The 144,179-nt window shown below is 43.6% G+C and overlaps 1 protein-coding gene across 2 annotated transcripts; it reads right to left on the bottom strand.

Moving 5' to 3' along the window:
- Positions 1–46,027: 46,027 nt before the first annotated feature.
- CHST15 (carbohydrate sulfotransferase 15) lies at positions 46,028–128,544 on the bottom strand. 2 transcript variants are annotated; one of them, XM_090058065.1, is made up of 8 exons: positions 128,164–128,544; positions 79,578–80,643; positions 77,874–78,213; positions 72,336–72,482; positions 68,354–68,510; positions 58,228–58,384; positions 49,597–49,744; positions 46,028–47,498 (listed from the first exon to the last, which is right to left on the bottom strand). In XM_090058065.1, exons 2-8 carry the CDS (start codon positions 80,163–80,165, stop codon positions 47,308–47,310), a joined length of 1,728 nt encoding a protein of 575 aa, XP_089914191.1. In that variant the 5' UTR covers positions 80,166–80,643; positions 128,164–128,544; the 3' UTR covers positions 46,028–47,307. The 2 variants fall into 2 exon arrangements, with proteins under 2 accessions (XP_089914191.1, XP_089914192.1); XM_090058066.1 differs by lacking the exon at positions 128,164–128,544 and adding an exon at positions 126,787–127,024.
- Between the last annotated feature and the right edge of the window lie 15,635 nt (positions 128,545–144,179).

Below are 144,179 nucleotides of genomic sequence, written 5' to 3'. Positions count from 1 at the left end.
AATCTACCAGGCCCTGCCACTGTGATTCAAATTTACGGTTGGAGCTGGGTAGCATTACCAGCACTTTCTGACCTGGTCGCAGCTCTCGTTCCTTCGCTCCCTTGTCGTATCAACCCTTCTGCTGTCGCTGAGCTTCTTCCAGGTTATCTTGAGCCATTTCTTGAGTGAGGCGCAGGTGTTCCATAGGCTCTGCACATGTTCGGTCGCCTTCTGTCCTATGCTGCCACCGTCCTCCCAAACTTCCCGCACGATGTCTAATAGGCTCCGAGGGCGGTGCCCAAAGACCAGTTCAAACGGGGAGTACCCCATGGATGCAGTGTGGGGAGGCAGTCAAGAAGGCCAACAGTACCCTGTCATGCATCCACAGATGCATCTCGAGCAGGTCCAGGGAGGTGATCCTCCCCCTCTACGCGGCACTGGTCAGGCCGCAGCTGGAGTACTGCGTCCAGTTCTGGGCGCCACACTTCAAGAGGGATGTGGACGATATGGAAAGAGTCCAGAGGAGGGCTACTCATATGATCGGGGTCAGCAGGGCAGGCCTTATGAGGAGAGGCTACGGGACCTGAACCTGTTTAGCCTCCACAAGAGAAGGTTAAGGGGGGACCTTGTGGCCTGCTACAAACTGGTCGGGGGGATCAGCAGGTATTGGGGGAGTCCCTGTTCCCCCGTGTGCTGCCAGGAGTGACCAGGAATAATGGTCACAAGCTGGCGGAGGGTAGGTTTAGATTAGATATTAGGAGGCGCTACTTCACAGTCAGGGCGGCTAGGGCCTGGAACCGGCTTCCAGGGGAAGTGGTGCAGGCTCCTAGCCTGGGGATTTTTAAAAGGAAGTTAGATGAGCACCTTGCCGGGGTCATCTGACCCCGGTGCTCTTTCCTGCCAAGGCAGGGGGTCGGACTAGATGATCTACCTAGGTCCCTTCCGACTCTAGCTACTATGAAACTATGAAACTATGCTTGCGGGGCGTCTCAGACCGCAAACAGTAGTGGTGGCACCAACAAGTCCCATCTCTGAGGGTTAGCCTGCATACAGCGCTGCAGCATTCCCTTTAGGGTGGCGTTAAAACGCTTAACTAACCCATTGGCTTGTGGGTGATACACGGTCGTTTTGAGATGGTGTATCTGTAGAACTTTACAAAGAGCCACTACTACCAGCGACATAAAGTTTGACCCTTGGTCTGTCATTATTTCTTTGGGGATCCCAAATGTGGTGACCCACTTCATGAGTTCTTTGGCCAGCCATGCCCCCATGATCGTCCGCAAGGGTACAGCCTCCGGGAAATGGGTGGCATAATCAATGAGGACAAGGATAAACTGGTGTCTGGCCATGCTTCGAGGCAATGGACCCATCACGTCTAAGGCTATCTGTGTGAAGGGGTCTCGTACCACTGGTACGGGTTGCAGGGGCACCCGGGGGGGTTTGTTAGAGCTCACCCTTTGGCACCACTCACACGATTTGCAAAATTTCTCTACATCCTTGTACAGATGCAGCCAAAAACACCACCGTGTCAACCGGGCTTCGGTCTTGTGCTTCCCCAGGTGCCCTCCCAGGGGGTTCCCATGCGCTAGCCGCAATAAGGGTTCTCTATAGGAGAGGGGTATTAACAGCTGCGCCACCTCCTCTCCCACATGCCAACTCCACTTAATGCGATATAACAAGCCCCGTCTGACTTCCACTCAGGGCCCTCCAACTGGATCAGCATTGGGGCTTACCTGCTGCTTGCGTCGTGTGGCCACCTCTTCCCTGAAGGGCCGGAGCTCTCCGTCTGTCTCTCGCGAGTTCTTCTAGTTCTGCATCCTCCGCCACTCCCAGTTCCTCTCCTACTAGTCCTCCCCGAGCCGTGTCTGAGGGCTGAAGCCCCACAAGGACCTCAAAGATCTCCAGCCAATCTCTTCCCAGTATCATCAGGTACAGTATGTCCTCCTTTAGCCCTACCAGCATTCGTCAGCCAGTCCCTTGCACCCATACTTCCAGTAACCTTCTTTCGAAGTAGGAGCTCTGCTTGTACAGGTAGACAAGGTATATCCCTGCTCACTGGGGGGCTTGCCTCCACTCAACTGCTGAAGGCCTGACCAGGGTCTGTGCGCACCCGGTGTCCACCACCGCCATCAAGGGGCTCCCCCCCACCCAAGCTCGTACTTCAGGTAATAGCTGCGGGGAGGGAACTACCCCTGTGCATACCCCACACTACATGGGTTCGCCTTCCGCGGGGCCTCTGTCCCTCAAGGGTCCCTCAGGGTATTGTCCCCTCCTCGTGGCCTGGCCGCCGGTGTTCAACAGGCAAACCCGGGTTATATGGCCTCTCTGGCCACAGAGGAAACAGAGGATGCCCTTCCTAACTGGCCGCTTTTTGCCCCTGCCCTCCTTCTCACTCTTGGGAGGGGCTTCCCTTCCCTGCATACCTTGATCTGGGCATCGCTCCCCTTGCGCTGCCTCAAATTGTTCCGCTAGATGGAGGGCCTGGCGTGACATCGTGGGTCCAAGACACCTGACCCACCATCGTGTATCCTCTCCCAGATCCGTGAGGAACTGCTCCAGTAATACCTGGTCACAGATCTCTTCCTTGGTTGCCACTGCTGGCCTCAACCATTTGATCATTTCATCTGAGAGGACCTGCCATAAGGCCTTAGGGTCCTTCTCTGTTCTGGTTTTCCTTCCTCGGAAGGCCTGTCAATGCCTCTCAGGCATAACGTCTAACCTTTGCAGGATCTCGGCCTTTACCCAGTCGTAATCCAATGCGTCACTCCGGGATAAAGCCTGGTAGGCCGCTTGCGCTGGGTCCACCAACAGGACCCCCACACAGCCGGCCCATCTCGCCTTGTCTACCCCAGCGGCTAGGGCCGTTCACTCGAAGGCCTCTAAAAAGGCCTCCACATCGTCCTTCTTAGTCATCTTTGGTACGCTGAACTCCCATGGGCTCTGCCCTGCACGGGACTGTTGCTGCAGCCAATGTTCCTGCATGCTCATCTGCCTCAGGGATGCTTGTTGGTGTTGCTGCAGTAATTGGGCCATCAGGTTCAGGGTCTGCTGCCCGGTGTCCATGCCCGTCATCCCAGCCGGGAGCTCCATTTGGGTTGTACTACTGGGTCGGGACGCCCTTCAAGGGTGGCGCTTCCCGGCCAATGCACCAGTTGTGAGGGAGTTGTTTGCCCCAGCTCCGTCCGTTGCTGGTCAACTTCCTCTCGGGGGACCCCTAGTAGGGAGATACACGTAGAGACTCACCGGCCTCAACAAACCCACGCGCCGTCCTCGCCTGCCACGACTTTGATGATATGTTATTGGGTTCAGATGTTATGGCGCGTGCAGTCTGAAAAATGAGACTCTCGTCCTCCACTGGATCCTGGGGTCCTGAGGGCTCCTCCACCCCTACGCCCTTGCCTGATCCACCGGGAAGATCGTTCTATTGGAGCAGTCCTCAGCGCAACGCGCTCTGGTCTGCGCACACCAATATAAACACAGTCAACCAAACGCCCGTTACAGATGAGGGACCTACGGACTCAGCCCACCCTCAAGGTGCACCCAGGCTCCTCGTTGGTCGGGGAGTGGGGTGCTCCTTCCCATCCCCTCCTTCTAGTCCTAAGCTTACTGACGGGGCTGCTATGCCCTCGTCGTCCGGTAAGTAACAAAAAATCGGAGTACCGGCAGCTCCTGCATTCCCGGTGCTCCTCCCGGCCGGCTTCTGCCGCCTCCCTCCGTTAACTACCTTGTCCAGGGCTCTGCCAGCCCCAAAAGGTCCATCCTCTCCTCCACACTGCCTGGATCCTCCGCAGCCTGCTTCCGCCGCCATCTCTAGATCCACCGCTGCCTCTGGAACCGCCGCCACCTCTGGACCCGCCACCCCTCTGCATGCCACCGGCGCTCCTTTTAAGCCGACCCAGGTTGCTCCCACACCAGCTGCTTCCAGGTTCCTGTAAGGGGGAAGTTTCCAGCCCTTGCCCTCTGCCACAACCCGAAAGTCGGGCCGGGTCCGGCCACCGCCGGGATCGCCCAGGCTTGGCACCCTCTTTGCTCCCTTACAGTCATGCACACAGCCACTTAACGTGCCTCTCTGGCAGTGGGGAGTGAAGGGTGAGCTGCTGGCAGGTGGAGCAGTGTCTGAGCTGTGGGGGTCAGGGGGCTGGTGTTTCCCTCTGCGGCAGCAGTGGTCCTCCCTCCTCCCCCAAGGTGAGTGACCCGCCCACAGGCACCGAGCTTGGGCAGTCCCAGGGGGCACTGCAGCCACAGAGGGAAGCACTGATCCCTCATACAGCTCAGGCATTTCCTTGGGTGGAGCCTGCCTTCATAGGCTGCTGCCAGGCTGCCTGCATGGGCTTCCTGCAGAACCCCAGAGCTGCACGGGTGAGCTGCAAGTGAGCTGTTGTAATCTCACTTATATGCCTGGTGCTTTGCTCTATGTCTGTAGGGCAGCAAAGTCATTTAAGGTGCATTATGCTGCTGATTTGTTACAGGGGCTGGAATTACTATGCAATGTGCCACCGACACATGCAAACACCAACACCATTAAAGCAGTGCAAAAGCATTTAACACACTTTAAAGTGTCGTGCACCATGCCCCTTGTTTCATCTACACACAGCCATTAAGACCATGCTCATTCTGATGCTTAATATTAGCTTGTTCATTAAATGTAATCACTTTTCTGATACTGAGCCAAAATAACAACATTTTTCTGAAGACTTGTTACTATAGCACTATCCAAAAAGTGGTTCCATTGCATAGTACCTGGGCATATTTGACTTTAATATAATCATTCTAAACAAACTAAATCAAAACACGATGACTAATTGGTTCAAGGCCTCCTTTTTCAATATCCTGGCAGTGCTGATTTGTTTACCTTAGTGTGGATTTGGAATTTCCTAAAAGACTTAGGCATCACAGACATGCTTATTTTTATGTATATGGGGCTTTTTAAGCCAAGGTATGAAACAACATGTTTTTAAAAGCCTGGTACATGTAAACAAGGTGTTAACAAAATAACATATCAAAAATGAATGCTACTCTTTAATAGAAGAGGGTTTTTTTCCCTGAGGAACTTAATGTAATGCTTATATGCAGCTTTTTGCACAGTCACCAATCAAGCTGTTCACATATAGCACTAGAGGCTAAGGACAGACCAATCAGAAAGCCTGAATTAATTCAGTCTTTGTAGGTTCATCTCAAATGACTAGGATGAACTGGTCTGACACTGGACAGACATTCCCTTTGGACTGAGGAAATACAGGCACATGCCTCCAGTGGCTCAGGTTAGAAGCCGAGGGGGAGTACTAGAGTAGCCCTCCCTTCCCTTCTGCAGGCAGCTGAGCTGAGGGGGGTGTGGCCAGGCCCCAGCAGGACCCGCAGCCCTAGGCTAGCAGTCTAAGGCAAGGGGGAGGGGGTGCAGTGCATGCATTTGTTGATGATATGGAGCTTTTCAATCTCCCTCCCTGCTTTTTTCATACTGTCTGCAGCAAACTGAGAGGCAAGCAAGTCAGTGGAGGGCTGATAGGATTAACAGTCTTTATCATCTGATTAGCAAAACAATGGCCTCTCCCTATTACTTCAAACTTCTTAAACAGCTTACCCGCTGCCCTGTTGATTAGCTCCAAACAGCCCTAAGCAGTCACTGTTCTGTCTGCCTGACCCAGAGAAATCGGAGAGAGACACACGCACACAGACACCTCTCGGCATTGGCTAGCATACCTCATGCCTAGGGTCCATAGGGCTGGGGTCTGCTGTGGGAGGTGTGGGGGGAGTATTTTCTGCTCAAGCAGCGATGGAGTGGGGAGGAGGAGGGCAGAGGGAAGCGAGGCAGACCCTGTTGTGTCAGCAGTCTTTGCTGGAGCACAGCATTAGCTAACATACCACGTGCTGGCTATGGTCTATGCTGTGGCAAAGAGAAGGAAAGGATCCCTGCTTAAGCAGCGAGTGGTGAGGGGGTAGAGGAAAGAGGCACAGGGAAGTCAGTAGACCCTGCTGTGCCTGCAAGTCTGCTGGAGCACTGGCTAGGGAGCAGAGGGCAGGAGGCAGCCCTGCTGTGGAGCAGAGAGCCCCAGCCAGCCCAGAGAGCATGCTGGGAGAGTCTGATTTAACTTAAACCAGCAAGTGGTCTGGGACAGACATTGCATAAACCAGTTTGAACCAAATCAGTTAAGTCTGATACTACATTCAGTCAGGTTTATCTCAAACTGGTTTCAGACATTTTCAAACTGGTTTGTGTGCACTGAACATCTGTTTTGTTACAGGTTTAAATGAGGTTCTGATCACTTAAACTGGTTTGTGTATCATGCCTGTCCCTAGCCATACAGACATGCCAAGATTTTGACATCTTGGAATGGGCATTCAAACCATAAAACAGAGCTGAGTGGTCAGCATTGTTTTCATCCCCCTGCTCCAAAGGGAAAAGCTAGAACACTAGGTTTGCAAAACTAATTGCCTTGTAATCTCACTAGTGTTTTCTACACAGCATTATGAAGGTCATATTTAATTTGCAGCCAGCCAGTGGCTTCTCACTGCACTTCTGGACTGGAGGCCTAAAGTAGATTTCATTTGCACTGAATGGCCCGTACTTTGGTTCATCTAAAGATGGAGCCTACTCCTTGAATCTTTGACTAAAGCTGTACCTAGTACATGAGAGGCAGAGTATTACTTTGTAACAGAAGGCAGACATTAATCTCCTATATGATCAGAATAAAGTCAAGTGGTTCAGGCGAATAGGATTAAACAATCAATTTAAACAATCCCACACTTAAAGAACATTAAACTAATTTTTAAAATGTGTAAGTTGCCTATATGCAGTCCCCTGAGGAGCTGGATAATATAATCACAGTGGCTTAATCTAGTTAAAATCCTACATGCATTTTTTCCTCCATATGCAACTAATCATGCTGGATTTTTCTATCAGTTACTCAGCATGGATTTATAGTACAATAGGGCTACACTTGAAAATGTGAGTGCATGATTCTTATTAACAGTAACTGAATCATCCACATAAGAACAAATGAAGAATAGAGCTCTTTCCTAGCTTACAAAAAGCAGTCCTCACTGTGTGAAGAAAACTATTATTAAATGAAGGGGATTCTATAGATATCACAAGATGTAGAATTACATAGTTTTGGCATAAGCACTCTTCATCTCCATAGAGAGAAATCCTGTATTTTATTACCATTCAACAAAGGCCCAGAAGTGATCACTTAGATTAGTCTGTTAGGCTTTACTCAGAGGTGATTTTGCAGATAACTATTGAATGACACATGAAAAATACCTGCTCAGTAACATCACCATCCTTCCTTGTTTTTCCTATGTTAATATTTTGATCATATGCTTTTTAGAATCATAAAATTCTTCTGTGTTAAATAGGTAATCAAACTCCCAAGTATATGGCGATATAAACGCCTAGGTATGCAAGAGTTTGCAGGTCTTGTGGCCTCCTAAAAATGGTGTGCCGCATCTAAAGTTAGTTCCTGTTAGACATGAATGAACTTTAGGTCAGCATGACCCAATGAGGATTAACACAGCCTAGTGAACATATATGCACATGTTCACAGCACAGCCCCAGGACTGGGAAAGCCACCCCTCCACCACCCCAAATTACCCACCAGCACCCTGTGGACCTGCCAGCCCCTCCCCTGCGACTCATTTTCTTCTGGCTGCCCGCACCTCTTCCGAGCAAGCTGAAAACACTTGCACAGATCCCAACTCAGATTTAGGTGGCTTAAACTAAGTCACCTGAACTTGAGCTGGATCCCAAGACTGCTTGTTCACACTCCTTATTAGTAAGGCTATGGATCTGCCTAAACCTTATATGATTTTTAGTCTAGTTATCTGTTCTGAGAATTGGCTAGTAAAGGTCCATCATATGAATTAGGTGTATCTTGCACTTTTATGCCTCCTCTTTAATGAATGTCAAACAATGCTTGGAATTGTGGTTCTCTTGGTTACTTCTCCATTGGAGATAAGCTTATGTGGATGAGCTATTGCTGTGGAATTGTACATTATAAATACATTTTATAAAAAGGGTCATCCAAAGTTAGATTCTAAGCTTGCTTTATTTTGAATAAACTACAGCCTGCAACAGGATTTGAAAATATGCTTTGTGGTCAATTGGACTTTTATAGTTCTAATCAACACACTAGTTAAGCTGTCCTGGATTGGTCTTTGAACTTTTATTCATAAATAAACTACTAATGAATAATGTTTCTGAGCATTATGGGTATAATTATAAGGATGTAAATCACAGCTGGAAATTGTCTTCCAGTTGATCAAAATTATTAAACTAGAAAAACACTAAAGGTCTCAACATTTAACCTAAGGAGATTCAGAGTTAAACAGAAAACAAGACCAACTAAATCATGGTCTACAAGGGGGAAAATAGAAGAGAGCCTTAGATAAGGAAAGAGCTTTATAACTTAAATATTAAAAACTGATTGTAATTTTATGAAAAAGAGAAACAAAAAACACTACACATCTCCAAAAAGCTGAGCTGCAAATGGCAAAGAAACCGTTTCTATGAAATTAAACAAACTCCTCAATTCCAAAAATAGGTCTTTAAACGTAAGAGCCAATTTTAGTTCTACTATAAGAGGTGTTAAGTTTGAAGCCATAAAGAGTACAAATTAAACAACAACAAAAAATCCATCTTAAATTTAGTAGGAAAAAAGGCCAAAGATAAGCATTGCAATGGATGCGAAAATAACATCCTGTGTATCTGAAAATATATAGTCCAGCTCTAGACATTTTAACCAACAAGCTGACTGTTCAGTAAAACAACTTGAAAACATTTGGCTCTTGAAAATCTCTGGCTCTCAAATAGAGATTTAGGGTACTAAAATTAAAGAACTGTAAAAGGAGAAAGAGGTGAGACATAAACTAGAGGACATAGCATGCTGGCTACCAGGAAAGAGTCGTCATTATCATGAATGTTCCTTCATAGATTTCATAGATACTAGGGCTAGAAGGGTCCTCACGAGATCATCGGGTCCAGCCCCCTGCCCAAAGGGCAGGAAATCAGCTGGAGCCATATGACCCCAACAAGATAATAATCCAAACACTTCTTGAACGTGTCCGGAGTAGGTGCTTGCTCCACTTCTGAGGGGAGTCTATTCCAGACTCTGGAGACTCAGACAGTAAAGAAGTTGGTTTTTCTGTCCAGTCTTAACAGTATTCTAGCAGTTTGTAACTGTTTGACCCCGTCTTCCTTTGGGGTGCCCTGGTGAACAGATGTTCTCCCAGTTCCTGATGCACATCACTTATGTACTTACAGGCTGCTACCAAGTCCCCCCTGAGCCTACTTTTCTCCAGGCTGGAGTCCCATACCTCAGCCTCTCTTCATAAGGCCTGCTCTCTTGACCTTTGATAATGTGTGTGACTCTCCTCTGGGCTCTCTTAAACTTCTCCACATCCTTTTTAAATTGTGGAGCCCAGAACTGAATACAGTACTCCACCTGCGGCCTCACCAAGGCTGAGTAAAGTGAGAGGATGACCTCTTGGATCTTGCTTGAAATGTATCGGTAGATGCAAGCCAGGATTTTATTTGCTTTGCCAGCTGTGGCATTGCATTGGTGGCTCATATTCATTTGTGATCAATTATGACCCCCAAGTCTTTCGGTCATGGTGCTAGTGAGCGTAGCACTGCCAAATCTATAGGTATGATGTGGGTTCTTTCTCCTGAGGTGAAGCACCTTGCATTTCTCTATGTTGAATGTCATCAGATTTTGATCCACCAGATGGGTAACCCAGGTGGGTAACCAGCAATTGTTCTGGCCCTAGCAGCTTTACCTGGTGCTGGGGGCCTCTGGGACCTGCAGCCATTGTGATTCTGCTGCTCAGAGCCTGACTGGCAGCCAGAGTGTGGCTCCAACAGGCCAGGCTTTGCATTTGGGTGGCATGTGCTGCTGCTGTGTGTGCCAACCTACTTCTCCCCCGCCCAGGTTTTTTTGACTCTGGTATCTCCCAGGGTCAAGGAAAAAAAAAACCCATGCTGCTACATTACAGCATGGAGAACACTTGAATCTGCAGTGTGTGGCACTACAAACAGTTCTGTGGTGCCACACATTGCACTCATCTGGATGCAGTGCTAGTGTCCAGAAATAGAGCCAGTCCTTAACATTTTGGCACCCCATGTTATTGCTGAAGAGAAACAGAACCCTCCAAGCAGTTCAACTGCAAGCTACAATTAGAACCAGCCCCCAAAAAACCTGAAAAAAAGTAGAGATTGACTTCTGAAAATTTTAGCCTTGCTTGTAACCACAAGATTATGTAGATATATCTCCTGGGATGGAAAAATGGGGCAGAGATAAACTTCCTAGAACTAGGGCAACTGGACATTACTGTATCCACATCTGTAAACCACATGCCTAATTGCAAAACTAGATGGGCACACTCAAAATGACAACCCACTTCAGTTCATTGAGAAATGTATTATAGTTTCTTGCCAACATCCATCTGAAAAGCATGTTTTCTCTCTCATTTAGGCAGATTTCCACTTGGACATGGGCATTTCTCATCCTTGAAAAATAAGTTATTGGTAACAGATGCATACATTTTTTCTCTATTGGAGTGACACATTTAAATGAGTTGCATGTCTATGAATGTATCAGTGTGGCAGATACGATGTAGATTGTCTAACAAATCCAGAGTAGTTACTACTACCCCATGCAGCTCATATTGTGCAGGATTCAGGTACATGTCAAACTCTTTTTCATGGTTTTATCAGAAAAATTCTACAAGTCATGCTTATCACTTATCTGTCTACCATGTTGTCTGTAAATCTGCCTTGTGTTTGTCTAGTTGTTGGTTTTTAATGTATATTCTAGCAAAACTGAACTTTAGAAACTAGTCTAGTCATTGCATACCTAGTACACATATCTCAAGTTCATCCTAAGTAATGAGACTCCCACTCACTTATGTGGACTTTTTAAAGCCTTTTTCAATACCTTGACCTTGTAACCACTAAATAAAACTGATTCAACAACACTGTGTAAAAGAGCCCCTTGCAAAGAAATTGAAGCTGAACCTTTGGAATAGGTGCCTTGCATTTTTTAGTACCATATGGAGGAATAACAAACCAAGTCCATATAGTCCATGACTAATATTTTTTTTTCAAGACTTCTGCCCCAGCTCATTCAGAAATGTTTTACTCTTTAAGCTCAAGTCAAATATGATCTACTAGCATGGCTCTTCTGTAAATGAAATGAATGAAATGAATCTGTCATAAAAGAAACACATGGTAATAAGCTGTATGAATGCTTATGGCAAGCATGCTTAAGATCCACCCAACTAACTAAATCAGTCCAGGTCCACCTAGATTACCAGCCTACCCTGATGCGTGACTGCACTTCCCCACAGCTTAGTGTTATCAGTGAACCTTGTTTTTCGCCCCCACATCCAGATCATTGATGAAAATGTTGAAAAGTACTGGTCCAAGTGTCGAACCCTGGGGGACCCCACTGGCTACCTTCCGCCAGGTCAACACAGATCTATTAGTACTCTCTGGGTCCATCTCCATGCATCTAACCAGTGAATTGTTGAACCCATAGTTCCCTAGTTTTATCTTGAGAGCCTCATGGGACACCAAGTCAAAGGTCTTCCTAAAGTCCAAGTAAATGACATCAACCTCATCTCCCTTATCCAGGTAGTGAGAAACCTAGTCATAGAAGGAGATGGGTTTAGTCAGACATGACCTACCCACAACAAAACCATGCTGACTGTTGTTCAAAATTCTGTCTTCTAACTTATCGCATATGGACTCCCTGAGAAAATTTTCCAGGATGTTTCCTGGGATTGAGGTAAGGCTGATTGGCCTGTAGTTCCCTGGGTCCTCTCTCCTCCTCTTCTTGAAGATAGGCACAACTCTTCCAGTCTTCTGGGACCTCTCCTGAGCACCACAGATTCTAAAAGAGGTTCTCCCGTGGTTCTGCAATGATTTCGGCTACTTTTGTTCAGCACTTTTTTGGATGGAGTTCTAGGACGGGGGAGAAACGGATCATAAAACCTCACCCAACCCTTTACATTAAGTGTATTTCTAAAAAGTTACCCTGGTTTTCAACATACCATCATTTCTAGCTCCACCAGAACATCAGGGATATGATATCTATCTGATCTGTTTTGATCAGCAGCTCTGAAAAACATCAGGAAACTCAAAATCGAGCAGTTGTTGCCAAATTGTCTGAACTGAGTAAAAAGGAGAGTTACAATCCTACCATAGGGAATTTAGCATGTGGTCTTTTTATGTTAATGAAAATATTCCTAGTGACTTTCAATAGATTGGGTCAGATCCTCAGAATAAGCTGGTGCATTCACGACAAAACTATATCTTAAATCCAAAAACATTTTAAAAGAACATTTAAGTTTGCAAAATCAAACTCTCAGAAATAGGAAATGACAGAATTAATGTTCCTGGCACTCCTAATTCATCATCCTTGTTCATATTTATTTTGATATAGTGTGAATGAAAATGTGATTAACAAGGTATGATCACCACGATGTAGAAATTGCATGAGATTCTTTGGTGTGTTTTGGTTTCAGGAGGTTGAACTAATAATAATGGCTCTTTCAGACTCACATGCAGAATTTTAGTCTAGATTTTAAAGGTTTTTATTAAGCTGTTAGCTCTTACAAATGTTTGTTTTTATATGAACAGAACAAATTTTTATTTTTATTTGTTTTAGTTTAAAAGAAAGATTGTTTCATGTTTACTAAAGAGATTATACATTTTTTCCATGCAGGATGTAGATGGTGAGTTCTAGGAGATCAAACTTGTAATTAAATGTTGTTGTCAATTATTATAATGGTTTCTATAGATTTTTCTTGCACAATATTGGAATTCCTTGAAAGGAAGAAATTTTCTTTGTGCCCCTAGAATCAAAACCGCATATTTATTAAATTCATGTTATACACTTCCAGTTTTTTTAATTAAACTCTCTGGGCTCTTACATTTCTCTCTTTACTTTTTCCCTGGACAAGTAGTTTCTGATGGCCCACTTTTATCCCACATACATGCTTCCAAAAGTCTATAAGGCTTGTTTTAATCAACAAGATCTCAAAAATTTGATGAGGCCTTTTCTCATGGGTGAAAGGATGCAACATTGCATTGAAAAACTGCTCTGCTAATATTAATTTAGATCATTCAATCCCACACTATATAGTACAAAACAGTGTGTAAAGTAATTTCTTACCTATGAGAGAAGTTTATTTTATATATTTAGGGTCAAATTCATAGCTGCTTGCTTAGGGCCACAGTCCATTGTGGGTCAAATGCTGTAAGGAGCCCCTTGTACAAGTTTTGTGAGGGTCATATCCCTCTGCCCCCTTGCTTAGGAGTAGAATGGCACTTGTCCATCCTACTCCTATACACAAGAGCATCCATTAATGGACCCACACACACGGGCTACATACCTATGAAAAACAAGCTTTCTGGAGCTCCTTCCTGAGAGAGACTTCTACATAGCCACTACGGGCTCTGTGCAAATTGTCCTTTATTGGTGAAAAAATAAATAAGTTTTCCCCTACTGTTCTCCTAGCAATGAATCTGAAGGAGATTGAGCTGGATGCTGCCCCCTCAATCCCCTCGAATTGTTCACTGGGCTCTAATTATGGGACTGGTTTATACCTCTGCGAATCCATTGACGATTCATGTAATTGAGACAAATCCCAGTTCCTCACTGCTGGTTGAATGTACTTGTAAATTGGGAGCGCCTCATTGACAAACGATGAACACAAGAACCCACAGTGCAACTTATGTACAGCAGCTTTTCAGACAATAGGACAGACAGAGCTTTCTGCCAAAGGGAGAAACCTGGCAACCACCCTGCCCTTCTCCCCTCCTTCTCTTCCTCATCTGGATGAAAATCTCCCACATAATGAAGTGGATAGCAGGTATTTAACTACAGCAGCTCCTGCAACCTCGGCAAGAGAAACCAACCAACTCAAGTTATGTATGTAAACCTGTCATAGAATTGCCCAGAGTTTTAGTAGTTAAAATGGATCCAATTCAAGATGGGACTGTATGAGAACAAGAGCATCTCCTGTAACTGTAACTTCCCTGTAAAACTATCCTGTGTCTGAACCATCCATTACTTAACTCCCAGAAATCCTGCAAATGAAAAAGAATGATAAATAAACAGCTGCAGTGTTGGGGAAATGACGCCAGTTAAATGGATTTTCCTTTTGCTTAGAATAAAAGCATAACTAAGGGATTGTTTGGATTAGAAGGGCATCTAGAAACGAATGATTCTTATCTCATTTTCAGTTACTCTTTCAGAAAAGCATTGTACCCCTCTGTACAAAGAAATACGGTAGTATTTTACTCCTATTTTAGTTGTTTCTTGTGCCTCACAAAACCTAAACATTTCTCCATGCAGACAAAATTAAGTAGATATGCAGAGCTGATGCACAGTGCTTTCTCTCAAAATAATAGATGACACAATATGCAATTGTTCTTGTAAATCTTGTATCCAAAAATCTTGCAAACAGGTTTTCTGGCTGCAATATGTAGCAAATCATCATAAATACAAAACATCTGACTCTAGAATATCTGTTTTAACTCTGCTGTTTAGAGTTCAAATAGATGTTTAATATCTGAAAGGTTTCAAAATGTGGCAAACATAACTGCATATATGTTCAGTGTTTAAATTTCCACCCGTGGCTCATTCAGAGAAGATGTTTATAATGAACAGATTGTCCATGTTGTATCCCAATTGACACATTTTCTGAAGGGTAGTAGAGTTAAAAACTGAATATTTTTGTCTTCATTGTTTATATAGCACAGTAAAAGTCCTACGTTTCAGATAATTTCAAATTAATATTAACATTCAGTTTTGTAATTTTTGAAATTCAAAACCCTATATCCTCCTGGGCTTTGGAAACATTGCACTATGATCTCACCATTTCCCATAGGCTAAATATATTGGTGCTGGTCAGGCCAGGAGGTCTCTTAGGAATTCTGTCATAGTGCAGGAAATGAAAGCAGTGATTCAGGCAATGACAATCTCCTTTTGAGTCAGTATTTCACCAGCTTTGCATTAATGGACATTAGGGAACTTGAGACACTAGTGGGAGGGGCCGTGGTTTGGAAGCAAAAGAGTAGCATCAGCTCTCCTTAAAGTCTTTAGCATATGGTCTTGGTGAGCACCAGGAGCAAGGTAAGGGCACCTTAGACACTATTCTAGCTTGCTTCAATGATTCCAAGAAACTTCTGTCAACTGGGAAACATTGGCATACTCAAGTGGTGTCCAGGAGAGGGTAATATATACCCAAATCTTGTCAGCCTTACCATACCGAAAGTAGGGGAACCCTTTTGTTGTCAGTTAAGATAACTTTACAGCAACAGATTAGTAGAAAAGAGCTGCTGCGTGGGTCTGGATATGGTCCAAACAAGTCAAAGGAAACTCCTCTAGTTGACACTAGGCATTTCCCCTCATTTGTGTAGGAATACCCACATGGGGGCGAATAGGACTATGTTCAAAATCTAACATGCCATTCAGAGATGATATTATTACAGCGTTTGTCAACTAGAAGGAAAAATGGCTCATATTTAATTTAGTTCAGTGGAATATAGTCAGGTGTAGAATAGCTGGCAGGATTTATGTGCATATATTACCTCCTTTGTTGTCTGAGATATATCCCACTGGGATATATCTGGGTCAAATTTAGCATTTGAAATTCATGAAATGTTATATTGCAGGGTCTGACACACACACATTTCCATAGATAGTGACTGAATTTTGAATTAAAATAGATAAGTCAGTATTATCTGGTATTTGACTCAGTGCTTTTAGATTTTTATTGATTACATTTATTTATTATTCTTTACAAATCATTATAAGATTACCCCTCTAAACCATTTATGCTGCGTCTAAGTATCTTGGTTATAGGGAAAGCAAGCTAACTTTACCCAAATTTTATTAACGTAAATGCACCTGACACCTCTTTGTCCTCTTGCCTCAGCAGTACAACTTTCAAAGACAGTGATTAAGATAAACCTAGATAGGTTTAGATTTACAGTGAGCATACTTAGTAACTTAACAGTAAGGCAGATGTTTAAAGGTATTAGGTGTCTGACATTCGTGCATTGAAATCAATAGGGGTTAAGTGTCCAAATACCATTTTAAAATCTGGCTCTGTGGTTATGAAGCAGAGAGAGGGTTATCCAGTTTAGTCTGCAGTCAGGCAGGAGATAGGGCATGATGGTACGCTAGAGACTGACTAGTTCAGAGGAACTTGTGCTTTTCTAGGCAACTACTTCATCAAATGACCTACCATGGCATCTGACAAAGTCTGCTGTTACCTACAAAAGCTCATGCCTTTTTGAACTTGCTCTTACGTGCAACTCTGCCTTACCTTCTGCCCATGGTCATAAAGTCACTAAAATGTATATATCTAAGGACAGCACAGAGGAAACCCTGAGCCCAAGGGTTAAGATTATTCATCCTGATGATTTATTCAGGTGTGGCTTCCACAAGCATTTTATCAGCCTAACCTGCAAACCTGATCCCCTGTTATTTGCATTAGTTCTGCTCATTAAAATAGAATAAGTGTGAAAAATACTTCAAAGATAACAAGGAACCAGAATCTGCTTATTATGGAGGACTGTGTGAGCTTCAGGAAAGAAAATCTACTTCCAGTCACTTTGAGGGAAACTAGGACAAATCTATCACATAAAAAATGGACTGAGCAGAAATAAATAAAAAATGCAAAACTTTCTTTTTTTGTAGTGGAAATAGCTTAGAGTGACAATAAATTTTATATAGCTTTAATAAATGAGGGGTTTTGCTTTTTGGATGTGCTGCAGACATGGTATCATGTAAGCAACAAGGCCTTCCAAAAGAGTAGATAACATGCCATAGAAAGTTTTTATAGGCCTAGATTAATATTACTGGGGTGCCTTAAGTAAAATGTGAGACACTATACTGGCTATTTCTGGCATTAACTATAACACTGTATGTGTTTAAAAGCATGTAAATTGATATTTACTGTATTTTGCTATGATTTTGGCTCCATAGCTTTGAGTTTTATGGCTTCTGGTCCTTTAAAGTATTAATATAGAAAATTCATCCTCTTCTTTCTGCAATTATTCCACATCAGATAACAGACCTGGCTTGACTGCATGTCTTTCAACTGCGGGATTCCAGGTAGAAAAAAGAAAAAAAAGTACATAAAATTACAGTTAAAAAAAAGAAACGTATGTTTATCTTTTCTAGACAGAAATTTGATAAACAGCCAAGATGGTTTCATTACTCTTGGCTCCAAAGACAGACAGTTGCTGGCTGCTTTCAGATTGTTAAATTGTCATACCTATGCTGTATAAAAGATTCTAGTTTTAAAAGGGCATGGTGAAAACTGTAAAACCCATATAAAATATACGTTTCAAGTTTGTGTATTCTAATAGGTCATGTGCTCTGTGCTCCACTTTGGGTCTATTTTAGCAGTGAACCAGCTGGCTGTATAGCTCAGTAAGATTTCCCCATCTAACTCCTTTCTCCTACCACCAGACTGACTAGGTTGTCTTCAGAGTGGGATTTACTTTTCTATGAGAGGCATCTCCAAAGCTTGGTCTCCCATAACACCTCAAAACAGTCTTTAATAAGTCCTCACAGCTCCAATGAAGAGAGGAATGTTTATTACCCTTACAATGGGAAGTGGACACACGGAGACCTGGGGATAGAGAGAAGAAAATGTTACTAGAAGGCAAATGATGGGGGGGGGAAATTTGCAGTGTTAGCTGCTCCATGATAACTCCTGCAGTAAATGAAAAGTAACTCATGGCAGGTTGCTCCTCAGTGACAAGCAGCTAAACTTCCACACTTCAGCCTGCATTCACCATAAGAACATACACAGTTACTGAAGGGTGATTGATGAGCTGTAAATTCTTGCTACCTCATGGTAACTTGCTCACATGCCAATGGCCTTAATGACTTGCACAGTATGGCAAAGCCAGGAACTGAACCCAGGTCTCCTGAATCACAAGGTAGAGCTTAACTGCAAGGTCCCCATCCTTCTGCTGTAGGTTTTGTTGGTTATTCACACACTGGCTATTTGATCAGAGGAGCAAATCACTGATAAGATTGTTAAACCGTCTTAGCTATGCTGTGTAAAAGAATCTAGTTTTAAAAGGGCATAGTGAAAATTGTAAAACCATTGTAAAATATATGTTTCAAGTTTGTATATTCTAATAGGACATGTGCTGTGTGCTCCACTTTGGGTCTATTTTAGCAGTGAACCAGCTGGTTGTATAGAGCAGTAAGGTTTCCCCATCTAATTCCTTTCTCCTACCAGCAGACTGACTAGATTGTCTTCACAGTGGGATTTACTTTTCTATGGCTGTGTACAGGTGTTCAGGGAGGTTAGGGGGAGGTTAGATCATGTTAAAAATGGCCACCCGATGTAACTTACTTTGCCCAGGTGATGCTTAAAGCGGTTCGTTTCTCTGGAGGCCACCAAAATCACAGACACACACTCATTAGATGGCACAAAAGGTATATTTGCAAATAGGGTCAGAGCAGAGTCAAAAACTCAGATTACTATGAACCCACCAAGGAATTTTGCAGGCTGTATTTATCTTTTTCCTCCTGGGCACGTGTGCAGAAACAGGAACTCTTACAGCTCACTTCTGTTTCATACAAGCATACATGTGGTTACATCACTACATACATCGCATGTATAGTATAATTAACTACTTAAGTATGCAGGGTGGAGAGGTAAATATGCATCAGCTAATTAAGCATGCTCAGAGACTACTATAGGTCACCAAGAGTTTAAACCCCCCCCCCTTTCAAGGACACAGTCAGTTGAATTCCAGCTTCTGTAATCTGTATGAGAGAGGCTAGGGAGAAGCTGGGGGAGAGCCTGCGATTTAGTATAAGAAAAGCTGTGGCAAGGCTGGGCAAGGAAAAAAGTCCTTGGCAGTGTTTCTTTCTTATCAGGTGCAAGATGCAAGCTGTGCGTTTCTAACAATACTCCATTTCTAACAATATTCCATTTCTAACACAGGTGCAGACCTATAGTTCTAGTTAAGTGGATGTAAGTGTGAACTGTACTGATCCAATATGGCTGTTTAAGAAAAATTAAGCAAATAAAAATGATCATGCTCAAGACCACACTTTCAAGAGAGCTCAGGGTCATATTTCAAGTGCTCATCACTAGCGTCTGGGAGCACCTTAACCCCTTAATGTATTATTATGAAATAGTGTAAATTAAAAACAACCAATTAAAAGTATGAAATTTCAGATCAAGGTAACTATATCGAGTCTTGTTTAGACATCATAAACTCAGCTGGTTGACACGCATCCACTTCCAGTAGTTCTAGACTCTTCAGTTCTGACAAGCAAACACTTGTTACCCTAAAGCCCAGAAGCAGTTCATTGGAGTAAATCTAATTTGCTCCAGTAAACCAAATCAGAGTATGATCCCTTTCAGAGCAACAGAACCAAACTCCCCTGATAAGCTGATGCTGATCCTCTGAAAGAAATAAACTTGCTTCCGTTTTTACTGGAACATCTGGAGCCTTTCATGACCATGTATCTTGAATTTTCCGGGTCTCTAGAACTTTTGTGAATCTCCCAGCACTAAAATCTTCAGCCTCCTGCCACCGCCAGCTGAGGCAGCTACAGATCCAGGCTCCTGTGCTCTAGACACCTACTGCTTCTAACTCCTATGATTTTTTTATCACACCTTAATGTTGAATACTCTGAACCTCCTAAATCGGGGGGTAAGAAAAATGGAGGATCTGGCCAGCGGCCAGACTCCGTTTCCCAGCAGCCCCTGTCTGCATTGCTGCATCTGGTTTCCATGGAAACTGGCCCCAGCAGTGCTGGCTGGGCACACAGCGGGGTCGGGGAGGAGAGCTGCTTTGGGGCTAGGATCTTGCAGTGGTGACAGTGGTCTGGAGCCAGGGCAGAGCTGCAATCCACTGATTATACCCCCGTTCCCCCTCCCCAGGGTGTGCAGACAGCAGATCTCAGCTGGACCCCAGCTTTGGATCTCACTGTCACCTCTTCAACATCCCACCAACTCCCTGCCTTGCCGTGTGCCCTACCAGCGCTCCTGAATCTGCTGTCCCTGGAAACCCTGGTCCTCTGCTGTCAGGCACCAGTGCTCCTGGGGTCTCCATAGGAGCCCGCCACAGTGACACAGGCAGAGGCTGCTGGGAAATGGAGTCTGTCGCAGACCCAATCTGGCCCACAGGCCAGACTTTGCCTACTCCTGTTCTGGATACAGCGGCTTAGGATTTTGACTGCTTGCTGAACAGTTGTACTTCAAACACTCACCTAGCTCCTGTTGTGTTTCTTTCATCCCTATACCTTGAAATACACAAAAATGCTCTAATCAACATGTTCACCAAGTAATGCAGACATTTCTACTCACAAGGAATAAAGGCCTTTCTAAAAATCAGTTTAACATAAGTGTATAAAACCATTCAATTACAAATGCAACAATTATAAACCATTACAAAAGTTGTTTCCTTTAAACCAAAGCTAAACTGCTCTGTTGTGCCACCTAGTGAAACTGAGACGTGCATTTTGGCTGCAATCAAACTTTCAGAACAGTCACAGTAACCCATATGACTGTCCTCATGCATAGCATGCATACTTAACTTGGTGTTTCGAATAAATGTTTCAGGACTGACCTTGCTCTGTGATGCACAACATATACAAATATATATATATACTTATGCAAAGACTAAGACTTCCCTGAAATTAGGTTGCTTTTTTAGAATTTTAGAATTAAAGCCTACAACCAGCAACAGATGATATACATTTTTATATTTTGAAGTACACATTTACACTCAAAATGTGCCCGGGATTTTAATACCAGGCAGTTTTGATATAAAATTAGAAGAAAAATAGCATTCAACAATACCTTTTAAATAAGTCAGTAAATGCTTAAAACTGACTACTTTTTCTATAAAAACCTGTAACAAAAAAGTACTGAAATACATACATAGAACTGATTTCTCAATAGGCGTGGCAAAATTATTAATATATCCTTTTCTCTCAGACAATGCTGTAGGATACATACATGAAGCATTAGAATAATGAACTGCGAGAATTAAAATAGTCACTTATTTGCCTGCATTACTGACAGGGATAACAGGGAAAAGGAGTTTTTATATGGCACCATCTCGATTCTACAATTTATTGTGGGCAGATATAGGACTGGGGTTTTCAGTCAATGTGTCTAAATATGACAGAAATCATTCGTGATGTGTAGGGGGTACACGCAGACACATGTTCCCCTCTAAGACTGGCCACCGCCAACACTGCTGGTGGGGTCAGCGGGCAATTGCTGCTTGCTGCCCCCCGCCCCCCCCCGGCCAATGCTGCTGGCGGCGTCTGTGGGTGGTCACCAATCACCGCTCGGTGCTCACCACCTCCCCGCCCTTGCCACTGACACCGTTGCAGCCGCCTGTGGGCAGACCCCGCTCGGTCCACCCTCGGCGCCGACATCACTACAGCCACCTGCAGGCGGTCCCCACTCACCGTCACCACGCCCCCACCCCTGACGCCACCTGCGGGCAATCGCTGTGTCCCCCCACAGCCTCAGAAGGCACAGGGCGTTCATGACAGAAATTATCGTAGTTTAATGTAAATATCTCTTTTGACTACAGTCAGTGAGAGATTGAGACTCTTGAAACTTTAAAAACAAAGCTTAATTTTGTTTCAGTATTTATGTTTTTGTCCTTTTCGGTAACCTTCCCCGTGACTTTCATACAGGTAAAACAGAATCTCGAAGTTTGGCAGCAGAAAATAGTAATGGTGCCTGAAGGCATATCTTGTGATTGCTTTAAGTTACTCCAACAAAACCACTAGGACATGAATTCAAAAAAATCTTCTCTCATTTTAGGAGCCTAAATAGCTTCATGAATATTAAACTTCACAGCAAAGCTCCTTCTCCTTTCATAAAGATCCCCACATGGAGACTATGTAAGAGGAAAATCCTCTAGAGTCCCACTCCCCTGCTCTGGATCTTATAGACCAGTAGAGGACAACCATTTTGGCAGGTCTGTGCCACAAACCGGCCCCTCGCCATCCCCAAGTGATGCTCCGATCCCTTTTCATTACCTGATCTGCTGCTTATCTTTCTTCTCCCTTCCGTGTGCCAAGCTGCTGTTCTGCTTTCTGCTTCCAGCCCTGTGCTCCCTGCCTGATCTGCCACTCTACTTTCTGCTCCCTGCCCTATCTTCCACTGCCTGTCCTCCCTCCTCAATGTGCCATGTGCCACACACAGAGGATGCCCATGCCACTGTGGCGCCCATGCCACAGGTTGGCCATCCCTGTTATAGAACAGCATCACAGAGCTGTGACTGGGGTTAAGGTGGCCAGCTGAGGTGGAACCAATAAAAAGACAGCCCTAAAACCGATCTATGCTGGGAAACTTAAAGGAAGTTAGGCATGTCCTAGTACGGTGGCCTATGAGGGAAGGACTAGCTATGTATTTCCACTACAAATGTGCCCTAAATTACCAAGGTGAGCCATACAGTGGCCTGTAGGCACTGCAGGGAGTCCCTGTGATTTATGACTGCTTTTGTTGTAAGCAGCTGCTTATGTTCTCAGAAATTGATACAGCTTCCACGAGTTGTGTGCTACAAAGGCTGCCTTCTCTGAGCCTCCTGCAGCAGAGCATAATCCAGTGCAGTGCAGTTCACTATGAACTTATACCAAAGTTAATTTCAAAATGTCATTTCTTTTTCACAGATTTCTTCCATCAAAAATTGATCGACTGAAATCCATTGTTAACAGCAACACTCTGGTGTCAGGCTGTGCTGAAGTATTCTTTGCACTTACATAAATTAATCTTTTTTGATACAGTTGAATTTAAAGATGTACCCTGCCCTCTTGTGGTATTTGGTTTTTTAACCATAGAAAATTTCTCGATGATACTGCAGAAGTAAGGGGGAAAATGCTCAAGGAATCAACATCCATGCTTCATTTGTGTATAGGAGAGAGACGTCAACAACCACCTCCACTCCATTTCAGAAAATCGCATGTAAAGGCCTCTTAGGAGTTAGGAAGTTGTTAGAAAACATTATGGTAATTCCTGGATTTGTCACTTCCAAATTCTTTGGAGTTTGTCATTTCAGCATCACATCATTTCCATCAACAGTTTTGTGCTGTGACATTTAGAATTTCCAGTGTGGTCTTTAAAAAAGTAAAATCTTATTTTTTCCATCTGAAAATCCGTTATATTCCACCTTATCGGAATCTATTCATTTTATGAACTTTTCAGTGAAATAACTTTTTAAATTAGTCAGGGAAGAAGCATCACTTGAAAAATCTATCATGGACACCTATACACATGATGGATCTCTGCACTAATGCATGCTAATTGAATGAGTTTTAGTTAAAGCACTCTCATGACCATTTTGAAGTGTGGGATGCTGAATACACATGACTCTTCAGGCACTTTAAATAGAGCAGCTCTAATTAAAGCACCCTCCCCCCCAACCCAGAACACATGTACAGATGTCCATAGGCCTGGAAAAACATCACTTACTATCCAAAATCCCAGCCTAAGCAGCACTCTATTCTCAACAGGCCTGTCCACAGGACAACATTTTTATTGCCCTCACCATTGTTCTGGAGCTAGTAATTGCATTAGCACAAGTCTTCAGGCTCCCTTAGCAAATGTTATTCTCCCAGCTCAGTCAAGGCATGCACTCAAAAGGAGGGCAGAGAAAGTGTTTCAAGGATGCCCTCAAGGCAAACCTGAAACAAATGCAACATTAACATCAACTTATAGGAGATTATCACCCAGGACCAACCCAAATCAAGAAAGAGTCTGTTACAAGGATCTTAGTACTTTGGAAGCTTACAACAGTAGGAGACAGAAAAGCAGGAGCAGCAGAACCGCTGTCTCATGGACCAAATTAAGAATCCGAAGCCAACCAACCACCATACATGGAAACACGTGCCTGAGTTGCAACAAAGTCTATTGGTCTCAGATTGGCCTTGTCAGCCATCTTTGGACCCACAAATAAAATAATCGTGGAAGACAATTAATCTCAACTTCAAGGGATTGCTGAAAAAGGAGGACAGACCAGGCATTCCTAAAAGTGAGGGACATGAAACTACCCTCTGTCCTCAACTGCCGCATTGCCAGCTATTTTGCTGCCACGTACCAGTTTTGCCACATCAAGGTGTTTTAACCTGGAAACTGTGATCACTGAATTGGTGGGTCTACAAACTAGTCAAACAACAAAGCCAAAATCCTTAAATACATGTCTCTACCCCAAAGCTAAGTACTGACAGTCAGAAAGCCTGAGGCTAAATTGATTTAATCTTCACAGGTTAATCTAGAAGCGGGTAATTACTTTGGGCCTGAGGCTAAATTGATTTAATCTTCACAGGTTAATCTAGAAGCGGGTAATTACTTTGGGCGGAGGACCGCTTACCCAGTTTTGGCAAGCTGTCGAGGGCTGCATGGGTAGCCCTGCCCCTTAACAGGTGCCCTGCCCCCTGGTCACCATCTTGGGAGCAATGTCCCAATGTCTTGGGACCAATGTCCTAGGGCCAGCACTGGTGGGGCCCAGAGCAGGGCTCAGGCTGGCAGGGGTCCGTGGACCCAAGCTGGGCTGCACCAGCAGAGAGAGGGGGGAACTGGCCTGGCTCTCTAGAACCCCTGCTGGCCAAGACTCTGTACCCCTGCCACCCTCCTCTGTGCCTTGCTGGCACTGGCCCCAGGACACCAGTGCAGGCCCTATGCTCCCATGCCCACGTACTCCCAGTGCCCCCCCAGCCCTGCGGTACAGGTGGCAGGAACTAGCTGGTGCAGAGTGCAGGGAAAAGTGGCCCCTTGTATGCACCCATTTGTAGCCCACATGGGGCTATCCTGAGCAGGCACAGGCAGCCCCAGGCAAGCTGCAAGTGGCTGCAGCATGGGGTGCTGGGCACAGGGCCACTTTTTGCCTGCACTTAGCACCAGCTTGTAACCTGCCCCCGCTGCCAGCCTGGGTCCCATGCCAGCTCTGGGCTTACCCATCAGAGCTGTGCCACAGCAGCAGCTGCAGCCCCCCAGCTTGCCATACTGGGCAATGTTTGCTGCTGCTTTCCACCTGCAGCTCACATACTGGGCAGCACAGAGGCAGCAGTGGCAGCCTCACCGCAGCTTACCACGTTGTGAGCTCCAGGTGGGCAGCAGCAGGCCCAGTGCGGCAAGCGGTGAGGCTGCACATGCTGCTGCCATGCATAGCCCCAATGGGTAATCCCAGAGCCAGCACAGGACCAGGTTACAAGCTGGTACTAAGTGCAGGGGGAAAAGTGGTCCCACCCCATGGCCAGCGCCCTGCGCTCCAGCCACTTGCAGCCCATGTGCGGCTGCCTGTGCCTGCTCAGGACAGCCGCACATGGGCTGCAAGTGGCTGCAGTAGGGAGTGCCAGCCAGGGGTTAGGCAAGGGGCTGCTTTTCCCCATGCTGCACACCAGCTCCTTCCCTGCCCTGCCCGCCACCCCCCTTCACCTGAGCTTCCCGTGCTGGGGCAGCCATGTGGTCCCAGGCCAGAAGCCCCTGCTGGGGCTTCTGGGTGGGGCCGGGTGAGCCCTTCTGTTGCAGGAGCCAGCCGAGGATTCTTCTGGGTCCTACTGTCCTTGCTTTCTATCATCTTTGACAGGAACCAAAGACAGATAGATTGTAATTTTCAAAAAAATTTGGGGGGCCCTGCAGGCCAGATAGAATGGCCTCACAGGCCAGATCCAGCCCGCAGGCTGTATTTTGTGTGCCCCTGGGTTAATCTAAGATGTGTAGATTGAACTAGTAAGCAAATAAACAGACATTCACTTTTGATTCCAGAAATGCATCCACATGCCTGCAGTGGCCCAGGTCAGAAGCCACAGTGTGCTAGAGCATGCCTCCCTCATCATCTGGAAAGCTGGGCTCAGGTTAGCCTGCCAGAATGCACGGGGATCCTCCCTCCCCCAGCTCCTCCAAACCCCACACACACAACCACAGCCCACCCACACCTTCATAAACACTCCCCCACACACACACACAACACTTCAAAAATAGCCTCTTATGATTTATGTGCCAATCTCCTGATTTTTTTTAGTAGTTAATCTTATCGTTTTTGGCATAGTGGGGTTGGCAATACTGGAACTTCAAAATAGTGATGCAGAGAAACAAGGAATCAAAGATGAAATTTCCTGCCATCTGCACAGACAACATGCATACTCATGCATATAGATTTGAGACGCATTTAGCAAATGATATAGGACTTAAGCAAGTGTCAGAAGTTAAATATGTGCTTTGCTGGTTAAGCCTAGGCCACTGATTTGGGTCTTAAGGATATGGTCATAGGAAAGTAGGGCTGAAAACAACCTCAGAAGGCCATGTAGTCCACCCCCCTGCTCAGGGTAGGATCATGGCCAAAGAACTACTGTATGGTTAGGTAGCTGCCTTTAAGCAGCATGGGCCAAAGTCAACAAGCACCTTGTGACTGCCGGGCTTCAAATAGCCGCTCTCGGGCAGCCTTTGATCTACTGACAGATGTCATGCATTTTCCAGGCTTGTGTTGTTGCCGGAGTAGTTCTCTCCTTCCTGTCTCGCCAACCCCATTCTCGTCTGCCATGACTTGGTGTTCCTCAGTAGTGGGGGTCAGTTAATGGGACACTTGGTGGCCTGGCTTTTGCCCAGCGGTTGCTCACGGGGCTCTGCCACCCTTACACCATGGCTTCACACTCCCTTCGGTGTGCCGCCCAGCCGTTATCTGCAGCCTCTCCCCATGGGGTCACCCTCTCCACGGTTGCATCTAGAAGCTGGTGGCTTAAGGCCCTACTTGCCCATGTAGGCCTGCCCCACAGCCCTTCACACTCCCGTCCCTTCCTTCAAGGGTACCTACAACCAGGAGGGGAAACCTTGCTGAGGCTTCTCTGCAGCCCTGCCCCTTGGACACTTGTCCCTATCTCCTATGCCCCTTCGCCCGGGGTAACACAATAAACAAGTTAACAAAACCAACCAGTAAACTATTCCTACCCCTTTTATCCCCTTCCCTGGAGCCTAATGGGGAAGGAACGTTTTCCTCTTGACTCATCGCTTCCCGGACCTACTCCCGTCCATTCCTTGATACAATGGACCCCAGCGGCGATACCCGCCCCAACCACAAACCCCTTCAGGGCTCTCCCAGGGTCTTCATCCCCCGTCGTCCTGGCACTTCCACCTGGGTTCCGTTGTGCTTCAGGTGCCACTCCAGCTCCCCCTCTGGCCAGCAAGCCTGTCGCTCCTTCATTGTCTGGCATGGGCTTTTGTCAGGGTGCTCCACTCTCCACAGCCTGTGTCTGCTCCTGATTGTCAGGCTCCCCGGGTCCAGCGTGTGGGGTCTTCCTAGCTGGCAGCATCAGCCGCAGCTTTGTTCCCCAGCTATCTGCTCCCTCCACCACAGCGGCCGCCATTTTTATTTCTGCCGGCTGGCATCCAACACTGACATCACCAGCCAGCCGTAATTGCACAAAAGGGAGGCTAATAAGCTGCACGGGTTCCTCCTTCTGTCTCTTGTGCGTCCCGTCCCAAGCTGCCAGTAAGTGCCGCTCGTTATTTTGACTCCCGGGACACACGTGCAAGACAGAGCTGATTGGCATGCAACCAGTGCTGCTCTTTGATAGCATTTGAGGGTAGCATGCAGAGGTGAGGGGGTCCCATGTCTCACTGTGGCATTTGTTACTGAGGTTCAGACATTAAATCAACATGCCCTATGTCTATGGGGTTTTTTTGTTGTCTCCAGTCATTTCAGCTTACAAAAATAATTCAATTTCCATTTCTTTCCATCAAAAAGTCTTTTGTCTTTCTGGTTATTTTTCAGCCTGCTTTCTTTGACTTTTTGGCTACATCTCCTGGCTTTATTTTCCTCAGTGCAATTTTGACCTATTGATTTCTCTTACCACTCCAGGTTTTTATTTGACTCGAGTGCATTTTTTTATGAGCTTTCTTTTTCATTTTCACTCCTTTTATACTGTTTTGTAAATGTTATATATTATATCCTTTGTATCCTTCACATGCTGTCTTTTATTTAGAGTCTAACTCTTATTCCATATATTGTGGGAGAATTATTTTGAACCTATGCCTCTTTATACGTAGTTGATATAAAATGAGGCAATGTGACAATTTGGGGAATCTGTCCTTGTACAACTTATGACTTCTGGTTGAAATTATGAAATTGCTGTTTTATGAAATGCCTCAACATTTAGTGCGCCCACCATGAATTGACAGGGGCTGTGTCACATCTCTGCCAAACCAGGGACAATAGAGAGCTGTTAAAGCATAATGGTTGCCTATTCAGGTGGAAAGACCTTGGGGCAACGGATTGGCTGAAACTAGAAGAATTAGTTTCTCTAACTGTTCTGCAGGGATGGAGAAGTAAAGAATGGAAAATCCCCAAACAACACAAAGGGCCAGAGGTGACAAAGCAGGGATTTTAAAGGGAATTGAAGGAGGAACAAAGGCTCAAACTTCTGGAGGGATCAGGCTGTGGTGGGTAGGAAGGGAGGATCAGAGAGACATGATTTTAGCAGAGGTTTTTTATTGTGGGATCATTCAAGGTCAAAGAAAGTAATTTCAGTTAGAGAGAATGCGAAACTCCATGTTTTGAAGGAGAAGCCATGAGCTGCAAGAAAGGATTCAGGGTACCCTTGAGGACTCTGACTTAAACCTAGGAAAATGCTCTGGAGTGGTGAGAAAATGGAGGGAGGGACATGCACAATAGGGTTGTTTGCTTTTAGTCAGGTTTTGGATAGCTTTCCTGCTATCCAACTAAAGAGCAGTTGTGTTTAGAAACCTTTGCGAAACCTAGATGTCTCCCCAGAAACATAAGCACACCTTACCCCTGAGTTTTACCTTGTGGGTTCACGAAAGTTAATACCTTAACCCCTCATAGGTACATGAGAGTTGCAAGCAAACAGATATGGACAAGAGCACTCAGTATTGGTCTTTAGCCCTAGGACTAGAATAACATCCAGAGGGCTTGGGCTTAAGAAGTGGGTAACAAAGACCAAGGAAAGAGTGGGCTGCTGGGATTCCATCAACTAGAAGATTAAGACCATATAGGCCTGGGTTTGAAGCCCCACCCCAGAGAGCCTAGGAAAGCTCCAGCAGAGCTGTGATAGGTAATGTTTAGATTACAATTAGATTAGCAAAGGTTGGAATAATTGGGGTATTATTTTTAGCTTAGAGAAAAAAAGGCAGAGTAGGGATTTGATAATAGTCTTCAAGTACAGAAAGATTTGTTACAAAGAGGATGGCAATTAGTTGGTCTCTGTGTACACGGGACAGAACTAGGGGACAGGACAAGACCAGTTGTTCTCTGTGCCCACAGGGGGCAGGACCAGAAGCAATGGGTTTAAACTGGGACAGTGCAGATGTAGGTTAGACATGGGGAAGAACTTTCTAGCTATTGAAGTGTTAAGTACTGGGAGAGATTACCTAGAGAATAGGGCTGTGAAAAGCTTCGGTAGGCAATTCAATTCAGAGGAGTTTCGGCCCAATTTGGCAGCTGAATTTCCAAATCCAAATAGAGTCAAGAAACCCATTAAGAGCTCCAAAGCAAATTGAAGCCTCTGAATCGATTCGGAAAAGATTCAGAAGGCAGACATGCAGGAAACAGAAACTGAGACGAGGGAGGGGGAGGCGGAGCGGAAAGACTGCTCTGATATTCTTGTGTAGCTGGCCAGCGACTGCCATCTTTCTCTGAGTTCCCTTCCAATCCCAGTGCTCTGGGGAAGGGACATAGAAACAACGTATAAGGCTGTGTGTGAACTTATCTGTGTGCCTTTTGTGAGCTGTCTGTCTGTCTCTCTGTTCCAGCAACAGCGTCTGAAGGGCTCTGGCTTGGCAGTAGGTAGTCTCTTACCACCAAGTTTTATCCAATCCTTTCCTATTTACCCTGGCCTACAATCCCTATTGTTATCAGTTCCTTTCAGCTTATTCTTTCCCCCAAATCCTCTGATTTGTTCTTGTTAGCCTTTTTGTTTCTCCCACAAAAAGAAATCTGTGTTTTCCCAAACAGCATGTCATCACTGTGCAGGAAAGCACAACATATATTACATATATTACACACAGGCGCACACACATTTGCAGCACACCAAACATTATGAAGTGTGCTGGAAAAGCAGATGCCCATTGCCCTTGTTCCTTCTCAGCCTGGCACTAGTGGGAGCATGCCCAAAAAGAAGTCCCCCCTCACTCTAAAGCCCTTGTTCCCAAGAAGAAGAAGCAGGCCACCCTGGACCAGTGGAGGAAAGGTGGGGACAGGAGAGTATGTTCCCAAGGCAAGTGAGGTCACCCACAGCACTGGGGAGATGCTTGCTCTGGATGGCCAGCCTTTCTCTGTAGTTAAGTGTCCAGGGTTCATCCAGCTCATGGCACTTGTGGCCCCAGCCTACCAAGTGCCCACATGCACCACCTTCAGCAGGACGGTTGTGCCCCCTCTATATGAGGCATGCAGGGTGTACTTGAGGGAGCCGCTGCACAAGGCAGGGCTGCAGGTAGCTTTACAATTCACCTCAGACATCTGGAGCAGCCAGAGTGGAGATCATCCATACCTCTCCCTCACAGGGCACAGTTGTGATCAGTCAGGGTATCAGTGGGCTCTCCAAGCAAAGGTGATGGATGAGTCCCACACAACAACAGAAATCATGGTGGCCATGAACTGCATGATGCAGGGTTGGCTCATTGGGCAGGGTGAGCTCACCCGTGGGTTCATTGTCACTGACAGTGGGGCCAATATGGTGAAGGCAGTGCATGCGTGATGTTGGCATCTGCTGTGTGGAACACAAGTTTCCACCTCATAGTCATGGATGCCCTGGAGAGGGACAGGGCTCCCGGTGATGGTGCCATCCCTGCCACGACCAGCCAGCTCATTTCAAAATGCAGAAGGGCGGTAGACTACTTCCACTGGAGCATCAAGGGTGGCAAGATGCTGCAAGACAAACAGGCAGAGCTGAGCATCCCACAACACATAATCATGCAGGATGTGGAGACTCAGTGGAACTCCACATACCTGCTGCTCAAAAGGCTGGTCAAGCAACAAAAGGCCATCCATGAGATGGCCTTGCTCAGGGAGATTGGGATCAGTGGCTCCCTTAACAAAACTGCGTGGGATACCATCTCCCAGATCTTGGGAGTCCTCAAGCCGTTCCTCGAGGCCACCAAGACCCTCAGCACTGGCGATGCCCTCTTTAGCCAGGTGATCCCCATAGTGAAGGAGCTTGAGTCTCAAACGGAGAAGTTCCATGGAATCAATGTTCCTGTCTGGGGCAAGCTACTTTCACCAGAGGTGCAGGCATTGGTGAAGCAGCTGAAGGAGGGCATCAAAAAACAGCTGGATCCATTGTGGTCCAGCACGGTTCATGTGCTGGTGGACATTTGTCAACCCAAGGGTGAAGGGGAGCATCTGCAGCAGCAAAACCTTGGGTCAGTGGACAGAGGTACTGGGGAACAGAGTCAAGCAGAGGTGGGAAGATGTGGAAGAGGGGGATCCACTGTCCCGTGCCAGCACTCCAAGCACCAGCCAATCTCCTCCACCACAGCCACTGTCAATGTGGGCCAAGGGCATGACTTCAATGTTGGGATCCAGAGGCACCAGACCCCATGATCCGGCAGATAGCGCAGAGGCCTCAGTGGCTACCTATCTTGCCGAGGATATGGAGCCACTGCAATGTGACCCCTTGGCCTATTGGGCAACCCACAGCCAGATGTGGGAGAATCTGGCCACGGTTGTCCAGGAACACCTGTACTCTCCATGAAAGAGGGTGTTCAGCATAGCTGGAGATGTTGTGACACCCCATTGCACTTCCTTGGATTCTTGTTTGGTGAAGCAGCTGGTGTTCCTCAAGGTGAATCTCCCACTGCTGGGGTTCCCCAAGCTCCACCTGCAGATGGAGTGAGCACCACCCTCCTCACTGTGCACCTATTTCCTTTCTTTAGTTGCTTTCATGACCATTTAATGCCACATTCTCAGAGCTGGAGGTGGCAGTTTAGATTTTCACCAGCTAGCTGGGAAATAACATCTCCTGATGAGCTCCTGTGCCAGGACAAACTTGGAGGTATGGGCTGGGGCTATGGGGAAGGAGGAGCCCCAGGTCCCAGGCATAACCTAAACTGCACCCTGCCAGGGTAGGAAGGCCTGGTGGAACTGCTGGTGGTGTGGCAAGCCCAGGAAATGCCAGGACCGCGAACCTCCTTAGTGAAATGTGGGTAGGAGGTGCTTGATGACTTTCAACCACTGCACGCACACCACACAGTCCTGGCTGGGGAAAAGCCAGATCTGTAAGACCTTTGAGAGGCCTGAGGCTTACTGGTTTCAGTGAAGTTGTGTGGATTAGAACAGACAGGCAGCTCAGATCTGACCTGAGGTACCCTCAACTGGTCCGTTGTGGGCCCAGGACCCAAAGAGGGGTCGAAGGCCAGAGGCCCACCACAAGGAATGTCCAGAGTAAGAGGCTAGGGATTCTGGAGGGGGATGTAGCAACCAGGTAAAAATTGATAGGTACCTGGGAAGTAAGATGCCTCCCAGGTTATAGTGTGTAATAAATCCAATGTCTATATTGAGCCCATGATTTTTTATATCTGGTAAATTTATGAAGTGAAGTTTGTAGGCTTGTCTACAAAAGGTGTTTTGTAAATTCCCTTTGAGGATCAGGACTGAGAGATTGGAGAGAGAGTGGTTTTCTTGTGAGAAATGTGCCCCCACTGGTAATTCAGTATTCTTGTCTTTAATAGGTGTTTGTTGTGCATTAATTCTGATGTGAGGTTGTTGTTTGGTCTCTCCTACATATTTTCCATCAGGACATTTGGTGCACTGGATGAGAGATATAATGTTTCTGGAGGTGCAGCTGTAAGATACAGGAATGGTGATGGTTCTGTTGCGGGGTGTAGGAATTGTGGGGGCACTGGAGATATGTTGGAAGGTTTTACATTTCTTGTCTTGGCATGGTCTGGGTCCATTCAGTGTGTTTTGGGCTGTAGGAAGTTTGCTTCTGGTGATGAGGTTAGCAAGGTTTGGTGTGTGTTTGAACCTACAAAACACTTTTCAGAGACGAGCCAATGAACTTCACTTCATCAACCTTCTCAATACAAAAACTCATGGACTCAATATAAACATTGAATTTATGACACACTATAACCTGCCTGACATCTGACTCCCCAGGTACCTCTTCACTTTTTACCTGCTACATTCCCCTTACCCCCCCCCCCCCCGTCCCAACCTGTCTCTGACACCCTGACACCTCAATTTATATTTTCACTGACTGGCTTCCTTGCCTGCAGCCCAGCCTTTGGCTTCTTTACTATTCATTCCATCCAGGAAATGCAAACACACCAACTGCAGATGCTTCCTCAGCCTGACAAAGAGTTTTTAAACCCTAAATCTTGCCAAGATATTTCTCCAACATTCAGTTGGTCTACTAAAAGGTATCACATCTACTCAAAGAACCTTGCCTGCCTGTTCCTTAGACCAACATGGCTACAACCAGAAACCCAGTTAACACACACAGGTGACATGAGTTTTGCTTCGAATAGTTTGAAGTGCACTTTCACAGAAGCCCCTGAACCTACCTCCTTGAAACGTGGCATATGTCATGCCCTCAGAAGGGACTACCATCCTTGATGTTTTCATCATGCTCTGCCTTAACACACATACATGACATGAGTTTTGTTTTCAACAGTTTGAAGGGGTACTTTTACAGAATCTCCTGCACCTATCTCCCTGAAACCTAGCATATGTCATGCCTTCAGACAAGACTACCATCCTTGCTGTTTTCATCCAAATCTACAAAAAAATGACGAAGTTATACAGGCATACCTCATTTTATCGCACTTCGCTTTATTGCGCTTTGCAGATATTGCGGTTTTTTACAAATTGAAGGTTTGTGGCAACCCTGCCTCGAGCTAGTCTATCAGCGCCATTTTTCCAACAGCATTTGCTCACTTCGCATTTTTAGCAATAAAGTATTTTTTAATTAAGGTATGTACATTGTTTTTTTTAGACATAATGCTATTGCACACTTAACAGACTACAGTATAGTGTAAACATAACTTTTATATGCACTGGGAAACCAAAAAATTCGTGTGACTCACTTTATTGCGATATTCGCTTTATTGCGGTGGTCTGGAACTGAACCCGCAATATCTCTGAGGTATGCCTGTAGTTATTTTAGTGATTCCCCATTATAGTCTATGGCCATGAAGGACATGAAGATTTTTTTACCATACTTTGAACTGCTAAAAACAGCACAATTGTTTAAAAATTAAAATATAATCAGCCCTTTCTTTAGTAAGCCTCAGAACACCCTGGTGATATTGGTACACCTGGCCTCTGAGGAAATCCAAAAATACTGGACAGTCAGAGATCTGACCTGCAACTTGTAAATTCTACCTCCTCATGGTTTCTTTTCTCCTGGAGCACAACCTTCCAACCATACCTGAGGGTCTCTTAATTATACTATTTTAAGATAGTTTCCTCAGGACTGTAAGTTTTCATCATTAAGGTTGTGCACTGAAATTCTCTTGCATGGAATTCAGTGAAAAATATTCTTTGCAGTCAACTATTACAGTAATGTTATCAGCACACTGCTCTGGAAGCTGCAGGGTTTGGTGGAAATAGGACACAGCAGGCACGTCTACACAAGATGTTTACTGCAAAGCTATCTACTTGTCTCAGGCTAAATGCAGATATTTGAAAAGACCAAGCCTGAATCTATTCAATTTTTGTCTAACCTGCATAGTTTGAACTGGAAAGCAAGTGAATAGACATTCACTTTTGATTCCAGAAATGCAAGCACATGCCTTCAGTGGCTCAGGCTAGTATAGTATCATAATTAGCTGGGGGCACTACAGCAAGCCCTCCTTTCCCTCCCACAGCAGTCCTAAGGCTGGAGCGAAGCTGACTGGGGGGGGGAGGCCTGGTACACTTCTAAGTGTGACTGGGGAGGGGTCCCTCACCCTGACCTGCAGGGTCCCCAGCTGCCTAGCTTTTCCCCACTGACCTTTTCCCCGCCCCACTCACCGCTTGAGTAGTTGAGGTGGGGGAGCCTTGTCTCAGGGCTACCTGTCATCTTATGCAGAGTATGGGTGTGTCAAGGATGGTCTAAACAGGGATGCTCCTCCCTCGGGCAGGGGCTGGGCTAGCTGTGGCCCCTGCAGGTCCCTCCCAGCCCCACTCCTCTAGGATTCTGTGACCTGACCCAGAGAAACCTGCCCTGAGCCGCTCCTCCAGGAACAGAGTGTTTCAGGCTCCTGTTCTACTGAAGAAAGAAGAGGTAGAAAGCCCCAGGGCCTGTTTCCCTGTCAGCTCAGTCACCTCTGCACTGGGACATGCGCGTGCACGCGCGCACACACACACACACACACTCACTCACTCACTCACTCACTCACTCTCTCTCTTTTTCTCTCTCTCTGAAGCTGGGCCTGGTGCTGCAAAGCCCCTGTTCTCTGCCTTCCCTATAGGCTTCCTGCAGCCATAAGAAGGGGTTGCGGCCCTTCCCCTCAGACTCCAGGCCCCCATGTATTTTAAAGGGCTGGGGAGAGAGCAAGAGGGGCCTGACCTGCACCCTGGACATGAAGAGAGGAGGCCACCCACCAGGCCTCCTTGCCACCCTCTCTCTTTGAGGGTGCCTGGCACGATGGCAGTGTCTACCTGATCTCTGTAATTCAACAATGGGGAGAAAATGGGGTGTTTGAAAGCAGGGACTGGACCTGTGAGCACCTGCCCGGTGGCTTCTACTCCCACCTGGAGCCCAGGCCCAGGCCCAGCACAGGATGGGTGTCCCCAAAGGAGGGGAAGGTGGTGGTACAAATCAGAAGACAAGTGGAGATCCCCATCCCTCAGCCCCCAATGCTAACTCCACCTAAGTCACTCTCGCCCACCTCTGGGGAGTCATGGCCATTGCTTGGGAGGTTGCCAGCACTCACCTGCAGAGTTACTGGGTGCTGCAGCTGCCTGACAGCAGCCTTCTCTTTCAGAGCACTCAGCCTGGGGGGCCTGGCAGCTGGGCCAGCCACTGCAAGCAGCAGCGGGGCTCAGCATGGCCAGAAGCAGCAGCAAGTCCCCCAGGAAAAGTCAGCCAACCCCTGCAGCACCTGAGCCAGCCTGCACCTCACCTCCTTGCACCCCTGCCACTGCTACAGAGCTGCCCCAGCTGAACAGAGCAGCCACTCAGGCTCCAGGGTATTGCAAGCAGGGAAGCGGCTACAGGGTCTCCCTGGGCCTGGTCTGGCTAGGGCCACTTCCCTGCTTGCAATGCCCTGGCTGCTGCCCCTGAGACCCAGGCATGCTGCTCGGCTGGGGCATTCCCACAGCAGCAGCAGAGCTGCCAGGCACCCAGGTACAGGCTGGCCCAGGTGCCACAGGGGCTGGCTGGCTCGCTCCTCTGTGGGGACCTGCTGCTGCTGCTCCCAGCTGCACCAAGTCCCACCACTGCTCACAACAGCTGGCCCAGGTGCTAGTCTGGGTAGTTTAAAAGATGAGGCTGTAATCAGCAGCTGCGATCACCTGAGACCAAGCACCACCAGCTTCCTCAGAGGGTCCCCAGAGGTAGCTGAGTGACTCAGGTGGAGTCAGCAGTGGGGGTTGGGGGAGAGGGATCCCTATTTGTCTCCTGATCAGTGCCACCACCTGATCCAAAACCATTGAAGTCAATGGAGAAATCCTCCATGATTATAAATGGTCTTGGGGATCAAGCCACGATAGCCTGTATACATTATGCTATTGCAGCTATTTCCATATTGCTTATGCATTCTAGCTCCAAAATGCCCATTAGCTTCCAATGCAATCATTCTCTTTTCCTTCCCTTCCCATTCATTAGTAACATAAAGAAAAAGGGGGTTTTAGAAAACGTAATATCCAGTCTATATGTCATTTAGGGAGAAACAAAAGGATATCGTCTAATTCCCAGTCTAACACCAGACTGCAGAACTTGGAAGTATGCAGTAAAAGCTTGTATTGCATTTTTTTTCTTTATAAAGGTGTTGGGTACAGTAGCTTTGAGATGCCACAAGTATCACGTGATGAATAGTTACCACGGCAACAGCTACTTTGGTAACAAATAGCCAGCTGAAAGCTCCTGTAGTTTGCACACGCTCCTCCATCATTTTCTCTTAGATTTTCCATGTTCGTGATGCAAAACCAAAAGGTCTGACCACGAACCGTAATATGTGCTGAGAAGAGAAACGAATTTGGAAACTTCACAACCTAGTTTGTGCTCTTCTAGCTTTTTTCATCATTCTACACCCTGCAAGGAAAATTATAAAGTGATAAATGCAGGCCTGGGACTGGTGCTGCTGTGACTCTCATTTTTCTTCTTGTTCTTTTAATCTGACTTCAAGCATTGAAACTCAGAATGAATGCCCTACTTCTGGCCTACGTACAGGGTAGAGATCATTTATAATTGGGGCATCATTTAAAGAGGGTGTGAGTGGCTATGCCACAAGCTTGGGATTTGTCCCATCAATGCACAGATTAAATGCAACTACTTGGGTCTTATTTTCTCTGACTCGGTTCTGTTTCGTTACCCTGCCTGAAGTGCCACAGATATCCCCAGGGTTCCACAACTACTTTTCTCCCCAAACCCCATTTGTCTTTCCGGAAACACTTTAAGACAAAGCTGTGTTCTCTGTCCCTTGCAGCAGAGGAATGCTTCGAGCCTTCTGAGTGGCATTCTAGTAAGCTGGAAAATAACCCTTTTATGTGGTCATTGGAAATGCATTACAGAGTAAAGGGGTACTTCCAATGTCACTTTAAATTAGAGCTATTCAGAATTGTTCATTTAAAGCACTAAAGGGAGCTGTGTCATTTTAAAGTGCTTACAATACAAAGAGCCTAATTCAAAGCCCATTGAAGTCAAGGGAGATTCCTATTGACTTCAATGGATTTTGGACCAGGCCTTGCGAATTCAGATTTAACAGCTTAACACGAATATGTGATGATGCCTTCCAGTGAATGGTCCACAAGAGGAAGTGGGACTTATGGTAATATGACCTATGCTAATAAGATTTGGCAGAGACCTGGGGCCCCAGTGATACATAATTCACTGCCCCAACTTCGAGCAGCCTTCTTCCTCCCCCAAACAGGGTTTGAGAAGAGGGTCATAGAAGACGGAGCACTATGGCATGTCTCAGCTGTGCTTGCTTAGGGGCAAAGCTTTTGGATTCCCAGAAAACTGCCCCAGCTCTTTTACAAAGAATTTTTCTCTAGCACTAAAGTGCATGTGTATATGAGAAATCCTTGCTTACGGTGGCAGGGGTTCTTCAATTAAGGCTCACCAAATGCTGCCACATGCAAACAATGTCTCAAATGGAAGTTTTCCCCACATCAAAACGATCTCTTCTGCAAAGACAAGTGATTGTAGAGGCTTCTAGGGTCACAAGAAATAATGGCCATAAGTTAGCAGACAGCAGATTTAGACTGGACATTAGGAGGAACTTCTTCACAGTTCGAGTGGCCAAGGTCTGGAATGGACTCCCAAGGGATGTGGTGCTCTCCCCTACCCTGGGGGCCTTCAAGAGGAGGTTGGATGGGCATCTGGCTGGGGTCATCTGAACCCAGCGCTTTCCTTTCTATGCAGGGGGTCAGACTCGGTCATCTATTGAGGTCCCTTCCGACCCTAACACCTATGAATCTATGAAAGGGGCTGAGCACAACGGTAGAGATCCAAAGAAAGATATTTAGGCACCTAACTGCTGCACTCCCACTGAGTGCCTAAAAGCCTTTTTCAGTTCCAGTGTTTGGGATCAGACCCAAATTGATGTTCCTTAGCTAGAATTTAGTTACAAAGAACAATCCTAACTGGCCTCACCAACCATGTAAAAAAGCCTCAGAAACATGCACAACAGCTACCTAAGCGCCTCACCCTATCTACGCTCTGTTGCAATTCAAGTCGGTGTTAGGTGGAGCTTAGGTACCTAAGTCGTTGGTTCCTTGAGTGAGGCCTAATTATGCCTACTGACTGTTTGATAGTAAACTCGTGCCTGCAGCTCAATGGGCATGTCTACACAAGCAGTAATGTGCTTTTCCTGACACGCATGAAATTCATTACCTCAGGCGCCTCTTCAACATGCTCCAGAGGTGCGCTTTAATTAAAGCGCTGCCACGTCTCGTGTATCAGCCATCCCTGGGCTGCCACGTCTCATATATCAGCTAGCCCCAGGGCTACCCCAAAAGGCAGCAGGGGTGCGTGAATTGAAGCTCATTTGTTTCCACTTCAATCCAAGAATGCCTGCCACCATTTTTAAGTGCAGGGGCACAAATACACAAGACACAGGAGGCTGCTGAAATGCAGCAGGGAGTGGGGAACGCAGCCAGCTCCATCGTGTGGGGCTACCCCATGGTGGTGCACAAATCCCTGGAGCTGCATGTGAGAAATAGAGGTGGGCTGGCCTGGCTCTGCTCTTTGCTACCACATGCAGATCCAGGAACTGGCAGGAGCTGCACGAAGTGTAAGCACCCCGAGAGCCTGCCCCCTGCTGCTGCCACCAATGGCAGGGGCACTGTGCACCTTTGGAGGGAGTTGGGGGGGCATCCTTACACCCCCCACCCTGCCTTACCCCACAAACCCCACCCAAAGCTCTGCACTCCTGCCCTGCTGGGCTGAGGCTCCACGCTCCTGCCAACCCCAGCCCCATGCTCCTGCCCACCTGCAGCTCCCCTACCTGCTTCCTGGAGCGAGCACGACAACAGGGACACAACGAGGAGCCACCGGAGGCTGGGGAAGCAGAGCAGCCTCCCCAGTGGCTGCAGCAGTGGCTCAGAGCAGTACTTGTACAAGCAAAATGACTTTACTGTGAGCTTCCTTGATGGAGGCATGGAAAACTTAGTGCACCTAAAACAGACAGTTGTTGAATATGTATATGGATATGAGCATGGAAACAATATTTCTTTCCTGTGACACACAATATGTTGATTAATATTTGTATCTTTTTAAAGGGTTTTTTCCTGTTAATTGCAGCGCTAATGGATGCCCTGCAGGATCCTAATGCTCCAAGCCAGCTTTCAACCTAACACTCCATTAAGCCCCTGTCAAGCTGACTTGACGAGCAATCATTTAAAGCTCCTTTATATTGATTGACGCAATGCAGGGAGCAAGCACAGCTTTCACAGAAGCTGATACTTGAAACAAGGGGATTCCTGAAGAAGCCTATCCATGCTGAAAGCCACTGAAGGCAGTGTCTGTCAAGCGACAGCGAACTTGCTGACCCAAGACTCGCTGAATTCAAGAGTCTTTCAGTGGCCTTTGGGCATTAAAGCAGACCCATAGAGAATGAATGTTAAAACCCTGGTAGTGCTTATTTCCAGTGGAAGCAGTGACCAGCTCTGCACAGAAGTGGGAATTAGGATTTTGCTGTCATATTCGTGAGGATATGCTTGACCCTTCTAATTATTTTAGATTTTCCCTGCATAAGGCCATTTAGTCTTTTTGACCTAAAAGCTGGTGAAGTTAGATGGATTGATCATAGCAGCAAATTCTCCATTGCTGGGCTATATTATCAAGTATATCAATGTTTTATTGATATAGGTTTGGCAATTGCTGGAAGATGACTCTCTCTTTTACTTAGATCTGCATTAATGAACCATTTGATGCAAAAGTAACTATGGAATTGTTTGAACTACAACCAAGAAGCTCATTTTAATGAGGGACTCATAGGCTAAAGCCACAGTTTTGCTATCCCTAACTTTGGGGCAGGAGTAGTTTAAGGCAAGGCTGTCTAACTAGCTGCCTACGGGCTGCAATCAGCCCATGAGGGGTTAATGTCCAGCCCCAGAGCTCTCCATGCAAAGGCAGCTGGGGTCTCTGGGGCATAGTGAGCTCACTGCCCATGTGACAGCACCCGCTGGGAGGCTCACACCGCTTGTGTGGCTGTGGTGGGAGAATCATCCACATGGTGGTGGCAGCAGAGGAAAGAAAGAAGAGGGTTCACTGGCAGGGGGGTGGGCACCTCCCCACATGGCAGTAGTAATAGGGATCCTGGTTTTCTCTGTTTAAAAATTGCAAATTCTCTAATTAAAAAAAAAATCACATTTTCTTGATTTAAAACCCCAAAATCGGTGATTAAAATGAAACATCACTACATATATGTATCAATTGAACACAGCGTTTTATTGATATATTTTCAATTTTAAAGCAATTTGGAAGCCTACCAGTGCCTCAATCGCTATAATAAAATAAATGCTAAATACTTATAAATTTTGGTATTTGATTTGGGGTTTTTTATCATGGGAAATTGGAGCTCTCTCTTCCCCCTTCACTCACCAGGACACAGCTCCAGGCCCCTCACTCCCAAGCCACACCCCGCCACCCCTGCTGGTGCCTCTTATTCCCCACCCGCAGTCCCCCATCCCCTCCACAGCCCTGCAGGACGGGCCCCCAGCTGCCAGGGCTATGGGGCCAGGCCTGCAGCCCACAGCATCCCCACCCCGCAGCAGCGCCTGAGCCCTGGCTTCCTGCGGTGGGAGGTGGTGGCTGCTGTGGCAGAGCAGAGCATGGGGCCAAGCTCCCCCCGCCGTGGGCATGGCCAGAGTGAAGCCTGTGGGAGGGAAGGGGGATTCAGGCTGCCTGCTGTGGGCTTGGGCTCCCCACCATGCTGCCCTCCCCTGGGGCCTCTGCAGTGCAGCCGGTGAGACCCAGCACAGCACGGCAGTGGGACTGGGCAGGATAGCTCCTTGCTACTGCGAGCCCCATGCTGCCCTGGCAAGGTGCCCCCTGCCTGCCTGGCAGCAGCAGGGGTGGAGGCACAGAGTTGTGCCCTTCTGTGCTGCTGGGTGGGCAGGGGGTGCCTTGCCAGGGTGGAGCTGGGCTTCCAGCGGTGGGAACATGCTTCCCTACCTCATCCTGCTCTGTCTTATTATGCCAGGTCTCACCCACTGGGCCATGGAAGCACCGTGGGGAGGGCAGCAGGGTGGGGAGCCCAAGCTTGCTGTCACCCCATGCACAGATCTGGAGAGCACAGCCCCCCCCCCCACTCCCGCCGGAAGTGCACACAGTGGTGGGGAGCCAGCCCCCCTCCAGACGAGCCGCCCACAGCTCCATCCTGCTCCCCGCCTTGGCCCCAAGCTCCTTGCACCACCTGGCTAGGCAGCAGCCCCAACCCAACTCCCTCCTTCCCTATGGGGGCCTCCACGCCCCCCCCCTCCGAATTACCTAGAGGAGCTGCTCTCCAGGCTGCCTGGCAGCCACGTGCACGTGTGAGCATACACATGCACATGGTGCCCCCTGCCTGACTGCCCTTCTTCCGCTCCCCCAGCCCCTCGCAGGCTGGAACTGCCTACCTGCAGAGAGCTTTTTTGCAAAAGTGGAAAATCTGCATGTTTCTCTGTTGAAATGGGAAATCCACATTTTTCTCGGTTAAAGGGAAAATCTGCATTTTTCCCCACCCCCCATTGTTCCGTGGGAAACAGAAAACCCAGACTCCTGGTGATAAGACTTACACAGTGGGAGGGGGAAGAGAGAGGGGACTTGAGCTGCCCCTGTGGAGCTGACGAGGTGGGGAGAAGGTTAGCTCTGGTTTCCACTGATTTAAACCTATGAAAGCCTGAGGGGAAAGACACTAGGCAGTGGTTGCTGTGTGATGTACAGGCGGTGGTCTCATCACAGGGAACCCTCAGACAAACAGTACAGATGTGGTTGGGCAGGGGATAGGCAGTACATGAGAACTTAAAAAATATACTGGGCTGTGCAAACACAAGTCTTTCCCAGCAGTGGACCCTCTGTTGACAGCATTCCCCTTAGCGCTGGCCTCTACTGCAATTTGCATCAAAGTGCTTGCAATTTGATTCCTTTTGGATCAACCAATCTGAAGCGAGCCCCTGAAGTGCTGAGCATGGAAGAATCGTTTTTGGCAAACATCTAGTTGGTCTAATAAAAGTTATCACCCCTACCATGAATTCTGATGCCTTTTGCCTCTAGACCAATACAGCTACAACTACCTGAAGCACAGAAAACAAAATGTGTCCGTGGAGTGAACGTAGCACATCTGCATTAGAGCTCAGGAAACTAATTAAAAATAGCCAAGTCACTCCTTTCCTCCCATTCCCTGCAGACACGGTTCACAAAGTAAATGCCTGAGTCATCCAGTAAGAAAAGGATTTGAAAAACACTCTCATTTCCCGGGTTATTTGACCCCAGCAGTCTTTCCTGCCCAGAGCAGGGGAGCTGGACCCTGTGATCTCACAAGGTCCCTTCCAGCCCCAAACTTCTGTGAATCTTTGAAAAAATAGACGCGTGTTCATTGCACAAAATAATATTCCCCTGATGCACCACAAGGTGGTACTGCAACATAAGCCTTTTTGTCTAAAGCCAGGAGCCAGAAAACAGCACGGTGGCAATAGTTTCTCTCACCGGGCAGCACATTAACAATAAACATGCCTGTATTCAACTTGCACGCTCTTTCTAATGCAAGCAACTTTCTGCCCTGATTTTTCCCCCCTCTCCTTTTTATGTAAGTCTTAGGAAGAAACCAGATTAATTCTTGGCAGGAAAACATATGCAAAATTGTAGCAGCTTCATTGCTTATCTTCAGTTTATTAGGCTGAAGCATACAAACCTATGCACTGAAATCAACAGATAACAAAGTATCATTTTCTATGTCCGTCTCAGTAGGAGGCATTTTGCTGTTGAATGTTTTCATTGCTTGTCTTCCAGCTATCAAAGCTTCTTGGATTTAACACAGACAGTCTCACAGAAAACACGTTTCACATTCCCCTGCAGTGACACCGCCTTTGGACGTGACCCTTCCCTCGCTGACTTTGCAATCAGGATATCTATGGTTTCTCCTGATTACTGTAATTCTAGAGGGAAAAGTGGAAGCAGAAAGTCAAACGTACTCATTCCAACTTCTCGAGTTTCTGAAGAGTCTCTGCCATGCTTTGGCAATCATTGTAACACGTTACAGTGAACATACATACACATTTCAAATTAAAATATCATTGTGGGGTTTCTGGAATCCCCTTTTTTTTACTGAGTCCACTCCAGATCTGCCATGGCCAAAAGTTACCATCATCAAATTATTGGTTTACAGAGAAACTATATGAACATGGGAACTGAACCACCTTCTCACATATGAAGTCTTTGCAATATCTGGTGCAAAGCTGTTAGGTGGGGAGTGTTAGGAAGCTTGCTTTGCTGCTGCAATATGCCTATTTTCTGGCCAAAGACGACGACTTGATTTCCAGACGGTTAATGTGGCACTTTGTGGAATACTAGCAAAACCAAGTACCATTCTCTTATGGAGCAACAATTCAATATACTCCCTTCTCCCCCACCTCAATTTTGGCTATTAACAAATGATATCTGAACCTTATATGAATTATTTCCTCACTATGTCTTTTCTTGTACTTGTTGATGACAGAATGCATTTATCAAATTATGATGTCATGTTCTGGTGCTGCCTCAAGAGAAATGCAGCCTACTTCAAAAGATGGCTATTTCCATTTTCCAAAAGACTGCAGTACCCAGGCAAATCAGTGATGATAGGGAAGAACATAAATAAGAAAAAGGGCCTAGCAGTTAATTGGGTCTTGATAAAGTATGTAGTTTGGAGCACAGCTCTTCTACTTAAATGCAGCCTTAGGACCCAATTCATGTGCAAATGTATGACGATAACCTTAAAACTTCCCGTCTCTCTTGAGAGTCCCACTGGGATATACGTCTGTGCTTTCACTCTCAAAATGTGCCCATTTAAACAGAGATCCATTGTCTATGTCAATTTAGCAGCACTTTCTTTCAGCACAAATTAAATCTGATCTCTCCAAACCTTCATGGATTATTTTTCTATCTTTCCATTTTTGGATCAATGCCTTCTTTTCTTTTTGTAATTAATTATCTGTCTAGCATCTTTCCCATATGTCGCTGTCCATGATCTGCTTGCCATCCAGTCTGTAGCTCTCCGGCTACGATCCCATCATTGTCCACACTTGGATTGTAAATCTCCAGCAAAAAGAGGGTGCTGCAGGATTTAGTGCTGGTAATTAGATAGGAAGCATGCTTCCCATCTGAAACTTACTACTGAGCAATGGCCCAGCATGGTGCTGGGGCAAATCAAACTTAAACAAAGGTTTGGATCACAAAGGGCTAGATTGTGATTTAAAACTACACATCCAGGCAAAGGAGAATCTCCCTGACAACCACTGAATTCAATGGGTCTACTTGTGAGAATTGGAGCTCCCAAGCATGAATTAGTCTTACACAATTTGGTCCAGTGTGGTATGGTTATGTAGCCAGTCTTGATACTGAGCGCTAATGAAAAATTCATTAACATTTAGCATTGGTAAATCCATACCAGAAGGTCAGAGTTGGTGTTATTGACAACTGAATGGAAACCTGTGACAGGCTAGCTCGATACAATGATCTTCCACTGAGAACCCTTGGAAAAGCTTTTGATATTTTTCATTCCCTTTCCCTGTCTCTGCAGTGCTGAATCTAATATAGAATGGGACCAGCCAAATTAATCACTGTGAACAGCATCTGTTGAAGGTTTATAGCTTTTTTCCCCAATCGCACATTGTAGCTGAATCTATTCCAATGTCTGCAACCTTATTAGTAATTTCTAAGGATAAACTAAATAGTTCCCGTGAACAAATTTCAATTTATAAGTGTCTGAAAACTCTTCCATATTTGTGGTGTGTAATCAGTTAGCTAAGCTGGTTTGGTTTCTGTCCCCTAATTGGATGACTGATTCTTTTATAAACCAGAGTTTTCCAAATTGTAAATAACCAATAATGCACTATTACCATGAATTCTCATATGAAAAATCACTTGTATGAACATTTATGAAATGTTCAGGACTTGTAAAAGTTCACAGTTCTGTCAATTTAGAGAACATTGGTGAACAGCAACTAATATCAGCCTGTACATGATATGTAGTGAATCAGTCCAACTACTTGTAAATATAATTGTCAATCTGCTTTTCAGAACTCAGCCAGCTGTATTAGGGACACAGCATAAAACAGAATGACAGCATACTGAATAAGGGCACAGAAAAGGTGGCCAGAATAGATTCTCTAAACTCTGGGGCATTGACATTAGTTGATACAATTTGGATCTGAAGAAACCATCTAGCCCTTGAAAATAAAGTACACAGAAGGAAGTGCTCGATGTTTATAATCCGGTATAGTTTATATATATAAAAAAAGGAAAAACAAAGTTACATTCTTAATAGCTTATGTTGAGCCAAATCCTGCCTTCATTGTAACTGGAAGCTAAATTTAGCCCTTTGTATTTTAAATAAAATGCTAGAAATATTATATATACATATATATCAGCTGTTTATGTATGCAATTTAACCATCTAAATCAAAGTTTTAAAATAACGCAACATTTTCCCAAAACACTCGAAATGACTTTTTTTCTCAGTGCATCTGAACTGACTTTGGACTTCATGCATACAAACTGCCTGAACAGAGAGAAACAAAGAAAGTGTGCAACTTCATTAGTATCTATCTTACTAGTATGCAGGGCGTTAAACCTGATGTGTGCTACTGTATGGCATTAATTTATTGACCAAGTTTTAAGATGGTTTCCAAGATGCACCATATTTCTTCATAACTAAATATTAAGTAATAATTCATGGAGCACCCAAGCCAAAGCCCACTGAAGTAAGCTTCTTATTGACATCAATGGAGTTTACATGAAGCCCCTTATTGTTTTGTTGGGAACATGTGTGATGATTCAAGTAAACAAAGAAAATGAGGAACTAAATGAAATGCATGAACTTGTGCTAAATCCTGGGCATAACTTTATTTGATTGAACATTTTGAAGTTACTGATTCTTGCATGGAATATCAATTCTCTCTCATAACTGTAGTGTCTGAGAATAAAGCTAAATTGGAGGGATTAATTAGGCATGGAATCATAAATGTAATTATCTATTTAAAAGTCACATGGCTTTGCCTTTATATATCAAACAAGCTACTTAGGGAGCTTAACTGAATTCAATCCAGAATTGGTTTTATTTTGACAATATCCACCTATCAGTTAAGTTTCAGTGGCTAAAGGATATTTTGAATGAATGACTTATCTTGAAAGTGGGAATTTACGTGTAATTTTAGGAGACCAATGCCAATCGTATTGAACTGTCTTAGAGAAGATTACATTTCAAAATCCCAGCAGACAATGTAAGGGAACTCCTTCATACCAATGCTATTTCTCCTCTGCTCTTTTGTTAGGGGGAAAAGAAGATGCAGGAGATTGATAAGAAGATGATTTACATTCTCCCACAGAAAATATGATATAGCCAGGGTGAGACACAACTCTCATCTCATTAGATTTACTTCTCTTTGGAATGGGTAAAATGTAAATACCCGTGCACAAAAATAGAATTTAAAAAAATAAAACTCCTTTGAGCACTGTATTTTCTGCACTGAATTTACTTATTATGTCTTTTTCCATAAAAAAGCATCATCAAAAAGAACTTGAGCCAGTTTTGTATTAAAAGGCCTATAGAAATCTCTTAGAATAGCCTTTGTTGTTGGTAGCATGGGTCCCAGACTTCGATCTTCAGGCCGTCTAGTGTTTGATGCAGGACTCTTGGTAATCAGGGCTTCTTGTTTCTCACTTAAAGGCCCTATGGTAAAGAGAACATTATTACTGTAATACATATTTCCCGAAATGTTCATGTTGAAGGCAAATGACTAAGTAAACAGATTTGTCAAGAAAAGATTAATGGAATGGGTGCTAGCAGAAATTATGCTTCAGAATATTGGATAGGGGTTTACTTTAGTAAAATAAATTACACTTAGGAGAATTTGTTTTCTTTTCTTATCAATTAATCATCTTTACAATAAGCAATATGAATCATTCTGGGAGGAAGAGATTTGATTTCTGGAAACAAACTGTGACAGTAAAAATAACCATTGTTGTGCACTCTTAGAGCTAAGGACAGAAATTACACACAAACTCGTAGGTGATCAGAAACTGGTGCAAATCTGTAACACAATAGAACTTCAGTGCATGTAAACTACTTTCAAAATGGCCAAAACTGATTTAAGATAAACCAGGATGGATGCAGTATTAGACTTAACAGATTTGGGTCAAATTGCTTTATTGAACATCTGTCCCAAATCCCATCCAGATTCAAGTTAACTCACAGTCCCCCCAGCATCCCAAGATGCTTTGCACCTTCCCTACAAACCATCCCTCACAGGGTGGGCAGGCTAGCCTTGGCCCAAACGGTCTGCTCCAACTGTGCAGGGAGGTGTGCTCTGGTACCCCCAGGTTTTTGGTCTGGGCCACTGCAGGCATGTGACTGCATTTCTGGAATCAAAAGCAAATCTCCGTTTACTTGCTTATTGGTTCAATCTATGCAGTTTAGACTAACCTGCAAAGATTGAATTGATTCAGCCTTGGGTTTTTTGTACTGTTGACTGTCTGTACTTAGCCTTGGGTAAACCACTATTCCATTGTGTTCTCTTTGTTCAGTTGCCTGCTACTTGCAAGAGTGGCATTCAGGCAGGCATCCCTTGGGTATCAGTTTCATCATCTTTTTAAGAAACTCGGGGCCCTGGCACATGTTCAAATTGAAGATGGATAGAACTCAGCTATAAAGTTGTCATGCATTTTAAAGTACTAACTTTGTAACTACCTGGCTCTTTTTAGAGTTGGGTGGGTATTTTTATGGCATGATAACTGCTTTGCATGTGTGGCCAATCTAAATTTATTGTGCAATTTACCAGTTAACTGTGTAATATACTGAGTTTGTGGCAGAGGCCTCTAAGACCAGGCCTGAACTTGGGGGTGTCCCATTGTTTCTCGTGCTGAGTAATTCTCCTCTTGAATCAGAAACTCTTTGTTTTGGGCACTGTACAGCCTCCCCCAAACCGATCTGACTGAGATCTGAGTCTCCTATTGTGCCAGCTGGCACATGATAAGCCTCTATAAAGGAAACAGCTTTTCCTTTCAAATGGTACTTGTGAACTGCATGCCCAGCATATGGTCTTCCCATATGCACACCTTTTGTTTGGAGATGTAGTGTATACCTCTGTTGTATCAAACATGCCAGCACTAAGTTTAAAGGCCAAACATTTTACAGTGCAACTTGAATAGGCAGCGCAGTTGCCAGATTCTTTATCTGTTCAGTCTTATAAATTAAGGTCCTCCTACCATCTAAACCAGTGTTTGGATCAACCAGAATATGTCATAGCCAAATTTCCATCCCCAAATCAACACTGGGCATCATTCAATCTGCCAATTTTGTTCTCAGGATTAGCAACAGCTGTCTTACTTAACAACAGTCAAAATGCTATTCCCCAAAAGACTAGAAACAGTGCCTTTTACAATGCTCAGATTTAGATTCTGGATTGCTTTGAGCTGGCAATGAAGCATACCATGGCAGCATTTAAACCAGGCTATTTAGGCAAGCTCAAGGCAAGCTCTTAGTCCTCCTGGTACAGTCCATGAGAAAACAAGATTCAAATGAGTTCAGTAGAAGCAGGATCAGGCTCCATATGGGAAAACATATCCCTGAAACTTCATACTTATGATTTTCTTTTTAAATCTAATTATTCATTTGTATATGATCTTCCCACACTCTCTTCTCAAATAAACCTGCCATTGAAAACAGCGATTTTTTTTTCTGGGTCAGTGCTATAGGACTAGCATCACTGTCAGCAATATACTCAAATTTTATATGCTGTCTCCTTCAAAAAAAGCCATGCGATGCCTACCTAAATCCAGAAACTGGAAGACCATGTGCATAGTGTATTTGACATTGGATGCATGATCCTCTAAGCGGAGAACTAGAATCTGATCTTTGTCAAAGACAGTCAGCCAGTCCAAGAGATATACAACATAAAGGCCAACCTGTAGCCTCACCTGAAAAAACAAAAAAAAATAAATTAATTCATTTATGGTAACTTATGCTGGAATAAAATGAGCATCCAATCCTCCCTCTCCTTCTAGAGAAAATGCAAACTAAGGTTTGCCTTCCTATGAGGAAGACTTTTAAAATAAGATGTCTGCAAAAGAGGAAATCTTTATCATGCAAGACTTGGGCACTGAGTAGCCATATTGCAAGTGGCTCACTGAAGTCAAAGTCCAACCCTTCAGCAGTGCATCCCAATACTGGTAAAATGTATATCCAAATTTAGTAAGGGCCCACTCCAATACTTTTAGGGCCAAATGCTATGAACTGCTGAGAATTCTGACACTCAAACGTTGAAACAAACTGGACCAGTCTCAGACTGAAAGCTAAACCCATAAATAAGTACACTCAGCTCAGTACATTCAGAATGCTTAGCAACACTGAGAATTACCAAGTAGTGCAGAGCCCTATGCCTCCAAGAAGATGCTGTGAGTTTTGAGACTCTATTGTAGCCAGAAGTAATTACCAGAAGTAATTAAAGGCACAGACTAATATGCACACCTTTTGTTTTGGAGATGCAGTGTATACCTCTGTTGTATCAAACTTGCATTTTATAACCTTTTATCTACAGCAGTATCAATGACAATACACCTCAATAAAAACTCGTAATGTTATGATGTTTCTACTATCCTTTAATTGTTAAAGTTGTATGGAATGCATGACTTGCCATCAGGGATCTGTGTTTTCCATTTGCCATGGAAAAATGCAGATTTTCCCATTTTAAGAAAAAAATTGCTTTTCTCCTTTAAAGGAGAAAAATGTGGGAAACAGCAGGTTTTCCCTTGCAGGCTGGCAGAGTTTTAGCCTACAAGGGGCTGGGGGGAGTGGGAGGAGGGCAATCAGGCAGGGGATGCTATATGCATGTGTATATGCACACATGGACATGGCTTCCAGGTAGCATGGAAAGCAGCTCCCACAGCTCCCTGCAGGTAAGTCATTGGGGGGTGGGCGGCAGAGGCCTCCATAGTGAAAAAGGGAGGAAGTCAGTCTGGCAGAGCTGGGGATGCTCCCCAACCAGAGTGGTGCATGGGGCTTGGGGCCCAAGGCTGCGGTGGGAATGAACAGCCACAGGGCCCAGGCAGGGGGCAGGATGGAGCCACAGGTAGCTTGTCCTGGGGGGTAGTGGCTGGCTCCCCACCACTGCATATACTCCAGGGTGGGGGGCATGTGCCCCCCAGATTTGTGCACGGGGTGGGGTCAGATATGGGTTGTCCACTGCGGGCTCAGGGCTCCCCGCTCTGCTGTCCTCCCCCTGGGGGTGTGGCAGCATGGAGTTGTGTCCCCCACTGCTGCTGGGGAGGGTGGGGAGTGAGGGGCATCAGTAGAGCCAGGGAGCTTTGGGTCAAGAGTGAGGGGCACCGACAGGGATGTGGGGGCTATGGCTTGGGAGTGAGAGGCAATGCCATGGGCAGGGCACCGGCACATCAGAGTTGCTCAGCGCCACAAAGCAGAGAGGGGAGGTGGGACAGCCACAGCTCGCCCATCTTGGTGAACAAAGGGGGCAGGGGGAGCTCTGATTTTCCGTGATAAGAAAACCCAAAATCAAATACCAACATTTATAGGTATTTAGAATTATTTTAATGACTGAAGTTTCCAAATTGCTTTAAAATTGTAAATATATAGGTGTCAGTTGAACACAATGTTTATTGATATGTATAGTGGCATTTCATTTTAATTGCAGAAAAACACGGATTTGGGGGGGTTTACTCAGACAACTTGTGGATTTTTTTTTTTATCAGATAAGTTGTGATTTTTAAATAGAGAAAACCAGGTTCCCTGCTTATCATGGTACTTTTCAGCTTTTCAAGCCAATTGGTAGTCAGGAGACAGGAGGCAGAGCCCCACAACTGTACTTGAGTTAGTATTATACAGAGTACACCAGAAGTTGGTGCTGTACCTGGGTTAATAAGTGTGGCTTCTCAAGAGAGCTAATTATCTGATGCACAATGAGCGTCTGCAGGGGCAAATGTGGCTGTATCACTTTTGGTGCTGGGCAAGATCAGTATCTGAGCACAGTACTTCCTGGCACTGTGAAGACTCCCTGTATGCAAGCTAGTGCAGTCACAGTTAGCTCAGGATCTCTTTCCCTAGCACCATATTGTCATGCATGCACATCCAGTCTGTTAGCTTTTGTTCTGTACAGAATGATCACTGGGTACTGATTCAGTCCCACAAATGTCAAGAAGAAAACAGAAGTCACCAAGGTGTCACCAAGACGAGAGAGGAGTTGCATGCTACAGCCCTACCCCTATTAAGTGGTATTAAATATTACACACTGAACAGTGATGGGCAAAGTCTAAAACACCTAGGTTGTTAGTGGCACATCATTGAATCACTCAGAAGAATGGGTAAAGCATACTATACTGAGAGGCTGGCCTGAGTCTGATCTCTATATTTGCTCAGTTTTGCACAATAATTTGCCATGAGTGTTTCAGCAGCCAATCTGGGGTTCTTAAGGATGAGCATTGCTTTTCAATCTTTTTCAGAGGCAAAAATGAAGAACAGGGCCTGAAAACCTGGCCACAACTACTTTTCCTAAAAGAAGCTTGATGCATCTTGGGGTCACATTTTAGCTGAGAACTGACAAGAGCAGACAACAACAGCATCTGTGCTCTCTTTGTTGACTTCAGTAATAGAGTTATGACAAATACAGCTCAAGGAAGTCATGCTTTGTACTGTTTCCATTGCAGAGGAGCAGTGTTTAAAACTGAGTTACAAAATAATCTACCCAGCAACATGAAGAATGTCATCTGGAAGAAAATATTTGTTCATTTTGTTCGTTCCTCCAGGTACAGTCACATCATAGTTGATATTAAGCTAAAATTCTAAACCAGGAACACATCTGCAGTATTTTGGTATCTATTCTTATGAGACAATAAGAACAGAAACTATAATCTATGCCAACTGATTTGCATTCTATTTAAAGTTAGGAAAACCAATTTTCAGAAGTCTCTCTAAAAATGCACTTTCTATATGCGCATTTTGAGCACTTTACTTTTCATGCATAAGTTTTTAATTTGCAAGGAACCTTTGACTTGCACATACAAACAGAGCAGCTGTCTGCACTGCATTGTCCTTGGGCGCGCAGATTTGGAAGATGAACTGCATTTGCTTTGGAACTTTAAATCAAAGCTTTTGCCATCAAAGTTCAGTTCTTACTCTTGGCTCAGAAGTTATATGAAGTACTTCTTGGTGTAACTAGTTCCCCACAGTGCATTAACAACTTGCATTATTTGTATTGATTATCTGTACTGCAGTAATGCCAAGATGTAAAAATATAATTCTGGCCTCAATGTTTTAGACATCTCAGTCAGTAAAATACTGTTCCTGTCTGAAATATCCTTTCAATATAATGGTCATAGCTGCCTCAGAAGTTGGGAACGATACAAGTTTTAGAGTGTCCCATGCAACAAAATCATAAGATGATAGGAAAGTAGGGCTGAAAGAGACCTCAGGAGATCTAGTCTACTGCCCTGCTGTAGACACGGTCATTCCTGATTGAACCATCCCAGACAGTGTCTCTCTACCCTGTTCTTGAAATTTTCCAAGGACAGAGATTTCACAACTTCTTCAGGTAACCTGTTCCAATGTTTAACCTGATGTACAGACACCATGCAACAATTTAGGGGAAGTAAGTGGACTGCCTCTATCTCTCAAAACCACCAGTTTTAATTTTTTTTTTAATTATTGGCCTCATATATAGCATTACTAGTACTACTAGAACTGGGTTAGATAAGAGCTTCTTTTTGATAAGCCCTATAGAGTCAAGTCACTAACTTGTTCTCCTCCTAAATGCAAATAACTACGATGTCATTGGGATAATGGAGACCTGGTGGGACTCCACCCATGACTGGACCATGGGTATAAACGGCTATACCCTGTACAGGAGGGTTCGAGTGGACAAATGGGGCAGGGGCATAGCTCTCTATGTCAAGGAAAGCTATGCATCTCTGCAAGCTGACATTGGCACCCACGGTGGATGACTTGAGACCCTCTGGGTTAAAATACGTGGGGAACATGGCGCAGGGGATACTATGGTGGGGGGTCTACTACAGACCCCCTACCCAGAGTCAAGACCTCGACCAGGAGTTTACCAGGGAATTGGCTGAGGCCGCACAATCCCAGTGTACGGTTGTCATGGGAGACTTTAACTACCCAGACATCTCGTGGGAGAAGCACTCGGCCAAATCCGAGCAGTCGCAAAGCTTTCTCTCGTGTGGATGACCTCTATCTGATGCAGGAAGTCTACGGGCTAACAAGAGGTGTAGCGCTGCTTGACCTTGTACTGGCAACCAGGGATGACCTAATTGGCAACCTAACAATCGAAGGGAAGCTGGGTAACAGTGATCATGAAATGATCACCTTCACCATCTGCCATAAAGCTGGCAAGTCAGTCAGTTGTACAGAAGTCCTCAACTTCAGGAAAGCTGACTCTGACAAGCTAAGGAGGCTTGTCAGAGAGGCCCTAAAAGGGCCCAATGGAGAAGGGAGTTCAGGATGAGTGGTTGTTTCTCAAGGGAGCAATCCTGGATGCGGAAGCAAAGTCCATCCTGTCTTGGAGGAAAGGCAGCAAAAGGGTATAGCAGCTCCCTTGACTCTCCAGGGAACTGGTGGACCTCCTGAGTCTTAAAAGGAAGACCTACAAAGGATGGAGGACTAGAACCACCACCAAGGAGGAATACTCTGCTTTAGTCTGGACTTGCAGAGAGCAAATCAGGAAAGCCAAGGTTGTGATGGAACTCCAGCTACCTACAAATATCAAGGAAAATAAAACGTCCTTTTTTAGATACGTGGGGAGCCGGAGGAAAAACAAGGGCAACACTGGACCCCTGCTAAACCAGATGGGGCAACTGACAACTGATGCCCAGGAAAAAGCAAAATTGCTAAATGGGTATTTTGTGTCAGTTTTTCATCAGCCCCATGGGATGGCCCTGCCCACAAGGAGGCCCCGGCAAGGGAGATTCCTTGCCCTCCATCAAAGCTGACCTCATGAAGGAACACCTCAACAGGCTGGATACCTTCAAGTCAGCCAGGCCTGATGGGTTACACCCAAGGGTACTCAGGGAGCTGGCAAGCATCGTAGCTCAGCCCCTGGCACGGATCTTTGAGAGCTCTTGGTGCTCTGGTGAAGTGTCCGAAGATTGGAAGAGGGCCAATGTCGTGCCTATCTTCAAGAAAGGGAGGAAAGTAGATCCAGCAAACTACAGGCCCATCAGCCTGACCTCTATCCTGGGGAAGGTCTTGAAAAAGATTATGAAGGAGGTCATCCTTAACAGACGAGCTGAAGGCAATATCCTGAGGGATACCCAGCATGGGTTTGTTGCGGGTAGGAATTTCTTGACCAATCTCATTTCCTTTTATGACCAAGTGACTTATCACCTGGACAAGGGGGAAGAGATCGATGTCGTATACCTTGACTTCAAAAAAGCCTTCAATCTGGTATCCCGTGATCACCTCTTGGCTAAACTGGCAAACTGTGGCCTTGACGTCACCACGATCTGCTGGCTGGGGAACTGGCTCCGCGGTAGGATCTAGAGGGGGGTGGTTGACAGGAGTCAATCATCTTGGTGTGCTGTGACCAGTGGGGTCCCACAAGGCTCTGTCCTAGGGCCTATACTCTTTAACATCTTCATCAATGATGTAGACATTGATGTCAGAAGCGGACTGGCCAAGTTCGCCGACAACACCAAACTCTGGGGTAAAGCATCCACACCTGAGGACAGGAGGGTGATCCGGGAGGATCTGGACAGCCTCATGAAATGGGTGGACGAGAACCTGATGGTGTTCAACACCGAAAAATGCAAGGTCCTCCACCTTGGGAGGAAAAACCTGCAACATCCTTATGGGCTCGGTAGTGCTATGCTGGTTAGCACTACAGATGAAAGGGACTTGGGGGTCATGGTTGACCACAAGATGAACATGAGCCTTCAGTGTGATGCTGCGGCTAGTAAAGCAAGCAAAACACTAACTTGCATCCATAGATGCTTCTCAAGCAGATCCCGGGACGTCATTCTCCCCTTGTACTCAGGCTCGGTGAGGCCACAGCTGGAGTACTGCGTCCAGTTTTGGGCTCTGCAATTCAAAAAGGATGTGGAGAAGCTTGTGAGGGTGAAGAGGAGAGCCACACGCATGATCAGAGTACAGGAAAAAAGAGCTTATGATGAGAGGCTGAGAGCAATGGGGCTATTCAGCCTGGAAAAGCGCAGGCTCAGGGGTGATCTGGTGTCCACCTATAAATTTATCTGGGGTGCTCATCAGGATCTGGGGGAATAACTATTTACCAGAGCCCCCCAAGAGACAACAAGATCGAATGGTCACAAACTCCACTGTGACCGGTTCAGGCTGGACATACGAAAGAACTTCTTCACTGTCCGGGCCCCCAAGGTTTGGAACAGACTGCCACCTGAGGCGGTTCAAGCGCCCACTTTGAACGCCTTCAAGACACCATTTGGATGCTTATCTTGCTGGGATCCTGTGATCCCTGCTGACTTCTTGCCCCTAGGGCAGGGGGCTGGACTCAATGATCCTTCGGGGTTCCTTCCAGCCCAAATGTCTATGAAATCTATGAAATCACTATTATGTATCCCTCTTTCTCTCAAAATCTCAAAAGGATGCCATCAGGGGAATGAAGGACACGATGGCTACATCTGCTATGCTGTAGCTTGGGATACTGAATTTCAAAACACCCCACAATAGAAAATCTGAGGATTAGAATCTTTCAACATTCACTAAAACTTTAGTTCTCTTAGGACCACTATCATATGGATAACCATTTCCCTCTTAAAAAGACATGATATACAGGTGTATGTGTTGCCACACTAGTTCCAAATCTCCCTTTTGTGAAAGCCATTTGAAAGCAAATTCTTCCTATTCGGAAAGCCATTTGCTTTTCTTCTGTAACTAGTTTGACAAGGGCCCCACCATGACATCACACTCTCCAGTTTTAGTTTGACTGCCCTGGTTCTGGTTCCCTTGTTTGGTTAATATACTTTCCATTGTTTCCAAGTGAAGATAAATTGATCAACATCCTTTTCTGTATATGGTATTTTCTATCAGCAGCAGCAAGTTATATGATACTCATTTTTCTTAGCTCTTAGGAATACTCTTTTCTGTTATAGTCACATAACCTTGGATGTTAGCTCAGTGGCTAAGAGGAAACACCTGCTTTGCCATTATATAATAAATTACATGTGTACAGACTTTGTCCACCTGGCTTGCAAGCGAGCTGAAAAGTCCATTCAGGAGCATGGCTATAAGTCCATGCTTTTCACTACTAACACCTGTTAGTAGCTTCCTACCAACTGGAGAATTTTCAGAATCATCATCTTCAGAGCATTAGAGAGGGTTAAAACATGGGAAAAAAGATGATTCTGCAGTCATTTCGAGGGTGTTTGTACTGGTTACCGGGATATAGGAAGCTTAGTTTCCCATTAGGACATCCATGTCGGGAAGTGTAAACATAATGCATTTTATGCAAGGGAGATGCCTGGTAAATGCTGTTTTACAGCAGTCCACTTTCCACCTTGTTCAGGGGAGAGGAATTCTTCCAATCCTGGATAATCACAACAGCAATGTAAAAGAATGAAGCTTGAGTCAATGCCCACTGTGGTCATGGGAAGACCCTACTGATTGCTTTGGGCTTCATTTCAGGCCTCTTTTGTAAAATACTAAGCTATTTTATTAACTGAAGAAGTGATGACAAAATTATATTTACTGCATTCTGAAAACAGACAAGAGAAACATATCCTTTCTCACCTAAATCAGTAAAAAAAGGGTGCACTGAACTGCATAACACACATATGATAATGAAAAGTGGATGCCACAGAGGACCCGACACATCGCTCTGCAAAAGCCCATTTTTGCTCCTCAAGCAAAGTATGAAATCAAATATAAACTAAAAATGTGGACCTGAAACACTAACATTGGGATGTTTTTCTGTCGGCATTTTATGTAATAGCAGTGTCCATTTTCCACTGTGCACAGATAAAAAAATAAGAGTTGAATCTAAATTTCAGCAGCCTTTTTTTGTAGGAAAAAAATCAGATTATGTGTTCTTAAGCCAGTTTCTGAAAGGCATAGACCTTTACCAGTGCTTTACCAGTACGTTTTGGATAAATCTGCAAAAAGCTTACACGTTAAACTGTAATCTTTGCTAAATGTGCTCTTCATACTCTTGCACAATAGGAAGAACGTATTATTACTGTTGGCATTCATCAGGGAACAGACTGAAAAGACAGCTGAACAAGTACATCAGTTTTTACATGCACGAATATATTTTTATGTCATCCACTTTAAAAAGAAAAAGAAAATTGTTGGTAGTCACAAACCAAAACTATCTCTTGATGTTTATTTGCTCAGTACCCTGACATTTTAATAATCCTGATAAGTATGCCAGTGTTTAAACAAAGAATCAAATATTACTGCAAATACATACAGGCATGGCATTGTTAAGGGTGTTGTTGTAGACACAGGCTCTCAGTGAGTAATCCAGCATGCAATTTTCAAACAGCTGCAGTGATTCTGCCACTTTTTCATGAAAATCTTCTGCAGATTTATTAGCACTTGCAAAGTAGAGATAATCAGAGTACAATCTGTGAATGAAATACATGAGTAAATGACAACATTAAAGATGCCTTTGCATGATAATGAAAATTAGTCACATTAATAGAAAAAGAGAGGGTATGACTATAACATTTACTATTTTCAGCCTGTTTGAAATCGCACTGAAGTCAATAGCAGCCTTTCTATGGACTTTAATGAGTTTTGGCTCAGACACTGAGGATCCAATCCTGAGAGTTGCTAAACATCTTCCACGCTCATTAAAGTCTGCATCCCCCAGGATCAGGCTTTATTCTCATAACTGAGAATAAAGTTCTCACCCCTTCTCTGCCCTGCCTCCCAAGACAAACTTTTGAACGATGTCTATATATTTTGTATAAATTACATTTCTGTTATAATAATGCTTATAAGCCCCAAACAGATTTTAGGATAACTTTGTGCTAGGCTCCTAACATAGGAGCCAATCCCTGTCTTTAAATAGACAAGGATGGACAAAGAGTGAGAGGGAAGACAGAGGAACAGAAAGTGATTTTTCTAAGATCACCTAATTGGGCAGTAGCAGAGCTGGGAAGAGAACCCAGGTTGTCTGAGTCCTATTCAAGAGGTCCATCCCCTCTTCCATGCTGTTTTTTATGTAAAGTTTCTGATTTGAGGCCTTGTTTTAAAACATTATTATAACAACCTTGCTGAAGTAAAAACAACACGGTGAACTGTATTATGCCATAATATCAACTTTAGCCATCCTTATCCAAGTGCCTCTCATTCATTTCAATAGGAGTGTTACCTGGGCATGGATGACAGGATTTAGGCCCCATACATACATCTGGTGTTAACAGTGTAGATAATCACGTTACACTCTGTTGCTTTGCTGCTGCTAACTAGACACTGCAGCAATTGGAATTTGCACATAGTAATTTTTAATAATGGTAGATGTGGGAATGTATACTCTCATTTCAAATATGAAATATTTGTGCAAATCATTTAAAATGTTTATAGTTGCCTAAATGTTACAAGACAGAGACGATGAAGTCTGGTTTCCTTGGGGAGGGAGGGAAAATGGAAAAATGGAAGATTTACTTTTGCATAACTCCCTGCTTAACTCATCCTGACATCATACAGATTCTAAAGAAACGTAAGAGAAATGTCATGAAGGGGCACAGCACAGCATAGTTTGCCATCCCTTGACTGAGGGTCTGTAAGTGATTTTTGCTTGTTTTGGGCTCATGAGTTATATTCAGGGTCCTCATAATTCTGCAGCACTCTTGTCGAGAGTCCTGTTCATTTTGGTGGGTGTCAATCGTGGCCAAACTGTGGGACATATGTCATAAGTGGCACAGGTGGTCTGTGTGTGTGACATGGCAGACCACAGAGGGGACAGGCATCACAGTGGCAGATAGAGCTGGGAGCAGAAAGCAAAGCAGCGCATCAGGCAGAGAGCATAGGGCAGGACCAGAAAACAAAGCAGCAGATTGGGAAGGGGAAGGAGAATGGAGTGGAACTCAGGGGTTGTACAGGGGTAATTTGTAGCATGCCTGCTGAAAAATTTGGCCCCACTGGACTTAATAACTGTTCACCAATACTAATGGGAGTTTCACAGTTGGGCCCTTCACTGGCAATGTCAGGAAGGATTTATATATATGTGGTAATAATAGGCCAGCAAAAGATAACCTTTAGCTCTGTCAGTTTCCAGAGACTCAACTACAGAATCCTGTTTTTTCCCTAATCTTTGTTCACCTCCGAGCCTGCCACCTCTTCTAGGAGACTGCGGAGAACTTCAAGAGAGAAACAGAATTTGTTTCTGAGTACATAAGGCAGCTAGAGATGGCTACTATTATACTTCTGCTCCTTAGCAAAATTTCATATGTACAATGACTTCTTTATGAGATTTATCTGAATAAAGCATGTATGATCAGGTCTGAGTTGTTTCCATCCTCTGTTAACGCAGTAAAATAAAATTGGTTTAAATACATTACTGAAGTTACTACTACTGTAGTTTGTAGCAATATACTGGTGTAACGTACAGAACACAGTCATAGACCCATATAATAATATGAATGTCTTTTTAAAAGCTGCTTTGATATTTCTTCATGGCCACCATCAATTATAAATCACACCCAATAAATATCTGTTTTGTCTATAAGAACTACTGAAGCTTAAGAATATCAGTCTCTGCTACAAAACTATCTTTTTTAAGGGAATCATATAGTTACAAGTTGGAAACAATCTTAATTATGTTTCACATGCCCATTATTCCAATTCAGGAGGGGAACAGTCAGTTCTCCTTTAAAGATATGTGTTGGAAAATTCCGTCACAATAGAAAAGAAAATAATAAGCTTTTAGCAGAAAGGTCTAATTGCCCATGCTAAAATGATTCTTGCCAGCTCAATTTCTCTTACTTAGTATAGGGTCTGGGGGAGAGGGGATGGCTCTGTCTACTCTTGCCCATCACAGAGGTGAGGAGGGAAATACCGGCTTACTCCCCACACCTACAGAAGAAACCTGATATGGGAAAAAGATGCAAAGATATTAGAGGTGTATTGATATATCAGTTGCCTATTGGATCAGCACTGATAAAAGAGGTAAATGGCACTATCGACCGTTGGCTTCATTTGGCCGTTAGAGCCGATAATGTTTGCCGATAATTATGCCTTCTAACCAGAGCCCTGAACAGCTGAGTTCCCTCTCCCCCATGCGGCTGGGGTCCCCAGATACCTGACTTTCCTCAGAAAATGGGTTTCCCCTTAAAGGCAGGCAGCATTCTAGCCTACAAGGGGTCCTGCTTGGGGCTGCTGGGAGCGAGATGCAGAGGATACTGCATGCATGTGTGCAGCTGCATGCACGCACATGGTCAGGAATACAGCTGGGCAGCATGGAGAGCAGCTGCCTGCAGGTAAGTCTATGGAGGGGAAGGGGCATGAGGAAGGAATGGGGGTGGGGTCAAATTAAGGCCCCCATGGTGAGGGAGTAGGGCAGGGGCTGGGGACACTGCCCAGCCAGGGTGGTGCAAGGGACCTAAGGCCAGGGCAGGGAGTAGGATGGAGCCTTGGGCAGCTCATTCAGGTGTAGGGAGGTTGCTCCCTGCCACTGCACGCACCCCCTGGGAGAGGCATGTGCCACCCCCCCAACCCCCAGGTTTTGCATGTGGTGGGTGCAAGCTGCTCACTGTGGGCTTGGAGCAATCCACTCTGCTGCCTTTCCCTCAGGAGCCCTGCACTGGCCGCATGCTCCCTGGCTGCCTGGCAGCAATGAGAGTTGTGAGTTGTGCCTTCCACTGCTGGCAGACAGGGGGCACGTGGTTGGTGCAGGGTTCCTGGGGCAAAGGCAGCAGAGCAGAGAGCTCTGAACCCACAGCAGGCAGCCCGTATCCACCCTTGCCCTGCTCAGCTCTGCTCCACTTAAAAGTGTCCCTGTGCTTAAAAATGTAGCCGCAGCACGTGGAAATAATGCTCATTCAACAGCCCCCACTGCCATATTTAAGTGTCAGGACACTGATACATGTGATGCAGGAGGCTGCTGGAATGTGACAAAAAAGGGTTTATTTACGCCTTGCATTTTAAAATAAATCAGTTATTGGATTGGCATCAGTCAATATGATTGGTTAATATTTGGCTATCAGTATCAGCCAAAAAAATCCTTATTGGTGCACCCCTAAAATATATAGGTTATATTTTTCCTTGGGTCTTACAGCCCTGTAGGATTAGGCCAGAGCCTGCCCCTATATAAACCATTTAGTTTAATTTGATTTTAAAAAGGAAAGAGGATTGTGGTAATTGTTTTAAATAACCTGAAGTGGTGTGGAAGGTGCCAACTATGGACATTTGGCTGATGAAATCAGGAAAGGAAATGTATGCACCTCTCAGCCCATATTCACTGATGATAAACAGCCACTAAGTATTTGGCTCTCCCTAATATTTTGCTCTCTGAGGGAACCATCTGTCCTGGTGTATATAGCAGGACTGGCTATGACAGTGAAAAATATAAGAAAAAGATGGGGAGAAGCTGAGGAGCTGACTGAGTTGAGTGAAACGTGGCAGCCATTAAATACCTCCCTTGCAGAAGAGCATGAACATATGAAGGCTGTAACAAGAAGCAAAAAATGAAAATCAGGCTTGCACTGTATGTCTTGGGGGACACAGAATCAGGCCGAGAGCTCTCACCATTTAAGGCATAGGAGGATAACAGACAGTAGAAGTGGGAACCATGCCAGCAGGAAGCATTTTCGGAATGGGTGGGGGCTTCAATTTGGTTTAAAGCTTTTTCTGTTTATTTTTTTAACCTGAAAAAAACCTGCTGACACCTTATGAAAACCATCGTACTTAGACAGATTTCTCTGCTGGGGCTTGCTTAGCTTTTCTGTATATGTTTCCACCTGTTTTTAGATTCTCCCAACATCTGCATGAAAATACAATCTTTGTTAATTACGATTTCAGCTGTGCCAGCTACTTGAAATCATTATCCTCAGTCACAATTCAGTAAGGTGACCACAATGGCGATATTACCAATACCGAGTGTGGAACAAGTCAACCCTGATTTAAGCAGGTGCAACTGCCATCAAAGGCTGCCGGACTGTTTCAGATCTCAGCGGACCTAGACATGGGATGTCACCCTGCTCACGTCAGTGCCGGTTTTCCCAATTACTTCAGTGACTGCAGAATCAGCCCTAAATGCAAAATGACACTGCTGGAGTTGCTAATTCATTGCTGGCCACAGGGTAGGGGGCCACTGTGCTGACAGTTGCCCTATCTGGTTCCCTGGTGGGACTAGGGAATAGTAGGGGAAAAGCCTGAATGCAGGAGCACATTGGTCATACCTTTTATCACAAACCTTCTCTGAACCAACACACTCCAGAACGCCCCCTGCAACAGGGACCCTTCTGATAAGGACCATTTATCCCTTAAATATTCCCTAGGGGAATATACAGCTGCTTTGCTGCACCATGCACTGGCTATACTGCTGCAAAAGGACTGCAGCACAACTGTAAATCAGATCGTTACACTTTATACTATTCCAAGGAGTGTGCTCCACCTGCAGCTCACGAAGCCCAAATTAATGGCCTGCCATCTAACACCATGTGGGGCTCATCCAGAGGAGTGTTCATGAACCTCTTGCCCTGCCTCAAACCCTTTGAGACCAGGCAAGAGGCATATGTGGGAATGAAAAAGTGCTCCCCGCACTGCAAACTTGCAGCGCGGGGAGACAATTAGACCCCTGGATATCCAGGGGTCTAAAAAAACTGAAGTTTAAAAAAGTGGGGCAGGGCACGGTCCCGAACTGTGCCCTGAAGCAACTAGAGGCTGGGTCCTCCACGGAGATGATGTGGCTGCCAAAGCATCTGTATGGTTGGCCCCTCGCCCTAGTGCTGAAACATGTGGCCTGCCCAAGGAGGGCAGGCAGCTGCTTCAGCACCGGAGCTCCTGACCCCCGCCGGCCCTCCGATCACTTTCCTGCCCGGCCCCATCCCCCCACCCCAGCACCCCAACAGTTTAAAACAAAACAAAAAACCCCAGCGCTTACAGGCAGTTCCAGCTGCCGTCTAGCTTACTGGGGCCCTGCCCACACAGCACAGCAGAGAGACAGCCCCAGCCCCCCCTCCTGCCTTCTGCTGCCTGGGGGCACTCTGCCAGGAGGCCCTGGAGCCCTCCTGGGGTAAGCAGAGGCCTTTTTTTGGTTTTTTGCTCCTTTTTCTTTTTAAAGTGATGGTGCCTGGGGTTGGGGGGGCAGCCATGGGGGCCTGGGGGTGCAAGTGGGGGATGTGGTCAGGTGGGGCAGCCATTGGCGGGTCTGGGGGAGCATGGGGGGTGAGGCAGCCATCAAGGGGGCTGCAGCAGCTGGCGGGGGATGGGGCCAGATGGGGCAGCAGTCGGGGGGCTGGGATGGGGCATGTGGGCCTTGCAGGTGGGGGTAGTAGCCCCTGTGGGGGGAAGAGGCAGCCATCAAGGAGGCTGCAGCAGCTGGCGGGGGATGGGGCCAGATGGGGCAGCAGTCAGGGGGCTGGAATGGGGCATGTGGGCCTTGCAGGTGGGGGTGGTAGCCCCTGTGGGGGGCATTGGTTGGGGGACCATAACCTCTGTGGGGGGGATGTAACCCCTGTGGGAGGGTAGCAAAATATGTATTCATGTTTCATGAATTCATGAATACATGTATTTAGAGTTCACTTTATTATTATGATGGAGACACTGGTAGGCTTCCACATTGCTTTAACACTGTAGATATATCAATAAAACACTGCCTAACTGAACACTGTCTCTGTCTCTCTCACTCTCTTTCTTTATAGTGATTTTTCATTTTACTTGTGGAGGAACCTGGATTTTGGGGTATTTTACAGAGCGACTTTGGGATTTTTTTTAATCAGGGATTTTTCAGTTTTCCAATAGGGAACACTAGAATTCCTGCTAGGGAGGCCAGTGGCAGGACCCTGCCTGCTCAGAGCTGGCACCTTGCACCCAGCTGGCTGTGGCTGACCTCCTGGCCAAATGAGGCCAGGAGGACATGCTTTGACAGTTCAAAACAGGTCACCACACCCAGAACAACTTCCGGGCAACAGCTGCCTACATGGCCAGGCAGGGGGCACGCATGGCAGTAGTGCCGCACAGAGGCCAGCCCTGCAACCACAGCCCATTGGCAGCTGGCCCAGAGGGGCAGATGCCTCTACTGGCTGTGCAGCTCCCTTCTGGGTCTGGCAGGTGTGCAACAGGTCACAGCCAAGCAGCAGCCCCCACTGCCAGACTGCTGCAGTGGGCAGAGGATGCAGGAAACTCTCAAGGCTGCTTCAGCAGTCCAGCTGGCACAAGAGGTAGTGTCCCCAGGTACCAGTTGGCTTGGCCCCAGAAGCTCCTGAGACTGAGTAGCCCTGAGCTACTTGCCAGGGCAGCTTTTTGTACTGCTGGGGCCAGGACAGGGCAGCTTTTTATACTTGTGGGGACAGCACAGGTGCTGGCCCTCAGCTCTAGCTCTCCCTGGCTGCAGATCCGGGAGGAGCCAGGCAAGCTTATTTTGCCCCAAGTGGCACAATTTGCTCCACAACAAAGTGCATGTCCAAGCACATGCGCTGATCCAAAAAGCCCTGGCTCAAATTTGCGCCACTTCTATTTGAGTTGCTACAAGTGCACATGCTTGCATGTGTGGACGCGCCTGTCCTGTCTGAGCTCACCGACACATCAGCACAAGTTCTGGCTGGAGCCACTGCTTTTGCACAGCTCTAGACTCCTTTTGTGGGTGTGAACACCAGTGCTGCCTGTCCCCTGAGTCTGGCAGCAGAGAAGCAAAGAGGGGATAAGAAGCAGTGTTATTCATTTCCCGGGCTCTGGAGCTGCGTGAAAGTGCTGACAACTGGTGGGCTCAGAGAGTGGACCACACAGGCCGAACTCTGCCAATGCCTTTCTATGTGACCCTTGACCCACTTCCGATTTTAAGGTTTGGCCCACTTCTAAAGAAAAATGTTGAGCACCACTGACTTGCACCAGTGCACAGAACAGTACTATCTAGACCAATGGAACTACATCTTTACACTGGGGCTACATCTGCTCCTATGATTTCATGTATGGCCTGAACAACAAAGGCAAACGAAATTATAAACACAAAGAAACTGATTTCCTACCAATACAGCTAGGGAGCTGGACTCACTTATCTCACTCATATTACCGCTGGCAAAGCACAACACCCATATTATAGAAGGCGGCTAAAATAATCAGAGAATTCCTGGATGAGTTACATGAGGGAGCCACTTCAACCAGCTCTTGCATAAAATTACCATATGTTAACTTCTGAGGTCAGGAGACATATTTTAAAAGTTGAAAAATGTATTTTCTGATACTGGGGATGGGAAGAGCTGGCAGGGCTCCTCGCTGCACACAGACAGGGATGAGCATCTCTGGCAGCCCTTGTCCTGCCAAGTCCAGATGCCAGGAAATCTAATCAGGGAACACCCACGCAGCAGATGCCAGGCAACCAAACCCAGGGAAATCTGATTGAGTGGGCCAGTCTCAGGAGTGAGTCTGATGAGGACCTCTCTGGCTAAATTTTTCTGCCACCAGAAAGTATGAGAGCAGAACGGAAATGATTATCTGTGACCTGAATCTCAGTTTTGTGGTTCCACCCTTCTCTGCCAGTGGAAGAGGATGGATACACATGACCTGCTTGCTTAGGAAACCTTTAAAACACTTATTCAGGGCACAATATTATACTCAGTCAATCCAAACAGTAGGGGACCAAGAGTAGGACTTCATTAGCAACAAAACAAAAACAAAAAAAAAGACTCTGCCTCCCCTGACTGGCTGTTTTTCACCTATTATCTTCTCACCCCAGATTTAGTCTTGATGGGTGTTTCTAGACGTGCTCTGGGAGGCAAGGGGGAAACTTTAATTAGCGAGCTGCGCTCATTACAAGCACCCAAGCATCATGGATATCAGCATCCCTGTGCTGAAGAATAGTGGCAGGGCACTTTGAACTAAAGCTCGTTGAATGAGCATTGGTTTTCCAGCACATCAGAGCAGCCTTGCGGAAGGCCAATTGAAGACAGAAAAAGTGCAGTGGGGAGGAAGGGAGGAGAAAGGGAAGTAAAGTCTCTTGTGTTCAAAGGAGTTTTAGGCTCCCACAAGCCTTTTAAGTGCATTTTATGTGAACCAGGGCAGGAGGAGGTAGTGATACAGGATTCTATAAAGAAGTGTGTCCATGATCCTAAACTGTCATAGCCTGGCCCCATTTTAGATACCTTCTTAAGGAGAATGTGCTTTATCTTTGATTCTGTGTGTTAGGCCAGAAATGTCAAAAGATGGAGAAAGGGAAAACTAACATACATACCTTCTATTGCCACAAAGCACACAAAAAGGAAAGAAAGAAGGAAAAAAACAACAAGCCAAACACCACTGTAGATTGTTAGCTCATGTGCATATACATGGAATTAAAGGCATCCCACAGAGGTGTGGCTTTTCACAAGCTTAAAGCACCCATAAGAAACTGGTCCCAGCAGCATGGCCTTCAGAACCCCAATGAATACTGTCTGTTCCTGTGTGCACATCTTAAGTCTCCCTGAAGGATGGCAATTCTCCAGTCTGCAGCTGATTGTACCGCCCTGAATTTGTATATTTGGCAAACTCGCCTGTTGCTATGCAGCTACACAGGGAAGAGCCATGCTGCCCAGCCTCATCCTGATTCACAGGGATGCTGAACTTTGGTTTTGGAAAGGACCACACCCTGGGAGAACGCAGTTCACAGAAATACCACTCCAGTTCCATTAGGGCCACAGCTGTCCAAAAGGATGGAGCAAAGGTAAAATATAAGTGGAAAAAAGGATGCTTGTGGCTAACAAACTGGAAAATAATTCAAGAACAGTTTATCTTTGGAAAAATAGAGCCCCTACAACACTGCCAAAGTCAGCAAAACCAAGGATGAGCTGTAAGGCGGTGTGATTGAAAATGATCTCGGGCAGCAGTAGCTTAGTCCTGTAGTAAGTATTCCCAGTGTTAAAGGAAATTTTGCTGATGTGGTGCCATATCCAATTTTCTACCCTTTTGGAAAGAAACCCTACGGCTCACCACTTTTAGTTTGCATCAGAGCACTCCACAGTACCAGTCATTACCTAGAGAGGATGTAGAATATCCATCCTTGGAAGTTAAGTCCCACCCAGACAAAGCCTTGTCTGGGATGACATAGGTGGGCATAGTCCTGCTTTGAGGAGGGGGTTGAATTAGATGACCTCCTGAGGTCCCTTCCAACCCTAATTTTCTGTGGTTTATATTAGAGTTTATCATGCCAAAATACTTGAAATGAAGCCATAGATATGACTAGAATCTACAATTCATTCTAACTGAATAAATCCTTGGATTTTTCCAAGAATTAATGTTTATACCAGAAAAGAATAAACCCCAAGCATACAAACATTCTAATGACAGTTAGAAGAGAAATAAAATAAACCCCAAAAATCAAGTTTGTAGCAAGGAAAGGATTCAAGCTCTTAGTGGCGGGTTTCTTCTGCAGTTTGAAATGCATTATGGTTGCTAACCTTTCAACTGGATCCCTCAACATGACGATGAGTTTGGCATTTGGTTGGAAGGCATGGATAAAATCCTGGATTAAAAATGGAGGCTCTCCATCAGTGCTGTTGTCATAGAAGAAAATCCAAGCATTGTTATCCCACATTGTTGAAGCACTGGCCTCTCCTAGAAATAGAAAACATCTACATTGATAACCGAGACTCTACTGAATTATGTACACTGGCATTTAAAACAGGTCCTTTGCTGGTGTTTCAGTAGATACCTACTGACTTCATTATTAGACTTAGGCTAGTTTACACCAGCTTAAAGATCTGGCCAATGTTTGTACAGAACTTGAAAGATGTACTGTAATTTTATTGCCGTTACAATGAGAGGAGTTTTTAGATTATTATAATTATATTATCTGTGCATTGTATTTATGAAAGTGTCTGATAAAAGTTCAAGGGTATTTAATTTAGAAAGGGTGAGGCCAGCATTTGAACTCTTGTAGTTGTAAAGTTATTCTGCAGAATTAACCTGTAATTCAGGTAGGAAAATTTGTACCTTAAAGACTTTCAGTTCTATTTAAGGTACTTTATTAAGAATTCCTTGCACTTCACACTCCCCTAAGTTCAGGTAAGTCAGGCTCAAGTGAGCCGTGTCATTTGCTACCCCAAGGAAAAAAAAAAAGCAAGGAGCCAGTCGAGTAGAGCAATATTGCATAAAACATGTAGCAGTGTTGCTGACTACATAGGCAATGTGAAAAATAAACAAGTCAACCAAGCCAATCAGTTTCCAGTTAATTTAAAAAGTATGGATGGCTCCAGATATAAGAGAACAGAGTGCTCCTGCACCAGGATGTAAAAAGAGAGCAGAACCAGGGAGCCTAAAAACAAAATGGGCTCCATATATACTACTGCAGAGATGTATTTTGAGAGCAGGATCTGTCCAAAATAGAGGTATAAGAGAAACAGTATCAATTTATGGATTACATGGCCCATGAAGGAGGCAGTGAACAGCAACTAGACAGGTCACAAGTTACTGCTAGAGTGTTTCTGCAAATATTCTGCAACTTCCCACCCATTCAGCCATTGCCAGGGTGTCTGAAGAATTAACATGCTCCTTCATCATTGCCCTCTTGGAATTCCTCTCCACACAGTCCAGATAGGACCATATTCTTCATGTAAATAAGGGTGTAGAAAGTAAGCAACACTTCCTCTAGCTGGGGATTTGGCCCAGAAAGTGGTTGCTTTTGCATATCTGCTTTCAGTTTACTCATGCAGAAAGATCAACAGTAACTCAAGATGCTGTTTTTTTGTGGTTAGTTCAGTGTAGCTTGTATGCAGAAGCCAAAATCTTTTAAAAACAGGACGAGTGTCTGAATTAAATGGGAAAAGAAATTAAATTCTGCTCTCCACTTGCTCCCAGAATCTTAATTTCTCAGAGCAAAATAAATAAATAAATAAAGCAGCCTACCAATTTAACAGTGTCCCTTTACACATCATAATACAATTTTAATATCTATACAGAAAGAACTATATTCAACACACAATAAATTAATCACTGTTCTAGTCAAGCATTTATATATCAAATTACTGCAGCACAAATCAAAAACACACCAATTTTTCATATGGACTTAAAGCACATACCGTATGATTAAAATGTCTATTTTCATTAAAGAATAAATGTACAACGTCCTTATCCTGAGATTAATGGAATAAAATCGTGTAATGTTTTTATAAAACATTCTTGTGAATTTATCATATTAATGATAAAAAATAAATGCATCCTGCTTAGAATGCCTGAAGGTGGAACAACAGGGTCCTCTGGTTCTTCTAAATATGCACTGTTTAATCCAAGGAAATACAATTATTACCTAATAAGAATAGGATTCAAAAAAGCTTAAGGTGTGAAAACAATGCAACATTTTGAACTTAAATATTTATAGTTTTAATTGCATTTTCATTTGTAAGTCCAATAATGCAGCATCCTCCCCAAACCCAATGTTCATGTATCATGTAGACTTGACTGGGTTTCTTTCTAACCAAGGTCATAAAAACTAATTCAATGAGCATAATTATTCCAAGTCCTTCCTGTATAGTAATAAGAACACTACAGGCAAATGCTGTAGCACAGGGTACATAATCAAATATGCAGTGTATAATTTAAACTAGTGAACTGAATTAATACATGCATTTTGCCTATGTCACTGGAGATCGCAATCTATGTAGGAAGAATTTCTGCAGATATCAATGATAGCAAAACTCTGCAAAAACTGGCCCTACAAGTCTTGCTAGCCAAATCAAGACTTTTATTTAAGTAAATTTTACACAGGAAAATTTCAACATTTCTTCAAAAAACTGAGCACCTAAAAACCAAAACATTTTTATTGAAATGCCCTTGCACTGCTTTGTAGGACCATGATATGAGTGTCTCATGACCCAATTGGTCTTTTAGACTTCCTTAGCAAACTACATTTGTAATAAGGCACCATGGTCAGAGGCTCCCATGATTTACATGGTGACTCAAGTCACAGAGGTAAGTATACTTTATCTGGAAAAAGTAATCCAGCCAGAGAGCAGAGGAAAACAAGTAGCCAAACTGTAATACCCATCAGGCCATGGCAACAGTCTTCTTAAATCAAAATTTTCAATTTCAAACCAAAATATTCAGTCAACATATTTGGCTTGTTCCACGGATGTAATTCTGTGCTATGCCTCTTGGTGCAGCTCAAAACTAGCTATCTTGGAAGAATCAGGCCTAATAAACAGGTTTCAGTCACTTTTGAGCCATCCTGATTCTAGGCTGCTTTGGGGCTAAAACAGCCCTGGGTATAAGTGACGCATGTCAAGGCATCCAATTTGTGGGCAGCCCAACTTGAACTACTTACAGATGGTGGTATGCCTCTTTTCTTGGAGTCTGAGAGCAGGGTTGCTAATGGCAGTCTTGCACTCTACTTGTCAGGAGTAGTCAACCTGCAGCATGGGTGCCAGAAGTGGTGCGTGCAGCTATTGTGTATGGCATACAGGCATTACACTGACAAATAGAGTGAGGAGTGAAAAGCAGAGTGTCAGATGGGGCAGGGAGCACAAGGCAGGGACTAGAAAGAAGAGCAGCAAAACAGGTAAGGGACAGGGATTGGAGCAGCACTCAGAGAGGGTACAGGGTGAATTTGTGGCACACCTGCCAAAAAGGTTGTCCCCATTGGCTTATGCCATGGCAATTCTCCCCAGCCAGCTACAGGACATTTATCATACCCACATTCCATTAAAGGGAAATGTGGCCCAGAAAGTAGGTGACAATGTCTGTTATATGTGCCTTGAGTATAGGCATGTTTTGCACTAGGCATAGTTTATACACTATGACAGCAACTTTGTTGAATAGCAAAACATACCGGAATCTATGCTCTTCAGACTGCAATTCCTCAGCCCCAAGTAAGTCAAAGGCAGGGTAAATTTACCCCTTACAGACCAACCAAAATAAACTGATTTGATCATTCAATTGAACCTACCTATCTATCTACTACCTAGCTATCCAATATAGTACAAGCTTTCATGAGCTAAACACTTCAGTTTGCTGTCTTTGAGCTCATCTCAGAAACTGTACTATAGTCATGTTCAATAGGCTTCTGAACAGTATACTTCCCACCATTCACCTACAGGTGTAGCCTTTTGGTTTACCCTGACTGCTTGGGTAATTCCTAATCCAGTCAAGACTGTGTCTCACTGCATTACGTAAAGCCGTCTGAGTATCTCTCTCTCCCTCTCTTTCTTACCCTCCCGCCCCAACCTAAAGATTTTGCTAAATCTTGTCCCCACATTTACTGCTTTCCTAGGCTCTGGCCATAGACAATCATGGCATTTTGACAAATCCAGTGACTTGTCTTCAGTGGAAAGGTGAAATAGCACATCAATTTATACAGTAGGTCAACCTCTCCTATAGGCTTTCCATCCCTATAAAAGTTGCAACAAATTAGGTATAAGCATCTTTCTTAAGCAGTTTTTACCTTACCAATTATGATTTTGTTCATCCTGGCATGCTCTTTTGTTGAGTCACTCTGCAGCACACCCTGAATCTGGTGTGCTGCCAAGTCAAATAAATCAAGGTAATCCTCCACTGGGTAGCGATCATGAAAACCATCCCTCAGACGAATTATTCCTGAAAAGAAAAGTTCAATGATTGCAAAGAAGCTAGAAAATCAAAAGACAAGTTAGTACAAATTAGCACAGCTCCATAAATATGAATGGTGTTCTATTAGCCTACATCAGCAGAGTAGGGCCAAGGAGCATAACTAGGGACCTACCAAAATTACAATTTTCACGGAAACTGTAAAATCATTAGATCCTCCACAAAAAAGTGCAGGTACTGCAAAAAAGCATGCAAATGGCCAGCAAGCAGGGAATATCTCCAGGGAGGGGTGGGAGGGCCCCTCAGGGGGGCAATCAGAGGCATACAGAGTGGGGGCACCCTGCCATGCTCCACCATGAAAATGGCAACTGGTGCCATGCTCGGACCACAAAACTGACCCCAATTTCAGGGCCCAAGATAAAATATAACCCAAGACAAAAATGCCAGTAATAAAGTAGCTGGGATCCAAGATACTGTAAGATTAAGCTATATTTTCACACTGACAGGAAATAATTTAAAATGCTCCATTTTATAGTCCCAGAATGTATAACCTGCATCTATTTTCTTCTAAATTTAGCTTTTGGAAGGAATGTAGCAGACCAAATTCCATTTAATTTATGCCAATATAAACTGAAGTAACGTCAGTAGGCTTTCTCTGTCTATATGATGCTACTACTGAGAGCAGAATCTGGACATAAATCTGTAAATCACACACACAGTCACTCTTAATAAATAAGAAAATGGGCATACTGTAAGGCATCGATTATCTTGCAACAGCATCTTGCTACAGCTTCTTACTTTGAAGTCAATTTTGTCTGATGGCATCAAACAAACTTTCAAATGGGCTAAAAGAGTCGGGGGGGAGGGAATTCAAACATTTGGGGGAAGATATATATATAAGTTTCTTTTACCTACCAGTAACAGTAAATTACACTCATAGCATAATAAAATCCACATTTAACCCCTCTCCTATTCTAGAGCCTGTCCCTATAATTATAGCAAAGATTTTCTTTTTCCTCTCTCTCCTCCTGGGATTTATTCTACATCAATAGGTCTCATTCTGCCTTTTTCAGCATCTCATGTATCCTCTCCTTTCCTCCCACCCCTTTGGTTAATCCATCTCCTCCACTTATTCCCATTCCTGTCCCTCTTCCTCATTTTATCATGTGTAGCCTCCCCTGCCCTCCACCCCTTCCTGCCTCTGACTAAGCCACTAGAGAGTCTCTAAAACCTTTAGAAAAGGGAACTGAGCTGGGAGTGATGCTGAAGCTGTGCAAAGAGGATTCGATTCCTCTCCTGTTCATGCAGACTGGTGGATAAGCAGGGATCCTGTCACCAAAACAAAATTTGAAGAAAAAAGACCTGGCTGTGTCCTCTTCAGCCATCTAATAAATAGTCTAAGTAGAAGGTTCAGCAAGGGACTTCCCTACCCTGTTTTCTCCAACTAGGTTTTCTCCCACTTAAGAATGTGCTTGCAGTGGACAATAAAACACTGAAGGTTTGTGAAGTTCAAGGAAACCTCTCATGCATCTGGTGCCAGAGAATGGTTTTGGGGGATGTGATGGTAGCAGCACCTGTGAAAAGCTGCAGTGGACAAGAGCATGTCAGGCTGCAACAGAGCCCTGCTGTGCAAAAGACCCCAGCCAGCATGGGAATGGCCAGGGGATGACTAAAGAGAGGTCTTGTCTAGAATTAGCTATCTTTGGTGGAAGTTAGTCAGTCAAAATCCTTATTAAAAGCTCTCAGCCTCAAGCAACTGGTGATGATAAGTGGATTTTCTGCTCCAGGTGAGTGGTTTACTCTAGCTGAGCTAAGAGCCAGCAGTGACTTATTAAGAGTCATACGTTTGATTGTGTGGAAGGAATTGTGGTCTTACGGATCCTAGTTAATGGTGACTCTCTCATTGTTAAATACATGAAGTTTAAAAATAATAATTAGCAACCATTACTGTTTATGCAGAGCAGGGACTGAAATGGCAAGGAGTGTGAATTAGCCTCTCATCTTAATGGTGGCCATTCTGGCGCACAGATGATGAGTACATTAATATTTCTAGAGATTCCTCCCTCTCCAGATTGTTAGGGCTGTAATGTGTTGTAGGCATCAGTTTCCTCTTCTACAATAATTAAAAACATCCAGCTGTTTGAGTGGGGCTGGATCTGATCCCTGTAGGGAATGGCCCCAGGAACTTGTATTAGTCCTGAAATTGAGTCCCGTTACCAATTCTCACCTTAGCCAAAAACCAAGACTAAAAACCTTTTATCTTTCCCTATCACATTTCTTAACTTATCATTGTAATTAAGTATTTCTGAATGTCCCGAAATACTGGAGTAACTCACGCCTGCTTTAAAATCACAATTCTGTTTTACGTCCAGCATCCTGCACTGATTTGCCTGGGAAGCAGGCCAAGCTCCAAGAAACTGTCTTTGTCTTATGATACTTGATCAATGGAAGTCTGACTGAGAATAAAGGGACTTCAACTTCACATAACATCTGTACATATGGGAAAGAACCAAATTCACTTTCATGGCCAACACTATCAAGTCTGGATGTTTTAACTGACCAGCCCTACCATTTAAACTTCTAGAGACTACAAGTAGGGAATTCTCAGTGGGATGCTCTTGATTCTAAATTCATTTCCTTCATTGACCTGACAGAATTTGAGCCTCATCACCTTCAGGTCATGATGTAAGGCTTTTCAATTACTTTCTGTCAGAGGCTGGTTGTAACAAATGAATTTGTTTTCAGTGGTCCTTAAGTCCAGCTGGGACCATGATGTTCCTCTCTTGTCTTCTTCCCATGTAGCACAACTCAGAATATCGAACTGTTTACTGATGCTTAAGCAAGATAAAATTAATGTCTTCACTCTATTCTGTTGCATAAAATTATTTTAAAATGATAGAATCGAGATAAAAGTGTCTAGAAAGCATAATTTGTACATTTAAACACTTTATTTACGATATTCTATTTCACTTATTAATGGATGAAAAAGGTAATATATAAACTCTCTCTTTCTATACATCTTTGTTGTCATTAGCTTTGCTCATTTCTATAAATACATATACTGAAACAGGTATCTCCTTTTCCTCATTGGCTTTGTTTGTTAATATATAAAGGGTGTCTGGTGTAAATATATGAACAGAAAACAATATAACCCAGATGTTATTAGCTCTGCTCACTGTTACCAATCCAGGTACATCAGCTGCACCAGTTTAGCACTCTATGGTCTGTTTTAGCTCATTGCTGTTTGAACTCCAGTGCTAACATGAAGTAAATGAGGAAAGCTGTTTTCTTCTAAGTCTGAGCCAACTTTCTAGTACCTGCTGCTCTACAAATGAGGCACTTTGTGTGTTTACTACAGGTCATTTTTTAGGGTATTTAAAGAAGAAAACATAAATAAAATCCAAAAAGACTGTAAAACCATTTCCTTGCAAGTGATATAAAACCCCAGCCCTCTGACTGAGCTGTAGTTTTAGCAGAGCAGCCAAAAAAAGTAAAGCTCCAATCTATAAGGGCTCAAGTGTTCCCTTGAGCTCCAGGATGTATATAAGAGAGACGCAAGAGATGGTAACACAACATGTAAGGGACAGAATATAAAAAAAATGTCTAGCAATGAACAGGAAAAGCATCACAAGCACTCTGATCACTCAAACTGACTTCCCTCAATTTTAACCCCAGTAGCTCACAAGGAATAGCTGCTCTGCTATACTGAGGAATCTTAAAACACACTAAAAATGCTCCCAAAAGGAGCAGTGATTTAAGCAAAGCCAGAAAAATACTCTGTCCTACAAGGGTCATTTTCTCATGCTCAAAAGGCAATATCAATCTTAGAACAATGGCAAATCAAAAATGAAAGTGAAGATACTGGCAACATAGCACCACGGTACTATTCTTCTTAGAAGCAATAGTATCTTGTATCAAAGTAATGCCCAGAGGCTCTGACATCAGAACCTTATCATGTTGTGTGGCATACTTATAATTAGTAAGTCTCTATCCCAAAAAGACAAGACAGATAAAGAAGGATAAGATAAAGGAAGTAATGCTGTCCTCATCCTACAAAAGGGGGAACTGGTACAAAAGCTCATCCGAGACCACAGTGCTAGCCTATGACAGAGTCAGAAACAGAACCCTTATCCCTTGAGTCACAGTCCAGTGCCTTACTCACAAGATTATCCAGTACTAGTTAAACTTTAATTTAAAAAGGCAGGGTATTTAAGCCCCTCCAGTGGGAAAAATAATGCACTTGCTCCACAGAATTCCAGACTCTTAGAATTCGTGACAGTCGGGCCTTGATGGACCTAATTCAGGTAAATCATGAGCACTCTAGTCTACTTTCTGAACACTGGACAACAGTGTCCCCTTTCTGACTTGACATTGTTCCAGAGGATAGGCGGTGACCTCTGAAGTTCATGCAGGTACGTTCAGTGCACATAAAATTCCTGAAGGAGAACATCAAGTTAGTTCAACTTTTGATCAGGATGATAGGATTATGAATGACACTTCTGCTGTAAGCTGTACTTATTCATTCGTGGGAATTAAAGCTGACTACTATTAAAAAATAATACATCTCCCCTTCAAAGGATTCAAGGAGGCTTTGAACAAACAGCTTAATAGTACAAAACAGTACTTTGTTGTTTAAATTTTCTATTTTACTCTCTATTCCTTCTTCAAATCTGCCCTTGCCAGCTGTTCAGGTTCAGTTCCACCTCTCTTAGAAGCAACTACAGTTCTTTAAATTACCATAGGTAATCAGTCTTGTTAGGAAGTTGCATTACCCCAAAATGTGGTAATGTAATATAAGAGAGAGTTTTATTTAAGATGACTACAATATAGGGATCCTACCCCATCTAATTACCACCAAAGCCCAGCTATATTGCTTCTCAAACCACAACTCTTTTCTATCAGGTATTTACAGAACTTCTGTTTACTGGTGATATAATTCCTGAGTAAAGAATACTATAATCAATTATCCTGTTCTGACAATGGGGAAAATTTACAGGATAATGTATATTCAATGATATTGTATGGTTTAAGGCTTTGCACATTAGTTTGAAAATTTACCCCTTAAAATTATTGGGGGGGATGGGGCAAAGACTGCAAGACACTGGTGGCATTTTTCTAAGGCACTCAACATTGACTTCAATAAAAGCAGAGTTAAGACCATATGGATAAGACAATTCCATCTCAAATATTCCGAAAATATTTACGTGTATTATTGTACATATACAAAAGAACCTGCAACTCGGTTGCTACAAGTGCACAACACAATTAGCAAAAAAGAGATACGCTAGGGATGCAGCCATCCATCAGGTCATCTGGCTTAATGAAGGAGTTACTCTTAAACTAAAGAATGTGAAAAAAGATTTAAACTTCCATTTTAGCAGTGCTAGCTCTTCTGCAATGTTAGAATATATGTTTACTCACCAAATCGTTTTCTTGTCCACCAATGTGGCTCTTTAATTGCTGAGAATCTAACATCAGGATGTAACCTCAGTCTGTCATAGAGATCTGTTGTTCCACATTTTGGCTGGCCTATAATGTAGAAATGGGGAAGACAGCGCAGTCGATAGTGCTTGTCCTTATACTGATACAAGTGGTTCCAAAACACCTTTCTGAGGTAATCGAATATGGTTCGAAAACGCTTTGAATACAGTGCATACGAGTTTGTTGTGTAAGGATTTGCAGTAATGTTTCCTCTGTATTCTTCATACCAACACGGATTCTTGCTTTTTGGAAGGAATTTATTAGGAATTACTGAAAACATCTGCAATATAAAGAACAACAAATTCCAGTTAAAACATATTGTACAGCTACGCTTTCCTCCTTAGCACAGCAAGTGAGCACAAAATAAGTCAGATGTGTATATTCCAATCACCTTAATTTTTGGAGGAGGAAAAACATTTCTATATTTTAAGGCTATTTGGGCCCATTAGGACTCATCCCATGTCTGATTCCTGCATGTCATGAACCACAGAATTTTACTCTAATTCCTACACAGTTGGGTTACGTTCTCACGTTTAAGCAAGACCATTTGAGTCAAGTAATTCATGTACCCATTTATACAAGAATCATATAGTGTTCCCACTGGGAACACACTTCCCCCCACCAATACATACAAGAAGCTTTACAATTCAATTCATTATTGAAGACACTAAAAAGGTACCCATTGACAATTCTGAGAGTTGGAGCAGAGTCCAGAAAAAACAGAGAAACTGAATCCCAAAAGACTTAACAGAATATACTACTTTGCATTTTATTACCTAATAACTAAACTAATAATCTTATATAAAAAGTAAGAGTGAAAGACTGAGGACAAGGCAACACTTGCACCAGCTTCTTCTGGATAGAGTTGACCGAGTCTACACAACGAAATCTAGAACATCTCTAACTTCAATTCAGACCAATTCTGAACTCACTATTTAAGTTTTACTTAGTCTTTATTCTGGGATAAGGCTCATTTCAGACTTTACTTGAAAGTAAAAGACTTTGTGATTTTTGCTCATCTTTAATGGGAATTGTAGGCACTCTACCCTTCCCAGAAATAGGTCCTAACCTCAGTGCCATGAGAACAGCAAAACTCTTCAGCAGATCCCAAAATTTGTCAGTGTACTTAATTTTAGGGATCCGGAAAATGAGCTTGTAGAGAATAATAATTAGGGATACTGATTTAGCCAAAAATGAAATGATCAGAATAAGGTATTTCCCATAACTAATTCTTAAATACAAAATTTGCACAACTGTCCAGAACTCCAATTGCTAGATGTCCAAGAAGGCATAATAACAATTACATATTTAACAAGCCTACTTTTTATGCATCTGTTGCATCATATCTGCCTAACTCCTCTGAATTACTTTGAATATAATCAGATATAAACACAGTATAGTTGTATAATTATAGAAGACTTCTCAGCTCTTGATACTGAGCTCATTTATACAATCCAGCTCTTTACCCAAAACAAATTATATATATTATATATAAAGGCCAGAACTTCAACAAATGTAAATCAGGAAGCTTCAGTTCCTCAGCTGGTACAAAGTGACATATCACCTGCAGTGATGCTATACTGGCTTACTTCCGTTGAGCTAGACTAGAACACTTGAAATAGACACAGTTCAGTATATACTTACATGAGGCTCTTGTTTCTTCAGGTCCTCTAAATCTGGTCGCTGTCTTGTTATAAACTCAATCTTTGAAGTTATAGTTTCAATAATTAATTTAATGCTTGGATAATCTTTTATATATGAAATATTAATTTTCCAAGGCTGGTAATGGTCTTTTACATCACTAACACTTTCGTTGTCCATTAAATTTGGATTGTTAGTAAAAGCTCCATAATGGAATGGCGATGGTATTAGCAACATACCATGTTTGGCTCCAGTCAATATGTATGATGCCATCACTAGAGTCATTATAATCAACCCAAATATTAAGCTGTATAGCTTCCCTTTCTTCAAGCAAAATAATCCATTCCAGCTTTCATGGTGATCAGTCCTTACTTCCAAAACCGCAAGCAAGTTCATCTGCTTGCTATCAACATAGAAAGGAATTTTACTTTCTCCTTTGCACACAGGACACTTCTGGTTGTTATGATTATGCCCACGACATCTGAAACACTGTCTGTGTAAGTCATTTGGCAATAATTGTATGCAGCAATTAATGCAATGCCTCATATTAATAATATTGAACTGCTGTATTAATGAGCCATGTATCGCCATAAAAAATGTTCTGAAGCATACAAAATCATTCCCCAAAAATCTGAAACAAGTTAATTCATTGCATGACTACAGGAATATTTCATAATGCAAAAATCCAGGTTCAAACCCTAAATAGCCAAATATATGCTGAAAGTGATTTATTTCTCAGTCAGAAATGAAAAAAAAATTAAATAACTGTACATGGCACATGATTTCTAAGGATTTGGCTCAGTATGGACAACCTGGTTAATCAAAACAGCAACTATGAGACTGGCTCAAGTTTTTCCCATTGAACAAAGTGAGGTGGAAGAAACTTCACTGAAGAATGTGAAAATATGCAAAAAACAAAAAGCCCTCATTGTCCTCCAATTTATTTAGGAATATGCAAATATGTAGAAAAGTCCAAGACGCTCTCAAACTACGTAGGGTCCAAAATGGAGTGCTGTCTCTGAAAGCTTCATCTTCACAAAGGCAATTTCAAAGATCGATATTGCATAACCTAAAGAAGCAGGAAATAAATATGGATAAATGTCCAACAAGTTAATTTGTTACATTAATCAGATGACTGAACAAATACATAGTAATCCACTCTACAAAAAGCTTTCTAATTAATTTAATGACACTATATCAAAAGATGGTGTGGGGGGAAGCTACTCTATAATTACAACAGAGTTAACATTTGGAGACAGCTCAAAATTGCCACTTCATCCTCTTTTTCATTCACAGTTTGGGACAGATTGAGACCTCCTTGCTCACTCCAGCAACCAATTATGCCCACAAGTAAAACCGTTTACCTCAACAGTTTCTCACCAAGATGAGTAAAGGCTTTGTTACCTGCCCTTCAGTACTTCCATTCAGTGCCCAAAAGCATATGTATATTAACTCTCAATCTGGGCAAGAAACAGGGCCGGCCCACAATTTTTTGGGGCCCCCTGCAAGAAATAGCTTTGTGGCCCCCTGCCCCAGAGAAGTTAGTGGCCGAGGTGGGGGAAGGGGTAGGGGTAGCAAGCAGCCGGACATGAAGCCAGAGTCGGCAGGGGGGGGTGGCGAGTGGCTGGATGCTGGGAAGACTTGGTTGCGGGGCCCCCTGCAGCTATAGGTTTTGCAGGATAGGACGGGCCAGCCCCGGCAAGAAAACTCTGAGAGTGGGATAAAAAGAGTAACTTGGAAAATTTGAATGGTGGTGACATTAAAAATTTATCATAAGGGTACAGGAGCTTCTATGGAGGGTAAATATGACACAAGATATACAGGAAAGTCACAGAGACGAACTTTCAGCACTAAAGTCAGTTTCCATTTTAGAAGGCTACTTTAGCAATGAAAATGGCTAGGAATGCTGTTATGAAATGAAAACTTGGATTATCAGGGTCATTTGAGTCCCAAGCCCCTGATCCAGCAAATGCCCTTAAACAGGTTTAACTGTTAAGCATGAAAGTAGGCCCACCTGACATCATGGTAGATGGAGTTCATTTAATCCAGGGTGAAGGCTGAGTACAGCACCTCCCAGAAGCATTCCAGAGCCCTGAAAAGACTTCAGTGCTCACATGCTTAGATTTACACTGGTGTTTAAGTGTTTTGCTGGATTTCAGCCCAAATCATTCACTTAAATATGTCACCACAGTTGCTAATGGAAAGCCAGTGATCAAACCTTTTATTTAAAAACAATTTTGATTTTTGTCTAAAATTATATTGTACATTAATATCCAGTGGACATGTCTACTTTTGGGAGCCATGACTTACATGACTGGAAATTTAACTGGTTTTTTTACAAAATAATATTCCAAGGGTCAGACACTTAATCTAGAAGGTGATCTGGTTTCTGTAATTCTCTGCTATACTTCACCAAAATCCCCAACCACACAATATTTAGCCTCACCCTCTGTGCCTCTGTCATACAGAGCTTTAAAAAGCTGCATTAGCAGGCTATTTTCAAAAATATAAATGTTGGTATATGCATATACATGCACACTGTAATAATGACTTCTATAGGCTCATAGTGGAAAGGTGTAATGATCAGTTCAGAGAGCAACTCCATCAGTAGGAGAAGCTGTTTCTTTAGCTTAGCATTATCATCTTGTCTAGACACTTTATTGTTGTTTATGATCAGTGTCAGAGGGTCAAGAGCATAGCCAAGTTTTGCTTAGATTACCTATAGTGTCACAATAAATCTTTTCATTTCTATAAAATGAAGCATTGTATTACACAAATGAACTTCTCTGGTAAGCCAGACAAAGAATGGGTCAGGGGCACAGGGTTGTGTCAGAACAATCCAGCATAACTTTATCTTGCTTCCAAAGTTTCATTTCTTTCTTCTTACACATGTGAAAACATATGCTATTTTCTCCACACAGTGCTCTAGCAGTTCCCCTTGTCACATCCTGCTGGTAAGTCTCATGCCCCATTCACATATATTACCTTTTCTACATCAGACATGGTTACACTAGAAAATAAGAGCCACAGTGGGGAAAATGAACTAGAAAAAATCTTTTCAACATGTAGTCTCATAGGAGTCTAAACCACTATGTTGAGAGTTTCTGTAGCAGGTGTAGGAGACAAAATAACTTCCCAAAAATAAAACTGCATTCTCTTTTCCAGCCCCGGCTAGGGCAGCCTCAATGTTAACCTGACCAACAAAAGGATCATAAGTATACCATTTATAAAAATATTGTATTCCAGAGGCTCTGAAATATCTCTGCAGATCGGCTAGCTGAATACCTCTCCTGTACAAGACAGACACAGGCATCCAATTTCCCCATTAAAAAAAACATATGAAATGATTGCAGATAAATGCAGAGATAGCAGAGAAGAGAGTTGAAAGCGTTCAAAAGGACTGTGGTCCTATCTGAGCAGAACATTAACTTTTGTCCCGTGGGGAGAAGAGGATGAAACTCTACTTAATTATATTATTTTAAATTGAATTAATTTGTATCATAATTAGCCTTCACTAAGACAGAGAACTTCCTAGTACATTTTATATCATCCCTAAATGCTCAAAGCTATATTTTCACTATTTAAATGGAAGTTATTTTTCAAGTCACCTTAAGAATATGAAATAGGAAAGTGTCTGGCCGTTTGGATTGCAAACCAAAGAATGATTCAGCAGTACCAGAGTGTGTACAAAATGAAATAAAGCTAACTACAACTCAGAATTAGACTGTCCTGTCCTGTCCATATAAGTTCTGATAATAAAAACATCACCCCTGGTGCAGACATGCTGTCTTTGTGATCTCCTGCTTCAACTACTACAATAATCTCCTTACTTCTTGTTCTAACACTATTAACTAAAATCCAGAAAGCTAAATCAGCGCCACCAGCTACAACTAACATCACTTTATTCTTGCATATACTTAACTGTGTTGTGTTTTTAAACCACTGCTGTCCCTTTCAAGACATGGCGCAAATTCTTTTCTGCCTGCCTTCCAGGTAGTTTCACTCTACTTCTTCCCTTGTACCCAAGCTTCTAGTCCACATCATTTTGTTTACTTCTTTCATCATCGCCTTCATCAATGACAACCTCTACGACTGGCATTTTCTCCCTGGGCTGCCATACTGGGGAGTCATGCAGACGCTCACATTTACAAAGCGTGTATACTGCACTGCTTTGACACTTACCCATCAGTCAATTATCCTGTTGCATTCTTAGTATGTGTGAGTACATAACACTTAAAATCAACAAAGCCCTGAACTGTGGGGTTTGAAACCTAGATAAAGTATAACAGTAAGGAATGGCAATCCAGAAAAAGCATAGCATAGGTTACTGAGCATAAGGGTGGAAAAGGTGAAAGAGAGCACGGTAACCTTGCTTATAAGCATGCATCTTGCAAGCCTGTTTTTTTCTTTTAACAACTGTGTGCATGTGTTTACATATGGTACATACTAACACTAGAAATAATGTAAAGCAATATAAAGAATGAAGGTGGATGTGAAGGATAACTGATGAAAGCAAGTCCTACATTGGGTTATGAAGTCAACACAACACTGTTGACACCTGAAAATTAAAAAAGGCTCAAGCCCACAATCTCATAATGATATTGCAGATGAACAATTGCACCCTAGTATTAATAAATTATCCAAGCAATACTAAGTTGCAAATACAGGGACAACAATTGTGTTTGTGGAAACAGATGGTCTTATTGGCTTGAATATACTGATGACAATGAATTTATGATAAGCTTATCTAGCTATAGTTTGCATTTGGTTGGTTGATTAAATCAGTTGTCAACTGGGGGTATGTGTACTCCTGGGGATACTTTGAAAGGTCCCAGGGGGTTCGCAGGGGCAGGCAGGGATGGAGTGCCACCAACCCACGTCACTGCCTCATGAGAACAGGGCTAGGGTGGGGTGAGAGCAGGTTAGGATCTTCAAGAAACTACACATGGCTTTGAAGACCCATGACATTTATGTCCATTTGTATGTTAATAAAACAAATTGGAATTTATTGAACTCTTGTCAAATGGACATACTTTTGATGTAATTCCAATATAAACATTATGAACTGGAGAAGAAATAACATTAACTCCTTCTTTGACAGATGCAAAAAATGCTTCAATAGGAAACTGATATACAAAAAACTCCCCAAAGCCATGCTTACTCCATACCAAGGCTATGTCAATCATACCAGTTATGCAACTGGAAAGGTAAGGTTCTAACTGCAAGTATAATACTGACAATTTATCCATATGCATTTTGCAGAATCTTACTACTGATCAGTATGAAGACCTGCTATTGGGCAGTATGACTTACTACTGGACAAACTGAACAAAACCAAAATGTATTTTTTATAACGCTTAGATGCATATATAGCACATACTACACTCTGCTATCTTCTTGTAATGAAATAACTGACTACAATGCACATACAGAAGTTTGGAGCTAATTCCCTATTTCAATAATTCTTTCCTTGCTAAGCAATTTTAATTAAGTTCCTACTAGAAGCTTTCACTACGAAATCCAGAAAAGTTGGAACAAACTTTACAGTGAAGACAGTAGCTCTACACATGAATCCTGGACCCTTTTTGGCACATAACTAGCCTGTATTTTCCTACTATTCTAAGGTTGTCTCCGTTAGTGGCATTTATCATACATTCTGTATCTTCCTTTTAGCACTACCAAAACACAATCATGACCATGAATGTATTTTCAACTTTTATTTTCACTATATTTAAGGAGGACATGAATTTTAGCCACTGAAAGATCATGAAACACTGAAGCTGACAATAAAATATTTGTGTCTTATTTTTATGCTCCTCATTGTAAAACTGCTATCAATTCCTTGGCAGAATATTACTTGACATAAGTGATAAGTAGTTTCTTTGGATATTCTTTAATAATATAGCATGTAATTTCTTCCTATTACATTAATGGTACACTATTAATAGTACATTTACAGTCACGGCAGTATAATACTTGACTTTTGTGTATAAAAGTATACCAGGCTTAGCCACAGAATGGGAATCTGTATAAACCTCCAAAGTACCTGTATCCAGCAAGCAGTCCTTGCAAAATGGATACAGCTGAGAATCAAGGTAGCAATAAGCATAGATTGTAAAAAAGTAATACATACTGGAGTCAAAAGGATAAAAAAGCACTGTTTTAAGAGACTTGAACAATGTGATCACATTGGTTTTTAAGCAAGAATTGCCCTATCAACAAGAAATAGATGCACACTCATGAACACCTGTTAAGTGATCAGGTATTTAACAAAACAATTGACAAGAGGATGCCATCCTCATCAATTCCCTACTACCACTAGCTCCCTGGGTAAACTTATTTTGTATTGTTTCACTGGCCTGTCATACAGGACTAAGTTGGGTTGAACTGGGAGGTGCCATATATAAAGTATACATGTAAAGTGTGTGTGTGCGTGTGCACATATATGTATGCATATGAAATACTTACATGTACAAACACCCACACCCACACACACGTTAGTTAGTCTAAGGTGCACATCTACCCTGCCTCCTACTTGAACTGGGAGCAGTCGGAGAGAGGCATTTGGCAAGTAGTGCTACCTGGTAAAAAGCTAGCATGCCAGGTAGGCCCAGTGTGAATAAGAGCTTTATAAGAGAAATGTAGTTAACATGGAATATTTTCTAGCTTGTGCCCCTTATGATCAACAAAACCATGAAATGCAAGAAAAAATAAGTTTAAATCAGCAATATCAAATAAGTAAGATCATTTGCAAGTCTATTTTTCTATTCCGGTATTTAGAATGAAGAGAAATAGATCTTTAAAATCTTCGTAAGCAAGATGTTTTGAAGAATTTCCCCCTTTTTCTGACATAATTGTAAGGAAACCTGAATATAATAAAAATGTTCACAAAAAATAAATTGTTTTAATATACTAAGTAAATCTTTTACTCATCTATTTAAATGAGAGAGTAGATTCCATTTACTTTTATTGATCAGCTTTCTGAATATTTCTTAATATTTGTTTTACATTGTCTGTTTTGGATAACGGCTTAAAATACACGTCTGACCAAAGCTGCAAAGCCAAATGTCAGCATTGTTACTCTTAAGTATATAAAATCATAGAAAAGCAGGGCTTGAAAGGACCTCAGGGGGTCATCTAGTCCAACACCTGTTCAAAATAGGATCATCCCTAACTAAACTATCCCAGCAAGTGTTTAAGTGTTTGCTGAACACCTGATAAACATGTATGTAGGAATACTAGATGAGTCTGAACTGGAAATCCTGGCTCAGGATCCCCTTTGTATTCCATTTACAACACCTTGTGGCAGGTTTGTTGTGGAGGTAAGAAATTATGCAGGCACCAGGGGAAAAAAGTGCTGGAAAATAATCCAACAGCATGTTATGCTGCAATGCCTGCATATGGCATATGGAGTCACATAAATTATAAGGGTATGCAAGGGAGAGGGGAAAAAAATCACAGTCTCATTTGCAATGCTGTACGTACATGCAAAGACGGCATCAGCAAAGGTCGTTCCCTGCACAGAAAGTCTAGAAAGCATGGGTGAAGGAAGCAAACTTGATAAGCAAAAGATGTCAGCCAGGCATAGATAATGATGCTTGATAAAGTTACTAATTACTAAGCATCAGTAGATGCTCAGTGCTGTACAACCATAATAAGATAGCCCCACGGTGATTACAGTCGTAGTTTAGATGGCATTATCTGGTGGAACGTTAAGCTGAGCATCTTTCATTTATGTAGCTTCTGGATGAAATAATAGTTTTTAAATTCTTGGGTTTTGATACTCCATTTCCCAAACCAGCCACCACCTTGCTCCCAATATTACTTAAGAAGTTTCACTGGCATTAATGACCCAATTTGTCAGATTGAAAAAAGGGACTGGACAGATTCTTAGAGGAATGGTGCACGTGTGACTACTGAGTACGGGAGTTAGGGACACCGCCTCTGAATCAGAGCTTCCTAGATCTTAAATGCTAGAGGCTGGAAGTGAGAGAAGAACAGTGGAAAAAAACCTGGTCATATACCCCCTTTTACTCCTTGTGAAAGCTGTACTGTAATTCATTTACAAAAAGATAATAAGTCCCTCAAAGTGAAAAAGGTGTTCACAGATATATCATGATAAAATTTGTACAGGTTACCTGCAAAAATAAAAGTTTTGTTTGTTTGTTTGTTGAAACCCTTAATAGCATTCTTCATTATTTTTAAACTACTGAAAATCAGTGTCAGCTGAAAGTAAGAGAAGCATAAAAGTTCCCCATTTCTAGTTTACAGAACACGCTCTGGCCTAGGTCAGTAGCCAGTCCAGTTGTTACTGTATGGTCGCACACCAGCTCCGTTACTGACATGAATTGTGATGATCATAATTTTTCTGACAAGTTAAAAGCCTGAAAACACCATAATCACCAGCACTTAATCACTAGCAATGTCAGGGAAATGGGCAGAGACTGAACAGAAGTGAAGACTGAATTTGCTTTTTCCTCTTGGACAGGCTATCTCCAGAACAAGCGGAGTTACCCCAGCAGAGGGCAACAAAGGAAAATCTGGTCTCTCCAGACCAAGCTGAAGCGTTCTGGCACCTCGGGGGTACAAACCCTACTTAACAAATATAAAAGAATAAAGAGAATGCAGCTGATTTTCTTTCTGCTGGATGTTTTTTGCATTTGGCTTCTCAAATTAACGTTTTAATAATAAATTTTGCCTGAACTCACAGCTATTTACTTCAGGGCAAGCCACTCTGCGCCCCCTGCCCTTCCCCCCCCTCCGCCCTGCTTAAAAAAAAAAAAAAAGACATAAGGAATTGCTGACCTCTGCAATCACACCACATTAATGGTTTTGAAAATGCATATGATTGCATGGTCCTACTAATGGTTTTGAAAATGCACATGATTCATTAAGAGGGTCAGGAACCTTTGGCACACGTCTTACTTCCTCATTTGCTAAAAAAAAAAAAAAAAGTACAGAACTCAGCCCCCATACAAAAACGAAATGTTAACAGTATTAATGTCTGTCAAATGATTTCCTTAAGGTAAGAGCTATAACAACGTCTAGCTTTCAAAAGTTAGAGCATAATGGTCAAATCTCTCTCTCTCACACACATTAATGCACACATGCGCACGCACTGCTTAACAGTTGTTGCAATTTAAAAACTTGCCATTATCATTTAATGGTAAATCCTGAAGTCTTTAATAAAGGCAACAAACATTTATAAATTCAACAGTTTTACCCAAGTAAAACTTCACAATTAATACATTAAATTTGCCCTTACAGATTTAATCCAAGGATGTCCCAATTCTTACTCATAAATATAGTAGGAAGTGAAATAGGGGACCAAGCTCTCGATTTGTATCAATTTACAAATTCCACTGAATCTAAAGTATTTGCAGAAGCATAAACCAGGGGAGGACTTGGCTCACACTTTCTGTACCTATTTCTTAAACAAAGCATAACAGTTTCTGAGCTTTATTCTCTTTGGAATTACACTATTTTTAAGAACTAGTCAATCCTCTCTTCTCCCTACCATAATTTTATGTTGTGTTGAGATTTCCCATTGATCATTAAAAAGAATGTTATTTCTGACATTAAACATTTTAATAATTTAATTTTAATTATGACACCTAATTTTAAAGCAGAAAAAAATTTTGGTTAAAAACAGCTTGCATCCATCTCTATTTTTATCCCTTTTTCTAATTTATACCCATGTAGAATTGGACCCACAAATAAAAATTTGTGGCTTCTCTGGTAAACTCCATTACTAGACTGAAACACCACAAGCAGATCCTTCTAGCGGGTCTTCTGCGTGCAGGAGTACTGAGAGGGACATACCTAACAAAATACTTACAAAATGCTTAGAGCAATAGTCATTCAGTGGACAAGCCTTGCACAAGGTCCCCTCTCAAAACTTATTGCGGTTTAAGATTGACATCAAAGATTTTAAGTGGCAAAAGCTTTTGGCAGGTTCTTGGCACTGAAATAAATTTTACCAAGAGACCTTCTACAGGTAAGCACAGGAAAAAAAAATATCACTGAAAATCACTTTACTCATGATAAGAATCCCTTGCACATGTGAATTCGATCCCAGCTCACATCTTTTATTTAAAAAATACAGGGCCAGATTTTGTTCTCTCTCTCATACCTTCAAGGTAACTAAGACCACAATATCTACTACAATATCTTAGTTTTTCTACTTTTTAACTGTAATGTGTAAAATTCTAATAATTTATCTTCTGTCATAACTTAGTTTTTATGCCTTTCACACTGCTTTTCACTCCTGAAACACAGAATTTAAAAAAACCCTGCATACAATATTAGAAATTAATCTTTACATAATTACCCCAACTATCCACCTCCCTGGAAGGACATGCATATAAACCACCATGATTAGTAAGAGTAAAAAACTGTCATGTGTGGTCAAAGTTGAATAGTTTTTCATTCTCGCACACCCTCAGAGAGAGCTTCTTAGTACATCTGATGCTATCCTCCAGGTCATATCACACAGCTAGAGGCAGTCTAAAGAATGCTTTTCACTTGGATCAGTCATTCTTTTCTCACAAAAAGCAATTTGGACACAAATGTCAAACCTCAGACATTCAAACTAAAATTAGAAATCACTCAGCATACACTGCACCTATTTGACTACCATTGTCCCATACTTCAACAGCCCCATTAGTAATGAGGATTAAGTAAGCAAAGACCAATCGAGACATTTCATAAATGATATAAAATACTTATTTATGAGAATGAACTTGCATTTCTCCACAGACAGCATATGAGGATCTAGAATAACAGTCAGCATTCCAGGCAAAGGCAACGGAACCACTGAAAATAAGCTAAAATGCACATTCATTTTAATTCAACACTTAATTTGCACATTCACTGATTTAGTATCAACAACAATTCTTGGAAGTAAAATTTGTTGCTTATTTTCCTTGGCTAAGAAACAAAATGAGAAGAACCAAAATCCCCCCCAGTGAGAGCAAAGCATTCCTTGTATACACAACTTCAGCTGGAAAAAGCAAAAGCAGTATGATGGATCCAGCTCTGCACTAACTTATTTCGATTAAATTTTTAATAGGCTCTAGCAATCATTTAAGTTTCCTTATCCACACAGGATATCATCTCTGAGTGCATTACTCTCCTGTAATAGAAATTCTTGCCAATGTGCTCTTCTAAAGAATAAATCACACTATCGCCCTGTGTATCAGTGAAATTCCTGTTAAGAGGAATAAAATAAAGAAAAGCGATAAAGTCTCATGAAACATGAAGCTTGGGTCTGTTACGAAGCTCTTCCACTCAGAATATTTTTATCATCACAGTTTATAGTGTTTCAGGTTCACAGGCAGGAACTGCTATTGCACAGGGGAAAACTGTACGCCCTGTGTGTCTTGCAGTTACGATATAATCAAACTAAACAAGGAATATTTATCTTGAGAAAACTTCAGAGACACAGATTTGGCCAGTATTGACAGAGCTCACTTATTTAATACAAGTTATTTTTCATGGTGCCTATCTTTCTGTCCCACTTCATTTCCAAACTTCCAAGACTCCTCTAAGGAACAGATCTTCTGCAGCACCTGGTTGCAAACACCTGAACTTCCCTTCCACACCAAATATAAAGCACAGCTTGGTGGAAAATGTATTTGTTCCTATCCCATCCATATAGGGAAATGGTCCTTTCAATCATTTGGTGTGGCTAGGCTGGTGAGGTCTACAAGACAACAAAAACACAGATATAGCTAAAGTCCTTAATATTCGCAGATGACTACAGCATTTGACACTTGTTACAGGAATCTGGAAGGAATACAGCAATTCTGTGTCCCTTCCCTCATGTCACATGGGTGTTGACATTTGGCAAGTCCTTATTGGGCTCCTAACTGTTCTTTTAAGACAAAACAGAGTGTATTGGACCATGCTGACCTAATTTTCTGAAGATCTGTGTGCCCAAAACTCCAACTGAAATCAATCAGATTTCCAGGTGGTCAGCACCTCTCAAGACCCCTCAAACTATTTGGCACCAGTTATTTCTGAAAAGAACCACTGGTCTAACTTCTTCAAATAGTCATGTGATCCTTGTTTAAAAGACAGGGTTAAGGGCAGCCTGGAGCCCTTTCCTTGCAATGAGAAGTCACTATGCAAGAGAATACTTCTAGTGATAACTAAGGGGCTAACAACCCCGAGTTCAGTTAACTACAATCATGAGTACCATAAACCACTTGGAGTGAGTAAGATGGACAGAAACATCTCAGGGCTGCTTTTGGCCTTGAGTCTTTTTTTCTTCTTTTATCTTTTTATCAAGAGAACGGGCCCTGAAATCATGTCCAGTCCCTGAAGCTTCAAGACAGCAGGCTGATGAGCTTGTAATAAAACCCTGGAGAGACAATGCAGGCTTCTTGTCTATATGTGGACCCCACATAATAAGCATAATCTGGCCTTCAAATGTCTCTATACAGAGAACAAGAAGAAGAAGAAAGCAAATGATATTATTTTGCCTGACGTTATTAGTTCTAAAGTGAATAGCTGTATTTTTCCTAATGCTTTGTAACAGTTTAGGAGAACTAATTCTCCTCCTCCTCAGTTCACAGCAAATATGCAAACCTAACTCACCTAAATCCTTAAAGGGCATTAGACCTCTAGGTTCTCAATAACAGTGTTACAAAAAACAAACAAACAAACCAAAAACCCACCACAACCAAAGGCTTCTATGTAATCATTAGGTCTGTGCAAAGCAGTAGCATTTGCTTCGGATTCAGCCGATTCGGGGGACAGTGATTCGATTCGGTGATTTGAATCACTGTCCCAAATCGATTCGGCCAAAAACTGATTCAAAGATTCGGCTGCTGCAGGAACAGCCAAGACTCTGAATCACACAAGCCCATTCCCCACACATTCTGCAATGGCTGCCCTGCCCGCCCCGCCCTGCCCTGCTCCAGCTCCTGGCTCTTTGGGGAAAAAAAAAGCCCCAAGTCAGTGGGTGCTGCCCAGCGTGGGGCAATCCCTGTTGCCCCCCTGCTGTGTGGGGGGCTCTGCCACAAGCCTCTCAACCCTCCCTCTCCCGACCCCCTTGCCCCATGGCTGCCCCGCCCTCCCCAGCTCCACCCTGAAAAAAAAAAAAAGCCCCAGTTCACCAGTTCCTTCCTAGCAGGGGGGACCATCCCCACTGCCCCCTGCTGCATTGAGGGCTCTGCATGAGCCCCCAGAAGCCATGAGGCTGCTGAAGGAGCTGGTGAGTGCAGGGTTTTGTTTTGTTTTTTCTTAAACGGCCAGGGCCGGGGCAGGCAGGACAGCCATGGCTGGGAGAGTGGGGGGTGGTTCGGGGGGCTCGTGGCAGAGCCCCCCATGCAGCTTGGGGCAGTGGAGAGTAACAGGGATCAACCCCCGCCAGGCAGCAGCCAGTGAGTGGGAACCTTTTTTTTTTTAAAAGCCTGGGAGGTAGAGCTAGGCAAGGCAGCCATAGAGGTTCCTGGGGGAGCAGCAGGGGTTGGAGAGGGCTGGGGGAGCAGGCAGGGGATGGGGCCTGGTGGGGGTCCCCCCATGGTCCCCTCCCCCCTCTGCCAGCCACCTGCCACCCTACCCTCCACTTACAAGCTCGGAGTCTGGGTCCAGCTCCCTGAAGCAGTGGGTGGGCACTGCCCAAATCATTAAAGTTCTTCCGAACCTTTTCCAAATCAATTTGAAGAGCTTTGTATCAATTCGGAGCTTTTAACTGGTCCCCTGATTCGATTCAGATTCGGCCACCAAATCAGGCCAAATCCCCTCCAAATCAAATCAGCACCCAAAGCTTTATACAGCCCTAGTAATCATATACCATCTACTAAACTACATTTAAGCCTGTGTGTGATTTATGCAGCAAATCTAACAAAAGACATATATCCTTCAGTTTGCATAAAATTCACTTTTTTATATTGCAAACAGGAAATAATTAATTACATTTATTTTTTATAAGGCACATTGCATCTGTAAGCTAATTTTCACTTGATGTGCTTGTATCTCCTTGCATCAATCAGGAGTTAGACAAAACAGACGTGTTCAGATTTCTTGCATATATTGGACTAGCACTAGATCCAGTGGTACATATTTGTAATGTTTCTACTGGGTGCAAAGTTATTAAAACAAGGACTTGTTTTGAAAGCAAGGTCACATGAATTCAACCAGAAAACTCAAAACTGAAATCCAAGGATCAAAATATTGAAAAGAATTTCCATGCTGTTGCCTCGTAGCCAATAGGATTTATTGAGAAAGGACTGATGCACTTGGAATTTAAAGAAATAAAGACTTGAACCACAGCATGTTAAAATCAGTGAAAAAAACTTCCCATAACCAGTTAGCCCCAAGCATTGCTAGTTAATTTACTGGCTACTGTAACCATACATTTACACTGAAAACTGACCTCTAAACAATACTGCAGACTAAGTTTGGCCCACAGTTACCCACAGAAGTGGCAGAATCCATATCTAAGTCAAAGAGGTTGCATAGTTTTAAGGCTGTAGTTTGGTCCAGTAAGTTAAAAAAGCCATTTAAGGAGCAGTTATTATTTAAAAATTTCTTTAGCCCCATTGTTTAGAATTATCATGATGGTTTCATGAACTACACTGTTGCAAAAATACTGTGCTGCCCTTATGCTAGGACAGCTTCTTTAGAAACAAGATAAAAGTTAAATCTCTGAAAATGTGGATTCCCTAATGCAATCATTTAAAGGGAAGAGGGAGAGCATGTGTCAGGTGATTCATTTAACTTTCTAGGGTCAGGGCTTTCCAACTTCCAGGCAGCCAGGATCACACAACACTGCAAGGCTGCCCAGTGCCGGCCCCCGCCCCCCCCTCCGCCAAGCACACAGTGCAAGCAGCCCAGCTCCCCCAGTTATGTACACCATGCAGTCAATTCTCTCCCAACCCCCTCTCTGCCATAGGACAAGCAGCCCTCAGCCACCATGGAAGGAGCAACTGGGGGGAAGCAACCAGGCAGGATCCCATGGGTCACATGCTAACCCTCTGGGGGCTGCATGCAGCCTGTGGGCCACTCGTTGGACAGCCCTGCTCTAGGTAATGAAAAAGAGTGAATTAAACTTGACTCACAACCACATGACTACTAAACTACTTCTGTCATGCCTGGCATAAAGTTGAGTGAGAAATTAAGCCATTTACAACAGCAAAATTTAATCAGTGTAGCAGCAGCAAAAATAAAGGTCTCACAGGCATCCTCTACGGGATTAAAGAGAAACTGAATGACCCACCTGAGTTGCACAAGACAGCTGGCACTGGACAGCTGTATCAAATGTGCAATAAGCCACCCTGCAGTACCTCAGAAAGACAGTGTGCATCTCTGCTTTTATTTCATGTTGGCAACTGCAGCTGCACTCAAGAGCCTGATCTCAAAACCACACTGACCCCCTTCTGCTTTAATATGTCAAGGTCAACAGCCCTAGCTGGGCCTCCAAACGATCACCATCTTGACTGCTAATTATATCTTGGTGCAAGCACAGAGAGCGAAGAATTTTCACAGAAAGTTCATAGTTTGTACTGAACTGGTCCTTCATTTTATGAGACACCACTTGAACAAAATTAACTTTTGTTCTACATAGATGCACATGATATGTGAGATGACAGAAATTATTTTAAGCAGGGATGTTTTTTTCTCTTATTGATTACTGGCCCCAAACCGGATTTGGGATGGAAGGGAAACTGTCCAAGAAGGATTTGCATTCATCTTGCCAAATGCTTCTAGCCCTGGGGGTGGGAAATCACAAAATAGGGGATGGATACATACACACACAAAAGCCACATTATTGTGATAACCATCTTGCTCTTTTTTCCACTTCAAGTCATACTTGATTTTATCAGCTGCTATCTCAAGATCACTTACAGCTGGAAACTAATTCTTCATGCCATCTGAAAATTAAAGCTTTATGCCAGCTTTCAAATGGTACAGAGCATTAATCACTAACTACAGCAGTTTGTGAGACATCAGCTGCTAACTTAGCGATTCTTTTGATACATGAATACTATTATGAGTAGAAGGGAAAAAAGGAATGTGCATAACATGATGTCTTCATTACTGATTTTGTGATTTGGTAAAACTTATTTTTGCATACCGCCACATGTTCCGCTGAAACAATGCAACTACCTGCTATCTTTTAGAATTGACTTAATAAAACTTTCTTCCCTTTGCTAAATGAGTGTTGCTTTAGGAGACTGTTTCAGTCAGATTTTTAATACTGCTTTAATGGAATATTGGGTGGTTTCTAGAGTCACATATATTCCAACAGCTGCTCCTCTGATCATTATTAAAAGAAAAAGGATTCCCTCAGCCACATATCCTGAATTGTATTCTCTCAAGAAATATGTAGTAGCTTAAAGTTCACATCCAAAATAAGATTCTCCTTATGAATCATATATTACATCTTTTCCTCAAGACGTGTCAAAAAATAATGAAAAAAAAACATATCTAGGCTATACATAAGCACACTTTTCATGAAAAGAGTACTTCTTTCATGTACTGCTGAGTGGGTGAAAGGAAACATACACAACTGCATCTTGAAAAGAAAACTGGTTGCATATTAAGGCATTTATGCATGTGTTCTGGGAGTGGGGGAGGGGGACGCTTCAATTAGGGTGGCCCGGAGCATCATGTGTATAGGCATCCCCGCACTGAAAAATGGTGGCAGCAATGCTGATACACATAACACTGGAGTCTGCTCTGACATGCTGTAATTACTATTTAGCATGCTCCAGCAGCCTCCCCCAACGAGCTTTAGCTAAAGCACCCCCACCGCCATTTTGAAGCTTAGAGACACTGATACACGAGGTGCTGCAGGCGCTTCTCAGAGCCACTCTAATTAAAGCACTCCTGTCCACCCATCCACCCCCAAAGCACATGGAGATGTACCCCCAGGGATTGACGCATCCATTCTAGAGAGAAGTAGTGACTTAGTAGACTAAGATTACAGGGAAGGACTAAAGAAAGATCTACATTCCAGGCTACAATAGTAAAATGCTATCACTGGATGAAACCCAAACGGCCCATAGGGAACTTCTGACTACAACTAATTAGGTAATTTTTTCCTATGGAATGGATTGTTTTCAGAGACCTATATAATATTTTATTATACTCTATGAATCAGATGGTATTTATTTCGAGCGTCTTTTTCCACATTCAGCAACTATACACATTTCATCTATGGCTTGAACTCTACCATATTTTCTTCTTTTTTTTTTTTTACCTCTCTTCCTTAACTAAGACATGTGATCTTTCTTTGTTTACAACCACCTAAAATTGTTGCTAAAAGGGTATATTTGTTCCATGTTACATTTAATATTTTTATGCTTCCTGTACGCAGAGCAAGTTTCAAATGTATTATCTTTTTCTCTACTGGAGTATCCATGTTGTATAAAGGCATGTTTTGGGCTGATGGGCATTGTGGGTGCTCTCCTCTGAGCAGATGTGGTAGTATCTGAAGACCTGGCTGTAGGTATCAGCTTTCTGGTGTGCCTGAGATGACTGCTGGTCCAGTGGACATAGGTATTGGTCTGTGGGTTTTCTGTATGTAGTGGTTTATAGGGTGCCATCCTGGATATGGACTGTGGTGTCTAGAAAGTTGATGTTAGTATAGGAGCATTCCACAGAAATTTTAATTGAGAAATAATGGTTGTAAAACCTGTGGTGGAAGTCAATAAGTGAATCCAGATGTTCAATCCAGATAACGAAAATATCATTTATATAATGCAGATATAGTACAGGTTTGAATTTCTGGAAAACTGCACTTTCTCCAATTGGTTCATTAAGAAGATGGCATACTGGGGGGCACCTGTGCACCCACACATGTACCCATGGTTTGAAGGAAGTGACAATAGTTAAAAGTGAAGTTGTTGACGACGAAGATGAAGTGGATGATTTGTGCAGTATGTTGCAAATCTAGTCTATTCTGTGTTCCCTAAAGTATTTCAGGCAGACAAGTATGCCTTCATGGTGTGGGAAATTAGTGTACAGTGTCATGATACCCATGAGTGCAAGCATAACCTTCTCAATGATATGGTTGATATTCCGGAAGTCTGTGGTGTCTTGCAGGAAACTTGTTCTTTGAGTGACAAGTGTTTTCAAGATATTTTCTATAAATCCTGATAGCTCTTCAGTGGGGGTACCACCACTAGATATAATGGGTCTGCCAAAGTTGACTTGTCTGTGGATATTTGGGAGCATACAGAAAGTTCCTGGGGTGGAACAGTTGGGAATAAGTGGAAGTGTTTGTTTGGTTTTTTTCCTCCTGAAGCTAGCATGAAAAGGATTTGATAATGTGTTCCAGTTCCAAAGCGAATGCTGGTGTGGAGTCCTCCCCAAGTTTTTTATAGTTATTTGTGTCCAAGATTTGTCTATCCACTTCATTGATATAGTCTCGATAGTTGAGGTGCGGGCTCTTTGCTTCCAATTCCTCACCCCTACCCCTCCATAGGCTCTTCCCTAGCGGTTGACCCAGTGCCTCATCAAACAGGTAAGCACTATACTGAATTAATTACTTTTTGAAATACAGTGCTGCTGAACTCACAAAACTTGTGGAGGAGTGTCTCAAGTCTAGAAAGGTTGAGAACCGCTGCACTAAACAGTGTTCATTCATAGTTATGGGCCAAGTCAATGCAAGAGGCTTCCTAGATTATTCTTTAATTATTTTTCAGAGGCATTAATGTTCTCCATCACAAATTGAATTTCCATCACAAATTCAATAACCATCACCCCTCCACCAGACTACCTTTTGAATACTCCAGCACCAACATTTCCTTTGTAGAGATTTTGATCAATACCCAGAATGGTAAAATACAAACCACCATATGCAAGAAACCCTTGGACCAACATACATATCTACACAAAACCAGCAATCACCCTAAACACACCAAGAAAGCTGTAGTATACAGCCAAGCCCTCCAATACACCAAATTTGTACTGGCAATACCCATGATCATCGCCTCAGAAATTTCAAAAGGGCTTTCACCCAACAAAGAAACTCCTCCAGAGACAGAGATCACGTTTTTGAAAGAGCCACCCAGATACCACATGAATTGCTGCAGTACAAGAAGAACATACCCATGAATTGCATGCCACTGGTTATGACATACCATCCTTCCCTGGAACCTGTACGGAAAATCCTCAGACAATTGCAACCCATACTACAAGACACAATTCTGAAAGAGATCTTTCCAGAACCACCCATCCAAGCCTTTAAATAAGCACTGAATCTCATCACCCTCCCCACCAGAAGCAAACTTCCTACAGCCCAAAGCACACCAAATAGATCCAGGCTACGAGGAAACAAAAAATGTAAAACCTGCTGTCACGGAGTCACAGAGGTGCCCCGTGATTCTGAGGCTGATTGGCAGAGCTGCCAATCACCCAGGGAGCTCAGGTGCCTGGTTGCCAGGCCAACCAAGTGAGGCACATGACCGGAAGAGGGCAGGGCCTGGCCTTTATAACCAGCTTAGGCCAGAGCCTGAGACACAGTTCCCTTCTGGCTGCCGCAGGAGCAGGAGCTCTGCGGCTGAGCTGAGCGGCCTGGGTTAGTGGCTGCTACTTCATCGCGCTACCCGGCTGCAATGATGCAGGGAACAGCATCGCCCTGACTGGAGGTAGGATTGCGGGCCCTGGTGGGGCTTGGAGTTATTAGGCGTGTGGAGCCTCTGTATTTATGTTATAGCCAGAGGGCTGGAGTATTAAGTTACAGTTTATCCGGAGGACCGGGGAGGCTGTAGGGGAGCGAGGAGGCCTCAAGGGGAGCTTCCCCACAGCTTGGGGGTTCCCAGTGCCCAGTTGGGCATAGTGCCAGGGGCACTATTGTCGGTGCGATAGGGCACCATATTGCGCCGGCGAGGCGCGGGGTGCGGGGTTACAGACCCCGGCCCATAAGGGCGGTGTTTAGCCCCGGAGCGGGGCAACGACAGAGCGCGAGGCGCAGAGTCAGCCTCGAGAGGGCAAGGCCCCTGGAGCGGGGCAGAGACAGAGCGCGAGAGACGCAGAGTCAGCCCCGAGAGGGCAAGGCCCAAGGCGGGGCAGAGACAGTGCGCGAGGCACGTGGAGTCAGCCCAGAGGGGGCAAGGCCCCAGCGGGGCAAGGCCCAGCAAGGCGACCTAGCCAGGCCTGGCTAGCGGCCCAAGGGCATCGAGCCTAGGGGGCGATAGAGCTAAGGCCAGGGCGATAAGAGCAGCCTAACTAGCCATCAAAGGGCGCCGAGAGCAGGACGGCGATAGCGCCGGTCCAAGGGCGCCGAGAGCAGGACGGCGATAGCGCCGGTCCAAGGGCGCCGAGAGCAGGACGGCGATAGCGCTAAGGCGAGGGCGCCGAGAGCAGGACGGCGATAGCGCTAAGGCGAGGGCGGCGAGAGCGAGCCGGCCCGAGGGCACCGAGGCTAGAGCCGCGATAGAGCCGAGATCCGGGCGGCGAGAGCGTGCCGGCCCAAGGGCGCCGAGGCTAGGGCGGCGAGAGCGTGCCGGCCCAGGGCGCCGAGGCTAGGGCGGCGAGAGCGCTCCAAACGGAAGGCCGAGCCGGAGGTGAGCCAGGCGCCGGCTAGAACCCGGCCCAGGGGGCGCCGGTAGTGAGCGGCGCTGGCGAGCCGACCCAGGAGGTGCCAGCAGGTAGCTGGCTGCTAGCAGGACAGGCCCAAGGCGTGGGAACGGGCCAGAGATTGGGGCCCGACCCAAGGAGGCGCCAGGTGGGCGAAGAGCCCGGTGCCCGAGAGTGAGAGCAAGGGCACCCGAGGGGCGAGGGACCATACAAGCGTCCCCCAGAACAGCTGCGAGGCTTGGGGCGTGCTAAGGGGGAGGCTTGGAGGCACGCATTGCCCTTAAGGCAGGACGCTTATCGAATCCCCGTCTGGGAATAGGGACGACTAACAAGACCGTCCATTAGGGAAACTGGCAGCCTCCACATCATATATCTTAACATCAAAGTCGTGGCGGGCGAGATTCTGAGGGTGCTACGTCACCCTAACGTGACGGTAGGCGGCGCTAGGGAGCTCACGGCCGCCCCTAGTCGCCGCACCCTCACACCTGCCAACATACCTGCACCACTCCACCGATAACCATACTCCACAACAAAACCATCATCCTTCCTGGATCTTTCACATGCACCTCCAGAAATGTCATATATCTATCTCATCCAGTGCCCTGATAGAAAATATGTAGGAGAAACCAAACAATAACTGCACACCAGAATGAACACACACCAAAAATATAACAAAGACAAAAATACCCAATTACCCATGGGGGCACATTTCTTACAAGACAATCATTCCCTCTCCAATCTCTTGCTTCTAATCCTCAAGGGGAACTTACAGAACACCTTGTGTAGGCAAGCCTATGAACTTCACATCTTAAATCTACTGGATACAAACAATCATGGACTAAATATAGACACTGGATTTATGGCACATTATTGCCAGTCTGCCACCTGATAATCCCAGGTAACCTGTCTGCTTTTTACCAGCTACATTCTTCTATCACCAGTTCTACATTCCTCCCCCCCTCTCCCCACCTACCTGTTTCTTACCCATGTCCTCAGATCCCTCACTGCCGTGCATTTTCATTTTCACAGACCTGCATTTTGCATATTTGCTTCTATTCTACCCAGGAGAGCACACAAACACCTACAGACTCTCCCTATGCCTAAAGAAGGGTGTTTGCACCCCAAAGTGTGCAAAGAACAATTTTTCCAATTATTTAGTTGGTCTAATAAAAGATCACACATTTCCCCAAAGAACCTTGTCTGCCTATGTCCTTAAACCAACATGGCTACAACCAAGAACCCTTTCAATCCCAGACTTTTGTGAAAGGTTGGAGAATGGTAAAGCTCTGAGGTACTCTGCCTCAAGGAAGTAGAAAACTTTCTGGAGCTCTACAGCAGGGAAGGGAGCATGTCTGATGCTTTACTGCTTCATGGGGTTCTACCTACTTCCTTTCATAGGTGGTAACCAACTTTATCTGGTGACAGTGTGAAACGGGACCTGATCCTTCCTACTCCCTGCATCCTTTGGGTGTATCTTGTATATCGGGGGACACGCACTGAAAGGCAGATGACTCAGAGAGGCACAAGACAATCTTTCTGCCCTCTGTCCAGACCACAGTGAACAGAACAAATACCATGTTCTCAGGTTTTCCAAACACAGTTGCTTATTTTTTTATATGTGAATTGAGCACCAAGTGTTGATGCTTGGTTCTGCACAAATAAGGCAGTATGCCCTTTCCCCCAGAAAGTTACAGTTAAAGTCAGGCACACAGTATGTTGCAGAACAGACATAATACAGAGTTATGGCTCAACTAACAGAAGGAAATCATTTGCTGAAACATTTTTCAGAAGAAATGTGTTTTAAGGAGATTGGAAAGAAAATGACATGACCATATTGTAAGCAAACACACTTGCTCAAATGACCTAAATTTTATCAATTACATTTGGTAGCTAGCCTTTCAAAAACAGAGACGTAAGCCTTTCTGATTATGAGCATTCAGAAATAAGCTATGGCTGTATTGCATAAAGGATTCCAACTTCTAACAATGCTGACTCAGTTCTACAACTTTTTACCCATTATGGGGCAGCTTATTCTCAACCATTGCTAAGTTTCATTAGAGATCTTATTCCAATAGCTCAGCCAGCTCAAAACACAAATGTATGAGTTTAGTTCGTTAGGGCTACCCACCTGGACCATGCATGGCTTCTGCTCCCACTCTACATGAACAGTAAACATAGCCAAAATTCATCAAAACTTTATAATACTAGCCAAGGACTTTCAAAGCAAGGAACTGCTTTCTTAGAAACTACTTCAATTTCTAACCAACATCCCAGGTACTCATTGACTGTGTAAGAAAAACAACCATAAATAAAAAAGGGAAGCAGGAGATGACCTTGTAATAGGAGACGCTTGAAGCACCCCCCCCCCCAACTGACAGTAGGTTTGGAGACCACCAAACCAACTTCAGCCAGCTCAAGCTTGCTCTGTTCCGCATTCTGTAACCCAGCAACAGCACGTAGAAGGACACTAGACTTGTGGAAATTCCCCAGAGATGCACGCGCATATATGCCTTAAGCCTATGTATACTTATATTTGCATATGTATGACCTGTTAACATAAAGAGTACTATTGAACTCAGCTCGGGGGGATCTCTTTGTCTCTAGACTTTGAGTACCCCTCTGCAGAGCAATAAACTCACATACCGGACACTCCCTCATTCTCTGCTTAATTGATCACGGCTAGGAACAAACCCAGAGACAGGATGTGGCCAGTAGTCATTGGCGTATGAGCACACCCTTCGGTGTATGGGTGCTACGCAGTAACTGGCCAATTTCCCCGACAACCGAGACATAGGACCCTTTCTAGAAAGAGGAAAAAACAATTACACAAACCAAAACATTAGTTTCTGATGCCACAGTATATAAGCTAGAATATCTGGTCTCAGATATTTTATAAAGAACTAAATGAAAACCTTCAGAGCTCTTCCAAGCAAATATCATGCAAGGAACTATAAACTCAAAACTTCAGCAATGCCAAAATGTCTAATCAAAGAATCAATTATGTTAAAATGATTTTAAGCACTGAAGTGCATTTACCACCTCTAGTTTGCTTTTCTCCATGTGCCAATAATATTTATGTCTTGACATGAATGTTTTATTTCAATAGATTAATTCAAAAAAATAGGTTTTAGCCACAAATGCACTGAAAGTCCTCAGAAGCCCATGAGAGTAGGACAGCATCATCAGCATAGAAAAGTATTTGAACAGAATCAATCTTCATGAGAAGTGGAAAAAATAAACTGAGGTTTGAATACTGATGTGAATTCATTATTATACAGGTGTAACGGGAAATGCAACAGACCAAATAAAGCTCAACTGTACTTTTATAGTGATTGGGAGAGGTGGCCTCCCGAAATATAGTGTCGCCTATCAAAAATGTGTCTGATTGGTGGTAATATGGTAAGAGGAAACAGATTGGGTAGAGAATAAGGGCAGGTAGGCACAGCTTGCCTCAGAAACCTCTTCCTGAGGCTCTGGCTGCACTTGCCCACTCACCTTTTATTTAATGCACTTCCTAACCATGGTCCCAACAAGTCCTGGGACCTGTTGGTCAACCTCTTCGTGGCTCTAGTCAAGCTTGCTATCTGCTAGACCAGGAAGACGACCTTAGTTGGGGGGAAAACCTACGTGCATGTGGGGCTGTTTTCCTGTCATTCCTCTGCTCATGTCTCCAGGAAGAATTTCACTGGGTCATGCCCACTGATTCCCTGGACATGTTCAAGAGGCAGTGGACACCCTGATGTCCCCTCTCAGAATGCCCATTATCGACTTTTGACCCACAGTCCTGTCTGTTTCTTCACTCGCTTCTCCCAATAATCTGTAGTTACACATGTAGTGGCCTCCCTCTAGAAACAGGGTTCTGAGTGGTCCTAGGCCCACAGTTCCTTTGTGTAACAAATAGGCCCATCTCCAACAGTGCCAGGTGTGGGTGCTCTGGACAAAGAGCATATGAACAAGTAAATCTAGAATGATCTATTTCCTCTCATATCCTCCCAAGCATATACCATCATTGGTTTACAGATACATTCCTCACTGTTCTGTTTAACAGCTATTAATGAAATAGTCTAGTCCCTTTTTGTACCTGCTTATTCCATCTGCCTCTACAACCTCCTGTAGTAATGAATTCCACAAGTTAACTACATGCTGCATAAAAAGTACTTTCTCCTGTTAGTTTTAAACCTGTTTCCTGCTAATTTCAGTGGGTACCCCCTAGTTTGTGTATTCTGGGACTTGGAATCATAGAAAATTAGGGTGGGAAGGCATCTCAGGAGGTCATCTAGTCTAACCCCAGATCAAAGCAGGACCACCCCCAATTAGATCTTTCCAGCCAAGGCTCTCTCTAGCCAGGTCTTAAAAAACTCCAAGGATGGAGATAGCACAACTTCTCTGGATAACCCATTCCAGTGCTTTACTGCCATCCTCATGAGACAGATTTTCCTAATATCTAGCCTAAACTTCCCTAGCTGTAACTTGAGACCACTACTCCTTGTCCTGTCATCTGCCATCACTGAGAACAAGCTTGCTCCATCCTCTTTGGAACCCCACATAATGTAGTTAAAGGCAGTTACTAAACCTTTCCTCAGTCTTCTCATCTCCAGACTAAATAAATCCAGTTCCCTCAGCCTCTCCCCAGAAATCATGTGCCCCAGCCCTCAAACGACTTTGCAGTCCTCTGCTGGACTCTCTCCAATTTGTCTGCATCCTTTCTGTAGTTGGAGGCCCAAAATTGGACACAGTACTCCAGGTGTGTCCTCACCAGTACCAAATAGAGGGGAAGAATTACTTCCCTCAATCTGCTGGCAATGATCCTAATAATGCAGCCCAGTATACTGTTTGAAGAAACCTCTCTCTCTTCCTGCCCTGCCTTGGGACATCCCACTCATCCCTCCTCATTCAAAATGTGTGCTATTAGGTTTCAACCTGGTCACATAGGTGACCAGGCTGTAAAAATTCCCGAGGGGAGGGAAGCTGCCTTTTCCTTACTTCCTGTGGCAGTCATTTTGGGAACACACAAGCTTGGACCTCCAGAGAGAGACTCTCTGGATATTTTTACTGTGAGTAGATTTGTAAACTATCCAGTAGGTTAGATCTAAGTAATTTAGTTGTGTATTAAAAGGGCCACTGAGCCCTTTTTTTTTTTTTGTATGACTCAATTTATTAGAAATTGCTCAAGGTGTTTCTCTTAATTTCCTTTGTTCTACTCCCCTCCCCCATGCTCTCTCCCAGATCAATAAAAGCTATCTGGCTCAACATGCCTGGCTGTGAGGGCATGTGTTCTATGAGGGGAGAGGGAGCTTGGCTGTTTATTAAGTAATTCAGTCCTACCTGGGACTGAGAGGCTCCAGGCTGTACAGAGCACCCAGAAATACTACCAGTGGGCAAATACCCCCCAGGCTGGCTGAGTCTGTGTACCCCAGGCTGCACAGAGCTCTAACAGAGACCAGTGCTCAGGTGGTGGCAACATTACCCCAGGCTTGCAGATGTGCTCCAGGATGGGGATCAGCCAGATGTAAATGCCCCAGGGGAGACTGCAAAGCATGGTTTTGGGCCTGGCACAGTGTGGTGGGTGGCTCAGTGTAGTAGCACTCCCTACTGTCCCACAACATGCTATTAGCCTTCTTCACAACAAGGGTGCACTGTTGGCTCATACTCATTGTCCACTGTAACCCCCAGGTCCTTTTTTGCACAGGTGCTGCTTAACCAGTCAGTCCCCAGCCTGTACTGGTGCATAGGATTGTTCTGTCCTAAGTGCAGGATTTTGCACTTCTCCTTATTGAACCTCATGAGATTTCTTTTGAGAATTGGTCCAACTCTCCAATTTGTCAAGGTCTCTCTGAATCCTAGCCCTACCCTTAAGAGTATCTACTACTTCCCTCAGCTTGGTGTCATCTGCAAACTTACTAAGGGTGCACTCAAAGCCATCTTTCAAGTCACTGATGAAGACACTGAACAAAACTGGCCCCAGAATCAACCCCTGGAACACTTAATACCAGCCAGAGACTAGACTTCAAGCCATTGATTACCACCCTTTGAGCCTGGTGATCCAGTCAGTTTTCTATCCACCTTACAGTCCATTCATTCAACCCATACTTCCTAAGCTTGCTGGTGAGAGACTGTATCAAAACCCTTACTAAAGGCAACCAGGTTGGTCAGGCATGACTTGCCCTTAGTGAATTCATGATGATTGTTTCTAATCACCTTCTTCTCTAAGTGCATAGAAAAAGATTCCTTAAGGACCTGGTCCATGATTTTTCCAGGGAGTGAGGTGAAGCTGACTGGTCTCTAGTTCCCTGGATCCTCTTTCTTACCTTTCTTAAAGGCATTATATTTGCCCTTTTTCAATCATCCAGGACCTCTCTTGAACTGGTTTTCAAAGATAATGGCCAATGGCTCTGCAGTTACATTGTTTAACTCCCCCAGTATGCTCAGGTACATGTCCAGCTTTTCTAACTAGTCCCTAACCTATTCTTTCACCACTGTTGGCTCCTCACTTCCTCCCCAAACTATGTTGCCAGGTGCAGTAGTCTGGTACCTGACCTAGCCTAGCTATGAAGATCAAGGTAAAAAAGGCATTGAATATTTCAGCTATTTGTACATCATCTGTCACTAGTTTGCCTCCCCCGTTCAGTAAGGGACCCACACTTTCCCCAATCTTCCTCTTGTTGCTGACATACTTGTGGAAATCCTTCTGGTTACCCTTCACATCCCTTGCTAACTGCAACTACAATTGCACGTTGGCCTTTGTTTTCATCCCTGCATGCCTGAGCAATACCCTTATACTCCTTCCTAGTCATTTGTCCAAGTTTCCACTTCTTATAAGCTTCCTTTTTATGTTTTAGCTCATTGAGGAGTTCCCTGCTAAGCCAAGCTTGTCTTCTACCACAGTTGCTAGTGAATAATAATTCCCTGTTTTCTGTTCCCTTTGTCTATACCTCATCATGATTGATTTGTCTATACCTCTCATATCTTCTCCTCAGACTTCTTTCCAGACTTAAAAGTCATAGCTTTTGTTAATCTTTCCTCATAGCAGCTCTATGACCTTGATCGTCTTGGTTGCCCTTCTCTGTACTTTTTCTAATTCTATTGCACCCTTTTTTGAGATGCAGAGATCAGACATGGGTGCATTATGGCTTTATATATAGTGACATGGTATTTTCTGTTTTGTTTTTAGTTCCCTTGTTAATATTGCAACATTTTATTAATGTTTTTGTTCACCATTGCACACTGAGCTGATGTTTTCAGCGCGCTAGCTACAGTGACGCCCGGTCTCTTTTCTAAGTCATAACAACTGATTCAGAACCCCAGAGTAAGAAACACTTCTGTCTGAAAGAGCTTACAATCTAAATTAAGCCAAACAATCAAAGGGCGAGGGAAGACGATAGTGTCATCTGAATTTTAAGGTATACAGAAACTAAGTAACTTTTCTAAGGTCATCTAGGCAGTTTGTGGCAGAACAGAAACTAAGTGTGTATTCAATTAATAGCAATCCTATTCTTCTTCTCTTTTAACACTACTACATGGCACCCAGGTATTGCAAAGGTGACAAAACAGCAATACACAACATTTCTATATTTTTAATGCAGGCGATGCTACAGAGAAAACACATGTATTAAAAATAGGAGACGCAAGTGGAGTTCTTCAAATAAGAGTTTACTAGATCAGCAATATGATCAGTTATGATCAGAAACTTATTTTGAAAAGGTCCTTGCAAGGGGAAGTATTTTGTAAAATGGATTCAATATTAATTTCATAATCAATACTAGGATGATGCACATGCATTTATGTTTGTGATAAGAGCATCACTATAGTCACAGAAACATTTTTTCAAACATTTGAGAACTGCTTCTCTGTACATTTGTCCCTCCCTTTTCTAGGAACATTGTTTTTACTATAAGAATACAGAGATTGCTGCATAAAGCAACATCAAGCATTGTTTTCTGGGATTAGACTGTACCCTTCCCTAATGTAAGACTTGTAACAAAATAGTATTGCAGGCAATTACTTCTATAGTTGCCTTACAAAGCAGTGATCTTTAATACAGGATTAACGCAGATGAACTTTCACACTATTTCCTGTTAAAAAACTTATGGTCCTAAGTGCCCCTGACATGCTTCTTCATAAAACTGACCCTTATAACTCATTGCAAAACTTTAAAAAGAAAACATACAAACTTTGCAGGCAACTTCATATAAACAACTCTCACAGCCATAAGGAACTGTCGACCTGGTAGTGGCTACGGGGGAAGACCTAATCGGTGACCTAGTGATCGATGGGAATCTGGGTGACAGCAACCACGAGCTGATCACCTTCACCATCTGCCATAAAGCTGGCAAGTCAGTCAGCAACACGGAAGTCCTTGACTTCAGAAAAGCCAACTTTGACAAGCTCAAGAGGCTTGTCGGTCAGGCCCTTAGGGACCATGACCCCAGGGAGATGGGAGTTCAAGAAGAGTGGCTGCTTCTCAAGGAAGCAATCCTCAATGCACAAGCTAAATCTATTCCAACACGGAGGAAAGGCAGCAAGAAGGCACAGCAGCCCTACTGGCTCTCCAGGGACCTAGAGGACCTCCTACGGCTAAAAAGGAAAGCCTACAAAGGATGGAGGACGGGATTCACCCCCAAGGAGGATTATTCTGCACTGGTCCGGTCCTGCAGGGAGCAAACCAGGAAAGCCAAGGCTGCAACTGAACTCCAACTAGCTTCAGGCATCAAGGACAACAAAAAGTCCTTTTTCAGATATGTGGGGAGTCGGAGGAAAAGCAAGGGCAACGTTGGACCCCTGCTAAACCAGATGGGGCAACTGACAACTGACGCCCAGGAAAAAGCCAACCTATTAAATAGGTACTTTGTGTCAGTCTTTCATCAGTCCCATGGGATGCCCATGCCTGCTACAGGACAGGGAGGTCTGGGTGAGAGAGATCCCCTGCCCTCCAGTAATGCTGACCTTGTGAAGGAACACCTTGAGAAGCTGGATACCTCCATGTCAGCCAGCCCTGACAATCTACACCCCAGGGTACTCAAGGAGCTGGCGAGCATCATAGCCTGGCCTCTGGCAAGGGTCTTTGAAAACTCCTGGCGCTCTGGTTTAGTGCCCAAAGACTGGAAGAAGGCCAGTGTGGTGCCTATCTTCAAGAAAGGGAGGAAAGTGGATCTGGCTAACTATAGGCCCATCAGCCTGACTTCTATCCTGGGGAAGATCTTAGAAAAGTTTATTAAGGAGGCCATCCATGATGGACTGGCCCACGCTAACATCCTAAGGGATAGCCAGCACGGGTTTGTTGCGGGTAGGTCTTGTTTGACCAAATCTCATTTCCTTCTACAACCAGGTGACCTATCACCTGGATGAGGGAGAAGAGATTGATGTCATATATCTTGACTTCAAAAAAGCTTTTGATCTGGTATCCCATGATCACCTCTTGGCAAAACTGGCCAGTTGTGGCCTTGGCTCCACCACGATCCGCTGGCTGGGAAATTGGCTCCGTGGTTGGACCCAGAGGGTTGTAATTGATGGCAGTCACTCATCATGGTGCCCTGTGACCAGTGGGGTCCCTCAAGGCTCTGTCCTGGGACCCATCCTGTTCAACATCTTCATTAATGATGTGGACACTGGAGTCAGAAGCGGACTGGCCAAGTTCGCCGATGACACCAAACTTTGGGGCAAAGCATCCACGCCAGAAGATAGGCGGGTGATCCAGGCTGACCTGGACAAACTCAGCAAATGGGCAGACGAGAACCTGATGGTGTTTAACACCGAAAAATGCAAGGTTCTCCACCTTGGGAGGAAAAACCTGCAGCATCCTTATAGGCTCGGCCGTGCTACGTTGGATAGCACTACAGAAGAAAGAGACTTGGGGGTCATCATTGACCACAAGATGAACATGAGCCTCCAGTGCGATGCTGCAGCTAGTAAAGCGACCAAAACGCTGGCTTGCATCCATAGATGCTTCTTGAGCAAATCCCAGGACGTCATTCTCCCCTTGTACTCGGCCTTGGTGAGGCCGCAGCTGGAGTACTGCATCCAGTTTTGGGCTCCACAATTCAAAAAGGATGTGGAGAAGCTTGAGAGAGTCCAGAGGAGAGCCACGCGCATGATCAGAGGTCAGGAAAACAGATCTTACGATGACAGGCTGAGAGACATGGGACTCTTTAGCCTGGAAAACCGTAGGCTCAGGGGTGATCTGATGGCCGCCTATAAGTTTATCAGGGGTGACCACCAGGATCTGGGGGAACGTTTGTTCACCAGAGCGCCCCAAGGGATGATGAGGTTGAACGGTCATAAACTCCTGCAAGACCGTTTCAGGCTGGACATAAGGAAGAATTTTTTTACTGTCCGAGCCCCCAAGGTCTGGAACAGTCTGCCAGCGGAGGTGGTTCAAGCACCTACATTGAACACCTTCAAGAGTAAATTGGATGCTTATCTTGCTGGGATCCTATGACCCCAGCTGACTTACTGCCCTTTGGGCAGGGGGCTGGACTCGACGATCTCCCGAGGTCCCTTCCAGCCCTGATGCCTATGAAATCTATGAAACATTTCTTTAAAAAAAAAAAAAAAAAAGAGAAAAACATTTAGGAATGGGAACCTAAGATAACAAACAATTTGTAAAATGGCTCCATTCTGAGGCCAAATGAAGTTGACAGCATTTCTTTAACCAGTCTTGTAATCCTCCCATAAAACATCTTTCCTTTACCTGCAGGGGTCAGGAGGTGGTTCTGCCTCCTTTCTCCAAACAAATGTAATTATTTTAAATTATTTTTAAAAGTTTGCCTAAACACCACATAAAATCACTTCCCTTTCTGATAAAAGGAACATCTAGAATGAAAGACAGGCCAAAGAAAAACAAACTCTATTAACTACATTAATTTTCATCAGCCTTTGTCTCTGGAGATTTAAATAAACCTGCCTGGACTTAAATCTTGTAGTGCCTAATCCAGAGTCCAAAGCTAGAGCCAGTATTTTTGGCACTCTCCTTGGAATGACGCTGGACTTTGGCAATATACACTTTTTTACCAATTCGTCTTTTCTCACATGCCTTTAAAGATGGTACTGAACCCAACATTTCTGTCACATCAATATCCTACCACTGTAGCTCCATGGACTTCAACTCAATGGTTTCTAATTTACACTCCCGTAATCATGATTCAAATCAAACCTCTGGCTGAATTTACAAGACATACGGAATTGGATGTCCTGAGAAAGGTGCGAGTGCAGAGAAAAGGACTGCCTAATGCCCATAAAAAATCCTTTGAATTTAAAGCAGCCATCCATGAGGTTCACTGGACATGTTCATGCAGTTCTTCCACATGGTACCGTTGGAAGAATACCATTGTCCAGATTCAAATATGCATTCGAGGTTTGTTTAAACTTCCCAGGTAGTAGATCTGTAAGACAGGAGCAGTACTGACATTCATGCAGTATTTTACATCCATAGATCTCAAAGTACTTCACAAAGAGGTTTTACAAATCTTCACTTTTTATGCAAATAAAAGGAAATAAAGAGCAGCTTAGCAACTTCCCTATATCACAAAGTAATGAAATGGTAGAGACGTGAGAAGAACACAAGTTTCCTAAATCACAGTCCAGCATACTATTCACTGCACCTCAAAAGATTTCCATCAAAATTCAGAGGTGCATTCTCTCGCATAGGAAGAAATTGTAAACCCAATTTCAAAACAAAATTATCAGAGGAAGCCAACGTGGACTTGTGATGCTGGTCCTCTTGAGCATCTGTGTTTGGTTAACCTAGCTCCCTTAGCAAACTCAAAGTACAGAGCACCAAATGTTTATGATGCAACAGATGACCAAAACCAGTTTTTAGACCACAGTGAAAACTGTCTGGCAACAAGAACATGACAGAAAAAGTGTCACACTGAATAAAATGTAGAAAAAACTGAAAATGAGTCATCAGTTTCGAATTTAATTATCACAATGTGTAAATTCAATAATGCTTTTAATATATATTATATCTTTTATTTTATAGAAGCAAACTCAGATGCACCTACATCAAGCATCAATGAGCACTGAATATTCTGAACAAAGATCATACAGTTATTCTAACCCAGATGTCATTTCAAAATTAATTTTGTGAAAATTTCAGATGGAAGTGAAACCATTAGTCTTTTATAAATCACTATCAGCCAAGAAACAAGAATAGAACTGGCTTCACATTAGCTGCTGAAATGCTAATTCTCTCCACTTAGAAATCTACACCAGCCCTAATATTGAAGAGCAGTCTTTGTTCCACAAGAGTTTGGCAAACAGAAAAAAAAGTATTCTGCATCTAAGCAATGAAATGTTCTGTGTCACCTAGTTTGCCCCCTCACCCCCCATCATGGAGTTCAAAGCAAGATAATGTTTTTCACATAACTAACAGTAAGCTGTCTCCTCAGTAAAACCAGATCAGGAAAAGAAAATGTGCCCCTTTCAGAGTTCACTGACTAACCTAGACAAAATATGTTTGTTCCCATGAATTCTGTAGATTCCCCAAGGTCTGCAGAGAGGAACTATGCTTCCGTCCTCACTCTGGAAACACAGAGGTTCTTACCGTTTCTGCTCCAATGTAGCCATTACCTAGACAATTACCTCCTGGACCCTAGAGCTTTGTTACCTCTTCTGGCAGAGCACCAGTGGGGTGCTCGCCATTTTAGAGCTATCACAGACTCTGGGGAAGCCTGTTTTTCTGAGCAGCAGGGAAAAGCCCTAGGCCAGCAGGGTGGAAGGCAGCAGTATGCTGCCAGACATGGAGGAATTCACATCTCCTGGAGGAGCTGCTGCTCCAAGAACAACTAGGAGGTAAGGGCAGGAGCTACGGGGATGGTTTGGAGGCTCCTGGTCCTGGACATGACCTAAAACTGCACCCTGCCGGGAGTGAGTGGCCTGGTGGTCCTGCCTGTGGCTGGGCACAGCCACTTAAATGTCAGGTTTGAGGACCATCCGAGTGAAAGGCAGATTGAGGTGCCTAAATCCCTGCCCCCACCACCCGGTGGGTTACATGATAACATCGAAGAGAGAGTCAGAGCCAGGGACATCCATAGGGGACACCTGAGCCCATTGGTGTGCAAGCTAAGCTTTGAGATGCGCCTGAGCCTAAAAGGGTGGAAGACCCTGGAGATGAGACCTGGCAAGCTTAGAGAAGCACTTCAGCCTGAAGGGGTGGAAGACCCCGTGAGAAGAGTAGTTAGGGCCCTGAGAGAAGCCACCAGAAGTTGAGGCCCTGATGAGAGGCCAGGCATGACAATGAGAGACATCTGAGTCTGCAGGAATGTTCAACCCCAGACCCCAGAGTATGGGGCAGAGTAGAGAGTGGCAGTGGTGAAGCTCGGTGAGTGAGGGGCATGAATTGGGGCCCTGAAGGCAAGGGCTTGAGTGGAGGCCCTACTAGCATGGGAGGCCTCAGTTAGGCCCAGGTAAGCCTTTGGGCACCTGAGGCCAGAGGTGGGCCGGAGGTCAATTGGAGGGTGGCAGAGGAGGAGCCCCTAGATGGAGAACAGCAGGGGCAAAGTCAGCACAGCATTTTGTGGGCTGCCCAGCGCTCACTCAGATGAGGATAGTGGGAGATGCCCAAAAATGTTGCATGCTTCCTGGCTGGGCAGTGAAGAGAAGCAAGCCTGAGGACCCTCCAGATGAGGGCAGGGTGAATGTGGTCCCTGGGAGAGAAGGGGCGGTACATGTGAGGAACAGGAAGGGCAGGATTAAAGAGACCAAGTGAGAGCTGGTGGAGAGCGAGAGGCCTCTGTGAGAGGGAAGCAGTATGAATGTGGCCCTAGCAGGGCAGAGTGAAAGAGACTCAATGCTGTGATGAGTTGGGCCCAGTCTCAGGCCACAGCTTAACACAGCTGTGAGCAATATCTGTGAGGCATGGGACACATTAAGGGTTGGTAGGCACGTGTACTTTGGGCCCTTCGATATCAGGGGCCTTGAAGGGCAGCCTCCTCCATAATTACTAACCAATTATTTAACAGCAAGGTGTGGCAGGCAACAGAGGCGGGCAGCATAACCAGAGGCAATGAGAGACCAGCACTGTGGCTGGTTGGGGACCTCGCACGTTGCCACACCTCTCTTCCTAATTTCTGTGGGACAACAAACCCCCAATCACACCAACCATAGACACAATCCCAAATCATCTTCCCACATGCAGGCAGCTAACCTTTCCCCTCACCAATGCCCCCTTTCCTACTGAACAGCTGAAATTCATATTTGGGAGGGTTCCTTCAATGGACAATCTTGGAGGTTTATTAGGACCTCAGTGACTGTTCTACTAAATTTGGAGTTTCAGTTGTGATGCTGCATGATTCTAACTTAAACACTAGTGAACAGTATTTGATTTCCTAAGGGACAGACTCCCAATTTCCATTTCATGAAGTGTATTTTACATTGATGGCAAGATAATATTGGCTAGTTCCAAGCTTTAATATTTTTAATTAAAAAAAAATTACTACTTATTAGTGAATTTTGGAAAAGTAAGCTCCCAAGGATATACTTTTGCAGGAAATCACAGCACAGAAATCAAGGAACTAATAGGTTCAGGTAATTCCATTTCTGATTTCTAGGAGGTGCTGTCTTGAGCTCACTGCACATTTACTTTATGACAATGTGATCACAGATCCTGATGAGGCTCTACACATCTGCCAATTGCCTACCTCTGATAACTGGCCAAAAAAAAGCCCATTATTCCAAAACAAAAAGGGTCAGATTGTGAACTTCTCACTCCCACCAGCCTTTACTCCTTACTCCCATTACTCCCACCCTACCACCTAAACAGTTCAAATGAATTCACTGACACTACTTATGCTCACCAGTGTCAGCAAGCGTTTCAGTTGGACCCCATGTGATACACTTCTGTTATCAGAGCTGGTGTTGTGGGGTTGAGGGTTGTTTGTTTGAGGGGTTTTTTACTCTTTGAAGAGCTAAAATCTACGGATGAAATGACTTGATTCCAGAACTGAACGATGTTTCAGAAACACAGAGGTGACCCTTCTCTTGCCTACAGACGGCAGACTGTTTAGTCTTGCCTTCTTTTGGTGCCTTGGTATGCTTGCTTTGTTTTATTCATTCAGTCCTGAGTTATTTCTCCTTATCTTATTTTAGTGAGCTGGGGTGAATACATGTTTTAAATCTTACACAGTGGCCCAGTTATCTCTACTTCTTGTACAACTTGTATGATAAAATTACACTGGGCATAAAATGTACTTTTATCCTGTGAAAATTCAATAAGGCAATTAATATTTTGAAAGAATACATTTCAAAATGTCGTTGGTGGCATTTAAGATTCTTGAAAAATTTAGCTCTCTTATCTGTGAAAAACAAGAAGGGTAGACCGTTCAACTTAAAGTGGAAGCTGTCATGGAAAAAAGTAACCACAAACTATAGACAGAAACAAATAAGATATCCAGCAGATTAAGTTTCAACTTTGCATCTCTTGTTTAGCAATAGCAACAAATGAAACCTGTACATTCATACACATGCAAGAATACTATTACATATTTTAAATAAAGTCAGTTCAACCCTAGACTTTAAGCTACCTCTTTTTTCTGTTTATTTTTTTTAATACCATAGGCTGTGGAACGGGGTAGGCCACCCAACAAACTTTTAGCACATTAATTTAGCTAGTTATACAGTTTTAAAAAACAGTTATACAGTTTTAACTGGACTGACAATTGAGTGTTTGTGGGTTATATAAATTAACGTGCTAAAAGTTGGTCACACCAGGGCCCAGGTGGCCCACCCCATTCCACGGCCTATGTTTAATATAACTTTGTACGTTTACACTGATCTTATAACAGGCACCACCACTGATGGGAATGGTGACATCCAAACTATTCAATAATATGCAAAAGTGACATATGCACAAAAAGGAAAAGTAGTAATTTTAAAAGCACTGCACAGAAGTTTAGTCTCGTGACTCCAGTGAAAGCCCTACATGCGTTAATAAAATTTACTGCTAAATAAAGGAACTAATTAATGTCAATTCAGAGTTCTCAGATCACTATTTCTTTTCAAGAACTCTGGTACATAAATAAGAGATACAATTTTCATTCTCAGGTGACCAGCATTTTGGTCGTCGGTGGGCACATCTACATGAGATGCTACTGTGCAGTCGTTATTGCACATTTATTGCACTAAATAAATGCACAGTAACCGGAGAACCTCTTTTAGGTGACAGTACTGCACAGGAGAATATTAGTGCTGTCTGTGGTGTAACATGCTACTGCACAATATTTTCTGGCTGCTGCACAGTCAGCATCTTGTGCCCATTGTGAACTGTAAAAAATCTTAAACAAGTTCTCCTCTGTCAAACTGTTAAATTTATCCTTCAGCCGTGCCCCATCTGATCACTTCAGGCACCTATACACAGGCATCGAGGTGGCTGCAATACACTGCAATTACAGCACATCAGATTTCCTTGGGAGCTTACTTAACCAAGTCTGCTGTAGCATGGCAACTACTGTGCTCCAGCAAACTCCAGCATCACACGCATCAGCATCCCTGTGCTGAAAAGTGGTTGCAGAGGTGCTTTAACTAAAGCTCATTTGACGAGCTTTAGTTAAACCACCCCTGCCACCATTTTTCAGCATGGGGATGCTGATACACATGATGCTCCAGGAGCTTGAATTAGAGCCTTTCAGAGCACATGCATATACACCCTTCAAGTCTTTCTTTCCTAAACATATACTCCAAACACAAGGCAATTAGCACTCAACACCTAATAGTCTATAAAGCTAAAATAAAATGTTTCTTTAGAAAGCAACAGATATCTGCAGGGTGATTAAACCTACACATATAGCTATGCCAAAGCTAGAATTACAAAACTGCTAACACCGCAATTTCAAGGGTTCATAATCATAAATTCATCAGCAATAAATATTTAGAAACACAGACTTTAATTCTATAAATATAATCTCTCTGAACAGAGATGAAATATAAACAGACTTTCAATGTTTATCCACACCAGAGTTCAAATGTATCCCTACTAAATAAAAAGGGTCAGCTACAGCTACCTCTTGAAACATGGAATTCTGAAGAAGTGCAGGGAAAGACAGTTTTCAGCTTAACACGGTAGAACAAAAGCTATTCCCCCTCCAATTCAAATGTTATATAAAGGTTATGGTGATGGTAGTAGAGGAGGGCTAGAAATATTATCATGGCCAATCCTGAAGGCTACTAGTTCACACAGAAAACTCTTAGACCTCTTGCTCAGGCCTGAGAATTTCTTGCTTATGTCTTAGGACCTAACCCGCCTTGCTCAGAACTCAGCAGTTAATGAGAATGGAGAGGTGCTGAGCAGCTCAAAAAGACTGGACACATGCCCTAAAGGAATTATTGATTTATTATTTTCAAAAAGAAAATAAAGATGCTTCATTTTCACACACTGCCTTCCATTCCAGATGGCACTGTCTTCCACATGAGATTTTTGGAAGATCTAGACAAGTACGTGCACAGAAAACTTGATGCCTCTAACCCCAGCCTCAGTAATTTACAAGAGGTAAAATATTTCATCTCATTAGCTGAATCAAATCCTGGACCCACTAAAGTCAGTAGCAAAACTTTCACTAGCTTCAGTGGGGCTAGGAGTTCTCCCTGACTGCTGTTATCTGGAATAAATGCACTATACATCATACCTAACTTGCAATTCTATATAGTATCATTACATGCAAAACTTACAAATATATCTTAATGTAAGACATGAATGTAATTTTTTAAAGGAATAAAAGTTCCTCAAAATAGCTCTTTTATTTTCTTCTAATAAAAAAAATTATTAAATACTCAACTAACCTAAATACTTAAAAATGTCTGAACAAAAATTATCAAAGTTTCCATTTAGTCTCTATTTCTGGAAGCGCTTTAAAAAAGGGAGAATCAAATTTCATTGGCAAAATCTGTAAGAGGCTGTAAAAATCCAAAATAAATAGTTCTTGATATGTACATGGATACTTGTATTTTTACAGCACATTCTTAAAGGCTTTTGTCATTTATTATACAACATAGCACTGCAGGATGATAAAAGCCTAAAGACTGGGTAAATTATTATTTGCACTTAATAGGTACTGTTAAAAAACTATCAAAACCTAGCAGAAGGATTATTTACATTTCATTGTCTCATACTAGAACAAGTTATTCCAAAATTGTAACATCATATTATATTATTTAACAAAAAGACTTTGAAGTGTTAAAGCTGTATCTAGTAATCATCAGTGATTGTGCTGCCATGGAAAACAGTGTTAGACCAGTCATAGCAACTGAGGAAGCAAGCTGTAATAGGAAAGCCTGTGCCTCTGAACCAGCTAGACTACAAGGTATCACCCTGCCCTCCCTTCTGCTGTGGTGGGTGGGATAAGCTGCAGAGCTATGGTGAAAGTAAAAACCTCAGAACAATTAAATTTGCTGACTAACTCCATGGGATGTGTTCTCAACTAGACATATCCCCCATGCAGAAAGTAGCCTATAGCTCTGAAAGCACCTTTTGGGCAGACAGGGCACCTCTGTACTTGTACAGAGTGCTCTGCACTCCAAAAAAAAAAAAAAAAAACAACCCCTAGGAAACTATATTTTTTCAGGTATGCTCATTTTCAGTGCCTACTAATTCTTAGCAAACTAATTATATACCACCAAAGAAGAGACATAGGCCACATTCTAACCCGAGTTAAAAATCCATATTAATTCTAGTGCGACTTCAGCTGAGTCACTCAGGATTACAAATGAATTCCAAACTTGACCTGTAGGTGTTCGTATTTATCCACTGCACTGGACTCAATGTTTTCACTTTTGGCTGCTATTCTTAAAAATGTGCAAAATTTCTCTGAAAAGGACATAAGTATTTTAAACAGCCTGATAATGTGCAAATGAATTTTATCCCCTTTCCCATCATGAGATTGAACCAGCTTAGGTTCCCATTATTCTATTCTGTGCACCTTCTCACAACTAATTTCTTCTTGAAACTATTTTAATGCTGGTATAAATAGCTTTGCAAAGCAATTCTGATACTAAATGTCAAAAGTAATAGTGGTTTTATCCTGATTTATTCTTATCAATTCCACTGGCAAGTTAATCCTAAACTTGAGGCAGTGAACTGTTTTCACAGCTTTATAATTTATTAAGTTTCTCATCTAAATTATTTACTTGATGAATTGCTTCCATGAACAGCTAAGGACTTGGACCAGTAATACCTTGAAAAGCTCGAAAGCTCTTTTAAAAAAAAATAAACTGAAAACAGCTGCTGTATATTACACAATAACTGTGAGCTTTTACATTGAAAAGGAGTGCTTTTGCTTAGTGAAGTTGAGTAATTTTGACCAATCATACCAAAGCCATGACACACACCATAAACCATGAGGATTATCATTCTCTAATTACTTTCTGGCTCCTTAGAGCAGTGATTCCCTCCCATACATTTGGATCAACAAACTACTGTCAACCCCCAAATTTTCCTGAATCTTTATTGACTACCTTTTTAAACTGAAAACACTAGAAACATTGTGCAACCTACTGTAATCCAACTCTACCACCTCTCTGGAACACATTACCCAGAGTTGGTGGGATCTCCATCCTTGGAGGTTTTTAAGACCTGGCTAGACAAAGCCTTAGCTGGAATGATCTAGTTGAGGATTGTGCTGCTTTGAGAAGGGGGTTGGACTAAATGACCTCCTGAGGAGCCTTCCCATCCTAATTTTCTATGATTCTGTGATATATCCTGGGATGTTGAATAATTTAATTGTATATGTCCTTCCAGCTTCTGATCTGTGGGATATGCAGTCTAGTAAACTTAATGTTAATGCAGATTTCTTTGCGGGGTATAATGACAACTAGTAAGGCCTGGTTCTTTCCTGTCAGTGATTTATCTCTGCAAAATGAATACAACATGTTGATGTTCTAACTTCCTAAATCAATATGTCATTTAGGCAAGATCAGACCACTGGTGCTACTTTATCTATAGAGAAAGCACATCAATGTTAAAACAAAGGATGTGATTGTAATGGAAACCTGTGATTGTAAGAAAAGACCAACTATAGCCCACTTCCCTTGGGATCATGAGCCATGGCTCTACAGTCCAATATGCTAACGTGAACACGTGTACCAATATGAAGTCCAACTGATATCAGTGCGGTAGAAGTCTAGATTCTTTTCCCATAATTCAAGAACAAGGTAAATGCAAAGTAAGCCCGCTTCTCCTCCAGGTTAACCAGCTATCATCCATGGAGGTCTTGTTAGATACATAGTTCCAAAGAAGCATCCAGCAAGTTCTTGCATATCTAAGACATCAAGCCAGACTCGATGACTTGTGGGATGAGTAGTAATAGTCTTACAAATGCAGACTATTGGCCATAGGAAGACAGCCACTGACATAATGGGGTAGTATAATTTTATATGAATTTAAACTGAAGGGACTCCACCTGAAAATTGCATGGAAATACCACTGGTATAAAAAAGTTGGGTATAATTTGCATAAGTAATAATGGACAATATACTAGAACCAAAGTTGTGAAAGACAGATATTAGCTCATCCACATTATATCTCTGGAAAGGAATGCTCCTTGCAGGACACTTTTAGGATTTTTCAAGGGATTAGGATTTTTCCATCAGTTTGTACAGTAAGTTATCACACAGTCAAGCCACCTGACATTTTCAACTTAAACCTCTCCTTCAAATTGCACCCTATTTGCAGCTACACCCATAATGCACCACAGGAAACAGAAATGCCTCTTCTCCTTGATATTAACAGCACCACTCATCCAGCCCACATGGCCAGATGAGTTTGACACCCCTGCTGTAAACCTTTATTACTTTTCTGTTTAGTCATTGGCTAAACTAAATATTTAACTCTTAATCTTTCTTCATACCATGACGCAAGTTTTCCATAGTCACAATCATTTCTGTTGCTTTTGCTGAACTGCCTCCAGTTTGCTGGGATCTTATATTAATCTGGTACCAGAATTAAACACCGAGAATCTAATCCTTTATTAGTTCCATGACACAAAACCTTTGCTGGAAAAAACATGCTGCCTTTTCCCCCTGAAGCCATGTTACATTGAAAATTCAAGTTTAGTGTACTGTCCATCCCCCCCACTTGCCCTCTTTCAGCATTAGTTTCCCAGGTGTTCTCCCAAGTACATGGATTTCAAATAATTCTGTGTTTCTGATCATTTATATATATATGTCTTATAGAAGCATGCAGGAGTTTTTTTGGTTTTTTCAAATCAAAATCCTGTCTTGGTATTTTCTGAACATCTTTTCAGCTCTATGTCCTCCTATATTATTTCTTTGTTCTCAAGAGTGTTCACACCCTCTCTGTTTGAAATAACCTATATCACAGTTGACCAAATTTCAATGAAAGGCTCTTAATTAGAGCTTCCATGAAAGAACCATGTGTAATACAGTATATAGTACAAATGGGGCTCTTCATCAAAAATATCATAAATAAAAATACTAATGAGGTCTTCTGCAATATTAATAGCCTCGTTAACCTGATGCTAAATTTGCTACTTAAATTAAGTTACATTGAAGATCATTGTTTTCTACAGAACAAGGATATGTCACACACAAATTCTCCATAATAAAATGCACAAGTTGAGTAAAAAAGTTTTAACTAGTGCTGTTAAAAATATATATGGAAGAACATATGAGCACAGAATAGCATACTTCAAATGCAAATATTACATAAGAAAATGCAAATATTTATAAAATGAAATATGTAAATATTAAATCTAAAGGCTTGCAAACTAGAAGCACATTGTATATACTAAATACTATCAAGTATAACAAAACATCATCTAGTAATTGCAAATGTGTGATTTTGAATCATTGGGCCTCTGTGCTGCAATACTTATTCAGGAGAGGAGGGGGGAACCTCCAATAGATCTCACCATGGATTTTTTTTTTTTGTTTAAGTCAATGGGACTTCTGTTTGAATAAGGATATTGAATTGAGTCCTTAATTCGAGAGCTGAGGTTTGAATGACATCAACTATTAAAATCCAGCTTGCTTTTGTCTCACTTACATCTGTTGGCTTGGGGCATACTTGGCCTTGAGCAGCTGAATGCAGCTAAGTCCTAATCATGCTCAGGAAGATAACTGTGGAACATCTTTTTGATGAGATGCAATCTTCTCAGGATTCATATCCGTTTCATTAAGCCACTTAGGGGGTTTCAGGAAGGAAGGGATATGTCAAATCTATACATGACAAACACTTTCCTGCAAGGATACTGGAGAGAGAGAGTCTCATTTGGGGAATTTCACAGTACAATTTATGAAGCCTGTATGACGGTACAAGTTCCTTACCAAGCTGTCAATGCTGTTTCGAATGTACAACTTCCCGTTTATCTTTTCACCTCCATCTTGAGCTTAAATTCCAAAGCCTGATCCCAAAAGGAAACATTAGATGGTCTCTGACTTAAGTGACATACCACAGAAATGTAATCATACCACAGATACGTTATCACGCTAAACAATAAACCCCCACTAAAGAGAACTGGATGGGGGTGGGGGAGAATGTTGCCAAGGCAGCCTGTCACCTGGCAGGGGTCTGTAATCCCTTGACACGGCTGATGAGAGTCACTGGACAGAGACTGGACGGTTATAAAACGGTAAGAGCTCAGTCATTCTCTTTGGCTATTTTCCAACAGGATAAGCTTATGAGCGGTTTGCTGAATCAGGACCCTGAGGATGTGGACAATTTGGAGAGAGTCCAGTGGAGGGCAATGAAAATGGTTAGGGGGCTGGGGGATGCGACTCCTGAGGGAGCTGCGCTTATTTAATTTAGAGAAGAGAAGGCTGGGAGGGGATTCAATAGCAGCCTTCAACTACTTGAAGGGCGGTTACAAAAGCGGATAGAGCTAGACTGTTTTCGGTGGTGGCAGATGAGAGAACAAGGAGCAACAGTCTCAAGTTTCATAGTTTCATAGTTTCTAGGGTCGGAAGGGACCTGAGCAGATCATCTAGTCCAACCCCCTGCCATGGCAGGAAAGAGTACTGGGGTCAAACGACCCCAGCAAGATGTTCATCCAGCCTCCTCTTAAACACCCCCAGGGTAGGAGCCTGCACCACTTCTCTTGGAAGCTGGTTCCAGACCCTAGCCGCCCTGACCGTGAAGTAGCGCCTCCTGATGTCTAGTCTGAATCTACCCCCTGCCAGCTTGTGACCGCTATTCCTGGTCACTCCTGGCGGTGCTCGCGGGAACAGGGACTCCCCCAATGCCTGCTGATCCCCTCTGACTAGTTTGTAACAGGCCACTAGATCCCCCCTCAGCCCTCTCTTTTGGAGGCTGAACAGGTTCAGGCCCCATAGCCTCTCCTCATAGGGCCTGCCCTGCTGTCCCCTGATCATACGAGTGGCCTCCTCTGGACCCTCTCCATGCTGTCGACATCCCTCTTGAAGTGTGGCTTGCAGCAAGGGAGATGTACGTTGGATATTAGGAAAATCTCTCTCACCAGGAGGGTAGTAAAGCAGTGGCACAGGTTACCCAGAGAGTTGGTGGGATCTCCATCTTTGGAGGTTTTTAAGTCCTGGCTAGACAAAGCCTTAGCTGAAATGATATAGTTGGGGATTGTGCCGCTTTGAGCAGCGGAGTTGAACTAGATGACCTCCTGAGGTGCCTTCCCACCCTAATTTTCTACAATTCTTTGATATATCCTGGGATGCTGAATAACTTACTTGTATATTTCCTTGAAGCTTCTGATTTGTGGTATATACAATCTAGTAAGCTTAATATTAATACAGATTTCTTTGTGGGGTATAATGACAACTAGTAAGACCTGGTTCTTTCCTGTCAGTGATTTATCTCTGCAAAATGAATACAACATGTTGATGTTCTAACTTCCTAAATCAATATGTCATTTAGGCAAGATCGGTCCACGGGTGCTAATTTATCTATAGAGAAAGCACATCAATGTTAAAACAAAGGATGTAATTGTAATGGAAACCTATGATTGTAAGAACAAAATTTGCAGTCTTTTTTCTGGCCCTACACAAATGGAGAAGCACTGAACAACACATTGATAGTCTGATAAGAAAACACAGGTCATAATTACACCTACCATTTAGCAGACAAACTTTGTGAAAAATAACAAATCTCCCATAGTGGGAGGTGATTGTATATTATTTTTTCCAGTAATAATCTACTCCATTCACTTAGTAAAGTCTCCTTAAACATAAATGGACATTTTCCAAGGATTAGAAATAGTGGCAGACAAGGTTATTTGGGTAAATCTAATCTCTTTTATTAAAAGAGACCAGATTTACCCAGAGAACTGTCTGCCTATGTCCTTAGACCAGCACAGCTACAACCTACACACCTGTATTAGAAATAATCTGCATCTTCTCAAACACATACTGCATCATGCTGAAATCACACCACAAAAGTTATTGTCCTAGAATTCCTGCCAAAGGCTACGTACTGGCATCAACATTAAAAAAAAAAATCCTCAACATTTTCAAATTCCCAAGTCTACTCTACAGTGTTTGCAGAGATGCTTATTATTTTAAAGTGGAAATCAAACAACTTGTCAATCAATGTTCAAACTGTCTACCTATAACAGTGATTGCTTTTGTAGATAAACATACCTAGAGTTGTCCCTTGAAAAATGCAAAATGGACCTATGGTTATCTAACCACATTCATGATTGCATCAACAGAAATGTATTTCCAGCTTTGATTACACTTCAAACATTATTTTTATTTTTTACAATTACCAGACTGTTTCTAGCAAACAAATCAAGATCTGTGTACATTCCCACTTATAACTATCTTGGCAGCAATTTTTGGAAAACTTAATGTCAAAAAACGAACAGTAAATAAAAGCATTAGTAAAGTTTTGCTAGACAGAACTCTTCAGTAATAGCAAATTGCCTGTGTTGATTAAACTGACTGAAAAATAACAGCAATATCATGCCTACTGGATTATGCCTATATAATCTTATCCTTGTTACAACTGTTTGAAGATTATCACTTTATCCACATAAAATAACTGACACCACAGTCCACTGTCATCTGCTCATTTGCACATTTTCCATCCACCCTACATTTCAGTTAAGCAAAGAAAACAAAATCCATTACAGCATCTTCTGTTGTAATACCATGTTTTAATGCAAATTTCCACTATTTAGTCACATTCATGTCACAAACTCTCGTAGGAAGCATTCTGCATTAGGGATTATGTTTTCTATTACAATTTCTGAACCATAAAATTACTTTGTTGTTGATTTCAGAATTTAGTCTCAAGCTCCATGTTGACAAGATTTGTAGACATGGGTATGTTTTTTGGTGTCCCTCAAGGTTAGAGTGTCATCAACAAACTGGCTGTGTTCATTGATCCCTTGTACCAGTGATTCCTTCCTTTCAGCAGTTTAATCTTCCTTCTTTTGGCATGTAAGGAGCCAAAGGACTAATTTGACTCAATGCCCAGGACTATGAAATAGCACTAGTAGCAGGGGATGAAAGAGAGCATCTTAGGGTATCAGCTGCAGGACAATTGCATCACTAACATAAACAGAATGTTTCAAGACAGCTATTCTGTAATATGTTGCAAAAAAGCACTAATTTTCTGTCCATTAGTTATGGAAACATCCCCTTTGTGCCAAAAATCAAGTGATCTATAGCCAGCATTAAGCATTGTCCTATTCAATTAGACACTTGTGTACATAAACAGAGTAAATGAGAGCATTTGATTTTTCAGTCAAACCTTCAAAATATTTACTCTTCATGAATAATTCCAATGAGTACAAGACTGGATTAGTCTATAACTTTTTCTTCTGAATTAACTGTTTTCAAAAGTAGATGACTGTTTTCTGGTCACAAAATAAAAGAAGTAGGTATCTGATCTGCATCAGAGAATATATAAAGATTCTTCTTGGTTCATCATTCCAGAAGTGAAATGCTTCCATTTTAAACTATACATTTACAAGCAAGCTAAAGCAGCTTGAAGACTAAGTCAGAGGTTACAGACTGAAAAATGCAATCCGTTCTTGCATATCTGAAAGTTTCATAAGTAGGTAAGACACCACCCACACAAAAATACTCTCATGTGTTCTATTAACCTACAAATCAAACTGTGAACAGAAAGGTCAATTCACTGCAGAGGAAGGCTGTATTATTATAATAAGCCATAAAAAAACACAAAAAAAGGAAGATCATGCATGACTCCGCAGTACCAATTGTGAATACTTACTTAGGATAGTCAAACCATAACAACCTGTCGCCAGAGCTTGACTGCATTCTCAGCAAATGCACAATGTGGAGCTATTTTTAACTGCCAACAGCTTGCCTTTAAGAAATATCCTTCATCATCTAAAAATATGCATCACTGAATGGCAGTATCCATCCACAATTCAATTCAAGGGATGCATGTACTGCTCAAGTTCAATGAATGCTTCAGATAAAAGCTGTTTTACAAATGTCTTCTCTTACAAATCACTGTAAAACTACTGTAATTAGCCAATCAGCAGTTCTCAGTGAGACACGGATCAGCCCAACAGGCAGTGCAGCCAGATGACAGAAAATTACATTATCTTAGTTATTATGCCGTTCCGCCAAGGGCCTTGCTACCAAGAGCTGAAATTTTAAAAGACAGGGTTTTTTTTAGAAAGTCACATATCCCCATCTGTTTACACTGTGGAAATGCTGAAGAGTTCAACATCCACATTGACTTTGCGGGCATGCATATTAAGGAACGGACTAAAGAAAATTACCACACCTTAGCACAAGTTTACCGAGTACTTTCCCACCGGGGTTTAATGCTCAGGAGACCTGAGACCTGCTGGCTCCAGAATGCAGCTCCTGCTGTGCTTGTGTCGCAGTTTTCAGGAGTTACTGTCAGGCTTCACTTTACCATGGGGGGATAGGGAGGTAAAGCATCTTGCCAAGACCAGCGATTGCTACTGAACCACCATCACATGACAAAAGCTCACACACACACACACACACACACACACTCTCTCTCTCTCACTCTCTCTCTGACACACACACACACACACACACTCTCTCTCGCTCTCTGACACACACACACACACACACACACTCTCTCTCTCTCTCTGACACACACACACACACTCTCTCTCTCTCTCTCTCTCTGACACACACACACTCTCTCTCTCTCTCTCTCTCCTGGAAATTAAATTCTGTGCAGAGACTGCGCCCAGCGCAGAGCAGGGCTGTGGTATTTAAAGAAATACCTCAAGGCAATATAAAACATAAGCCGTTTTTGGCAAAAGATCTGATCCCACAATCACAAAAATCTAGAGATCAGAGCATGTAAACCTACCCTTCCTATAAGCCCTTGCAGCCCCTCCCTACTCCTCTGCATGTGCACACACACACACACACACACACACTCCCAGGCATACACATGCTTAAGGTTCCCATCCCAACATATCTTATCACACACTTTAAAGACAATCCCTGAAGTAACTGTGAGGCTTAGCTAGGCAGATCTGAACATACAGGTCCAAGATCCCAACTGCCAGAAAGTCACCGCTGGCTGCAACAAAGCAGAAAAGGTCTCGTCTCCACCGGGGTGTGGGGTGGGGGGGTTGTGTGTGTGTGGGCAGTGCAGGATGTAGTGTGGGGGGGGGTGGCGGTGTAGTGTGTGTGATGTGGGCAGTGTAGGATGTAGTGTGTGTGCGAGGCTATGTAGTGTGTGTGTGCGTGTGTGTGTGTGCGGGTATGGTGTGCGCGTGTGTGTGCGCGAGGGTATGTAGTGTGTCTGTGCGCGAGGGTACGTAGTGCGGGTGTGTGTGTGTGTGTGTGTGTGTGTGTGTGTGTGTGCGGGTATGGTGTGTGCGCGCGGTGTGGGGGGCTGCCGTGTCCGTGTCCGTGTCCGTGTCCGCGCGCGCGGGGCGGCTCAGGCGGCGGGCTGCCGGCGGCGCGGACACACGAGCGCCCCGGGCCGGGGCCGGGGCCGGGGCCGTCGCCCCCCCCGCGGGGCGCGCTGCTCCCGGCCGGCGCGGCGCGCACGTGGGGCCGGTGCCGGCGGCCGCGGCAGAAGTTGCAGCGAAGTGGAGCCGGTCGCCGCCCCGCGCCCCTCGGCCCGCTCCTGCCCCGCCTGCAGCGCGGCGCGGCCGCCCCTGCTCACCGTCCTCCGCGCCGCGCCGGGGCTGATGCCGGGGCCGGGCCGGGCCGGGCCGGGCCCGAGGCGCGCCGCAGTGGGCGCGGGCCGGCTCCGACCTGCTGCGCTCCGCGAGCCGCGAGTGCTGCTCCGGGCTGGCGCGGCGCTGCCCGGGCGGCTGCAGCGGCGCGGCGGGCGGAGGCGGGCGAGCCCCGCCAGACAACACAGCCCACGTGAAGCCGCGGGCGGGCGGCGGCGGCGAGGGGCTTTCCCAGCCCGCCGCAGCGCGGGGCGGGGAGGCAGGGCACAGTCCCGCCCGCACCGCCCGGCCGGGGGGAGCGGGCTGGGGACGCCGGGGGGCGGGGGGGCAAAGCTGCCGCCCCGGCGGGGGCAGACCTGCCGGCCCGGCGCTTTCAGGCAGCGGCTGTAGTTCGGGCCGTTCTCCTCCAGGGGGAGAGGCCGGTAGCAAAGCCCCAGCCCCTGCTGCATCCAGGCAGGGATTAGGGTAGCCACTGCCTGCCCCACGTCTTTCACTGGTTGCCTCATCCCATACCCAGAGGCTGGGAAACTCCCAGAGTAGGCAGCCCTGTCTCCCTACAGACCCTTGAAAGCAGCCGGGCCTTTCCTGAAGGGTAAAAGCTGCCGGAGAGGGGAACAGTGGAGCGAAAACCAATATTCTCCCTCCTGCCTGGAAGCCAGAAAGCAGCTTGGTGTCCCAAGCAAGGAGCCTCGCTTTGTCCTCAGCTTCCAGGCAGAGTTGGAGGTAGATTCGTGCCGAGAAACACTGCCGTTCTCTAATCTTAGAGTCACAAAAGCACAGGGGGTGGTGGTAAGATCTGCGTCCAAGCCAAAAGACTCTTACTACGCTGCACAAGTGTACAGAAAAAGGCAGCTGAACATCTTGATCATCCAAGTCTGGTTCATCCAGACCCGTAAGAACCCTGATGAGCAGTGACAAGCATGCACCCTCAATTACAGGAGCAAATATCATTTCTGTCACAGCTGCTGCTTGTTACTCCCAGCTCACGACCTCTGACTTACTAGCTTGCTCTCACCATACGCAGGCTTAGGTACTCCGTTGCTTTTGCCCATCAGTCAAGATGAAGACATAAAGCTTTGTGTCATCAGCATATGGAAAATGCTAAAACCTCTGCAAGACATCATCGGAAAGTCACGAGCTGCAACCAAGGCAAATCAGTTTTCACAAGTGACAGCACACGCTGTGATCTAGCCAGGGGGCAGGAAGATCTCGGTCTCCCTGAAGACATCAAACATCTTACTGCCTTTGTGGAGCTCCCAGATTTTCCATAGAGACTTACCACCTAGAAAGACTTGGGCTGCTTAATTGTTACATGATATCAGTCATCACTAATGGCCCAGTCATTTTCAGACATAACGGTGAAATGTTCACACTTGTAGACTGAGGTACACCTCCTTTTTCAGGGAGAAAACAAGGCAGTGTGGCACTTTATAGATTTGTTCATTCAAAGGCATGAACATCTACAACAGTGGTCCCCAACCTTGCTTGATTCAAGAACCCCTGGATAGATTTAAGGCATACATGAATAGACTCGAGGCACCTCATGGAAAATGCTCGCTGTTAGTTTTCACTTTTTTTTTTTTTTTACCACAGAAAAATGATAGAGCCATTTTGGTGTTGCAAAGAACTCATAAATACTACAGCTATGGATTTCTATTTGAAATCTGTTTTTTCATGGGAATCCAGTTTGTAAATCTAGCTGTACTAATATTGTGTGGCACCACAGGGCACCCTTGAAAGGATCTCAAGACACCCCAGGGTACCTCCTGGTAGAGAATCACTGTTCTACAGTCTACAGTTACAGCCTACTTTGTGAGATGATATGATATGAGATGGCACTGAACAAATTCACTTATAACATGGGTGAATGAAATAGAGCTATGAGCCAGATCCAGCCCACCAAGGGATTTTGTCCAGCCCGCAGCAGGTCTGGCCCCCAGTGGCAGGCGGCAGCCCAAGCCATGGCATGTAGGGCTACTCACACCACGCCTAGGCACTCAGCAGGGCTGGGACAGCATGGCAGCCAGACCTCCTTCCCAGCAGCCCTGGTGGCGGTGGCTCCTTCCAGATGCCACTGCTGGACCTGGCCCTGCTGCCTGAGCGCCCCGACCCATCTGCCCCACACCCACCACTGGGGGCAGGACCCAAGCGGGCAATCGTGTTTGGAAGCAGGACCCAAATGGGGAGCAGGGTTTGTAAGTGGGGCAAGCGGGCAAGGCCAGGATTGCAGGGCGGTCATAGCGTGGAGCTGGGGCCTGGGCAGAGCCATCATCCACTACCCACACACCCCTGCCAGCAGAAGCGGTGCCTATCACAAGGACATGCCGGCAGCAGACCACAGCTCTGCCCCAAGCCGTGGCTCCATGCTGTAGCCACTTTGTCTAGCCAGGCTTCAGCAAGGATGGAGATTGCACCATCTCTCCAGGTAACTTGTTCCAGTGCTTCACCACCCTCCTAGTGAGAGAGTTTTTCCTAATATCCAATCTAATCCTACCTTGCTGTAACCTGAGACTGTTGCTCCTTGTTCTCTCATCTGTCACCACTGAAAACAGGCCAGCTCCATCCTCTTTGGAACCCCCCTTCAGGTCGTTAAAGGCTGCTATCAAATCCCCTCTCCATCTTCTCTTCTCCTAAACAAATAAACCCAGTTCCTTCAACCTCTCCTCATAAGTCATGTGCCCCAGCTCCTGAACCATTTTTGTTGCTCTCTGCTGTACTGTCTCCAACTTATCCACATCCTTTCTATAATCAGGGGCCCAAAACTGGACACAGTACTCCAGATGGGGCCTCACCAGTGCTGAATAGAAAAGAAAAATTACTTCTCTCAATCTGCAGGCAATGCTCCTACTAATGCAGCCCACTTTGCCATCCGTCTTCCTGGTAACAAGAGCACACTGCTGGCTCATATCCAGCTTATTGTCCACTGTAACCCCCCAGGTCCTTTTCTGCAGAGCTGCTGCTTAGCCAGGCAGTCCCCAGCCTCTAGTGATGCATGGGATTGTTCGTCCTAAGTGCAGGACTTTGCACTTGTCCTTGTTGAACCTCATGCAATTTTTTTCATCCCAATCTTCCAATTTGTCTAGATCACTTGAATCCTAGCTCTACCCTCCAGTGCATCTACTATACCCCTCAGCTTGGTGTCATCTGCAACCTTGCTGAGGGTGCAACCATCCCATCGTCCAGATCGTTAATGAAGATACTGAACAAAACCGGGCCCAGGATCATCCCCTGGAGCACTCCACTTGATACTGGCTGTCAGTAGACATTGAGCCATTGATTACTACCCATTGAGCTGACAATTCAGCCAGCTTTCTATCCACCTTACAGTCCGTCTCACTACAAGATGCCAATCTCCTCCTACCTGCAGCCCTATCCATGCCACCCAGCCGGGCACTCTGGGAGTTCTGGGGAAAAGGATCAGTAAATGCGGCCCATGACAGCTCACCAAAACTCCCCATGTGGCCCACGACCCCAAATAATTGCCCACCCCTGAGTTACAAGGTGTCATATATTTCCCTTCCTTCTGCTTAACTTCAGACTAACACGGATAACTACCTCTCTCCTTTTCTAGGTTAGTGTGGGGGCTTTCTGTTCTATGTATGGTAGGTGCTGGGTCATTCAGGCTGAGGCATCAAAACAAAGACAGGTACTGCAGCTCTTGATATACAATAGATTTCTAAGATTGTTGACTACAAGTTAACAAGATTAAGAGGAGGTGGATACGCTGTACATATGTTCCTGGTACATTCATTGTTTTCTCAACATATTTTTCCTATTTTGTTATTTTGCTAAACACTAAAGGAAAAGATGGCTCTTAATCTAAAGCATCTTGCCTTGCTTTACACTCTAAAATGTATAGATTTGTTATGGAGTTATTTATATGCAACACACTGTTTTGCAATAAGTACAGCTCCCTTTCATTGTTAGTACACCATTTATTTAAAAAAATTAAGCGATGGCATGGCTGTGAGCTACTATGCCTTGTACAGACTTACACGTTCCCCAGACAGGAAACTGAAGCACTTCATATTTCTTTCCTAGCAGTGAGTGTGCCCAGTGATCTGCTTTACTCTGCATGTCCAATATGCAGCAATGTTATGGCTAAAAGTAAGGTAATGAAATATGAGCTAAATGCAAAGATGATGAATAATACATATTAGGGGAAGAGTTCCCTTTATAGCTGACTGTAACTTTTGTTATAACCTTTATTTAAGTTATTTTACACAACTTTCAAACAGATGCAAGTTTGTGGCAGGTCCTTTTTGAAGTAAAGTTATGTTATAATAACAAAATGGAAAACAGAACCTTACACTATTATTACGATGGAATCATCATTGGAAGCCAAGAAGCTTAAAAATTTCAAATGAGTAACTGCTTGTTCATAAGACTAAATTTAAATAAGTCTAAAGGGTTAATTTTAAACCCACAGATTCCCCACAAATTCAGCAGTAAGTCCATTTCAATACCACAGTGCATATGGGACCTAGAAAGCCTCAGTTCAGGTCAGATGTGAATGTTGCTTAATCCTGGGCTTAAAAAGGGTTTAAATAGCAGATTCTAATTCACAGTTTACCACAACTGATTTTAAGACAGCTCCCTGGGTAAAACACCTGGCTAGATCAGTGATGAAACCTGTAATTTAAAATGTTACATATTCTGTGTTCCTGCTCTGGGTTAAATATGCTGACCTTCAAGACCTGGTTGTGCCTCATGGGACACTCTGAACAGCAGCTCTGCTTTGCAAGAATTCTGCATACTCACATCTTCTGACTTCTTTTTATTTCTGTGGGGTTTTTTTAATATCTAGAACTTTGTCATGAAAACAGGATCTTTGTTCCCCTGGGACAATCTGCTCTCGTTGCTTATTCCACACAAGAAAATCAGGGAGCAGGGAGCAGATCCTCAGCTGGTACAAATTATCATGCCATCTGACACCAACTTTATTGAATGCAGCTAAGGTAATTTACACCAGCTAAGAATCTGTCCTTTAAGTATCTACCAGCCTGCCTCTATTCCCACTGAAGTCAAACTGACTCAAGTCAGTCCCTAGATACTAAAGCTATGAATAACTTGATAACATATAATGGTACCAACCCAAGATGGGTGCCCGGGGGGAGGACAAAGCAAAGAACCATGAAGTCCTAGAGGATTGTGGCGTGAGAAGGAAAATAAACAGCTGGAACACACACAGCCCTTACCATCAATACTATACTTTCACACAAATGATCCAAGATATTAAAAGAAGAGAGAAGAGCTTAACACAGACGTTTTCATTAAGCTTGTCTCCAACTAGATTGTCCTTCACTGGATTTTAGATCCGGTCCTCCTTCTCAGTAAATATGATGAATTGTTGGTGGTCATGCTCACAGTCTCTAGCATACAGAGGTCTGCAGGTATTTCTGCTAACATAAGACTAGCAAGAACTCTTCAGAGATAATGGGAAAAAGCAGATATGCAACTAGTAGCATCAGGGGGCGAATTCTAAAGAGCGTTTTTATACACCTCGATATTAACTGGAGTTAAGTGTGGACATTTAGAGCAGCAAATAGGCTCCCTGATATGGGTGTCTGTACCAGACAATGTTGATAACCAGAATTTTTTCATTTTAAAATGCAGATCAGTGTCGTCGGTGCACGGCTGTAATGGGATTCTGATTTGGGAGAGTAAAACTGTTTTGAGGGAGCAGAACTGTTTCAGTCTTTATGCTATTCTCAACCTGGGTGCTAAATGCTCAGTTCTGTCTTATTTTTTTCAAGAAATGGAATTTCATAAAGCTAGAAGGAGTTCAAAGTCTTTCACCTGTGCCACTCAGGATCCACTGAAGGTGTAGCCCATCCATGCCACAGCCTTGAGTGTCCACCCACATTAGTATTCTTGTAGGGCTGTTTTCTCATGAACTCCCCCATCAATCACTGTCTCCCAAAATCTTCCTCATGCAATACTGGTGCTTGGTAGAAGAAGTAGAGCTGGTTAATGCAATGTAAGTCAGCACTGATTTACAGTAGAAATCCATGGGTGGTGCAAGTGGAGGAGAAAATAACAGTCTTGCAGCATCTGTGCTCTCTTGTCTTCACCCTTACATCACATAAAACCAGGAATAGAAGTTGTGTGGATGAGGCTACATTTTCCTCCCTCTGGATTCCTGAGGGAGATCTGCCTGAACAAGCATCTTATGGCTTATGGAAGCAAAGGGTAATTGAAGCCAGAAGAAAATGATTACTACCCAGTGGTTCCTCCCTCCCAATGGGCAGGGATCTCTAAATGGGGTATAGAAGTTTTCATGTAGTGGGTTTGAAAGCAGGAGTGTGATGTAAACACTGTAACTACCCTCCCAAAACTCCCACTCCATCAATCAGCTCAGGGTATATATGGCCTCAGGTGGAGCAAAGTCCAGCTTCATTTGGGCGCTCAATGCTATTGCACATAGTGTCTCTTTTCAGCAGACAGATGCTAGGATTTGAACATCTTCGTGTAAGCCTCTCCCTTCTCCTGACCAGGCAACTCCGCGCTCGTAGGGGCTATTCCAGCCACTAATCCAAGCTCTACTGGTGCTGTGGGAAGAGGTATTCTTTTCAGTCATCTGTTCTACCCTTAATACCATTGCATAACCTGATTCAAACTAAGGGGAGATGCATATTACAGAGGACCTGCTATTAATTTTCCTGCCATCATGGTACCATGGCATAGTCCCAACAAACTGACCACTACTTCAGTTCTGGGTAGCGGGGAAATGTTTAGTCTTTTAAAGAATAAATAGTTCCTTAATAGTTCCTTTGGAAACTGTGTTTATGGGCTCATAAACTCCTGGACCACATCCTGGAGTCCTTGCTCCATCCAAAGTCTCATTAAAGACAATGAGAGCTTTACTTGAGTAAGTACTGACTCAAAACCTAGTAAATATGTCAGGATTTGGGCCATCTGAAATTACACCATCAGACTTTAATGAGATTCTGATCCAATATCCATTTGCTTAACTTCATCTTTTTATCTCTAGTTATACGTCCTTGTAGCATCCTGAATAATTTCTTTTCCTTCTTGGTGTTTACATCCTTCAAGTACTTGTTGAAGGGTATCATTTCACTCTAAGTCATCATTTAGCCAAGCTATGCATATTTAGTCCCTTTCATCTTTACTCATAAGTCAGTCTCTTCAGTACTTTAATCATTTTTATTGCTCTTCCACAAATTTCCTCCAATTTATCTTCATCTCTCTAGTGATGAGGTGCCCAGAATTTAATATATTCATAGAAGTAGGATCAGAAGGGACCTTGTAGATCTTCTAGTCCAACCCGCTGCCCCGGGCTGGAGAGAAAACCGGGCTCAAATAACCCCAGCCAGGTAAACATCTAACCTCCTCTTAACCCCCAGGGTAGGAGCCATCACCACTTCCCTTGGAAGTTGGATCCAGATTTTAGCCGCCCTGACTGTGAAGTAGCACCTCCTGATGTCTAGTCTGAACCTACTCTCTAACAACTTGTGGCCATTATTTCTTGTTACCCCGGGGGGCACCTGGGGGAACAAGGTCCCCAAACCCTGCTGGTCCCCCTAGTAAGTTTATAGATGGCCAGCAGGTACCCCCTCAGCCTTCTCTTATGAAGGCTGAACAGGTTCAGGTCCCATAGCCTCTCTTCGTAGGGTCTGCCCTGCTGTCCCTGGATCATGCAGGTGGCCCGCCTTTGGAAACCTCTCAGTTATGTCCACATCGCTCCTGAAGTGCAGGGCCCAGAACTGGATGCAGTACTCCAGCTGTGGCCTGACCAGTGTTGCATAGAGGGGGAGGATCACCTCCTTGGCCCTGCTTGAGGTGCACCTGTGGATGCATCACAAGGTACGGTTAGCCCTGCCAACTGTGACCTCGCATTGTCAGCCCATGTTCATCTTGGAGTCAATAATGACTCCAAGATCTCTTTCTGCCACTGTGCTCTCGAGGAAGGAGTTTCCCAGCTTATAAGTATGCTGCTGGTTCCTACTGCCCAAGTGCAGCACCCTGCACTTATCTGTATTGAAACCCATCCTATTTTCATTAGCCCACCCCTGTAACTTGTCCAATTTAATGTAATATTTTAGGTATGATCTCCTCTTGGCAGTACAGGGGGGATGTAACTGGTACCTTTCTGCTACCTTTATACAATTCCAGTTTAACAACACACTGGAATCAGAAAATCAGCAATTTATTCAAATAGATTTGAAACAGGATAAAGTTCAGGAATACTGACTGTAATGCTTTTGTGGTGTTGTTTACATCAAGAAAAATTTCAAGTCAGTTTTAGTAAGCTAATCTACTTTGAATATGTAACAGTTTGATTCCTAGGGAATATTAAGGCATTTAAAACTGATTCACACGCAACCCTGTGATTCTCTAAAGGAATCTGAATAAAGAGTTGCAATTTGGAAGACAAATGAGCAGGGTTCAAATTGGCACCAGAAATAGCTCACACATGTCTGTGTCCTCAGGGTTTCATACTGCATATTCTATAATTCTTAGCCATATGACAGAACAATCAAAGGCTAATCAAAGTAACAGCAGCTGGGGGGAAAGGACAAGATTGTTTCTATTAGGCTGAGCCCTGCATTAGGGCCGGTACAGAGCTGCATTACCTAAGAGAGGATTGTATCTCAGCAAAGCAGAGCCTCCAACAAGTTATGAGGTTTCCAAATTTCCTCCCTCTTCTAAGTATATCTGGTTAACTGTGTTTGATACAGGTTGGTGAGGCTATTGCCCAACCCCATCCTGATGGAGTAACCACTGTCCCCAGCACTAGTAATGGACACTAGTGAGAAGTCCCTGCATTAAGTATGCTCAGCCTCCACAGTCAGGGTATGCCTCCATTGCAGTCACTGCACCACTGCAGTTCCTGTAGCTTTTAACTAGCAAGCTCAGGTGATGATCGCAGTTTAGATGTGGCAGCACAGAGCTCAGTGCAGGCTAACTGCACAAGTATATACCCACTGGGATGGGACTTTCAAATTCCCACAGGATAAGGGAAAATAGGACTGTATACAAGTAATCAGGGTAGAGAGCCCTTTCAAAGAGACTGGACCAGTCACTTTTGACTCTGACCTTTCTGGAGCTACAAAGACTGTACATTAGAAAGGGAAATCTAGGCTAGGAAGCCAGAAAATAGCATCTGTATGAACTGGACTGGACAGCTCCTGATGGTCAAAAGAAGGTTTCTAAATAGTGAAATAACAAGGCAGCCACAGTAAATGGCACAGAAGGATCGAGAGTTGAATGGAGCATTAGCACTCCAGGGCAGAGGTAGAAAGTGACTCAAGACTGGGCAGCAACCTAGCGAGCTGATTCTCACCGCAGAACAAGGACTGGCTCTGGACCCAATGGAGAAGGGTGGGCCTGAGTCCTCCTAGCCCAGCTCCTGATTTTGTCCTCATGGTACAAACTGTCCAGCTTGACCAATCTAAGGGGCTGGTAGCTACAACATGCATTTGGTTACTCTGTGCTGTGGCAAAGAACCACACAGGATGTCTTTAACGTCTTTCAGGTGCTCAGAAAAAGATCAATGGATCCTTTATTGAAGTTACATCCATATCTTGATGACAGGATGTTTGGTTATTACCTCCTTTTGAAATTATATTTTGTCTGATTTTTCTTTAGGAACCAAAAAGCCATCCTAATGATGCCATTTGTAATCAGTTACTGACTTCATCTTGCTCATAAGAGTAGCTCCATTGTCTTCTTTACATGAATAAGGAGAAACGCTTTTTGTCTTTGGGGGCATATCACTTCTCATTAACCATTACAGAATATTCTGTTCCATTTTCTGTCTTATATTTTAAAACATCACCACAGATCTATTTTGTATGTTAATATATTTCATCGCTGTGCAACAGATAAGGAATTGTAGGTCACCGGGCCATTTTGTGTACACTCCAGTATTCCCATAGCTTGTCCTTTCATGTCATTTATTCTTCTTTTCCCAGCTCTTGAATTCAAAATTCAGTGTTTAAAATTTGATCAGCAGTGTATTCTAACTTGCTCTTGAATTATGCGTGTTTCTTGTTTCTTTCTTTTCCTTCACCCAGTTTATCCATCATGAGTACCTCAAGAAAAATCAAACTGAAATGCTTTTTACCAGCTGCTCTGCCCTCATACTTCACTTTTCAATCCTTTACCTCAGGTGCTCCTTATTCATAGCCTGAACCCATATTCCTTGCACATCTACTATTGCCATTAACTGCAATGAGAACTTTATGCAAGAAACATAGATCACGCCCATAGATAGAGAGATAGGTAGGGCCTAATACACTCTCCCTTTTCGTAAGCTCGTCAAAATTATGTAAATGCTTTTGGTCAAAAAATTAACCATTTCCTTAACTTAAAGTATAAATTGAAACCATTTTCAGCTCTCAAGACCATTTAAAGTTGACTTTGCTGATATAAGTCTGCGTCGTAAGAAGCTTCCAGGGACTTTGAAAATTATTCTGTTTATGAAGGGTGAAAATGATCCCCCTGCACAAAGCCAGGATAAAACCTGCTCAAAATAAGCAGAGTAAACAACCTCACATGAAGCTCTTTGCTGCTGCAGCTAGACTACTACCAGTTGTTGAGCTAGTCTGCTTAATGTAAGTTCTGGTTTCTCTCTGGGGCCTGCAATGTCAAACTCAACTACCTCTTGTGCTGTACACCTGCACAGACATGAATTTTCTGTGGAGCATGAGCTGGATCAAGATCTGTCTAATAGTCCTGTTTTTTATTCACTTCTAAGAAATGAAAATACAGTCATTTAATTTAGCAAACAGCATATGAAAATGTGGAGATAGATTTCTTCTCTTCCCGTTCAAAAATCTGAAAATCAACATTACACACACACACACTACTCATCTCCTTGCTGCACCAATAATAAATGTTTTCTTCAGCCACTTTTCTTATGGCTAACTCTAGCAAAACTGAATATTCCTCCTTTTTTACCTCTTTTTTGCTAGCTCAGCCTTTATCACACAGTTATTTCAGCTTGTAACAGCTCTTTCAATGCATTTTAATGAATGATTTGATCCATATTTTTATCATATTATCATTTTGAAAGACCACTAGTTTCAATGGAATGTTGGCTTTAAGAATAGTAATAAAGATGCTGGAAAGTATGCACAGTAAAACTTTTAGGTGAAATTCATGCCTGAGCAAACTAGGGCAGCAAAATAAAGAGTAAGTGGTGCACAAAGTTTGTGCTGGCCCTCTGTATGAAGAGGAATTTCACACTAAATACATAAACCTTCGTTATTCTCCCAGACTCAGTGTATATTTTTTCCTAGCGTTTCTATTCAAATCATTAAATATTGGCATACTTGTATTTAAAAGAATTCTCCGGTGCTTAGATCTGATACCTGCAACTTTTGCTGTATCGTGATGCCTCAAAACCAGGACATAATATAAAAGCTTCTGCACACTTGCTAATTTCTTGCTGAATCAGACAATTTGGTATGGAGCCAATTTATGTTACTTCTGTGGTTTTGCATGAGAAATTACTATTGTTGAATAGAGCTTTGACTGTTTAATATAGAGTGCTTATAACCTGCAGCATATTCTATTTTTATACTATCCTACTATGTTTTACAAGTATAATACATTCCTTTGAGCTTTATACATCATGTTTTCTTTCTCTTATTCACATTTCCAATGGTCTAATACAGGCAGGAAGGAATTTAGAAATAGTATCTGCTAGTAACCTCACACAAACTCATACTGTTTTGCTGTGTCTTATCTTCCCAGCTCAACACATCTACAAAATGGGAAAAATAATAAGCTCTTATGTCCTGATGGTACAATCAGTTATAGACATGCTTAGCTTTATACTCATGAATAGTCCAACTAATATTAATGGAATTGTTCGTATCTGTAAAGTTAAGCAGGTCTGTAGCTTATTTTGTGAGAATGAATGAATTAGTGTTTGAATAGTGCATTAAGTGTGTAAAGCCCTGTACAAGTACATTAACTATCACTACTATTTGTCACTATGATTTACGAGCAGTTATATCAAGGCTCTAAGAGCCAGGATCTCCAAGTTTGATTTTCAGGCCTTCCACTATCTATGTGATATTGAACAAGTCATTTCACTTCTCAGTGTCTCATTTTTTCTGTCATTAAAATGTCTACCTTCATCTTAAAGGTGATGTGAACTTTAATTATGGTTGAAAAGTGCTTTGAGAACTTCAGGTGAAAAGTGAATTATAAAGGTAAAGCATTAGTATGCTACGGAGACACAAGAAAAAGTGATTATTTCACCTCAGTAGAAAGGGGCAGCGCTAATCCTATGAACAAGTTCAGAGATGTATAGGACTTTGCAGCAGTCCTCCGGATAGACATGAAAATTTCAGCCAGTAAGCCCTGAGGAAACAGAGGTACAGAGTAGCTGGATATTCATCAGGTGTAACCCTAGGTGCCATTTAAGAATTTGGATTTGGAAACTTACCTCTGTAATTGCACAAACTGCTCATTGGTATGCACAAATGGGTATTTCAGTATCAAAATATCCACTTTTGGGCACTGCTTATAGAAAAGTTGGCACAAAAATGGTCTCTATTTTAGAAAATCTCAGTAATAGTCTTGGAGATTGCAGGAAGTTTCTGTGTCTTGTGACTGCCATAATAAAGCTATTTGCTAACATTTCAGATTTTTGGACAAATATCAGAAATGATTTTTACTTGCATATTTCTGGACAGCTGATGTTATGTTTTTAGTTCTGGACACTAAATGCTACACTCATTCAGACATGCTTGTTTTCCAGTGCCACATTTGCTCCCCTTGTTTGGGAATCTGACCACTTGGTTTCATACCTATGGTTGCTGTGATAACCTGTGGTGATTTTTTGTTTATTCATCTCTCGTTCTGTGCTTGAGAAACTGGCTACTTGTTTCTGACTGTTGAAGAGAGTTGCAGCAGCGCTAAATAAAAAAAGGAGACATAAGCTTCTGTGAAAGGCTTTATTCTACATACTAAGAACTGTTGTAAGTCAGCTTGAGGGGCAAAGCCATGGCAACGCGTTTAGAAAGCTGACAGTGTAAATATCTTTAATCACATTGATTTTTTTCATAAATTGTATATGTAGGCATGTATATGTGTTTCTATATCTTAAGCAAGTGTATGTTATACACACAAACATATAAATATATTTTCCTGTTAAAGAAATATTATTATTGTTGCTATAATTATTACTAAGAATGTTGTAATGGTGACCCTAAAAGTAAGCTAGACCAAGCCCATGAACCAGACCTGAAGCAGTCACTGGGCATTGATCGGGTAACCATGCTGATGGGATAAATCCTTTTGATCCCACAATGTGTAATGTAGAGAAACCTGCATAACTGTGCCTAGCTGTTGCAGCTTTACAACCTTCTAACGAGTTACATCACCTTCCAGCCTCAGGATTTCTCACAATTTTTGTTGTCAAGACAAGGCCTTTGATAGTACCATTTCCATTGTAAAACCCAGCTGACTACTTCTAGTGACAAGGCACTACAATGTCTGAACGTGTTATCATAGGACAGTGCATTCACAGGGTCACATACTTCAACACGTTTGCTCAGCCCCTTATCGTACCAAGCAACTATGTATGGATACCCAACTGATAATAAGCTAGTACAGATTCTCTGGGATGTAAGCCCAAAGTGTCTGCCTGGAAGGTACTAGATGTGCAGGAAGAATTGCAAGCGTGGCTGGCGACCAGCATGGCTTAGCAGAGAGCTCTCTGCAGAATTTAAACACAAGAAGGAAGCTTACAAGAAGTGGAAGCTTGGACAAATAACTTGGGAGGAGTATAAGAATACTGTTCGGGCATGCAGGGATGGCCAACATGCAACTGGAGTTGCAGCAAGGGATGTGAAGGGTAACCATAAGGGTTTCTACAAGTATGTCAGTAGCAAGAGGAGGATCAGAGAAAGTCTGGGTCTCTTACTGAATGGGGGAGGCAACCTAGTGACAGAGGATGAGGAAAAGGCTGAAGTACTCAATGCCTTTTTTACCTCAGTCTTCACAGGCAAGGTCAGCTCCCAGACTACTGCACTGGGCAGCACAGATTGGGGAGGAGGTTAGCAGCCCTCACTGATGAAAGAACAGGTTAGGGACTATTTAGAAAAGCTGGATATGTGCAGAACCATGAGATTGGATGCAATGCATCCAAGGATGCTGAGGAAGTTGGCTGGTGGGTTTGCAGAGTCACTGGCCATTATCTCTGGAAACTTGCAGCAACTGTGGGACATCCCAGATACATGGAAAAGGGAAATATAGTGCCCATCTTTAAGAAAGGGAAGAAGGAGAAACCAGAGAGTTACAGATCAGTGAGCCTCACCTCAGTCCCTGGAAAAATCATGAAGCAGGTTCTCAAATAATCCATTTCTAAGCACTTGAAGGAGAAAAGGGTGATTAGGAACAGTTGGTATGGATGCACGAAGGGCAAGTCATGTGTGACCAACCTGACTGCCTTCTATGATGAGATAATTGTGGATGAATGGACTGTAAGGTGGATAGAAAGCTGGCTGCATTGTCGGGCTCAGCAGCTAATAATCAATGGCTCAATGTCTAGCTGGCATTCAGTATCAGGTGAAGTTCTCCAGGGGTTGATCCTAGGGCCAGGTTTGTTCAATATCTTCATTAACGATCTGGAAGATTGGCTGGCTGCACCCTCAGCAAGTTTGCGGATGACACCAAGCTGGGGGTTTTAGTAGATACACTTGAGGGGTAGGGTTAGGATTCAGACTGACCTAGACAAAATGGAGGATCGGGCGAAAAGAAATCTCATAAGTTTCAACAAGGACAAGTACAAAGTCCTGCACTTAGGACAGAACAATCCCATGCACTGGTACAGGCTAGAGGCTGACTGCCTAAGCAGCAGCTGTGCAGAAAAGGACCCAGGGGTTACAGTGGACAATAAGCTGGATATGAGTCAACGTGTGCCCTTGTTGCCAAGAAGGCTAATGGCAAAGTGGGCTGCGTTAGTAGAAGTGTTGCTGGCAGATCAAGGGAAGTAACTGTTCTGTTCTATTCTGCACTGGTGAGGCAACATCAGGTTTACTATGGCAAGTTTTGGGACCCCAACTATAGAAAGGATGGGGACAAGTTGGAGAGAGTCTGCAGAGAGCAACAAAAATTGTTCAGGAGCTGAGGAACATGACTTATGAGGAGACGGTTGAAGGAACTGGGTTTATTTATTTTGGAGAAGAGAAGACAGAGAGGGGATTTGATAGCAGCTTTTGGATGGAGCTGGACTGTTCTCAGTAGTGGCAGATGACAGAACAAGGAGCAACGGTCTCAAGTTGCAGCAAGAGAAGTTTAAGTTTGATATTAGGAAAATATCTCACTAGAAGGGTGGTGAATCACTGAAACAGGTTACCTAGAGAGGTGGGAGAATCCCCATCCTTGGAGGTTTTTAAGGCCCGACTTGACCAAGTCCTGGGTGCAAAGATTTAGTTGGGGATGTTCCTGCTTTGAGCAGAAGGCTGGATTAGATGACCTCCTGAGGTCCCTTCCAACTCTAATTTTCTATGATTCTATGACATTAAAATGTGCAATATTTCTGATATTTTTTCCCTTTCCTCCTTTCTTAAAAAAAGAGACAAGAAAATTAAACGCAGTAACGCCATGGTTAAGATTTACAAGATGCTGAACCACTACATTCTAAATCTAAGTTCACCCCCTAGCTATGAGTGTTTGTTGGTTGTTTTTCACATATCTAATGTATTATTTTCCATTACTGTCTGTGCTATTAAGCATATGCCTTAGTACATAAAAATGTCTATAAACTATATGAATATATTAGCAAAGCAACAGGCCCTTTGCAGTAGGAACTATAACTTCAAAATGACCTGATTTTTGTGTGTGTAAAAATATCAATGTTTCATTCTACATAACTGCAGGTTTTTCAATTTAAAACATCCATGCTTGATATCTGAAAATATTCTTATTTCCTTTGATTGCACTTTCAGTAGTTTAGCTTAGCTTTCATTTTAGGCTAACAACAAACCATATGTTTGATAGCTCTTTTTCATAATGGCTG

Source organism: Crocodylus siamensis, chromosome 7, assembly GCF_052110815.1.
Source record: "Crocodylus siamensis isolate JL-2025a chromosome 7, ASM5211081v1, whole genome shotgun sequence".
In the NCBI taxonomy this organism is placed as follows: domain Eukaryota; kingdom Metazoa; phylum Chordata; order Crocodylia; family Crocodylidae; genus Crocodylus; species Crocodylus siamensis.
Note: the sequence above shows the minus strand (reverse complement) of the source record. Positions and strands in the feature narration are given on the sequence as shown.

Coding starts and splice junctions, on each gene's coding strand:
- CHST15 (XM_090058065.1), bottom strand. CDS start 80,165: ATGGCGATACATGGCTCATTAATACAGCAGTTCAATATTATTAATATG. Junction 72,483..77,873: donor GTGGACAAGAAAACGATTTG/GTGAGTAAACAT, acceptor TTTTCTTTTCAG/GAATAATTCGTCTGAGGGAT. Junction 58,385..68,353: donor TTGAGGGATCCAGTTGAAAG/GTTAGCAACCAT, acceptor TTTCATTCACAG/ATTGTACTCTGATTATCTCT.